At 35.5% G+C, this 144,179-nt stretch overlaps 2 protein-coding genes across 3 annotated transcripts; both read left to right on the top strand.

The window, feature by feature from the left end:
- The first annotated feature begins 30,571 nt into the window (after positions 1 to 30,571).
- LOC131078549 (protein XRI1) lies at positions 30,572 to 33,687 on the top strand. Its single transcript, XM_058016272.2, has 8 exons — positions 30,572 to 30,778; positions 30,881 to 30,991; positions 31,545 to 31,687; positions 31,971 to 32,052; positions 32,326 to 32,410; positions 32,575 to 32,609; positions 32,698 to 32,772; positions 32,878 to 33,687. The coding sequence occupies exons 1-8, from the start codon at positions 30,706 to 30,708 to the stop codon at positions 33,192 to 33,194; spliced, it is 921 nt and encodes a 306-aa protein (XP_057872255.1). The 5' UTR covers positions 30,572 to 30,705; the 3' UTR covers positions 33,195 to 33,687.
- A 12,036-nt stretch (positions 33,688 to 45,723) lies between these two features.
- Positions 45,724 to 89,175, top strand: LOC131078550 (uncharacterized). 2 transcript variants are annotated; one of them, XM_058016273.2, is made up of 2 exons: positions 45,724 to 46,814; positions 88,932 to 89,175. In XM_058016273.2, exons 1-2 carry the CDS (start codon positions 46,558 to 46,560, stop codon positions 89,128 to 89,130), a joined length of 456 nt encoding a protein of 151 aa, XP_057872256.2. In that variant the 5' UTR covers positions 45,724 to 46,557; the 3' UTR covers positions 89,131 to 89,175. The 2 variants fall into 2 exon arrangements, with proteins under 2 accessions (XP_057872256.2, XP_057872257.2); XM_058016274.2 differs by lacking the exon at positions 88,932 to 89,175 and adding an exon at positions 56,795 to 57,107.
- The last annotated feature ends 55,004 nt before the right edge of the window (positions 89,176 to 144,179 follow it).

The following is a 144,179-nucleotide window of genomic DNA, read 5'->3' as shown; positions in this document are numbered from 1 at the left end:
AAAACCATAGCTAATCGACTTATTGCCTCCTAGTAAATGCGAGTATGAAAAATGCTCTCAGATCTGATTATACAAATTCTAGTGACTTGACTACACTTAGATGGAGGATTTGAATGATGAAAATGTATGATCTAGCAAGAATAGCATGATTAAGCTATATGATTTCATGATTATTCTAGAAAATGAACTAGAATGAAGATGCAATTAAGCTAAAATTAAGCATGATAACATTGCTAAAGATGATAAGCTATAAGCTAGATACCTATAATAACAATGCATAAGATGAAAATGAGATGGGATGCATATCATGATATGAAATTGGGATCATTATTGCTCAAAATGAGGTCTATTTATAGGATTTCCCAAGGCTAGGGGTGAGTTGGAAAGAATCGACGGTTGAGATTGATCTGAAGATATCAATGGTTAAATTGGAGGAAGTTGGCAAAGGGGGTTGGATTAAAGGGAACATCTGTCATCTCTATAGTGACAAGTGTCAAGAGGCTTCTAGAAGGAGTAGGATGAAAGGGAACACTTAGTGACAAGTGTCACAAAGGTTCTAGAAGGTGTTGGATGAAAGGGGACATGGTGGTAGGTAGAATGGGTTAGGTTTAGGAATGGTTAGGTTTATGAGTAGTAGAAGTTAGGAGGATTTGAATTTAAAAATTCAAATAATATGAAAAGGCTAATTAATCTCAACAACTCATAATTGATTTGTTTTAATTAATTAGGATTTAGAAGAAATGATTTTGGATGGAGGGAATTAATTAATTAAAGGGGATTATTGAAATGAACCTATTTAATAAATCCTTAGATTTATTAATAAGTAGATGAAAAGAGAAATTTAATAAAATTACTTAGTGAATTCAATTAAATTGGGGAGGGGAGATTAATTAAATAATTGCTTATTTAATTAATTATCTTCAGACCATTTTTAGGTGTATACATTTTGGCCCTCTTTGAAGCGAGGTGTGATGATGCGTTGATTCAAAGAATAATCTCATTTTGATGATGATATTGATTTGATAGGATGCCCCAGCTCTTGATTGCTAAATTCCGGTATGATGATGCCCCCTCGAGAGATCAATTGAGATAATTGATCTTTGGAGTTTTTGCGAGATTGATATCTCGATAGATTTGATTTGATTTCTGTAACTGTGGTTGATGAAAATGCGAGTTCTTTGATTAGCTTGATTGCTTAGATTGGTAAGATTGAAAAGTATTGATTGATTAGATTCAGTCTGGTTTCAGGAAGGATTCATCCTGTATAAGACATGATCAGAACGTCTGGTTTCAGGAAGGATAAATCCTGTATAAGACATGAATCAAAATCAGATCGTCTGGTTTCAGGAAGGATTCATCCTGTATAAGACATGATCAGAACGTCTGGTTTCAGGAAGGATACATCCTGTATAAGACATGAATCAGAATCAGTTCATCTGGTTTCAGGAAGGATACATCTTGTATAAGACAATGATTCAGAATTGATTAGGTTTGATTGATTGATTTGATTTGATAAGGTTGATAGATAAAGAATTGACAGTTTGTTGATATCAAGTTGCAGAAATTATTTGGATATGCTGATTGTTGATTCTGTTGAAAGAGATAGCATAAGATTTGGGTTAGGTCGACAATATCCTGAGAGAGATGAGTTAATTATTCTGATTGCGTATACACTTTTGATGATACCTTGATGATTCCTGCGATAGATTTAACCTTGGATAAAAGGAGCTTGTATGATCCCATGCAAGAATGAAATGCAAGCTAAAATGCAAATGAAATGCAATGGAATGACCGGACCAGTAACTGGATTATTTTGCATTTTTGTCATCATTGAGCTTTTGAAATATGGGAAGTGAGTGCAAATATCAATGGTATAATTAAACCATGATGACCTGAGCACTTCTTTTCTAGATTTTGATATAGCAAGTTAACACAAGCATCGAGGTATAATTGAATTGAGATGACTTGAGTGTTGTTTGTGTAAACAGACAGTATTAATCATTTCAATACGCAAATTAGAAATGTCTTCAATGATACTTCGATGATCATGTCCCGAGACAAATTTGTACATATTAATGATTAATTTTCAAACAATAGACAAGAAAAATATCATGTTTCTTCCTTGTTCCTCTAGTCAATGACATCCTGGAGGCACTCAGAAATCATGATAGCGAAAATCAATATAGAAAAGTTGAACAATCATGTTACAATCATTATCCAAAAATATATTATCCACTGAAAAGTGTGCGATGTGCTTTGATTGATTTCATGATAGCTTGATAGTTGATAGCTTGATCTCGTGTTCAATGTTGGATGTGTCTCAGTTTTCACTTGATAAGAGTTGTCTAACTGTTGTTCTACCTGTTTGGTTAAGCTTAGAATGATCATAAGTTTTGCCCCCAGCTAAGTGCAGGATTTTTTTGCTCCAAGCCTAGAAACAAAGTCGCTATGATATATCCAATGATCCAAACCATGGTGAGAGAGAAACTGAGATGCTTGCGTTTGTACAAAGGCTTGATGATGGTCATGGATAGCGATGATGGAAGATGAATGAATGTAAGCAGAACGAGTGCATGAACTAATAGATGGAAGAGCTAGCTGACAGATAGCGCCTGTCTGCCAGGTTTTAACCGTCTGTTTTTATTGTACTTCTTCTGATATTTGATTTTTTTCTTTCTTTTTTTTTCTTTTTTTTTTCTCCCTTGTTTTTGTTTTTTTTATTTTTCACTTTTTTTGATATTTCTGATTTTTCATTGTTTTTGATTTTTCTGATTTTTCAGACATAGAATTTCTTCAGGTGCATGCTATTGATAGGTTCCTCAAGCTGATCTTCGTCCTGTGTTGATAGCTGATATGCTCCTGATCCAAATACTGTTGTGACCACAAATGGACCTAACCAATTTGGTTCAAACTTGCCTTTATTTTCTTGATCTGCCTGGTTGCGTGGATTTTCCTTTAGCAGTAGTTCTCCCACTTGAAAGACTCGTGGTTTAACCTTGTGATTATAGCTCTGACACATTCTTTGTTGATATACCTTTAGATGATCAAAGGCATTGTGTCTGCGTTCATGGATAAGTTCTAACTCTTATAGTCGAGATACTCTTTGTTCTTCGTCTGGGATGAGACCTTTTAGTGATACACGTAGAGAGGGTATCTCTACTTCGATTGACAATATGACTTCTGCTCCATATACAAGAGAGAAAGGTGTGGCACCTATCAGTGTGCGGATATTGGTGTGGTAGGCCTAGAGAGCAGGGTTTAGTTGAATATGTCAATCTTTCCTGATATCGTTCACTATATTTTTGAGGATTTTTAGAATAGTTTTGTTAGATGCTTCTGCCTACCCATTTCCCTATGAATAATATGGTGTGGAGAATCTGTGCTGGACTTTGAACTTCTCACATAGCTCTTGTACATCTTGATTCTTGAATGGTTGCCCATTATCAATGATAATGTTCATTGGTATTCCACAGCGACAGATGATATAGTTCAAGATAAATGCAGCAATTTGTTTTCCTATGATATTGATGAGAGGTACCACCTCAATCCATTTTGTAAAATATTCTGTAGCTACAAGAATGAATTTGTGACCATTGGATGAAGAAGGATTTATCTTTCCTACCAGATCAAGTCCCCATTGACAAAAAGGCCAAGATGTTGCTAAAGCATGTAGTTCTTGTGCTGGTGCATGGATCAAGTTCCCATGGATTTGACATTGTTTGCATGTTCGCACTCAATAACTCATTACAAGCAATGGTTAAAAGATTAAATCAATGAAATGTAAAACCATAGCTAATCGACTTATTGCCTCCTAGTAAATGCGAGTATGAAAAATGCTCTCAGATCTGATTATGCAAATTCTAGTGACTTGACTACACTTAGATGGAGGATTTGAATGATGAAAATGCATGATCTAGCAAGAATAGCATGATTAAGCTATATGATTTCATGATTATTCTAGAAATGAACTAGAATGAAGATGCAATTAAGCTAAAATTAAGCATGATAACATTGCTAAAGATGATAAGCTAGAAGCTAGATGCCTATAATAACAATGCATAAGATGAAAATGAGATGAGATGCATATCATGATATGAAATTGGGATCATTATTGCTCAAAATGAGGTCTATTTATAGGATTTCCCAAGGCTAGGGGTGAGTTGGCAAGAATCAACGGTTGAGATTGATCAAAAGATATCAATATTTAAATTGGAGGAAGTTGGCAAAGGGGGTTGGATTAAAGGGAACATCTGTCATCTCTATGGTGACAAGTGTCAAGAGGCTTCTAGAAGGAGTGGGATGAAAGGGAACACTTAGTGACAAGTGTCACAAAGGTTTTAGAATGTGTTGGATGAAAGGGGACATGGTGGTAGGTAGAATGGGTTAGGTTTAGGAATGGTTAGGTTTAGGAGTGGTAGAAGTTAGGAGGATTTGAATTTAAAAATTCAAATAATATGAAAAGGCTAATTAATCTCAACAACTCATAATTGATTTGTTTTAATTAATTAGGATTTAGAAGAAATGAGTTTGGATGGAGGGAATTAATTAATTAAAGGGGATTATTGAAATGAACCTATTTAATAAATCCTTAGATTTATTAATAAGTAGATGAAAAGAGAAATTTAATAAAATTACTTAGTGAATTCAATTAAATTGGGGAGGGGAGATTAATTAAATAATTGCTTATTTAATTAATTATCTTCAGACCATTTTTAGGTGTATACAGGCTCTACTAAAGGTTTCCAAGTGAGATCCTTACCACTTGATCATTCCCTTGATGGTCCCAATGACAATATTGCCTGAACTTTAGTTTTTTGTAAGCGGAAGGAGAAGTTCTCCTCACCCCCCAGACCCCTCCTTGTCAAGGCTCAGATGTCCATACCCCTCCTTGATTTGGGTTTGGGTTGTTGAAGGTTAGATAGGTTTTCTCATTCTTTGTCCAACCTTGTTTGTTTGGGGATTGCTCTCATATGTTGTTGTTTTCTTATTGCCTCTAAGATTTTGTATCCAATAGTCTCTGACTATGTTAAAGGGTCAACGCCCTAGTTAACGCTAATTTTTAATCAAAAACATTTTAAGGCTCAAACTTACATAATATATAATATAATTCTTAAAAAACCTTATAAAACTATGCAAGGGAATTGTCTGAAATTTAGGGCTCCTACATGTAGCAAAAATCTAGTTGGATACAAATGCAAAGACAATTTGAGAAGGAAAGAAAACCTACAGAAAGTCCAAGAATTGTTCTTGTTCTCGCCATCAGATTTTGGTTAGAGATTCCTCAACCTCAATATAGTCCATTTTAATATATTAAATCTTTGAGTTACTAATACATTAAAAAAATAAAAAGACGTGAATGCAATATTTGTTGTATCAATAATTGGAAAAAATGCTCTGTAATAGAGATTGCACACACACAAACATCAATCATTTTTTTAAGGATGTATTTTTTTGTATTAAAGAAGATTTGAATTCAATACCATATATATTTTTTGTTTAATTATATAATATGACATAAACATCATCCATTTATTTATTTTATTTTTGTAAGGATGTATTTTAATATATCATGAAACTATACAAAGGGCAACTAAAGTTTAAATAATGAGACATTTGCTAGGATGACAAGGTTATGTTGTTAAATGATATCAAGGTAGGATTAGATTTCATGTAAGGAAGATGCTCATAAATATAATTTGTATCTTTATAGGGGGAGGTGATAATGATAAAGTAGTATATAAAATTGATTATGATTAAAGGAAAGAAGTTTCCTTGAGAACCAAGATTCTATACTAACTTTGGGATGAATTAGATATTGCGTTATATAATTTGATCAATCCCTTTATAAACATTATAACTAGAAATGAAATTAACTGTTACAATTTCAATACAAATGTCTAGTTATAAAGAATTAATAAAAATATTTCTTTGTATAAATAATTACAACTTCATATAAAAAATTAGAACTTATAAATTAAGATGATTATTCTATGACTTTTTTAGAGCCTTCGCTATAGACACTAATTCATAACATAGAGATCTGATATGGATGGAAAAACAAGTCTCTAGAATGTCTCAAAATCTCTACCTACACAAGTGAAAGAAACATCACGGGACAACTCCATATGGAAAATATTTAATCAACATAAAAAAGTAGAATGTACTAAAAAGTTTATACAACATTAATAAAATGGAATGATTGAGAGCGAATAAATATCACCTAGATCTCATGCCTTTTCCCTCTTAAATAACCTATACACAAGAAAGGGAAAAAAAATGTTGGATTGGATGCTTAAGGGGCTTGCCTCAATCAAACCCCAAATTTGGTGATTTCACCTCACAAATATTCAGGATTGGTTTTGGTAATATTGATATAAGATGTTAAAGATGATTGATTAAAAGAAATATGCAATGCCAAAGATATAGAGAATAGATTAAATGTATTATGCTAATGCCAACTATATCTAACTGCTAGCATATAGAAGTTGTATATAACGAGGAGACATCAAATTGGAGTATGATCACTTGAAATCTACAAAAGACCTCCAAAGTGGATTCCAAAGCTACAAAAGTGTTGTCTTACTCAATCTCACCATGAAAGAGTGGCATTCAAGGTCCCAAGATAGTTTTTTTTACTTCAAAACTTGAAAGCTTCTTCAAGAAAGTTGCATAGTGCCAAAAACAAGAGTATCTATATGAATTTGAGAGAGATTAAATAAGAAATTCCCTTTTTTTAAAATAGATTTTTGCGACTTTTTTGTCAAATGTGACTATTATCCAAGGAAGTTACATTTAGAATATTCTCAGGAATGTAACACTTTAACAACTACTTGAATCATACATTTTGTGGGACACTATCATTTCATGTGGATGTCTTTGTGTGGTACTCCCATATTAGCAAAAAGGACTCAACCTAGGAACATCATAAAAATGCTGGATACGAGATAATCTAGTGCTAACATTTTATATTTAAAACATTTTTATATGATCAACTAAAATGGGAGGACATCATGTAGTATGGAATTGCAAGGGTGTGCAATTTTTGATACTACAAATAATCATTTCACTCAAGTGCCAATTTATGATGAAGCAAAATAAAGCTATGTTTATTTGAGGATGTTAGAGGAAAGCTAATGTATCTAATTATTATGGGATCTTATAGGGTGCTTTTGATTTTGGTTTGAAAGTATAACAAGTGCCACATAGTGGCTAGTACTTGCCTTTTTAGTATTGCAATAATAAATTTTTTGTTTAGAGGTAGCTTGGATAATAATTTGAGATAATATATTCTTGCAATAGTATAATAGAGAGTGCACACAATAATATCTATACTAATGCAAACCTTAATAATAACCTTAATTCTAACCTTAACATAATTTGTACCCTAGCCCGAATTTTTAACCTAATTCTAACACTAAATACAACCCTAATACTATTTTTTAAAATTTTAACCCTAGCTTTGAATCTAACTCTAAGCCTAAATTTAATCTAAAGTTAGAAATAACTTGAAACTTATTTTTATCCTAACCTTAACCCTTATTCTAACACAAGCTCTTATTTTAAACCTAATTCTACTCCTAATCATTATTATAATTATTTTAGAATTATAATAATAAATAAGAATTAAGATTAAAGTTATAATATAATTAAGAATTATAAATTAAGTTATAATCATTTAGTTAAATTATTACTGTAAAATTAACAATAATAATCTTAATTTCAATTAATAATTATTTAATGAAAATTTTAATATAATTATTAATAATAGATTTATTATTATTATATTTTGGATAATGTTATTATTAAAAAATTATTTATAATTAATATATTAATCTTATACAATATTTTTTTTATATTGATTATAGAGTTATCAACAGAAATTACAGTACGAAAAGGAATCTCAAGTTTTTCAACTCCGGAGGCATGCCTCACACGGAGAGAAAACAAAAACCGAGTATGCTAAGCAAAAGTTACATCAATACACCATACAGAGACAGTATTACAAAATGATAATTAACATATACAAAGGTTTAATGTAGCAGGTCTTCATATTGTTCCATCCAAGCGGTCCATCCAAGTGGACCTTCCATCCAAGCGATGCTTTTGTTGGCTTGAATTTGGGCTATCATTTTTATCTAATCATCGGTCGCATTCTTATTCTTGACGATTTCTTTGTGTAGTTTTTTCACCGTTTTGTTGAATAGGACCATATTGTTCATGTGGTTACGATAGTTGTAACCATCTTTCATTTCAAAAATGAACATAGCGGAGTGACCCATCTTGAGGAATCTGCTCAATTTCTCCTTCTCGATCATCATAGTGATACAGACCTGCGAAGAAATTTTCAAAAGGGTGAGTTTTAAGAATAACTCAGTAAGAGATCTATGCACGCCTTGAAACCTTTCTTCATTCCTGCACTTCCATAATTGCCACAAGATGTTAGACGAGATAATAAACCATAAAATATTAGAATCATTTTTGAGACCATGAATATATCCAGTCAGTATTTCTAAAATATCAATGTACTTGGGATAAGTTACTCCACACAGAGCCCACACCTTCTGAGCAAATTTACATTCAAAGAAAATATGCCTGTAAGATTCCTGTCTGTTACAAAGCTTACAGAGATCATTAGGGACCAAGTAACTGCTGATAGGAAGCCTATTGATCAAAATAAGCCATTTAAAACATTTGATCTTGGGATCGATGTAGGATTTCCAGTTTCGATTAAAATTTTTATTCCATTGCTTCGTATCCAGTGAGGTATACCAGCAAGTATTGACATGCTTAATAATCTCCTGATTGTTATTCATGGTATTGTACACATTTTTAGCTTTTGTTTTACACAGCACAGTTCCATCCGGCCATTTACTGTTTATAAATCTATGCGAGTCTATGAGACATATTGAAGGTATATTGGTGCAAGCTCTAGTAATCATGTTATATGTTTTTTTATGAGCAGCAGGAAGATTGTACTTGATTCTTAATTCATCCCACTTAATCAGACAGTCATTCTCAAATAAATCGATGAAGGTGGAAATACCTAATCTATTCCAAATTTTAGCCGAGCATCCTTGAGTTAGGGCAAGCGGCTTCCCTTGGAGAAACAGATTCCACCAGATGGACCTCTCACCATGAAGAAGGTTACCTGTGTAGAAGAGGTTATCCGTAATATAATGTCTCGAATCCTCCCAAGCTTTCCATATGGTTTTAAAAACCGCATATCCATGTACAATAGAGGTAAATTTACCGAATAAAATATCAGCAAATGGGAGATTTTTCCAAGATTTAGCCTTCTTGGGGTAGCCTCTTAAAATATTGTTTCGGATAAGCACCTTCCATGGTTCTTCACCATCAACACAGTGAGAGACCCATTTGGAGGCCAGAGCGATGCCTTGGAGTTTGAGGTCCTTCAGACCTAATCCCCCAAAATTTTTATCAGTTCTACACCAATCCCATTTTATCGCGTGAAGTTTTTTGTTGCCTTTACCATCAGACCATAGGAAGTTCCTAATGGCCTTCTGAATTTCCACAATTTGGTAATCTAAAGTTAAATTTAATCTAAAGTTAGAAATAACTTGAAATTTATTTTTATCCTAACCTTAACCCTTATTCTAACACAAGCTCTTATTTTAAACCTAATTCTACTCCTAATCATTATTATAATTATTTTAGAATTATAATAATAAATAAGAATTAAGATTAAAGTTATAATATAATTAAGAATTATAAATTAAGTTATAATCATTTAGTTAAATTATTACTGTAAAATTAACAATAATAATCTTAATTTCAATTAATAATTATTTAATGAAAATTTTAATATAATTATTAATAATAGATTTATTATTATTATATTTTGGATAATGTTATTATTAAAAAATTATTTATAATTAATATATTAATCTTATACAATATTTTAGATTATATTATTGTATTATATAGATTTAATATTATATGATAAGGATATATAATATTATATTTCATTTATGTTATAAATATAATTAAATAAGTTAATAATATTGATCAATAATATGCATGATATTAAATTATTTATTCACACATTAATCTCAAACCTTAATCACAAATTTTCTTATATTTTAATAATTTATTATATTTAACCTTTCTAATATATTATTATATATAATTTCAATATTCATTAATTATATATAATTAACATGTTTAGTTTTGATTTTCTTTTAATATCAAAAATATATTTAATCTTAATATAATATTTAATTATATTATTGTTTATATATAGAATTAAATATTGTAATAATATTTATAATATTAAAATATTCATTGATTATATATAATTAATATGTTTAGTTTTGATTTTCTTTTAATATCAAAAATATATTTAATGTTAATATATTATTTTAATTATATTATTGTTTATATATAGAATTAAATATAGTAATAATATTTGTAATTTTAAAATTATTTATTCATCTTTTATCTAATATTTAATTTAATTTTATACCATATAGAAAATATGTATTAATATATTTATAGAGATATATATTTATATTATCAAAATTTATGAGGATAACTAAAATAAAGTTTAAAAGATTTAAAAATTTAGATAAAAATTTTAAATAATTTGAAAAGAAATTAAAACATACTAAACATTATTTTATTGACCTAAAAATTTGCCTAAAAACAAATTCATGTAGAAAGTGGATTTGGGAAATCCGGTAATAAGATGCAAATCATTTGAGCCAATTAGATTCAAGAAAAATAATTTTCTGTAATTTGAAAACTTAAAAATCTTGCATCTTAACTATTTAAATTTTTTAAAAAATAATCAAATGAAAAAAATCATAAATACGATTGGTAGAAAAGCAATTGAATAATCACGAGTTAATGAAAATTGGGTGCAATCGATTGCAATAGTACTAGCCTAACGACAAGTACTAATACCATCTTCCTTTCACATTGTGAATGCAAAAAAGAGATAGGAGGATAAAAGGAAGTAACATACATGAGATTTTACCCACAATGGGTAGTAACATATGTGGGGAAGTAACATATAAGGTACAGGGGAAAATATATGATAAGAAATTCATACCAAAATTATAAAAGGAAATCTTGAGACTTGACTTGAGCTTTTGGGTTAGTATTAGTGGGATTCCATATGTAGGCATTTGAGAGGAAATGAAAAAACTTTTGTTGGATCCAACAATCATTTTGTAGGGGAAAAGTATTCAATGCTATCCATGGTGGGTAGGACAACCTTTGTGCAATAACATTAGGGGTTCAAGAATCAAGCAAAGGAGCTCTACAATTTTCATAATTTAGAACATAATATAGTCCAGCAAGGGCACAAAACCCATGATCACATTGGTCTAGTAAGGTTTTGGAGCATGAAATCATAGGTATGAACGGAAATAGTTTCAACATAAAGATTCAAATCCACAAATATAACAGATTAACAAGAACACAATACATGTGATCACAATATATCATAAACAAAAAACAAAAAATAAAAACTTATAAATAATTTATAACTATTTATTTATACATAATTATTTAATAACTATCAATTTTTAATTTAACCATACATTAATTTATTTTATATTATAATTATAAAATATTTTTAAAAATTCTAAAATATTTTCTTCTTTGACTTACCTACAAATTGAAATGAAAACCGAGGTTTAAATTTGGATTAAGAATGTATACCTAATGAGTTTTCATATCCCTAATATTTTCGGTTGAGTTTACATAGATTTGTGTGCAAATTATTAAATTTTTGCCATTTTTATATCCCCTTCATTTTGGGCCATGCTATTTTACCAACCCAAGTGGCAAATCAACATGACATTCTACCTACCATTATATTTGTCCTTGCTATCCATGATATTCTAAATTAATCAAATAATGGAAATCATTTTTTATTTTTTATGATCTTGGATTATTTGGCCTCGAGCCACGCTATTATACTCGTAGTTAAAAATAAATAAAAAATGATTTTTTAATCTATTATATAAAAACCGAATCTCTCCACTCATTAGTCATTAAGATATTGTATTTTAAATTGTCCTCACAATAAGTTTGAATTATTGATTTCTTTCTCAATAAAATAAAGAATAATTATTTTGAATTGGAGTGACATCACTAAGCCCCATTGTCTTGGTGGGGAGACTCCAAGGTCCATGTGTTAACATGTTCTAAAATTTATTTAAATTATATATAATTGTGATATTAAATTAGAAGAATTGATTTAAATAATTTTTAAATTTATGATTAGTTAATGTATTGTCAATCAAAGTTATTAGATATAATTGTGATATTAAATTAGAAGAATTGATTTAAATCATTTTTAAATTTATGATTAGTTAATGTATTGTCAATCAAAGTTATTAGATACATTTATTTAAAGTTTGAGTTGTTAAGTAGGTGGGTGATATGCATTATAAGATTGTCATGCACTTAGGATGTTTTTTTGTTTGTTTGTTGTTGTTGCTTTTAGTATTCAATTTTAGTTGTAATTTCAAGTTTTAGTTTTTGGTTGAAGTTGGAAATATTATAAAATTGATAGAGTCAACATGTTCTCATTTGGGAGAACATATTTCTCACACTTAAAAGTTGACTATATATTTTTAGTTTAATATTATGTAACATAACATTAGTTATAATTCTTATAATGCTTCCGGATTCGATTGTGTGCAAGATTTTTATCATCAATGTTTCGAATCACACTCTGTGATTCATCATAGGATGAGAGTTCTAAGGAGATGAAAGTTGCTAGGACGCAGACCCAGACTGAATAAAAAGATGAGAGGGGTGGGGGAGAGAGAAAGAGAGCACACAAAACAAAATATAAAATATAAAAAATGGAAATACAATTAAGAAAACAAAAGAAACCACAGATATATATATATATATATATATATATATATATATATATATATATATATATATATATATATATATATATATAGAAATAATGAAATATAAATATATGTATACATATATGTGAACACACACACACACACACACACACACACACACACACACACACACACACACACACACACACACACACACACACACACACGGATGTATAAATGAGAAAATACGCAAACAAGTATATACATATACAATCATACAACTGAGTAAAAGTGTGTGTGAGTATATATATATATATATATATATATATATATATATATATATATATATATATATATATATATATATACTACATAAATGCGTGATTATATATAAACCCCCCCCCCACACACACATATGTGTGTGTGTATGTATGTGTGACAAAAAGAACCCAAAAAAGAAAAAAATAAGAAACAAATAAGGAATAAAGAGAACAAAAACAAAAACGATATAAAACAAAAGAAAAAAAAGAGCACAGAAAAGGGAGGCCGCAACACAACGCTAAATCGAGTAGAGACACAGAGAAGTGTGATTCGAAATGTTGATGATAAAAATCTTGCACACAATCGAATCCAGAAGCATTATAAGAATTATAGCATGGATTGTGGAAATCTGATAGCATAACATTAGTCGTGCAAAGGTAATATAATTTTTTTAGTCATAGGTGACAGGATTCATGGTAGTGCAATCTTGTAATAAGCAACATAACTTCTTTAAAATAATTACAACAATGATCAAACAAGTATTAAATAAGGATTTTTTTTTTTTGTTATTCAGTTTAATTCATATTTTCTAGTTTTAGATTTATCAGAACTTTATTGATTAAATTTAATCTTTTGTAAAAAAATAGTTTTTATGTACACTATCTTGATGAGGATTGCCCACTTCGCTTAGGTTTGGTTAGCCTTTGACAATAAATTGCCATACCTTTTATTTTATGTTCAAGAAAACCTCAAGCATAAGGTGTGGGTGCATATGATAGGGGCATGATTCCCCATTCCATATCCTTGTTCATATTGTGTTGTGTATTCATTATATATGATACATCAATTCATTTGGCAATACTTGTGGACAATTAGCATGCATGTTGATGAAGAGATTATCATGAGGGTTGCGGCTTATATAGAACTATAGGCCAAAACAAGTCAACTTTGTAAGACATTTGATTCAACCATTCACTTTGTAATTTATATTGAAATGCTATCATATTAACATCCTACAAAATTTTCATCATAATGAATGTAGGATTACACATCTTATTATATTAGAGATTTTTTAGTCTAAAGAGCTAGAATTTTTTTTTATTGAACAAAGCAAGTGTTGGTATTTTGGTATGGTTTTGTCATTGATGTCAACACCTATCAACACTTATCAACTCTGGCACTTTGGAGGATCAACAATGTTCACCGACAAGCAAGTGACTTATGCACAGTCACCGGTATTTGGTACACCGACAAGATATATTGTTCACCGGCACTTGTAATGACATGGAAAACATTTGGTTATGTCGAGGACATCATTTAGACACCTTGTCTTGGAGATTTTTTCATTGGCATATTCGTATTTGCATATTTGTTGTTATCGGCAAATAGTTCCAGGTTATGCACCGATAGGCTTATCTATTCTAGATTAGCACGACACGCTTTGGAGATGATTTTGTTGTTATTGTAAATGCATTAAGCCAATATGTTGAATTGGATATTGCATCGGTTATTGACTTACTTGAAATTGTTTTATTATAATATCTTTTAGAACTGACCTACTAAAATTGGTCTTAGGCTATGGTATATATAAGATCTTATTTGTAAGATCAATATGCGATAGGGATAAGGAATTGTAAGAAGGTATATGCGAGAATAAGCAGAGCTATACACATAGACATCATTTGAAGGTGAAGCAAGGTATTTGTAGAGACAATCAGAACTACACTGGTATTGAATCCAACATATGAAGATGCTATTTTGAGCAGTACATTCTTATTGGATTTAACCATCCAATTGTAGTTGGTGTGACTCCTATTTGTGTTTGAGTAGTGAGCTCTATGTGCTTGGCCTTTCTGCATGTGCAGACCCCATTTGTATACACATACTATCTGCAATAGCATCATCTGATTGTGGGTAAGGTTTCCCACCGTGGTTTTTCCCCTTACAGGGTTTCCATGTACAAATATTGGTGTTATGTGTTATGGATATTATTGTCTTTCTGTTTCATGCATTAATCTTTACCGGTATTGTAATTAACTGATAAGTTGTCTATCGGCATAAAGTTTTATTTACCAGTATTAAGCATTAAGGTTGGTTAAGTTGTTTTTGGTTTGAATTTATTGGACAACTGATTCACCCCCCCCCCCCCCCTCTCAATTGTCTCCGGGACCTAACAACAAGTACAAATATATATTAAATATAATGAGCAACTCAAAAGAGCTACAAGAAATGGAAAGATAAAGAACCAGTTGGTTGAGGAAAGCAGAGCTAGGTAAAAGAAAAAATTGAAGAAGATTTTAAAGAGATTTGTGCTCACACATTTACAAATCATTTTAAAATGAATAATTTTTTTTAATAAATGAAAATTAGTTAAATCTTTATAATGGTAAAAAAATAAGAGTAACGTGCTACAAAAAATACTAATTTTGAAGATAATTGTTTCAAAAACTTGAATGAAAAGGGTGGATTATTGCACTATCAAGGAATATATTTGAATTCTAGGTGGAAGAAAAAAAATACAATGAAAATTTATGTTTCAATAAAAATCATTAGAAACATGAACTAACTCATATATATTTTTATACATACAACACCAAATAATATTCAACATGTACAAGACTCTAGACATATAGATTGAACAAAACACATAAAATTAAGGTGTAAGTAGGATCACAAAAGCAACATTAAGCATAGTCTCATCTACATGATTTAATCTACACCATTACACTTATGATTTTTTTTCCATTTTAAACTAGAGATGAGATCACAAATGAAATATGTTATAAGCTAGCTTTTGTTGGAGTAATTAGGACAACTATCTAAATATTAATTAATTAGATCCTTTAATTATTATTCACTTGAGCTAAACTTAGGTGCTTTTTGCTTTTATTTAATTAGGCTAATATTAACTTCACTTTAGTTTAGCTTAATTTAACTCTTCATGCTTTTTCTTTCAAGAGTCCTCATAATTTTATGATTAGGGCATCTCTTGCTCTCTATATAAACAAGTCATTCACTCATTGTAACTATCCAATTTCATTAAAGGTTAATCTAATTATCATATTCCTCTTTGGATCAATTCTATCTCAATGTTGCATAGCATCAATCATGGTTTCATCTCTTTTGTATGACAGGGGTTTTGCTTGCAAATGATTCTTGGCTCCCGTGGTTGTATCATCAACTTTTACATTGTATTAGAGGGTGAATTTAGCAAACCTCTTCTTGAGCTTTGAGAGTTTCTTTTCTCAAAAGCATTACATGGTCACCAAGTTTGTTTTCTTGTGTGAATTTGGAAGTGGGCTATTTTTAATTAGTTTTTGGAGTAAAAAGAACATCAAATATTTTTTGGAAATTTTCCATTTTCAAAATTTTTATATTTTTGAAAACTTTCTATTTTTCGAAACATTCTATTTTTGAAAAGTTCCTATTTTGGAAATTTTCTATTTTCAAAAACTTACTATTTTAAAAAGTTTCTATTTTTAGAAATTTTTTATTTTTGAAAAACTACTATTTTCAAAAACCCTTCAAGCCTTCCAAGCCCTAATTGACACATAGTTGGTTTTTTGGTCATAACTTGGTCATATAGAGTCAAAATCATGCAATCGTGATATCATCAAAAAGATGGTTCTGGCACCAATCCAATTTTGTAGGTGGTTTCATTAGATTCTACCCCATTTTTTTGTACTAGGTCATCAAAGTTAGTCTTTAATTTTACACTTTCGAGGTCATATCTTGCACATCTAGACTCTATTTTTTGAAAACCAAACATCGTAAAAAATCTCTAAGAGTCTTCTATCCAAATATTAGGTCTATTTTTCTATATTTTTCTCCAAGTGCATTCTATTCAATTTTTTGTGTTTTCACTATTTGGTCAATTACTTGGGTGTTTTGGCACTTGGAATGGATTTGTTTATTGAAGAGGTTTGTATTTGATGTGCTTTACATGTGTTAAAATTTTTGGGGTCTAATTAGTTTATTTGAGAAAGTATTGAATGGGGTTTTTTGTTCATCCTTCAGTTATTTACTAGTAAAGGGTAATTACGAATCTTGGTGACATAGTATCCCGAGACATCTCAGATGGAAAGATATTTTTCCTTATTTGTATGGAATCATACCTGAACCAGTGACCCTAGGAGGTAAATCAACTTGGGCCAATATCATAGACCATGTTGTAGGTGAGATTTGTTCTAGTGTTGATTATGACACTGTGTGTTATATCGGAGCTTGAGTGTCCTCACACACTTTGGACCCAACTTTGGGAGATGCATGAAGACCCTCGTATCCCTTCAATCCCAAAGGATCATGTAGTAGATTGTCTTCTTTCCCTTCCAAATACAAATTTCATGCCCTTTGATGATGATACTTTAGAGGAGATTGAGTATATCATAGATCTTACATGTTTTGATGGATCAAATACCTATCTTCATGTTCCTACTCCTTACATTGCAATCTCATCTCAATCATCTACATCTCTTGTTGTTCCTCATCAAATTGGCATTGACTCATTCATAGCCCCCATTACTTCAGTGCAACCAGACATTGTTCTTCCAAACATAGCTACTTGGGATTTGTATCTTACAAACATATCATCCTTGTTTGTGGAATCTCATATTGTAGATTTGGAGGATTATTTTGAGCTCATTCATCTCCCCTTTTTTAATAGCCACATCATTATTTTCAACACATCTTCATTGTCTATGGAGCTTGTTCTTCATCAGTTTTTGTAGTCCTAATTTTTCACCTCTTACATTGATTGGGCATGTACCTAATTGGTTTGCGACATCAACATCTTTAATGGACACAACAACATTTGAGCAATTTTCAAATGCATATGTCTTCTAATTTATGGGAGTGTCTTTTCATATATCCAATGGAATTGTTTCTTTTGAAGGGGAGAGATGTTGTTTGCGGATAATGAATCTAATAATCAATTCTCTCTCAAGGTTGCATAACATAAATCATGAGTTATTCTCTTTTGTGTGATAGGTGTTTTTCTTGTAGATGATTCTTGGCTCTTGTGGTTGTATCATCAATTTTGATAGCTTTTATACATATGTAGTCATACAAAAGCTTACAAATTTAACCTTTGCCCTTTTTACACTATTTCCTTGATATAGATTTGTACTTTCTCTATAGGTATGATGTAGAAGAACTTTAGCCAACCTCCCTTCCAATTTGAATGTCTATTGATTTTTATAGTCTCCAATTTGGGTTTGCTTCTATCATTTTATATGCTTTTGGTAATTTATTTTATATAATTTTCCCGATCGATTTAATATTATAGAAAAATGTGGGTCTTTTGGCAATGGCATTTTATAATTTATTTAACATTATCTTTAAGGAGTGGGGTGGCTTGTGGTGAAAAAATCTCTCAAACAGATTATTTTTGGTATTAGCGGATAATGGAAAATTATAACAAATGATGATTAATTTGACTGGCGATTGTCTATTTTCATTCACATCTTTATTTCCACATGATTGAGAAGTCATTTTTTTTAAAGACTAGGATTATTCAAGTTTATTTAGGATGGTTGATGAATCTGTAGTCAAACTTTATTTGTGTAGTCATATTTGAATTTTATAACTTTCTCAACAATAAATAGTGAACTGTACTATATGTTTCTTTTTTGGAAGTTGATAAACTCCATTATAATGAATTTAGAGTTTTATGGTTGATATTAGTTAGATGTTGAAGATGAATGGACTACATGTTTGAAGATATTATCAAATTAGTTGCACTTCATTGGGTGCTTCGTCCTTCACCACATCAGTTTGATATTTGAGTTGTAATGTGCCGTCTGAAGGACCAAGGTAAAACCTAATAATTTTTTTTTGAAAAAAACAACCACAACATTGAAGACATGATACAACATGTCACACTTACACTACAATATACACACAAGTGTCATATAGAACACGATGACATGAAGGCAATATAAATGAGAATGACCTCGTCAATGCATAAGAAAGGAGGTACCAACGAGAGACTAAACAATCTTTAACAAGATGCTAAGAGAGTAAAACCAATGATGGAATGCCTAGGAGCCAATATTGCTCGACTAGATGATGACACTCAATTTTTGAGACAAAGAGTAGGATGAGGGTACACTCACCTGAAAGCCACTCAACAACTTCTCTACAACCTCACACATGAGGGAAACACAAGAGGATGACTAGCTAGGAGGTACAAGTCTCCACCAAATAAAAAGATGATGGGTCACTTCCAAGGGAAGACATTATTCCCAAGATAAGGAGATGTCATAATTATTGATGCAAGAAACTCAATAATTTAATGTCATCATGAAAAGACTCTTGAGGTCAAAGGGGGAAACTTTCATATTTAGAGTTTTCTTAAGAAATGATCAAAAAACACCCTCTAATGATGAAATCAAAATACTAGGCATTTAGAGGACACTAGCATTTAGATTGGACACTAGTGCCCAAACAATACACTAATTCCCAATCATTGTAGTCCTAGTTTGACACTGGATTCCTCTACTAGTGTTGTAGTCTTTATGAAGCACTAATGTCTAGACTAGTGAGAAATCCCAAGTAGGGGTAGGGTCACCAAGACATGTCGAACACCCCAGAACAACCCGAGATGAATCTCAACAAAAGTTTAAACTTTAAAATGATGAAAATGACATAAGCACAAATGGAGAATTATATCTCCCAAACATACAAAACCACTAATATGTGAAGAAGAAGGTAGGGAGGTGTGTTGGGACCTTTTCAATGCTCCTACATGTTACCCTAAGCAAAAAGACTCAAGGGATAGAAGATACAACACTTCAATGCACATTGTAGTACAAGTGTGACATGTTGTGTTAGTGTTAAGGTTGTTGTTTTCAATAAAAGTTTATTTTTTCAAGTTTTTCCTTTGCCCTTTGGACAAGGAATAAAATTTGGTATTAGAGTTTCCAACACTAAGATCTCTATTTGTTGTTCTTACCCATGTGGTTGTGGTGTGCTTGGTGTATGTTCTGAAGTGCCTTTTTTGCAAGATAGTCTTAGGACTTGTTGCCTTTTGTTCCTTTATGCATAATCAATAATCATAAAATGTAATTATCCATAATTCCATCAAATTATTGCATTTTTGTAAGAAAATAAAAAGTTTCGATGTGACATCCTTCCCCATAGAAAAGAGACATCATCCTGATGTCTTATTAGACAACAACAAAAAATAGATAAAATACTATATTGTGCAACCAAAGCATAACACCAAACACATCTCAACAAGAAAAATAGTATCTTAGTATGCAAACATAAGTATCTCCATATATGAAATAGAAATCATCTCATCACAACAAATAAGTAGCTCAACTAGACACTTAAATGTGGAAAGGAGCGATCTATCTCATTAGGACTCTTCCATGTGGTAATATCCACAAAATATTTGTCCCTTTGGACCTTATATTGAGTAATATCTCTATTAAGAAACATAATGTTATATCTATCTAGTATTTGGATGGGCTCCACTAGTACCACCCTAGGATCCTGAACATGCAAAGCACGCCAATCAAGTTCATAAGCTACATCTGGATGATAAGGCTTAAGTATAAAAACATGGAACACATCATGGAGTTGAGGAAGAGTAGGTGGTATACAGAGTCTATATGCAACTGACTTAATCACCAGTTTAATCACTTTCAATACATCAAATGGACCCACATTTCTTGGTGCCAACTTAGAAGATTTCCCAAAAGAAACAAAACTCTCTTGAGGCTTAACCCTCAAGAAGAATTTATCTCCCACTAAAAATTATCTAAAAGATCTATGTTTATCCACATAGTCCTTCTATCTATAAAATTCCTTCTTCATTATCTCTTTGATCAATTCATTTGATCATCAATATCTCTAAGTATGTCTGGGCCAGTCACATCTTATCCTCCACCCTATCCCAAATTATGGGTGTGAGATACTTTTTACCATAAATAGCCTCAAATGGTGTCATCCCTAATGATGCATGGTAGGATTTATTATATGTGAACTCCTCCAATGAAATTTACTCATCCCACTTATATTGCTAGTCCATATAGTAAATCCTAAGGAGTTCTTCAGCTACTTGATTCACCCTCTGTATTTGTCCATCCATTTGAGGATGATAAGATGAGTTGAAATTCAACTTCATTCCCAATGCTTCATTCGACATTTTCCAAAATCTTGAAGTCAAGCGAATATTCCTATTAGATATGATTGTTTCGGGTACTCTATGTAAGCGAAATATTTCTGACAAACTTCTTAGCTAAAGTCCACGATCCATCCTTAAGATTTCCCAGTATAAAATGTGTTACTTTAGTCAACTTATTCACCACAAATAGGATAACATCATGTCAATTCTTAGACTTCGACAACTCATGCATGAAGTCCATACTAATTACTTGCCATTCTTGCTTTGGTATGCGATGTGGAAATAAAAGTCACATTGAATACACATGTTCAACCTTGTGTTTTGGCAAGAGTTTGAGTAGCTTGAGTATGGATATTTGAGTGAGAGTTCTCTGCAGTTGATCAACCAAATTATATTGTGTCTTGGGGATAGTGGTAGATGTTGATGTATGCCCTTTCAAGACGTATTTTTGTGCTCTGGTGGTTACATTGATCGACGCATGGATTTGTTTGTCCTTGATTTTTATGACATTTATTTTGTTTTCATCTGTCGATATGTGATTGATGGTGATATTGTACAGGTGATTTATATGAGCTCCTCCAATATCGTTTGATGATGAAGCTCCTCCCTTGTTGTAATTCGGAAGAGGATTTTTAAAGGCATCATGGTCACCATTTGTTTTGATACCATCAACTGTCAAATCACCCCTATTGATCATGTCCTGAATGATGTTCTTAAGCCTCATGCAATCATTTGTGTGATGTCCTTTGTTTCGATGAAAATCACATAAATGCGAGTCATTCCACCAAGGTGGTTTGACCAAGGGTTCAAAGTTGTTCAAAGCTAGCAATGTGATATTCTTATTCACCAAGAGTTCTCGAAACATTGATTCTAAGGTTTGTCTCAATGGTGTGTAGATGCGTCTATTCGGGAAAGTGTTGGTGTTACCTCTTTGGTTTGTATTATTCCCTCGGTTAGTGTTGTTGCCTTGGTTATTAGTGTTGGTGTTTGAAATTGAAGGTCCTTGATTGGTATTTTGTGGATAAGTGTTAGTGCCTTGATTAATACTTTTTTTTATTTTTGTTAGATGGCGGCTTACCTGATAAAGCCAAAACTGGTTGTTTGGATTTCACATTATTTGCATCAGCTACCCCATCATTAACAACGTTTTTGTTTCTTGTCCAAAATCTGGATTTGTCTAAAGTGTTGTCATTGTTTGGATTGTAAAAGGGATTAAAGTTTGACGAGTTAACTCTTTCCTTAAAGAACTTCAATGTTCCTTTCTTGATGCAGGCTTCCTCCACTTGGATTCCATTTTCTATCAACTTGGCAAAAGATGGGATGCATTGGAGTTTGAGTTGATAACTCATTTCACTATTTAGATTATCTATAAATATCTCCATCTTTTCCTTTTCAAGCACGTCTCGAGGATATCTCGAAACCATGCGTCTCCAACATTGAAGAAACACCATGAATGTTTCATTGCTCTTTTTTATGGTGTTACATACGTCCAACATGTTGATGGTATGTTGAATATTATAGGAGTATTGCATGGTAAATTTGTTTATTAACTCATCAAACGATCTGATGGGAGGTGTGAGTTTAGACAACCACTCCATTGTTTGCCCTCCCAAACTTCGTGGGAATAGTCTCATTAAGTAAGTGTCATCGTGAGAAAACTCTAGGCTTATGGTACAATATTCCCAAACATGATCACGGGGATCACTTTTACCATCGTACTTGTCATACTTTGGTATATCTGAATTTGAGGGAAAAGGTACCATGTTCAATCTCCTGTCAAAAGGATAAGGACAAATCTCGTCCAAGGCTTATCGTACTGTGGTTCCTTGTTGCATGTCCTGCATTTGCCTTTGCAAAATTTGTATTTGTTATGTAAGAGCGACCATGGGCGCATTTGTACGTCGAGGGAGAGCTTCCTCCCTTTCACTAAGATTGTCTCGATTGCGGGCCTGGTTGTGTTCAGGGGTGTTTTGTTCATGTATGATTTCTGAGTCATGTGTTTCTTCTTCTCTTTGTTGGTCTTGATAGGCGTAATTTCTAGACCTTGTTCTAAAAATTCTTTCGTCTATATTCTTTAAGTTTTCAGTATCGAAATCTTTAGGAAGTCTAACTCCTTTGCTAGTTAGCATGAGTATATATTTTTCCTTGTCTGCGTCAATAATTCTTTTCATGAGCCTTTGGAATGATGGGTTTTCTTGACACTCTTGGAGAAGTTCCTCAGTGATTTCTGTATCACCCATATTAGCATACTCATCAAAAGGGTTGGATAATCTACGACCCATACTTGATTCTGGTTGTGATTCTCTTTGTTTTTTTCGTTGAGATCGAGTGATAGCGGGCATTTAGTAAATTTCTACCATGATGAATTCTTCGTCCTCTATGGGGGTTCTGGGTGGTGTTGGTGGTTCAGGTTGAGCTTCGTTATATGTGATACAAAACTGTGGGAATAAAGTGGGATTGATCCTTCCTTCACGATTTAGGCGTTGGTTGAATGCTGCTTTTTGAATATAAGTTTTGCTTCTTAAATGTTCCTTGTCAAACTCGTTTGTTTTGCCTTGGATATACAATTGCATGTGACACAAGAATGCGCGATGTGATGCAAAGAGTTGGCAATTGATATATAGAAACTTATTCCTTCTTGCAAGTGCCTTAGAACTAGGCTGTCTCTTCTTCAACTTAGTTTTGTGATGAAGACTTGTTCTTCTCAAAATATGAGAAGTGGTCATACACGAATGATCAAAGGTTGACGTTGATGTTGGATTTGGATACTTCGTTTGAAAAACTCAAGCTTACTTTATCAAGTAGAGGTTTAGTTAGATTCACCTCCATGACAAAGTGTGTCAAATGATATGAATAAAGTCTCCCGATATGGAAACTTGATTTGACAACTTAAGGATTAAACTAGGTATGTGTTGTTGATAGAATCCGTTAGATGGTGAAACCTTGATCAATGTTATGATACTGCCTAATTTTGTTGGATGAAGTCTTATTTCGAGCTAGTTTAGGATTCGAAATATTTGCTCTAAGGATGCCTTGTTGATTTTGGAATTATTTTCTCTGATAATTTGATTTGGATTTTGACTGCTAATTTTGACAAAAGACTAAAAAGGGTACTCAAGACTGTTGATGAAATTTTCCTGAAATGCCTAATTTGCTCTCTATTTTTCTGGGTTTTTAATATGTGCTAAAACAGAGACTGGATGCGCTAACAAATGTTCTAGATGCGCCATAGAAGGTTCTCTATGCATTAAACTGCCTTTTCTATGCATTGACTTAGATTGTTTGAAATTGACTTGGTTGAAAAGCGTTATGCGCTAATATGTCCTTGATACGCGCTACTGTTTGAGTTGAAAGCGCTATGATATGCCTCCTATGCACTAAGTTGATGTTTGAATGCACTAGGCTGGTGGCAAAAGGCGCTACTGAAAGTTTTACCAGTAGGATACAGGTTATGCGCTAATATGATTGTTGAAAGTGCTAATATTTGGTTAAAACGCGCTACAACATGGTTGACACGCGCTAGGAAGTTGCTCCTACGTGCTAAGCTGCCCTGATTTCTTTTGCTTCTATTGTTTTGGGGGATTTTTAACACTTGTATTTTGGATGGATGATTTTCTAAAAAATAAACTACAAACACAACATGAAAGAGAACAAATTTTGCCTATGCTAGACAATTAGTGTATGTTCTGTGAGGATGTGTTCAAATCCTCGATGTTTTCATAGGTTTAGATAATAAGTAATATAGATCAGGCATACTCTTTATTCAAGGGCCATTAACAACATCATATCCCACTAGTCTCAATACTCCATCAACTCAAACAACCTTGTCACCCCCTAGAGGGCGCCCATTTTTTTGCCTTTTTCTAGAAATTAACCCAAAGTGAATTGCTTCATAGTTGAGTAGTTATCTTGGGAGATATATGGTGAGTGATCTTGGGGGCGGATTCTTCCACACCCTTGCACTATGATGTTGAAAATGTTTGGATATTGACTCGGCTCAAAGTTTCTAGTGCTAAGGTTCTTAATTAGGCTTTCGTTCGGTCTTCAGTGATAAACTCCCTCGGGAGGCTTCCCAATCTTTAGAATAAAGACTTTACGTATCTTAAAGATACTGGGGGAAGGCTAATCACTGAGAAAAACTATTGAATGGGACTTTCGTCAGCCTCCACATTTGATTATAGTGGGTTGGAACACTTGGTGATAAAGCCGTTTCCCACTTAGGTCGTTCCCCTCTCACCGGCCATTAATGACACTCTAAGAGCAACTCGGGTGGGCTTGCCTACTAAAGGTTTTAAATGCTTGAAGTAAAGAAAGCTTTAAGAGTGGTTTGGATTTTTGGTCACCCAGTTAAGGGGAGAGCATATACCATCCACTTTTGAGACAAAGCAAACAAAGTTCTTTTTATCCTTCAAAGCAATGATTTGTTAACTTCTACTTGGAGTTTTTTTTCCAAAAGGCATGGTGTTCTTTTTAACTCTTCATAGAAATGATTTTCTATTGAAGAAAGTGGAAATCCTGGTCAATAAAAGAAATTGCGATATTGGTCAACAAAAGTAAAGTCGATAAGTGGAAATTTCCCTTTTGCCCTTGCAAAAAAACAAAGATGAGGTTCTTTTTATCCTTAGAAAAAAAATGAATCCTTTTATACACCAAAGGAAGGTGAAGTTCTTTATACCTTTGCAAATTGAAAATTAAATTTGTTTTGTTTCTTTTTAAACCCAAATTGAAGTGTTCTGTCCAACTTTGCCAAAATGAAAAGGTTTGCTTTGTTGTTCTTTTTATCCAATAATGAAGTTCTTTTTAAAACCCAAAGGAAGATGTGGTAGATTTTTAAACCCAAAAGAAAAGTGAGATTCTTTCCCAATTTAAAGAAAAGTGAATTCTTTTTATCTAACTAAAAAAGTTAGAAAGAATTAAAATTTCTATTTTAACTTAGTCTAAACCTGCAAGAAAATGGTTAGTTACCCGCAAGAAGAAAGTTAGTGAAAACCAAAATCTAAGGTGGGCTTACACAAGCCTAAATTTTCTTCCCCTGGTTACAAATTCTTTTTTGCTTTTTCCCTGTCAGAGTCATGCGCTAGATTACTGCATAGATGCACTACAAGAAGTTACTGGTGCGCTAATGAAAGGTCCCTAAGCGCTACACTGGTTACCGAATGTGCTACACTGTTGTTCTAATATGCAGGATAAAAACCATAATGTTATGCGCTAACAGAAAGTCTATATGCGCTAAGGAATGAGTTTGACATGCTAAACAATGTACCAAAAGTGCTAACAAAAGATTCCAACGCGCTAATGGAAGGTTCCAACGTGCTAAAAGAGATTTTCCGCATGCTTGCAATCTCGATCCTGTATAAAAAATGATGCGATTAATGGGGTTGAGCCCCACAATAGGTGCAATGAGGGCGACATAAACGTGAAAGTCTAGTTTCAAAGTGTCCACACACCAATGAGACTCTTGGTGCAAGCTATAGGAACTATATTGAATAGCTCAACTTCCCAAGGGGTGTCCCATTGTTCTCTATCTCACAGGATCCCCAAGGTCTCACTCTTGCTCTCAGATCATCGAGCAAAGTGACTTAGGAATGATAACTCCAAGAACGAGTGATGTTTGCTTATAAGTATGAATGCATTCCTACAACATGTATAATATTGAAACTAGAATGATTTAAACTAATATGAATATGATGCTATGATATAGATTAGTAATCCTATCCTAACAAGATATACTAGTCTAACATGGATATGCTATGATATTAAAAATGCTTCTAAATGTTTAATGTGTTTTAACAAAGAGAGGCTAGATGCTTAGTAAAATGACTATAAGTTATATGCATAAAACTTGGAGATAAGAAAATGAGAGAATGAGAGCTCTATTTATAGGGAAAATAGGGCAATGAATGGTCAAGATTAGATAATCTTAACAAGGACCAGGATTGAAAGTTAATCAATCCATGTTCACAATTCTCACCAATAAAATGGTGACAATTGTCAACAAGAGGTTGCTTGAGAGGAGATGAAAGAAGCATTAAATGTTTGAGAAGACATGAAGGTTACCTTAGGAGGTAAGGGTTAAGGTTAGACTAGGGCTATCCAATGGATAAAGCTTTTACCCAAGGGGTAAACTCTTGTGCAAGGGTTAAAGGGATAACCAAGGTTAAAGCTATGAATGCTTGATGAGACCCTTGGGTTAGATGACAATTGAGTTAGAGAGAAAGTCTCTAATCATGCAAGAAGGTTGAGTTAACTATTAATGGTTATGTAAGAGATTTTAATGGTTTGGAAGACTTTGAGGGTTAACCTATTGAGGACATAAAGCCTTTAATGGTTTTCAAAGACTTTGGAAGCTTTGAGAAGTGAATTCTCTTTGCTTAGGGATGTGACAATAATTAGGCTAAATTAGAATTGATTAGAAGAATCTAGAAGGGGGTTAAGGAGGCAAGTGGGAAATGTAGGATAATGCAAGTGGAGAATTTAAATAAATAAATCAGATTTATTTATTTGAAATGATCAATTTAATTAAAAGAGGAAAGGGGAATTAATTAAAAAAAGTGATTTATTTAATAGAAGGTTAGAAAAGGCTTAGGTGAACTTAATTAAATAAATTGAGTAACTTATTTAATCAAATAGATGAATGTGAAGAATTTAATTAATAAGGGGAATGAGGTTAAAATGAATATTAAATATTCACTTAAGAAAGTGATCAGATTTATAAGTCTACACTAATATTTGTATTAAATTATTTAGTTATATTTTATTATCACATACTATTCTAATTTGGTAATGTATAATTATCACTTAGTTGCCATAAAAAATGTTAAATGCAACTATGCCAATTTATAAAGTGGATGAGAGTTATTGAATTAGAAAGAGGGTGAAAATGGGTTCAAGGGTGCACTTAATAAGAAAATTAATATATCTTTAGTTTGCATATGTATGTTGCAAAAAAGGAAAATAAGATCACAAGAGTGATTTAGTTGAATTTAGAATTTTTTAAACTTTTCTATTCTTAATTTGGACATTGGAATTTGCATGGAGATTTTGTTGCCACATTTAGTCCATAATTTTCTTTTATGATTTGAGAAACTATTTGTAGTTTCTAATTTTGGTCTTGTTTATGTAGATTGACTCATAGTTTGGATATGTATGTTTTTGATCGTATGATTTAGTAAAAGGTTATGCTCTAGAAACTTCTCTATACTTGTATTATTTTTCTTCTATAAAGGCTTGAGCATGTTGATGAAAGAAAGAAAAAAATAAAGTTTCTTTTATAGTCCACCATACCGGGTGACTTGTATATGGGTCTAAAAATAGATTATAGTAATATGGGACTAACCCATACTCCTTGAGAAAGGCACCTAACTATGCTACAAATGTGGCACACATACCTTACCCCCTGTGGGATTTGAATTTGTGACCTCTCTTTCAAAAGCACAAGTTCTCCACCACTAGGCCAACTCAATTTGCAATGTAACTAGAATTCTAGTATTATGTATACATTAGTTTTTAGTTTCTAAGACTAGGGGATTTTCCTCAAGGGCTTTCATAGGATAAATATTGTGTCATTATGGTGAATGTTTCTACATTTATTTTTCATTTTCTAAAATTGTTAGATCTTGCATGCATGTCTCTCTTAATTGTTTAGCCCACTAAAATTTTCTACTATCAACTTCCTTTTAGATATGACCCTATCGAAGAGCAAAGTAAACTTTTTGGTCCAAGAGCTGTAATAGTTAAGCCTTTATAAATTTAATATTAGAGCTCAAATTCAAATTGCAATGTAAACTTAATCATTCTTCATTAATCGCTTAAAATCAAAAAAATTGAATGATCTAACACACTCAATTTCATTTATATTTATACTTTCAACAATCTATTAAAATCTAATTTATATTTACTCTTTTAGATCAATTCTCAAACTTAGCTTTACATTGTGTGAATTATTCCCCATATTTATATAATAATATAATTTAAAAATTGTTCCAAGGAAATATTTTTAAAATTGTAATAATGACTATAGTTAAAAGGAAAGTAATGAAGTTGCTTTCCCTAGGTTGAATTTGAATTGGGCTATGGTCACACCTAGGCTTGAAAGGCACATGGGGACTAAAAAGGTACATGTTTCACATCCCCTAGTCCTTGTACCTCATTCTTTCCACTTGGTATTTAGGGCATTTAAGCCTCAAACTATCGTCACCTCTACTCTCAATTTCAAACAAAACTAATTATAAATTCAAAATGGAATATTCTATTCATTCCAAAATTACCTTTTAACTAATGATTTACTTAGTGCACACTAAGTAAGCTCATAATGAGGCACGGGTTGCTAAATATACGGGCGATATGCATGCCGTAGATCTAGAAAAAAATTAAGGAAAAAGCACAAACGACAACTAAAAGCGAAATTCCATGGCAAAGCACAATCAAAATTTTAATCATACTGCAACATTTTTAAACTTTAAAACATGTTATCTAGATAGCTGTGTAGATTAAGAAGAATGTTGGTTGATGAGATCCGAGTAAGATCATTGTTGGCCACAATCATACAGTCGAGTAAATCTGTGTTTTTTAAAATCAATACAATCATTATAACTCCCATGGGAAACTTCAAAATAATAATATCTTTCTTAGGACAAGAATTGCCTACAGTGGTCCAAATAGATCTTGTAAGGGACGGTGTTCATGCAATCCAAGCTCTCAGGAATGAATCTAGACCTTACACTGCTGGGTTTTTTCACTGAAAGCCCTTAGACAAAGCTTATGATGATGTTTTCTTTCTTTACCTGCAATTTGTAGTAGCAATTTGTCATAGTCTATTGCTATCTTGTGTCGTCCCCACCAATTCCCCAATAACAAAACATTTGGAAAGCTTTTTCCTGCACGTTCACCAAGAAAGCAAGACTTTAGAGAGCACATTTGACCCAGTTGTTTTCAACTCCAATTCGTATGGAATCATATCATCTGCCCTAAACTACTCCTTTGACCTTCGAGGTTGTGTAGTTATCATGGACAAAATCGTGATTTCTTGCATACCAAATCCACTTACTGAATACCCAATACAAGCAAGTACTTTTAAACCAGTCCAATTAGGGGAGGTGAGGTGATTATAGTATACAGTTGATGTAAAAAGTCGAATCTTATCCTTCAAATGTAGTGGAAGTTTACCTGTACTTTGAGGAATTGAGTCTAGTTAAGGGAGGTAATATTATAGTATGAGTGCTAATGTTAAAAGTAAGGATCTTATCATTGATATCTAGTGGGTGTTGTAGATTTGTTTAACAAGCTGGACAAATGATGTGATATATCACTATTAAACATTGGATATGAAAATTGAAATGATGTAGTGGGTGGTGCATTCTTGGGATCTTCAAATGAAAATGCTTCTTCTCAATCAGTGCTCAGTAGCCTTGCATGCCTTGAACTTTTTGGCATAAAAACCATGATTCATTCCATTCGTTTGAATTAGCAGTTGTGTCAATGGCAGCGAATCACGGCAACCTCTGGAACTGGGACTATGAAAATTTTAGGCTTGATTCAGATTTCCCTATGGGTCAGTTGACTTAGAGTTTGTTTGTTTGTTGTTCTATTATTCAGTATTGTTTAATCCTTTTTGAGTCTTTTCTGATGATTTGGCTTGTGAATTCATGCTCAGCTATACCTCAATCAGTGTGGGATGAATGGGAGCACAGTTTACTTGCTTCTACACCTTCATCACAGATAATTCAGCAGCCCCAGTTATCAACATTATCTTTATACAATGAAGGTCAGTACACAGTCCCTTGATCTGCTGTTGATGAATGAATATGTAATATGTATTGCAGTTATTAGGTTTCCACAGTCTATGATAGTGTAATTTGAGTTTCTGGATTTGACTGTGTGTGTTTTATCTCATCAACGTTTCAAATCATATACTATGATCCATCATCATGCTAGTCTATTTTCTTTGCTAGCTCTTAAGAATGAATCATAGAGTATGATTCGAAACATCGATGAAAACAAAAGATACACAAAGTCAAATCCAGAAACTCAAATTACAAGATAATATGTATGATTTTGCTGCTAGTAAACGTCTGGATAGATAGCATATGTATGATTTTGCTGCTAGTAAACGTCTGGATAGATAGCATATAGATTCTGTTTGAGGTATTTGTGCTATATAACAATTCAGGCTCTACACTACATTATTAGTTTCTAACTTTCAGATTGGCATTAGTTGGTTCCAAATTTATTCAAGGCCTTTTCATTGTTTTCCAACTTCAAGAGCTTTCTTGGAGCTCCAAGAATTCCTTTTTAAACTAAAGCACCTTTGATTGCAGGAATAACTGATATTTCAGCAGCTACTTCAACATGTTACAGAGATTTTTATGAAGAAAGCCCTATATGTAAAAGAAGACGCATGCTTCTGTTCCCAGGAGATGAAGCTACTCATTATGGAAATTATGATTATGAATCCATGCGGGTAAAGATTGAATTCCATAACTGTTATTTTCTAGAAACAAACATTGCAGGGTTACCTTTATGATAATGATAAATGGTGCACCAGTCTATATAAGGGTTTTGTATTTGATTTAGTTAACAGCTTTTTAACTAGTCAGCATCTAAAAATGAAGGTAATGGTGAGAAAATGGTCCAAGAAAAGGTGAAAGTAATGAATGGTAAAAGCAAAAAGGAGAAGAGTATTCAAACTAAAACAAATTATGTGTTTTTTTTTCTGACCCAAATAAACAATCGGATTGATGCAGAGTTGTTCAGGGTATGACTTAAGAAGTATATGCGAGAGCATTCAACTTCCGGAATCAACAGCAAGTTCCCTGTGGTTCTCTGGTAATACAACACTATAAAAGTTAGACATTAGATTTCTCCAGTCTATAATGATTATCTTGTTGTGCTTCTGGATTTAACTTTGTAGAATTTATTTGCATCAACTTTTTTCCAGAAATGTTGATGCACATAAATTCTACAAAATTAAATCCAGAAGCACAAGATGATAAATATAAAAATTAGTTATTCTTATACTTCAACTGTGAAGATCTATACTGTCCACACAGTTGGATTTGTTCATGATTGAACGATGACAATTTGGATTTTGATTGACAGATGATCAGATTCTTTGCCCCAAGAAGTTGTGCCAGGAAAAATTCCCTGAGCAAGAAGGTCTAGAATTAAAAATAGATGGACAAACGTAAGTAAATTAAATGTATATATGGAGGGTTTTTTGTTCATTTTTTTTTCATGCTGATATGCCTGCAATAATAGTTTGAGTGAAAAAGGATCGGCAATTGTATTTATGGAAAGTTTTTGGGGCCTTGGATGAAATTTAACAAGTTATCTGTCTGAATGAAACAGGAACATCTTACCACCACCATTTTTCAACCAACAAGGTAAATGAAATCAATATTAATGGTCATTTTAATATACTATTCTATTATTTGGTTTGCAGACAGTTGATATTGTGGTTTTTCATTGTAGAAAACAAAGCCCCAGTGAAACCTGATTTACAGCAATTTGAGGAAAAACCTTCAATCAACAGACCTTCACTTGAGGGTAAATTAAGCTTTCCCCTGATGATCTAATCTATCTGTTTTTCATGAATAATCAACTTTTTTTTATGATCATAATGTTAAGATGTGTTTGTTAATGTGTTATTAGGTGTGGGTGTAAAGAAGATCAATACTGATCCACTTACAGCTGCTAAGAAGAAGGACAAGCTGGCCACCCCAGTTCTGGCATATCCATTTGCTGTGCTAAAGCCCAGTGGGGTTGAAGGAGATGTGACACTGAATGACATAAACAAGAGAATTTTGATGCCTCCCAAAAGGCCCATCCAACATCCTGTTGGGGACTATGCCAAAATTCCATCTGCTGCTTCAACTGGCTCTGGGCTTTCTGGAAAGGCTGTGGTTGCTCTCACCAAAATACACACTCAGGGCAAAGGGACCATTACAATTATGAGGACAAAAGGCTGAGTTGTGCATTATGTGCAACCCATGTATAGGATAAATTGTTCTAAATTCAGTTTAACATGTTGCAGATGTTCTCCCAAAGTCTTGATATACATCCAAAACCATCTAAATAGACACCAACAAATGGTGATTTCATGATAGATTTTGTTATGATTTATCGTGTTATTGCATCAACACATAGAAGACTTATCCTAAGAACATGGCGTCATCAATTGAAAGTATAATCACCAGTAGAAATTAGAGACCTCACAAAAGAGAAGTGAAGTTAGGACATAGAAATTTTGCTTCTTAAAATAACTTAAGAAGTCTGTAGTTTGTACATATATATGTATATTCTTTTTATCTGAACTGGATTTGAGATTTGCCTGGAATAGGAGAATTGGGCAATATTGGTTTGTAATGTATTTTATTGGGATTTCATGAAACTTTCTATATTTCATGTTTTGTATCACATATTGATAATTATATACATAATGAAGACTTGTATTACAAATTTTCTAGCTGTGTTCCATAGCTGAATCTCATGATTCAATATAACAAAAGTTTCTCTTGATCTGTCTGCATCATGAATAATAAAAAATATATTGTGGGTTTCCTTGAACTGGCATTGGATATTTCTTCTGCTATATTTCCACGTTGTTGGTTGGAAAAAATACAAAAGAATCTACGAAGTCAATGGTAGCCATGTTGCAGAGAGAGTAAAAGGACCCTTCAAGTGGGGGTAATGAGAACAGAATATTCTGATGAGTAAAAGGTATAATAGTGGGATGTAAAGTAGTAAGTAATCGAGTGAGTCTTTGGACAAAAATGGGTCAAAAGCAGGTGAAAGATCTGTCACTTTCTTTAACTAATGTGCATTTCTGGATTACATCTATCCATGGCTCTCAATTTCTAAGTTTTTCTATGTCCATGTAAACACGCAATTTATGAGTCATTGTCTTAAAAGACATTTCTATTGTAAATTCTTTCTTTATTAATATATTCATTTTTCAAATAAAAAATGGATATTAGTCATTGGATGTAAATGTTTTGTATCTTTATTTCTTTCATTACTAAGTAAAGTAGATGAAACTATATATAAATTCCATATTATTAAAATATTAAGTTAAAAATATATAATAAATAGATAATTTAATCATAAAGTTCTCACTATGCGAGAATATTTGAGTCTATTTCATAATCATGCATGAATGTGTTGACTTTTTCTCACCGTGCAAGAATATTTGAGTCTATTTCAAATCATGCATGAATGTGTTGACTTTCTTACAAGATGATGAGTTGTTCTTAAAGTTGTATGACTCATTAGGATCTAAGATTAGATTACAAGTGTGTATCCTTTACACACTAGTCAAGAATGTTTTACATATATATATTTAGTTTTAGTGTATTTGAAAGGAGTGTACACACTCGATCTTACATACAATTATCTCCATGCTATGACTTCCATCTTGACATTTAACAATGTCTTTTTATTAAAAGAATTCATCTTATTTTAACCAATCTATTTGTTCAAAATTAAATTGTTAAAATAATTTTTATTATTTAATTAATTTAAATAAATTAATTTTTCATGTGTTCGGACATGTAGTGTGGTGGTTAAAACATTTCATTGGTGAAGGGGCCACTAAGGTTCAAATCCTCATTGGGCCATTGAGCTCGCATGCCTTATGCTTTCGTTAATCAATCAACTCATTGATCAAAATAGTTAACAAATCAATCAAATCAGTTAACACGTTGTTCAAAGTAGTTGATGAATCAGTCAAATTAGATATCAAATCAATCAAATTAATTAAGTCTTTGATAAAAGTAGTTTTTGATTAAAGGTAAAGCAAGTTTTGAAGGGACCGTGGAACCCTTTACAAAAATGAATAGTTGATATACAAGATAAGCTATACCAAACAACATCCATCGACCACACAACAAAAAGTTGGATTCTGTAAACAAACAAACAACTAGGCACAAACAGGTTTTGAAGGGCTCTTGAAACCCATAACAAACAATTGAAGGACCAAAAAGATGGAAAATAAACCACCTTTGAAACCTTCTGACCACCACGAGCACCCTTAACTAGGGATAGAGAAGAATGGTTATGTTCAGGAAGACCTCTCTTCCTACGTACACAACCACCCAAGAAATATCATCCTTCGAATGTATAGGGCAAGGGAGAGAAGGAGGACAAACCATCAAAGACTCTAAAGGTAGAGAGATTGGAGTAGAAACCATATCCAAATCATCATGTGGGCAAGCCATAATAGACTTTGGAGGCAAAGTTAAATTCACATGTTTCTCAATAGGAGCATCAAGAATCTCTGAAGTAGCCACAACTTTTGAAGCAACTCTCATCCCCAGAATCATCTTCAAGATTAAAAAAATCTCTCATAGTAAGATGCTCACAAAGAGCATTTTTCCACCATATCGCATCATTGCAACGAGATTTTTGACAATATGTAGTCAATTGACCAGTAGAAAAACATCTTTTGCAGTAAAAAGGGAGACAAACATAATTAGGAACCTAAGACCACTATTTATCCCCAACAATCAAGATGACTTCTCTAGGCACATCTTTTGAGGTATAAGTATCCATAAGAATGTGGGTAAAAGTAGGATGATCATAGACTAGAGAAGAAGCATCAACCATAACAAACTACCAATAACATTTCCAATAGATTCAAAGCAAGATTTATCCCAATATTCGAGAGGCAGATTAGAAAGTCTAACCTTGAGTCATCCAAAAACACTAATATATTTTTAAATAGAAGGTTGAGGAAGAGAACCAAGGCCTGAAAGAAAGCGAATGCTCACCTCACAACCAAACACCACCTTCTAGCACTCAAGCCTTATCATCCTCAGATTGAAAGGCTACCACAAAACAACCCCTACCAGTAGGATAAAGTTTAATCTTGTCATCAATAATGGGCCTCCAATAATCTAAAACCCATTTGCTCAAATTAGGAAGGGGAGGCCATAAATAATTGAACCTATAGACAAGAGCAACATGAGAGAAGTACTCTTCTTTTTCCAATACCTCCTTCCCACAAATAACAAAAGGGGAGGCAAAAGAAAAATGAAAGGGTTTACCCTATGAGAGGGACGAGTAGGAGTAGAAGAGGGTTTACCACCATAAGATCTAGCCACCTTAGCATAAGAATTTGTAGCAGCAGGGATACCACCATTCGCTGACAACAAACTAGCAACAAACAACAATAATGAATTGACGACAAGTGACAAACCAATAGTAGTTGTTGATAGCAAACTAGCAACGAGCGGTGAACTAGTAGCAGATGGTGAAACGACAAATGAAGAACCAACAAAAAGCGGTGAACCAACAACAAATAATGAACCATTAGATGGTGAAACAACAACAAAGCCAATGCTAGAAGGCACAAGGGATCAAAATATTTAACAAATAATTCAAATTAGTTAACTCATTGATCAAAATAGTTAGCAAATCAATCAAATCAAGTTGAGTCTAGTTTTCAAATATGTAATTTATTTTAGTACCCATATGATACAAATTTATTTTCAATAAACATGTCTAAAAAACACTATTTAAAAGTCATTTTTTTAGGACCATACCATGCACATGTATGACCACCATGTTTTGACTTGAATAAAAACATTTTTCTAAATTTTCTTGGGAAAAGATGTGTAAGACATTGAAGATTGATGAGGATATTTTTTTATAAATTTTTATTAACCCTAATTATTATTTTAAAAACCCCTCATTTACGACCACCATATTTAGACCTAAACTTATCATTTTTTATTTTATTTTTTATTATTTTGAAAAAAAATGTGTGTAGATTGATATCATATAATTTGGTTTTCAAAAGAAAAAATTAAAAGTTATTAAATAAAAGAAAACCCGATCATATTTCAAATTTATGAATCAATTTCATTAAAAAATAGAAAAAAAATCAATCATAATTTTTTTTACATATTTGGATTCTAGACATTGTCGTCTATAATAGGTTTTAATTTCATAAAAACCTTCTACAAAAAAGGTCAGGATATGTTCAAAGCCACTATTTTATATTGACATTGACATGACCTTGTACTTGTAGGTCCAGGGCTAAGGGTTGGCTCCCCATGCCTTTCTCGAGTCGAAATCTAGAGCAAAAAATATGTCGACATTTCAAATTTATAAAATGGGTACCTGCTATTTAAACAATAGATACCCATTTTTTTAAAAATAAATAATTTTAAGAAACAAGTACTTGTTTTTAATAACAAGTACCCAATTTTTAAATAAAGAGTCGGGTACTTATTATCATTTAAAGATGGTTTAAATGATAACAAGTACCTTTTTTAATGATAACGTTCAGGTACTTGTTTCTATTGACATTTTTGACATTTTTTTGTAAGGCAAAAACTTTCACTAGAACTCGACTCAGCTTCTTGTGAGTGCCCTCAATTAACTCATCAATCAATATTGCAAACTAATTGATAAAAATAATTAATAAATAACCCATCCATCTCATTAAAAAAGTATAGATTGATATCAATTCCATCATTTCATTAAATCTTGTCTCTAAGTGAGCAACAATCATTGTATTATTTATAGAGCACATCCATTTGTTAAGAGATATTGTATTTTAATTTTGATTCATTATGTTTATACAATTTGTTTATATTCTCTATTAGAGGTGAGTGTTCCAAATTCAATTTAAGTTTGTATTTCATTTATTGAAATATTTATATTGAGTTATTTTTTTGCATTAATAAGTATAGTCATGATAGTTAAAAATATCAGATTGGCTACAATTAAATTGACGAATTACAACTAACAAGAAGGTAAATAAAAAATATAATATTGTGGAAGAGTGTTAATGGTGATCACAAGTTGGGTGTCCCCAGATAATTAACCATGAGGATTTAAAATCCACAAAGAGACTTCTATGATCAAGAGAGAATAGGAAGAGATAGATACACTCAAAGTTTGTGATTAGTAATCCTAACTTGGTTGCAGAGAGAGCATTATGAATGAAATATTTCAATTGCTTCCTCATTGGGGGGCAATAGAACCACTATTGTAAATGTTGTATAGTGCTAGTAGTGCCGAAGTGTCCCTCCATAAGAAGAAGAATGAGCCTTGTTAATTATCACCGGTCAGGAAAAATTAGTAACCAAATCAATTTATATAACTAACCATAAATTATGTAGCCTAAGAAAAAAGTTCAATTCATGATAATTAGATGTTGTATAGCATGGGAAACTAGTCAAGAAGATGTATTAAAAGAATACAAATATCTTCAATCCTTGTATGCAACAAAATATAATATCTAGGCTATGTAATGTTTAAACAAAATATTGGCTCAACAAATTAGTAACTTTATAGGTATTGTCCTTCTTATCTTTTAACTACTCAGAGATTTTTTTTTAAATATATGTCCATTTATGACATTTTCCTTAATTTTAGACTATGAATTAAAAAACATGGGGGTTTGATAATTAGTATGAATATTTGCATCCTTACTAAGTGTAGTGTCTCTATTGTTTCAAGGCTTGGAACATGGCATATAACTCTTTAGGTGTTTTAATTGAGCTTGGTTACATAGAGGACTTCAGAATGTAGGTTACCAAATGTATTTCATGTTTAAAAATAACTCTTATAGTATAGTTGGAAGCATTTGTGTTTGTCTCTAAGGGTTGATGAAGATATTGAAGAATGAGTACTAGATTTGAGAAAATGCCTTCTTAAGTTTGGAATGTTTGATCTTCTACAATAGACCATTAAAAGTTATTTTGGTTGGACAAATAATGAAGTGAACAAGCAATATAGGAAAAATTGTGAATAAATTTTCTATAGAAATTCACGCCCTTAGGAAACTGTTTAGTTTTGTAATAATATGAGGGATAGGCTAATCTTTGAGGTATTTCACTTTGCTAGGATCTACATGCACCCATTATGATCAATAAAAATAAAATATTTGATAGAGCGTTGAACAAAGAAGGATTTCTTCATCTTAGATTAAATTTGGTGTTGTCATAGAAGATCTAAAGTAGTGAAAACATGTTGAATATGATCTGATAAAGATTTATTAAACACAAGAATTTCATCTAAATACATAATGATGAAATTTTTCATGTGAGATTTTAAAATATCATTAATGATATATTAGTATGAGGTATTTTCCACAACAAGTCAAACTATGATATTGCTATCAGGGTTCAACTATGTAGTTTTTTGAGTCAAACTCATTGACCTATGTTCATGAGTAGTGGTTCACAAGAACCCATATCTCATGAGAATGAATGGTCCACTCAACACTCATTGCATCTAGGTGATGCTCATAGGGGTGAAGCATTGGGACTTCCCGAGAGGTCACCCATCCTAGTACTACTCCAAATCAAGCGCGCTTAACCACAGAGTTCCCTCCAAGGTTAAACCCACTTATCTGGCAACCCCATTTACTTTGATAAATATGGTAGGGATCATTACTTAGTCCAAAAGGCATCATTAACAATTTTCTTATTAATGATATAGATAAATATGGTAGGGAGCATTATTTAGTCCAAAAGGCATCATTAACAATTCCTATAGCTCAAATTTATTTTGAAGGCAATTTTCCAATAATCAGTAGGATCCATTCTTACTAGATGATAATCTCAAGCAAGATCAACATTTGCATAATATTGTGCTCCCTTAAGATGATCTGAAAGGTCATCAATCTTAAAAAAAGAATATATGCTTTTTATAATTATTTTTTTTAAATCTCTATATTCATTTATTATTCTCCATTCATCATTCTCCTTTTTGGAATGATAAAATTTGAAGGAAAACAATTAGAGGTTTTGAGTTGGATGATTTTCCCTTCTTCCATAATTTTTTTATCTACTTATCTATTTTTGGACTATCAATCTATGAGAGGAAATATGGTAAATTTTTTTACAAGAAAGACCTTGGAACTAAATCTATATAATGATTGATATTTCTAACATATAAACCTTTTGGCTCTTCAAAAAAATATTAGTAGTTCTTCACTGAACTTCTTAAAGCAAGAGGCTACAACTTGTCCTAATTATCCTCCGCTTGAAAAACGATACACAATGAACATTAAGTATTTTGGTAAGTTTCTTGTTTAGTATCATGCTTACTTAAAATAGAAATGTGATTTAAATAGAACTTGAAGAAGTAAGTTTATACACATTTTCATCTATTTTGATATGGTTGGTATTTAAATGCATCATAAATTGCACTATGATCATACTAGAATGGTCATCCAAGAAGGAGATATAAGAAATCTAATGGTCTTACAACACATTTGATTGTATCTTGGAAAGACCCAATAACAAAAGTCACTACGAAAACATTGTTGATTGATTTAAAAGGTCTATGTTCTTGTACCCAACCTATATGGTATGGTTGGGGATGATCATATGTGGGGAGTTGAAGATGTTGAGAAACAAGGTAAACTAAACTACAATATTAACTTTTAAATGTGTTTGCATAGCTGAAATAAATACTACCCAATATGGTAATTTGATTGCAAATTCAACTTAAAAGCATAAAATTGTCCAACTCAACATGAAACTATTATTTCAAGACTCCAATATATAGGGATTTGTGAAAGGGAAAAGCACAATGGTATCCCAAAATTACAAGTAAAACTCCGTAGGAAAAACCCCTACCTCCCTTAGTGGACATCCCATAAACATAGTAAATGATAATTAAACATTGCATGGCTTTCACGTGGGTGCCTAACCTACAAGCAATAAAAAATGGTCAATATTGGGTTCTCTATTATTCTTCAATGGCTTTGATGGCTCAAACCAAAAATATGCAAACATGGGTGCCCAACTCTAGGTAGCATTCAAATGACATACACTAGCATGTACATACATTCAAATATGAGTCATCCCTAACTAGACAGTGAACATAAAAAATAAATATTCTCCTAATATGTTCCATGATCATCATTGGAAGCCATTTCACCTTCATAAATGTAATTACAATTTATCATAGAATAATATATTAATTATTTATACTCGCATATCCCCTAAGTATCCAACCCATTCCAAGGAACATGGCGACACATGAAAATGACTTAGAATTGCAAGTTTAATGTCACCTAATCCTAACATTTAGTCCCACTTGACATTATACAATACAATTACATTCATAAGATACAAAATAATAAAATTAAGTGAATTGAGCAAGGCCCATGGCCTTTCTGCACCAAGAGAAATTATCTGCATGATCTTTGGATTTGTGAGAGAATCTATATAACATTATCCAAAGTGTCAAATTTAAATCGAGAACTTACAATTCTCAATAATTTCTAACACAAAGTGATATTGAACATAAACATTATTAGTATGAGAACTATATAGGGGTTTTGACCAAATATATGGCACTCTAATTGTCACATCAAATCCTTACAATTCTGAAATCAAAAGAAATAACTATGCCAATTATTTCAAACCACAAGACCTCGTTAGAGGCATTTGTAGCAGCCATATACTCTACCTCAATGATGGAAAATGCAACTATATCCTTTCTTTTACTCATCCAACTCACTACACCCTAAAAAAGTAAAATCATAGCCACTATTGAAATTTGACTATCCAAGTCACCTATCCAATATGCATCAACACAATATTTTATGTCTGGTGGGATATTCCTATCAATTGGATTCCATTTCCTTGTGGACCTTCTCAAGGCTTCATCATCATCATCATCTTCTTCTATGTGCTTATTATGCACATCATTTGAACTCTCTAAACCATCTTCTTCTTCTCCATCAAGTTAGATCAATCTGATTATTCTTTCACATGTGCATCTTCCTATTTTTCTATATTTGTTTCAAAGTGCACTATTTTAGTTTTATCTTTCTTCTTATGTTGTTCTACACCCAATTAAGCTCTAAACTCCCTAAAAATCACATCTCTATAAAAAACCATTTTTCAAGTTAGAGGATTCTAAAGCTTATAACCTTTTACATTCTCACCATAACCAACAAAGATGCATTTCTTATCTTTTGCATCTAGTTCATATCACTTCTCTTGATGCACATGAACGAAAGCCTCACAATCAAAGATCATTAAGCATGAAACATAAGGATTTCTATCTATCTACACTTCATAAGGATTTTTATCAACAATAGTTGAACAAGGAGATCTATTAATCAAATAACAAGTAGTACTTATAGCTTTTTTCCCAAAAAATCTATAAATCTTTGCACTCTCAACATGCTCCTAGCTCTTTCCATTAAGGTTTGGTTCACTCTTTTTTCTACCCCATTTTTTTGGAGAGAATAAGGAGAAGTCTTCTATCAACTAATACCTTCATTCTTACAAAACTTGTCAAATTACTTGGAAAAATATTCATCTCCATGAGATCTCAACACCCTTATCTTATAATTCATGTTTGTTTCTAAACCAAAGCTTTCATCTCTTTAAACTTAGTGAAAACCTCAAACTTTACATGTGTAAAATAAATCCAAGTTGTATCTTGAGACACCACAATGGAAGTAACAAAATAACAATATTTTACAAAAGAGTGCGGCTAGTCCAAACACATCTGAAATGATCTCTAATATTCTATTAGTCCTATTAGCTGTATTAGGAAATGATGATATATTCTATTTACCAAACACATAATTCTCTCAAAAACCATTTTTTCCAATCAAATACTCATGAATACTATTAACCAACTTTATATTCAAAATGGTTTTAAGACCTTTTTCACTTATGTGACCCAATCTATGGTGCCACAATGTACATGTATTTTCAATGCGAATCACATTATATAGTTATAAAAAAGTGGAGGCATTAAGCCTAAACATAGTCCCTAAATGATATCTTTTAGCAATCACCAAACTCCCTCTTACCAACCTACAACCTTAATTGTCAAATGCCACATGCATTCCAAAATCATTCAACTTGGATATTGGAAGTAAACTTTTTGCAAGTACTAGAATATACAAAACTTTATCAAAGTTTTTAATCCTTCAATCAGTGAAACACAACTTTACCAAGCTCCCCTATCGACAATATTCTTAGTAAGTTATATCTAAGGAAAAAATCCCCACCATCATAAGTTAAATATATATCATACAACTCGTTGTGAGGAGTCATATGGTTGGAGCAACCTAAATCAATAAGTCAATAATCATTACTAATAATGTTAGCTAAAATAAACAAAGCATCATAATGACTATCATTCAATGACATTTTTGTGGAGTAATCTACACTTTTTTTCTCATTCTTACACTCCTCCACATGCCCCCCTTTGTCACTATTCCAACACTTCACTTTTCTCTTTTTAGGGGTCTTAGAACATCTTTTTTACTTCTTTCTTTTATCCCCTTTAATCCCTTTCTCTTTGGACCCACCTCATACATACAAGGAATCTTGGGAGCCAACATTCATAGTCTTTCTTCTCATTTCCTCTTAGATAAATGTATCAACATGAGACTATTCATATTTGACTTTGCACTACCACCACTTATGGCAACAAATAGATTTTCCCAAGATTTGAGGAAAGAAAAAAGCGACAAACTACACTTATCCTCATATTCTATTTTAAGTTCTACTAATGCAAGCTAAATTATAATCAAACTGAAAAACATATAAATGATCAATAAAATCACCATCCTTCATCTTTAAAAAGTACAAATGTTTTTTGAGGTATAACTTGTTAGACAAAATTTTAATTTGATATATTTCACCCATCCTCTTCCACAACTTAGATGCAATGTATTCCACAAAGACTCGCAAGAGGATAAAATCAACCAACCACAATCAAATGGTTCCTCATACCTTCCTGTCCAAATTTTTCCGATCTTTATTAGCCATTGCTAATGGCTTCATGTCTTCTGAAGCTGAACTCTCTTCAAAGAGATCCTCCATCTTCAAATTCCATTTTTTGTAGCTAATGTTATTCAATTTGTCAATATCTTGATGAGAGGTAGTGGCCACGATATACAATTTTTTCAATAAATTTGCAAAACCAAAATAAAAAACTCCCACTATAGTTAAAAAACCTTCTACACTTAAGAGAAGGTATCATTCTCTCAACAAAATTGCTAGCACGAATACCAATTGTTGTAAAACAAGGTAAAGTAAAATACAATATTACCTTTTAAATGTGTTTGTAAATATGAAATAAAGATTACTCAAAATGATAATGTGATTACACATTAAAAAAACAAACATAAAATCAACAATATGAAAAATAACACCAAATTCATCAATATATTGTTGAACTAATTGACCCTAACCTTGCCTAACTTGAAGCCATTGAATTAACATATCCCACATATATCCAAAGGGGAAAACATAAAATCGACAATATGAAAAATAACACCAAATTCATCAATATATTGTTGAACTAATCGACCCTAACCTTGCCTAACTTGAAGCCATTGAATTAACATATCCCACATATATCCAAAAGGGATATAATTTTCTTTAAGAGCTTCTTGCAATTCTAACCACACAATGATCTCCTGTACCCTTGGTGCAAGCATCATCTGATGATTTTGCCACCAATCCAAGGCTAAGTTTGATAGATGAACCTCAACAATTTGCACCTTTTAGAGGTTAGCCAAATTATACCATGTCTTGAAATGCGCCTAAGACTATGAAGTCAATTGTCTATTTTTTCACTATCAAAACTTCCATCAAATTTGTGAATGAAAACCTTTGTTTCAAGTTGGAAGGTAGGGGTTTGAGTGGCCTACATATTGGCTACATGACATTGGAGTGTTGTTTGAAAAGCAACAATTAGATCTTGCATACCAAAGTTCTGGTTTTCTATTTGATTTAACAAAATTTGTGGGAGAGTGCTCATGCTCATCGACTCTTCAAAAATCTCTCCTTGTTGGATATCTCACTTAAAAGTTAGAAAATGGAGTGTGAAAAAAATCTTATCTATGGTTTTTCAGTAGGGTGCCTTCCAAAGGGTGTAGCTTTTGATCGAAAACTCCAATTTTTATACTCTTTTCAAATCAAACATCTCAACAAGCCAAATATGAGAAAACCTTGAGTAATCATTTATAAATTGGAGCCATCTATCCAACCACCTAAAAAGTAAACTATACCAAGGAGACACTTGAATTTTTTTTAGTCTATCGAGCTACCTAAAAAGTAAACTATATCAAGGAGACACTTAGAATGTTATTAAAAAACTCTTGTTCAAAAGTTGCTTTTAAGATGGCTTTATAGCCACGAGTCTTTAGGGTGACCACATGAGATGGTCTTGGTAATGGTAAGGATGACGTCTTTACTTTTTCCTACACTTGTGTGGTTTATAATTTTTTTTTTTTTTAAACTCTCGTTTAAAAGTTGCTTTTTAGGTAGTTTTAAAACCAAAGTCTTTAGGATGACCGCATGAAATGGTCTAAATGGTCTTAGTAATGGTAAGAATGGTGTCTTTACTTTTCCTCACTTGTATGATTTATAATATATTTTGTTTCGTTTTAAATTAAGAAAACACATGTATCAAATATATGTGAAAAGGGGAGATTAATAAATGTTTTGAAAATAAAAGTCCATATCAAAAGGTACCCTCCCCATCGCATGCGAGTCTGCCTTTCTAATATTCCACCTCCCATAAACTTTAGCAGCAATGATGTTTATTCTATCGCAAACTTTATTTCAATCTTTTAATTGAAGTAAAGTTTAAGGCAGATTTGTAACAAAGTGTTTGGGAAGCCTTACGTAAGAATGCACGTACACTGTTTGATAAAATGCCTTTGTTTTGTTTTGTTGTATTGAATTCTTCAAGTCAGATTTGTGATGGATTTAAGGTAAACTTCATATGACAAATCCTTTACAAAATTACAATGTTCATACAAATTCAGCCTTTTATAAACATTTCAATTATTTTACAACGATGGAGGACGTGGGGAATTGATGAGACACAAAGTCCATGATCATGATCTCTGTTGCATTGATTTAAATGTGCATTCCGAGGAAAGAAGTATTAGGTGTGAGGATTATTTTTGACATTACAAGGAATGGGATCAGAAAGGAGAGTGCGCGTAAACTGTTTGACAAAACGCCCATGTCACAGTGCATTCTTCAAATCAGATTTGTAATGGATTTGGTGTTGGTGACTTCTAGAATAGTATGATCCACTATTCATTCTCACGTTTAAAAGGGTAAATGTAAGAAGAACATAACGTATAACTTCACGCGACCAGCAGGTCTGAATCCTTGGCAAAATTGCAAGCAAAATGTGAAGGCAAAAAGATGCATACAAACTATTTAACAAAATGTATCAACAGTTGTAGGGTGAAATAAAGGAAGTCTTGTGGGAAAAATATTTCATTGGTAGTGGCTTTTTTTGGCAACTAAGATTTTGTCAAGGAGCAAAACCATCCTCCTCTACATTTGATAGCTTATTTCCTTCCATCCTATGCCTGAAGGAGAGCTTACAAACCATCTATGGACATCGTTCAAACTTGAGGAAACTTCGTCAGAGGAGAAGCAGAGAGGCAAGGGTGAAGAGAAGAGGGAAGGAATAGGCGATGAGAAGCACGGTTCCTTTTGGGAGCAAATTTCTTCAGTCACGAAGGAGGTGAAGGTGAGCCCAGTGTCTAAAGAAAGCAAAGAAATCATGGAAGTATCAAGTGGCATAGGGGGGAGAACACAGCAACGGAGGCAAAAGAAGAGGTGACAATATAGCCTAAATTAGGAATATCTTCAACACCGTTCTCAAAGCTAAGTATAAACATCTTTTGAATAATATTGTGTTTGGAATAGCTACTCTTTTGGCTGTCATTGTAATTTGTAACTATTTTCAATATTTATAGGAAATGTTAGGGGAAAGGATCCTTAAGCATGTTCTAATAGTTGTGATTTTGAAATTGTTAATGTTGATATTATTATTTTATTACTCTCTTTATAACTTGTAAGTATTGGTTGTAGTGACTGTTGTCACGTGGGACCCTCAACCCTCCTCAACACCCTAACCTCTCTAGTGGTGCTCTCACTAACAGTTCAAACTTTTGGTGTAGTAGCAGCTGGATCGTGTTAACAAAACTGACGACTTTGCTAGGGAGGGTTCGACTCCCACCGGCAACAGCGTACTCACCTTGTGGTCAACTGTGTCTAGTATGGAGCTCTCGGCTTGGGGGGCTAAATTGTTGTCATGTGGGACCCTCAACCCTCCTCGACACCCTAACCTCTCTAGTGGTGCTCTCACTAACAGTTCAAACTTTTGGTGTAGTGGCAACTAGACTATGTTAACAGTGACATTAAGGAGTGAGGTGGAGCGTCTTGGTGGTGGTTACGATTTGACTCAACTTGACTTATACCACTTTCCAAATCCCAGGTGATAGGAGAAAACGAAAAATCTTTGCATGTTGTGTGGGGTGCTATTTTGGAGGATTTGTGCCCACTCTTCACATGGGTTAAAATTGTTTGAGTTATGTTTTCTATTTTGGGATGAATTAATCAAGGTTACTAGGAGATGGGGGTACTTGGAGACTTCGGAGATTGGTATTGGTATTGGTACAACTAATTTTCAAAAATAGGAGACGTGGGTGCTTTGAGATGCCAATTTTTTTAATATAATTTAATAATTTCTAGAAAATATCATTACAGAGAACTTTGAAAACAAGAACAGGGGTAAAGTGTAACATTAACTTCAAAATTTAACAAAAAATGAAATTAAAATTGCTTATAATGCCAGTACCATAGCTGGTCTAAATGGTTTAGTGAAAGTAAGGTAATATATGTGTTGAGCACACTCACTATTGTCGGCTAAATGGTAAAGACAATTTCTCTTTAGACCATTACAGTGACAAGAAATCAGTCATACAACTGCTTATGTCCCTCTCAAAAAGTCTATAGTGTCAATAGATCCAATCACTATAACTCTGCATGGATTTTTGTCTTCATGCGACACGGTTTCTTTATTAGTTATTACTTATTTTCTTACGACTATGCTTTGTTGTAGGCTTAATTTATTTATTTGCTTTCCTTTTTTTGCCTTTTGTTTACTAGCAAGAGATGTCAATTTTTGGTTGGGAGACTTCAGAGACGATAGCCAAAAGCACCCTATGCGTCAAGAAGTTTCCAGAGACGTTTCCGGTAATGGAGACACGTCTCTGTCTCTGAGACGTGTCCCCAGTGGTAGGAGAAGGGTCTTGTTGTGACATTTTCACTCATCGCCTCATTGCAAATGGGGACCCCTTTGTTTTAGGTCCTCTTGGTCTTTTGGTTGTGTTTCTTTGGGTCTTTTCATAGCAATTCCTTCGGTTTCCCCGGTCTGCAAGTGTTTCTGATGAACACTGATCAAGTCCGCAAGTTGTTTGAGTGAATTTGGCTAAGTCTGGAACCTCTTTCGCTTATTTTAGGGTTTTTCCCTTCAGACTTGGATTTGAGACCTTTCCTTTAGGGTTTTGGAAAAACTGAACATTGCATTGGAATCAGGACCCTTCAAGGAACCTACTAGTGAAATTTGAGTGAATTCCGAGTCCTATTTTTTAGGGATTTCACTGCCTCTTGGATTGTCTTTATTTTGTCGAAAATGAAACTTACTATTTTTAGTAAGTGTCATCTTGCCTCGCTTTGCTCTAATTTTGACATTTGGAAATACTTACTATTTATAGTAAGTCTATTCTTGACAGGATCATCAACAGGTAAGGGCCCTGACAAGACTGAGCATTCCTGAACATTTCTAAATCTGGAAAGTTTGAAAAAGTAGGCTTCGGAGCAAAAAATGGCTATGGAAATCGTACTAAAAGTGGAAAGGCGGTGTGGAGGAAACCCAAAATTCCTGCACCACCCCAAATCAATGCCCAAGTCAAGTGATGAGCACTAAACTGAGGGTTAGGAGGAGTTTTCCTCCTTGACCAAAATTCCTTTATCATGTGATTTCCACACCTAGTCAGAGGGTAGAGTGCTGGACAAGGATAAGGAAGGAATTTTCCTTTCAAGGTGAAATTCTGCCCAAGGATGGATTTCAAGGCAAGGAAGAAGTCAAGGATACGAATGTAGACAAAAAGAATTAAAAAATCCTTGATCGTCATATATATCTATTATTATTATTAATTAATATAATAATTACCAAATAATGATTATTTAAAATTTATTTATTATTTAATTAATATTTATTAATGTTTATTGCTAGTAATATCTTGAAATATTCAAATAAAATATAAATTAATATTATATTATAAACATAATTTGCTGGAAAAATTGTCATTGATATCAAAGAAGATTGTATGCTTACTATGTTCCAAAGATGCTTACATTAGTATGCCTTACACATACATATGCAGCAGTCTGATTGTAATCCTAATCTAAACATATAGATGCAGACAGTACTACAGTGATCTAAAAACATTAATCTATATATCCAGTAATATAGATGCACACAGAATATATCATGAGGTTGGAAGTACATATGCAGTAATATATGTGCAGTGATAAAATCAGTATACTGTATAGTGATAACAGCAAACAGTGGTCAAACTAAGTGATAAATATAGGTGACAAAAACAAATAATTATATATTTCATAATATTTAAAAGATATTCATATAAATAAGACATTTGAATATCTAAAAACTTGCGCATATTACTGTCCGTAAGTAATTCCTCTTCAATTTCTACGGTGGATGCAAAGACTGTCGAAACTGACATGGAAACAGTGGAAAGCCACGTCTTAAGAGTCTTAACATGGTCAAAGTTGGTTGAAGATCGGTGGAAACCAAAAACCAAAGTCTAAGATCTTCGATAAAAACAAAGGAAATATACTTATCGTGGTCAAAACATAAATCGCATAAGATTGAAGTTGCTTTTCTCCTATGCGGTAATAATTACAAATCATTCTATGAATCGTTTTTTTATAGCTAATAGTTATGAATGGACGCGATGCATTTATGAAAATAAAAGTTAGAAGGGACTTGACTCTTCGTGAAAAGGAAAGGAAGAGTATACGTATATATTCAGATTTCGGTTCCAAGTAAGGGAGGATATGGAGAATAAGATAATTCTAAAATAAAAATAATTTAGACAGAGGAATAAATGAATCGAACAGCAGAATAAAAAGACAAAAGAACTATACAGAATAAAAAGACAAAAAAACTATACAGATCAGATCAGAACTATTATTAATTACAGGCAGTAACATCCTTGTTCTTGGTGGTATGCATGGGGTGTGCTTAATATGTTTGCTTAATATATGAAGTCCGATAATATTCTTATGTAGAATTTAATAATAATATAAATGTAGATAGTATATAATAGTTATAAATATAGATATTATTATAATAATTATAATTATTATAATATTTTTTAGAAACTAATCTGCAGTAATGCATAATAATTCATACAATTAGTAATTAATATGTAAATGATTTATAATGAATCAGAATAAAATTAATTATCTAGTATGATAGAGTTAATCATCTATTGGGGTAGATGAACAATTTATTTAGTAGCAAATTGATCGATTGAACTATGGAATATCACTGATTCGATTCACGTTAAGATAGATATGTCTCCTAATCAACTTAGTTTAAGTCATAAGTATATTGAAATAGTGTAATTATGGTTAAAACAAGCCTAAACCTAGTAGGGGACATTACAACGTGGAATCAATGCCCAACATCAAGGAAGGAGAGCTAGAATCGGGGTGTGGAGGACACCCAAAATTCCTGCACCACCCCAAATCAATGCCCAAGTCAGGTGATGAGCGCTAAACTGAGGGTCAGGATGAATTTTCCTCCTTGACCAGAATTCTTGCATCATGTGATTTTCACACCCAATTAGAGGGTAGAGCGTTGGACAAGGATAAAGAAGGAATTTTCCTTTCAAGGTGAAATTCCGCCCAAAGATGGATTCCAAGGCAAGGAAGAAGTCAAGGATAAGAATGCAGAAGGAAAATCCCCTCAAGAAAGAGAATCAAAATATCCTTCTCAGGCATGAAAATTCACCCAAATGTTGAAGAAATTTCTAGGCGGTGACAAAATTGGGTAGGGAAGAGAATTTTCTCTCTTGGACCTTGGAACTCAAATTTGAAAAAATTCCTAAAAAATTAGGAAATGTGACAAATTGATGAAAAAGCTTACTTGGAACAAGATGAACTCAAAAGGCACAAAAAAATTTTCATTCCTTAAGGAACAAATTTCCAAAATTTCTTCTTTAGTTCCGAAATGTGCCCAAGGTTGGAAGCAGGACGTGAAAATCAAGGTTCAGAAAGAAAACTTCAAGAATTCAAAGAATTCCTTCCTTAGGGAAGAAATGCGTCCAAGATGAAGAAAATCTTGAAAAAAGTGAAAAAGTGTTGGAAATTCCTTCCTTTAGGACAAAATTTTTGGAAATAATAAAAAATTAGTTAAGGCATGAAGAATTTTCTTCCTCCAAGACTAAAATTCCTCCATGACAGAGAAATTTCGCCCATGTTGGAATCATGGCGCCAAAGCGAGACAAGGAAGGAATTTCCTTCCAGGAGAATGAAATTCCAGACGAGGAAGAAAGTTCCGCAAGGTTGGAGAAATTTCAAGGCAAAGGTTAAAACTGGCCAAATGAGAGAATTTTCTCTCCTGAAATTCCAGATGAATAGGATCCCTGTAGGAGTGGATAAATTTGTGAAAATTCTTCTAAGGCAGGAAAATCTTCCAAAATGTCTTTTGTGAGCCCGAAATGCAAATATTCTTGTAAAGGATGAGTTGGCGACATGTCAAGAAGATATTCCGTATTAATGAAGCACAACCAAGAAAATTATAAATGACGACAGGGTCCATTTGCATGGCAGCATGGTGGTGCATTCTGTTAAAGTTGTGAAATACAACCTCACAGAACCCAGTGAACATTTGTATGCAAATAACTTGTCACAACAATGGAAGATTCACAAAACACAAAGATTGCTTTGAAAACCTAGAGCAAGAGAATGCAATAATGATAATCAGATTATGAATTACATAAGGGATCAATCCTTATAAAAGGAGATCAAACCTAAAAAAAGAAAACCCTAAAAGCAATTAATAATTAATAATAAATTAATTATTAATATTCCTAAGTTTAGCTTAAGTGAAATAGAGAAAAGGTGACTTAATTATTAAATCAATATGATTTAATTAATTAAGTAAACTAATACCTTTACTCTTACACCCCCCTTAAGATGAAGTTAGGGAGAAGCTAAAAAACTAAAGACTAGATGCTAGAAAGCTAAAAAATGGGTCCCGACAACAAGGCCTATTGAGGTACCTAAGTACAAAGAAATCTCTATAAAGAGAAGAAAATGAGAAAACCCTGTGGGAACAAAACTCCTCTCCAAGAAGAGATGAAAGCTCAAGTCAAGGACTAAGAAGCCTCCAAACAAGAATGTTCCAGAAGATAGGAACAAAAGACGAGCATGAAGAAGTTGGAAATTTTGTCGTAGGATGACTACCAAGATGCTGAAATAAGAACCTCCTCTGAAACAAAAGATGATCAGGATCAAGAAGATATGAATCTGCATGAGTGCCCTCAATGACACTACTCGAATCCGAATCAGATGGCAAACACAGGCAAAACATCTGGAACCCGAAGATATAGATGGCACAAGTACCAATAGTCTGAAGAACTATTCAAATGAAAAAATGGAAGATCGCCTCTGAAAAAAGGAATGCAAGAGTGTCCATATGGTAAGTATTACATCTCACCGAAATGCATGGGTAACCAGCCGCTGCATCTGCCTAGTACATAGGAACAAATACTGAATACATAGCTCACTCCAGTGCGAAACCAAGGAAGCATTAGCATCAACAGTAGAAACCCCCCCATAATGCTGACAAGGGAGAGGTATGACAGGTACATTGAATCTAAAAGCCATAATGTAGTGCATGAAGAACCAAGAACATCTGATCGGGTAGACATGAAAGTACAAGCAAATACAAAGGGTGTGCAAACGAAGGCACACGCATGAGAAAGGTATGAAGGCAAACAAAGGCAAACATCAAACCCCCAAGGCACAAAACTGATGTGTAAGATCCCAAAATACATGTGCAATACAGAGGCACTTTATCTCAGTGCATTTACAAAATCATAAGTGCTTACAATGAAAGCTCAAAATGTCAAAAAAGACACAACATTGGAAATACATGAAGAACGGCCAAAAACAAGCCATCCCACACAAACGAGTAGTTTCCACGAGCTCATATGTCCAAGTAACTCACCAAAGTGTGAAAACACAAAAAACTGAATAAAATGTACCTGGAGTAAAATCTGGAAAAAGTGCATGGATGGCTGTGAAGAGCTCTGAAACACCGTCCCAATGCTGCTGGAATCGCGAAAAACGGAGAAACTAGTGAAAAGTTATAAGCTTGGGACTGTAAACAACATGTGTGACTTCAAATGGATGTAGAATGTACCAGCAGCAAAAACAAGTGATGAAACCCACATATCTAGAAAGTAGACGAAACCAACTTTCCAACGATATATCGTTTGCCAAAAAACGATATCGTATGCCCAAGAGAATAAACCCCTCTTTTAGGGCACAAAGAGGGTTCAAAGGGGGCCACAAGGTTGTCTGTACCACTTATGTCAGCATGACGCTAGTGGAATATTTCCCTCCCTACCAAAAAAATACCCGCTTGTCGGAAAAAAATTCGTTGCCGAAAAAGGGTCGCCGGGTGTCGGAAACGTGCACTAGAAAAAGGTGGGCGGTTGCCGAAGCGGTGGCGGTGCCGGAATGTGGGTTGGAAAATGGCTGAGGCGGCGGCGACGTTGGAAAGGCAGAGCCGTGGCGGAGGGCAGCGGGGTTGGCAACGCCAACCCTGCTGTAGGCCTGACGACTGCAATCCATACGGACGAACTGCAGTAGGGGGTACACCTTCCCTTTAACTTTAAAAAAAAAAAATTTTACAATTTTTTTTTTGATTTGTTTTTGTAAAATGAACTTTTTTTGAAAAAAATTCTGGAAAAAAAATTAAAACTAGGAGAAATAAAAAATACCTAATTTTTTTTTCTTGAAGTGTGTGCAGGGGGTACGGTTGTACAAGCAAATTTTTTTTTGCCTTAGAGGTCAACAATGCCAAAATATATCGAATTATATATCAAAATTCGTGGAATCGGCCTCCTGAAGCCAACCGTGAGGTCCTTTTTTGTTCAAATTGCTCCAAAAAATAGGTGCCTCCCTGGATTAGGGAAAAAAACTGAATCTTCAAACCCTCACAGATCTGGCCCCGTGAATAAAAAATTGACAAACAAAAGGTCAATCTTGACTATTTGACACATGCCGGATTCAATGGTGAGGTCCAAATCAACCCAAATTGCACAGAAGACCTTCTATAGGTAGAATCTCCCAATCGAAGAACAGGAAAGCTTCAAGTCTGAAGCTCTGATACCATGTTAAAGTTGTGAAATACAACCTCACAGAACCCAATGAACACCTGTATGCAAATAACCTGTCACAACAATGGAAGATTCACAAAACACAAAGATTGCTTTGAAAACCTAGAGCAAAAGAATGCAATAATGATAATTAGATTATGAATTACAAAAGGGATCAATCCTTATAAAAGGAGATCAAACCTAAAAAAAGAAAACCCTAAAAGCAATTAATAATTAATAATAAATTAATTATTAATATTCCTAAGTTTAGCTTCCTAAATTTAGCTTAAGTGAAATAGAGAAAAGGTGACTTAATTATTAAATCAATATGATTTAATTAATTAAGTAAACTAATACCTTTACTCTAACACATTCATTGTCGGAATATTTGACCAAATGGCGGTTGAGTCAATGCATGGCGAGGTGGTGGAGCATCTTTTGCATGTAACCGTCGTATTTAGGAGTTGATTGTGCATTTATGACGCTATGGGCAAACTTGATAGATAATGGTGTATTTAATGCACAGTGGACGACATTTTTGGTAGGCAGGAATTTATTGTAAACGGGCATAATGGGTCATTAATGTTTATTCCCATCTTGTTGTATCATGTGTGTGGAATCTTTTGGGTCAAACCCTAATTAGGGTTTGCATGTAATCAAGGTTGGAGGCCTATATAAGGGGGTGACCCCGTCATCTGTAACTGATTTGTATGAAATTGTTGCGTTAAGTTTTTGAGATAATAACAGTGATGCATTGTTCTCTGATGGTGTTCAGTCAAGTTATTTTTCAAAACTTGCATGGTTTCACCTTCCTCACTTAGAGTAGAAGTAGAGTAGTGCTTTGATTTCAATGGAGAATGTAATGGTGTTTGAAGAATTTCCATGGTTCATACTTTTTGCATCTTGTTGATTATAAGTTGCAGTGTAAAGTTAGCTTGAGCCACCAAATTTATGCTAAGTTCGATTGTGAATAGTCGTTTGGATTGTGCCATGTTGGGTATTCAAATGCATTTTCTCAATGTGAAAATCCTTCAACATCCTCAGAAGATTGCACCAGTTCTTATGGAGTTGTAGTTAATCTTGGTGAAACAGAACTTGGTTTATTTGGAATTCATCCATTAGAGCACTATTTGTTGATATCATTGCCCTTAGGAGTAGATTTAGATCCTTCTACCCCTTTTCCCCTTTAATTTCAGTTCATTTCAGTTCAGTTCATTTGAAGCAAAAGCATCGCAAAATTGCTATATCCGATGATGAAGTTCCAGCCGCAGTAAAGAAGTGAAAGAATGATCAAACGTAAGTCCCCTTGGATTACCAACAAATCACATCGAGCCTACTGAGTCACATCCATTGCATAATTGGAACCTTGGAGTCGATTGTCTGAACTTACTGCAATCTTAGCACACAACCGTACTTTGATCAAGAGAGAGTAAAGTGACAGTTGGGCAACTTTATTCTGTGTTAGGCGCTGTCATAAAAAACACGTCAACAGGTCTCCTGGTAACTATGGAATGAATTAGTCATACGATGACATTAATTGGTTGTCATACAATGATATTGTGCCTCATATCTTAGGCTTTTGGCCTTCAGTTCGAAGTGGTGGTTATTTTGATGGCTTCAAAATTATAGATTGGGCATAGAATTAGTTCATAAATTTCCAAGTTTTGTTGCTAATATTCAAAGACTCTAAAATAATAGTAATTTGTAATGAGTTTCCATCTCTAATTGCAAGTTGCTCAAGTTAGATTTGAGCTTGAAATTATGATTTTGATTGTGGTTGGAATCTTTGAATAAACTTCAATGTCAAATTTATCAATTTTGGCAATTGGATGTGTTTAGATTATATATAAGTTGATTCTAACTTGAATTTTAAATCCATCAAACAAAATTTGAACCCATAACAAACTTTTGATTAACTACCTGAAATTGATAGTGTTTATGAATAGCTCAATAATAAATATTTATTTTCTAGATTTTGACAAATATATAAGAAACGACAATACATCCTACATGATCCTAAATACATCCTACACCAGCAGGCTAGTTTTTAACATTGGATAATATTTGTGGTTGCAACATATGAATGCCGTCAATTTCATTTGTAACCATATAATGCATCACTTCAATTTTAATGGGCAAGAAAAAATGGTTTCCTACTAATTATAGTTTTTTAATTTTATATTTTATATTCATATAAAGCAAATTACAATGAATTAGAGCTACCAGCATGTAAGTGAACAGAAAAGTAACTCAACCATAAGTTCAAAGCTACACAAACTTTCATCAGACAATTGACATTTTAACGTTTTACTCTACATCTTTTTTCAGGTGGCTTCTTTTTGTTCTTGGAACTTCAAGTCTTAAGCAAAAGAATATGAAAGTCATGATTCAACTACAACAAATCAAAGAGCAAGTGCTGCAATTTCAATTAGATAACTATAATTGTAAAAGTAAAGTAGTTCAATTTATGCAATGAATGTTGCTACACCACTAGTACTGTCAATTTCATGTTTAACCATCTAATCCACCAATTGAATTGTAATGAGCAAGAAAAATATTTTATTATATTTTCTAATACCTGTACTTTACGGTGACCGCACAAGATGCTTTTGGTAATGATAAGGACGATGTCTTTACTTTTTCTGCACTTGTGTTGTTTAAAATAAATTTTGTTTCATTCTAAATTAAGAAAACGCGTATCAAATATATGTGAAAGGAGAGATTAATAAATGTTTTGAAAACAAGGGCTGTGGTGCAGCTGAAGCCCCGGCCTAATGCCAAAAACTAGGAAAAATGTGTCAACTAGTTAGAATAAAACTGCTCTTGCTCAATGCATTTATGAATGACTTTGTAGCCAAAACAAAATATACATATGTAAATTAATTTGTGGCTAGGATATACATAAGTTAATTTTTGGCAGTTGTTTTTATAAAAGCTGAAGGAAAAAAGAATGCACTTTGCTTGCCAAAGCGTAGTATCTTCTATGCTCAAACCTAGAAGGGTCAATAAATGGAACTTCCAACCCTCTAGTGAAGGCATAACACATTATAGACGTTACACTGGTCAAGTTGAAGAGAGCCACGTATAGTTGACTTGCATTTGCAACATAGCAAACGAGTGTGAGATATAATTTTTGATATCACCAAAGCATAATAGAATGTAAAATTTGTATTCAAAGGTGTATTCTTGTTGGCTTTAAATGTAGGGGTTGTTCAATACGCAAAATATGAGAGATCTATGAAGGAAAATAAACTTGTATTTATTCCAATAGCATTCTTGTTGGAATGCCACCTTCAAAAGCTACGAGATCTTTGTTGGTGAGTGCATTTTTTCCAAATAGCCTTTGGCACCCACACTACTTCTGCAAATATGTGAGCTCGGGATCAGCCTATGGACATCCATGATTCCATCAATGCATAATACATAGAAGAGTTTTGTCAAATGTTGTTGGTGAAATATTCAACTCAATTAATGCACATGTCTTAGCCTATGGACATCCACGATTCCATCAATGCATAATACATAGAAGAGTTTTGTCAAATGTTGTTGGTGAAATATTCAACTCAATTAATGCACATGTCTTGTAGTGTTTGTTTCAAAGGATGAAAGTCCATGCTCCTAACTCCGAGGAGAATAACCTTGATTAAGTGTTAGGGCTATTATGTTCAAAAGGTCCTCGAATTACCATTTTGGAGCAGAAGTTGGATATATCCCTTGTGCTAATTGAAGAGTACATTTGATATGAAACACAAGATTGCAACATTAATGTTAAGATGTGTTGTGACGCAATGGGGACCCCTACTTTGTTTTGCTTTTTGGGTTTTTAGGGTTTTGTTTGTTAGCCTTTGTGTTTTGAGTGTCGTCAGGGGGATCGCTAAGATAGCAGGCTCTGTTTTAGCTAGGGTGAGTCAGTGGATGCTCAGGGTTAGGGTCATCTTTGAAAGTCTTTCTTAGGCCTAGTTTTGCTCTTGTTGTTAATAGTGTCTTGTTTGGGTTTCAAGAGGTCAATGAAGCTTGGTGAGTGAATATCCTCTTTGAAGGTCTGAGTTAGGTCAAATTGGTGAGTGATGAAGTCTGGAATATCATCCTGATCTTCAAATTTCTTGAAATTTGGCTAAGTCTGGAATGTCATCCTGATCCTGAAATTTGACTGTCTGGAAAATTGAAGAATCCTCCAAAAACTAGATTTTGCATTATAACTCCTGGAGGTCCAAAAACCACTCTCAAACATCCTGACAGTATATATGGAATATAACTTTCACTTATACTTAAATGTTATATTCCATACATGAATCCTGACGGAGAGACCAAAATGTCAAATTTCGCTCCTGACCCTTCCAAAGGGTCCAAAGTGAATTTCAATTTCGCTCTTGACCCTTCCAAAGGGTCCAGAGCGAAATTCTCCATAAGACATTCTACTTTGACGCAAACTTAGAACTAACTCATTCCCAGACATTATTGAGGGCAAAGCACTTGTTTGGATGAAGAAATGTGAGAAATGAAGTCAAGATTTGAGCCTAAATGTGAATTTCGCTCCTGACCCTTCCAAAGGGTCCAGAGCGAAATTCTCCCTAGACACTATTTTCTCCCTTGTTTGGGCTAACATACTTGTTCCTTGGACATGGTGGGGGTAGATTGATATGTTCTTGCCTCAGGAAGTGATTGAAAGCATTGAGGAATGAAGATTTTGGCCTAAGACATGGATTTCTCTCCTGACCCTTCCATAGGGTCCAGAGTGAAATTCATATTTCCTCTATTTTGCTCTTTAACTTGACCAAGTTTGAAGCCTCTATTGCATGGTATGGAGGACTGGGATGCATATTTTCCTTAGGAAGAAGGTTTGAAGCGACAAAATGATGGAAATTAGCTTGGAGGAGGAAATTCGCTCCTGACCCTTCCAAAGGGTCCAGAACGAAATCCTCATTTGACCCCCTATTTTGCCTAAGGCATTGTTGAAAGGCAAAGTTTTCAAGCTAATTTGGTGGTAAGTGGACTTGATGGTGGTGAGAAGAAATTAGTTAATTCAAGTTTGAGGTGAGTTAAGGATGAAAGAGGTGTGAAATCAACCCAAAACTTGAATTTCGCTCATGACCCTTCCAAAGGGTCCAGAGCGAAATTCTTAGAAGACACCCACTTCTTCCTTGACCAGACCAAGATCTTAGTTTATAAGGCATATTGAGAAGGTTTTGACATGTTCTTGCCTTAGGAAGTGAATGGAAGCATCAAAATGTGAAGATTTTGTCCAAGATCAAGAATTTTCACTCTTGACCCTTCCAAAGGGTCCAGGGTGAAATTCTTGCAAGCACCTATTTTTCCCTTAGGGGAGGTCAAGTCTTTGGTTTCTATGGCGTGGATGGAAGTAAGATAATATGTCTTTGCTTTTTGAGGTGGTTTGGAGTTGGAGAAATGAAGAATCAAGCCTAGAACATGATTTTCGCTCCTGACCCTTCCAAAGGGTCCAGAGCAAAAATCTCCATGGACCTCATTTTCTTCCTTGTTTGGCCAAGTTTTTAGTGTCCAAGGCATGTTAGAGAGTGAATTGGTTTGTTCTTTCCTAGAAAGGTGGTTGGACACATTAAAAGATGAAGATTTTGACCTAAGACATGGATTTCACTCCTAACCCTTCCAAAGGGTCCAGAGCGAAATCCACTTTTCCTCCACTTTGCTCTTTGATATGACCAAGTTTGTTGACTTTTGAGGCGTGATGGGAAGGCTTTGGTGCACATTTTCCTTTGAGAGGAGATTTGAGGTGATGAAGTAGTGGAAATCAACCTAGTATGAGAGTTTCACTCCTGACCCTTCCAAAGGGTCCATAGCGAAATCCTCAGTTTGACCCCCTATCTTGCTAAAATGATGAAATGACCTTGTCTTAAGCTAACTTGATGGTAGATTCGCTTGGGTGGGATGAAAGGGGGCTGAGTTCGATCAAGTTTGAAGGAGAATTGGATGAAGGAAGTGGGAGACTAGCCAATAATATGGATTTCGCTCCTGACCCTTCCAAAGGGTCCAGAGCGAAAATCCCCATAAACCTCAATTTCTCCCTTGTTCAGACCAAATTCTTAGTTTCCAAGGCATGTTGGGAAGTGTTGGACATGTTTTTTCCTTAGGGAGTGACTGAAGGTGGAGGAGATGAAGAATTTTAGCTTAAAACTTTAATTTCGCTCCTGACCCTTCCAAAAGGTCCATAGCGAAATTCCATAAAACCACTCTTTTTTCCCAGTTTTGTGCCAAGTCAAGTGTGGGTCAAGGTGAGATAGGATTGGATATGTCCTTAGGGATGACTTTGAGTTGCTAGTGATCAATAAATTTGAAGGAATTGAGCAAAAACTAGGATTTCGCTCCTGACCCTTCCAAAGGGTCCAAAGCGAAATTCCTAAGATCACCTATTTTCCTTGCAAATCAATTCAAGCTTTTGGTTGTTATGGCTTAGGGAAGAATGAAGCAAAGTTTCCTTGACCTTGGAGGTGAGTTGAAGTGAGAAGCATGGTAGAATTTGTCCTAGAACATGGATTTCGCTCCTGACCCTTCCAAAGGGTCCAGAGCGAAAATCCTAAAACCCATCCTATCCTCCAAAATTTGTGCCAAGCTAGGCCTAGACCAAGGTGAGGGATGCCCCTAGGATTTCCCTTGAATGGATTGTTGCCTCCAAAAATGAAGATTCTAAGCTTGGACAAGGATTTCACTCTTGACCCTTCCAGAGGGTCCAGGGTGAAATCCCTTATAGGTCCTGTCCCTGGCCATGGTTTTTAGCGAAATTCTCCTTTTTAGCCATTTTGAGGTCAAGCAAGTGTTGTTATGTTGAGAGATAGATCCAAAGGTGAGAATCAAGTAAGAACAAAGTGAGAGGAATGGAGTTGAATGAGGGAAAACAAGCAAGAAATGAATTTCGCTCCTGACCCTTCCAAAGGGTCCAGAGCGAAATTCTTCAAATCAACTATTTTTCCCTTGATTGAAGCCAAAACTTTGATCCCTATGGCATGATTGGAAGAAAAGTGATGTATTCTCGCCTTGCAAGATAGATTGGAGTGAAGGAAATGAAATATCAAGTGAAAAACTTGAATTTCGCTTTTGACCCTTCCAAAGGGTCCAGAGCGAAATTCACAAAATATCATGTTTCCTTCAAGTTTGTGATAGGCCAGGATAGTGATCAAGGTGAATTGGACTTAAAGATGGCCATAGGCATGTGTTTGAATAGGTTATGAGTCCAAGAGGTAAGGATTTTGAGCTAAAGAATGAATTTTGCTCTAGACCCTTCCAAAGGGTCCAGAGCGAAATTCTCAATTTCACCTAAATTGCTCATGATGAAGGTCAGGAGATGGATTCCCAGGCCTTGGTGGAGAGAGGACTAGTGTATGCTTGCCTTGGAAGACATTTCAAAGTGGAGGAGTGATAGAGCTTGAGCCTAAACTAGAATTTCGCTCCTAACCCTTCCAAAGGATCCAGAGCGAAATCCTCAAAAACTACATTTTTCTCCAATTTTGCATCATGTTTGATGTTGGTTGAGATTAAAGGGATCCTTAGACATGCATTTGAGCAAGTTGTGGTCACAAGTTGTGAAGATTTTGTCCCAAAATGCAAATTTCGCTCCTGACCCTTCCAAAGGGTCAAGGCGAAATCCTTTGAAACTCCTATTTTTCACCTTGTTTGAGCTAGGCAAAGGGCTAGTTGTGAGATTATGATGAGAAGAGGTTTGAAGGCTAGGCCTAAGATTATGAAATGATGAAATGAGGTCTAAATTGGCCAGGAATGCAAATTTCGCTCCTGACCCTTCCAAAGGGTCCAGAGCGAAATTCTTATAGGGCCTATCCTTGGGGAGAATCTTGAGAAAACTTCATTTTGATGTCTTCTTGTTGACGATTTAAGGTAGAAAATGCTATGTTAGAATGAATTTATTATGTATCCTTAATCATCTTTTGGTTTGTTTTGCAGATGAAAGAAGACCAGGCCAGGACAAGGAGGACCTCTTCTAGTCGATCGTCATCAAGGACGTTCCACAGGAAAAAGAGAAGACTCAAGGTGCTTTAAAGCATTGGAAGACAAGGGGTGTTCAAGGAGTTCGAGTTAACCTCAAGACTTCATTCTTTCACAAGATGACAAAGAAAGGGCTTTGCGAGCACTTCCAGGCGGAGGTGTGCTATCGGAGAAGAAAGACTTGACAATAAGGAAGCCTGGTCAAACAAAGGAAGTACATCATTCATCATGTCAAAAGATTGAAGAGGATCAACCAAGTCATAAGCGTTAGACAAGGTGGCATCTCAGTCATCATTCTTCAGTCAGATTGGTCCACCTCAGCATGACTAGATTCAATGTACCTAATTTACCAGAGGCGGCACAAACTTCGATGTACCTACCCCTGCTTCTTATTGATCCTCACCCCTGAAATGTAATTTTCTAATTGGTTAAGGAAGTTTGTTGTAACAAACCCTAATTAGGGTTTCTATCTTGTAATCCTAGCCAATGGTTCTAAGTCAATCAGAGCCGTCTGTTTGTAAAGGGTTCTCTATATAAAGCCCTGACTCCTCATTTGTAAAGGTTAATATTTAATAGTCGGTTAATAGTTAGAGATAGTCAATAGTCTGTAGTGGTAGTTCAAAAGCAATTAGTTTTTTAGGGTAGAGTAGAAAGAGAGGCAAAGATTGTTGCCAAGATATTGTTGCTAAAGACTTGTAAACTTCATTGGAGAAATGGTGAATTCTATGGGTTGATTCAACAATTTGCATAGTCTCTATACTTCTCAAATTTGATTTCATGTTATTAGGTGAATGGAAGAAATTTGTATGATCAACGGTGAAATTCATATATCCATACTACTAGTGGTTTGTTGATTGCAGACTTGCCTTGCGTAGTGTTGTGACCTTTTTCACACATCGCCCCATTACAAATGGGGACCCTCTCTTTTCCTTCTTTCTAGGGTTTTTGTTAGTGTCCCGTGGCCTTCCGCTTCAGTTTTGCCAAGCCTTGCTCAGTTTTGAAACGGTTCAAGTCCTAGAGATTGAAAGCTAGTTTTTGCAAGCCAAGTGATACCAGAGTTCAAATACCGTCAAAGTGCCTATAAAGGCCAAAGGACGAAGATCACAATTGATTTGGATGAATTTGGACAACTTTCTATTTTTAGAAAGTTTGCTTTTTTGCTTTTTCCTATTTTTTAGGAAGTTTCGTTTTTGGCATTTTTAGCCCGATCCCCGGTATGGCTATTTTTAGAAAGTTTTCCCTATTTTTTAGGGATGTCTACTTTTTGCTTTTTCAGAATGGGAACCTAGGGTTTGCATTGTTGGCATTGGCTTGCTTTGATCGTGATCGAAAATTTTCAAGTTTTGACCCAAAAAGCTAAGTTCCTATATTTTAGGGGGTCATGGCTCATTCAAAGGATAATCAACTCAAAAAATCATCCTGATCCTCAAATGTCTTGAAATTTGGCTGTCTGGAATGTCATCCCGATCCTGAAATTTGACTAAGTCTGGAAAACTGAAGAATCCTCCAAAAACTAGATTTTGCATTATAAGTCCTAGAGACCTGAAACCACTCTCAAACATCCTGACAATATATATGAAATATAAATTAAAGTATAAGAAAGAGAAAAGACATATTGAAATACCACATACCACTTATACTTAAATGTTATATTTCATATATAGTCCGCCGCCTTGGTGTCCTTCCAAAACTCTGCCCTATGATGGAGAGTGCCTAAAGTCCGCCATGTAGAGGGATGTCAAAAGTCCGCTCATGATGGTGTGTAAGACTCTTAAGGCCTCCCAAAACTCCGCCTTAGAGGTGTCTTTTCAAACTCCGCCATGCCTCGAGAAGGTGTCTAAAGTCTGCCTTGGTAGTCATGCCTTCAAACTCCACCCTATGGTGGAGATGTCATAGAAGTCCGCCCAAGGAGAACACTTGCCAAAACTTCGCCCATGGTGCTGGTCATCCAAAACTCCGCCCAAGGTGCTGCTGAGTGGATGATGCCAAGTCTAAAAGTCCGCCTTGGTGGAGAAGTCACCAAAGTCCACCATGATAGCCAACACTCCAAAGTCCGCCATTGTCTTGGAGAAGCCTTGATAGTGGTCTTCAAACTCCGCTATAGCCATATGGAAGACCTTCAAAACTCCGCCCAAGGTCTTCAAAGGTTGTAAAAGATGTCATAGAAGTCCGCCATATAGAGGTTAAGTCCAAAGTCCACCATGTAGAGGTTGACTAAAAGTCCGCCATACCTTGGAGAAGCCTTGGGAGTGGTCTTAAAACTCTGCCATGCAAAGGAAGAGCATCAAAGAAGACCTTCAAAACTCCGCTCTAGGCCATGTGAAGGTCTTCTCAAAGTCCGCCATGCTTTAGTTAAAAGGTCTATCCTATGCTTGAAGGAGAAGTCTTCAAACTCCGCCCTTGGTAACCATGTCTTAAAAGTCCGCCATGGCTTGGAGAGGTAAGGAAAGTCCGCCAAAGTTTGATGAATATGAAGGTGAGTCTTCAAAAGTCCGCCTAAACATAAAAGTCAAACAAAATCAACAAAAATGCAAGTGATGTCATAAAATCCTCCAAGATTTCGAACTCAAAAAAAAACCAAAATGGAAAGTTTTCAAAAGGAGAATATTGGAAGATTGGTAAGGATTTCGAACCTAAATCCAAAATAGAAAGTTTTGAAAGAGAATATTGGAAGATTAATAAATATTTCAACTTATAAACCAAATTGGAAACTTTTGGAAGATATTTTCTTCAAACTTGGAAACATGACAACACTTTCCTAAAGAGTGAAGATAGAATTGGAAGTATGAGTTGGAAGATTTTAAGGGTTTCCAATTGAGGAGTTAATTTTATTTACAAATATTTCATTACAAACTTCATTTTTTACACCAAGAAGTTCAAAATTCTTAAGGAGAGCATAGTGAAGTGTTTGCAGATTGGAGTTCATCTGGAGAAAATCTTGATATTGCTTGCAGTTGGGTGAGCTTCTTGTCAAAGAATCCACAGATTTTGGAGTATAACCAGCTAATAGGGGGCAGATCATTCGGATTTTCTGAGTTTTTCTAAAGATCTTTCTGTCTTCTTGTCTTTTTCTTCTCTCCCCATTGAAGGTGAAGTTGGTTAAGTACAGATTTATTACATTCTCTGAGTTTTCAAAATCCGTTGGAGATGATTTTTGTGGACTTGTTCAAGTTTTTAGTGGGAATAATCATTTTGTTGACCAGGAATGAAAGTTTTGAAGTTATAAAAGGTTGGAGAATTTACACGTGAAAATCCCATTCTCATGGCTAAGTATGAAAATGAAATAAAAACTCCAAACACTTAGCCGTTCGCAACCTCGATTTTCCTTAATCCAAGATAGATTTCTAACTTATTTTCCTTTGGTTTTACAGGTCGCAAGTGGAAATAGAAGCGGGATCATCATAGAGATCGCAATTGGAATTTCAAAGACAAACAGAGGATTGAGGACAAGTTCACGAGCAAAGTTCATCCGAGTGTGGAGATAGCCAAATTTTGGCTAAGTATGAGAAAATTCCAATTTCCTCAATTATGATGAAGGCATGGAGAAATTCTTCTCCAAATGTCAGGGTATTGAGAGGGAGGGCATGATCATAGGGAATGTTTGGATAGCTTAATCCCATCATTTTATATTTGCAAGAGGTTATCTAGAGCTTTTACTCTCCTCCCACGCAACATAAATTGGTAGCTGAAGGCAGGATCATCACAGAAAACACAAATGGAGTTTCAAGCCAAATTCAGAATTGAAGACGGAACCATGAGCAAGGTTCGTCTGAGTATAGAGATGGCCAAAATTTGGCTAAGTATGAGAAATACTTCACGAAGAGATTTCTTCTCCAAATTCGAGGCACTTGAAAGAATCTCAAGGCATCACGAAAGAAAAAGTTCTCAGACTTGGTGAAAATATGGAAAAGTTAAATAAATTTCCAACTTGTTGAAGGATTTCATCTCCTGAAGAAATTAAAAAAAGACAAGCTCTCAAGTAGAATCAAATGGCGACAAGAAGGAATCAAATTTCCATACTTAGACGATTTCTTGACACAAATTGGAGAATTCAAGGAAAACATCCAACACGTTGAGGTGGCGCCTCGTCATCTTCCAGCCAATCACATCGCTCCAAGTCAGCATGTCTAGGTTCGATGAACCTGACTTATCCAGAAGCTTCTAGAAGGGCACACTTCACAATGCAACAACCTTCTATTTTCATTGATGGTTCATATTTAGCAAGAAGGACAAGTGTCCCAAATGTAATTTTCTCATTGGTCGAGGGTAGTTAGTCTTGGGAAACCCTAATTAGGGTTTGTAGCTTTCAATCTGGGCCCTTGATCACTGTTTGATCTCGGCTGTTCATTTATTTTTTGAAAACTATATAAGGCTACCTCCTCTCATTTGGAGAGTGAGGTTTTTGATGTATTGTTGCGTAAGGTCATTTCCAGATAATATATTGCATGTGCGCTGCTTTGTAATCCCTATTGTTTGAATGATTTGCATGGTTTCAATTTCCTCAACACTTAGTTAAAATTAGTCTAGATTTGCTTTCATTGTTTTTAATTTGAATAAAGGATTTGATAAGTGTCAATTGATGGTGTATCTCCGCTCATGCTTTTGGTAAATGGATGATTTCCATTTTACCGTGCAAAGTTAGTCTGAGCTTGTCCTCTATGCATCCCAACATCTCGATCATAAGCGCAATCCATCGAAGATTGCACCGACTTTGTGTAGTTGTCCCTAGTGTGGCGAAGCAAAGTTTGGTTTCCTGAGAGCACCCAATTGATACCGTCTCTGGAGCTCGTAGGATTAGATTAGCCTTCCTAAACCCTATCCCCTTTTCCCTTTTTGAAAGTTCAAATCCCAGAAAATCCAAAAAAAAGAGAGCTTAAAATTGCTAAATCCATCTAAGTCCAGCAGTTCAAAGATACTTGTTAATGTAAGTCCCCCTTGAGATTTTCAGCATACACTACCCAAGAAGCTATTCCACTAAAGTCGCTTGTTCGCACATATAGACCTTGGAATCAGTAGTGATTTTTCAGGAGAGGATAGAATACCTTCGGATATCCCATCCTAATGTTTGGGAGATGATAAAACAAACACCAACACGTAGTCAACTGGAATCATTCAACTTAACCTTAACTTCAATTATCGCTTCTTCATCGATATGCATCAACTTGACGGTGTCTATGCTTGTAGCGGTGATTTGAACATCATAAAGCTATCCTTAGAAGATCACACTAGCCTTGTGGAGATGATCATAGCATTTCAAAGCAAGACTTAGTTAGAGTTTCATCAAAGGTCATCCATTGCTCCTACATTCTTAGTGTTAGAATTAGATTCCTCTCCAACCCTTACCCTTTTTTCCCTTTTTTTAAAATCAAGGACCAGTAAAGACCCACGTTCCAGTGATATCCAAAGCAAATCAGACGCTCAGGTCATCGAATGTAAGTCCCCTTGTGATTCCAGCAAAATCACATCGTTCCGCAAAGAGCTCATCCACACATAGAGAACCTACAATCAGAACCTTGGAGTTACTCTGACTGATCCTTCGGCGAGATCTTCAGCAGTCGGGAAACTTTATTCCAGAGAGGATAAGGTACCTTTAGGTATTTTATTCTGTGTTTGGTCGTGTACAAAAGACACATCAACAAGATGTTAACCTGTAGCTTAAAAATGCAATAGAAATTGAGCATATGACTTTAGTCTTTCAAATTTCTTAGTGTATTATGTTTTATGACAATGCAGGTGTGAGGCAAATGCAATTGAGAAGTATGAAATCAAACTCACCAACCATAGCCAACATCCTCGTCTGGGTGTTTGTTTGCAAGTTGACTTAAATACACTACCATTGGAATCTGTTGGGTAATTTTGTTCCCAGCCATACACGCTACCCTTAAATTGTGTTGAGCAATTTTTTTTTAATTGTATGTCTATTATGAAAGAGAGTCAAAATATAATCTAGTACATATTTAGTGACCAAATTGGTCACTCATTTACAACTCAACCAGTATAAAACCAATCAAAAAATAAAATTACATCTTTATAAGCCATATGAACATACTGTCCATACCATAAAAATAAATACTATAGTATCCATGTCATGAGCATGTAATAATATCCATTTTTCCATGAGTTATAACAAAAAATGCTGCTAGAAACACAATAACTAAGGCAAAAACTAGAGATAATATCCAATTGGATTACACATCTTGATCTTCTTCATTTTCTCTTTGCTAGGCCTTCTGATTCTTTTCTCCCTCTTCAGCATCACGCTCTTCATTGACCCTAGCTTTGCCCTTCTCCTGGCCCACCTTCTTTGGCTTTGTCCTGCTAGCTTGATAGGAGTCAAATGGTTGCCCTAATAGGGGAGAAATTCTTTCCCAGTTGGTAGTATCATAGTTCTGATGTGCAATTTCAAGGTTCGTGACTGCCTTATTCCTTCTCTTATCATACTGATGCACCTTGCAGAACTTATTCTGAAAATCAATGTACTCTTCCGAGAATTTCTTATCATTTTGTCTTAAGTCTTGTGGCCAGAAGTTCGCTACATCTTCCTTGTATATTGGTGTCCCTCCTTCTATCACTTTCATGAACCTTTCAGCTGGCAGCTTTAATGTGAAGGTTACATGTTCAACAATCAAAATTACTGAGTCTACATGTAGACTTATCCTTCCCTTTGTATATGAGCCCATTTCTTCTCTTTCATAACAGCCAAAGGATATTAGTATGTTCTAGACGAACAGGTAATAATAGCCTTTTTCCACATTTTCTTATAAAGATTAAGATTCCGTTTCCTATTAACATGCTCAAATATGCTCTGTGTCTGAGTGAGGATATTGTACTAGCCTTGGTGAGAAGAGGGGTCCCATCCACCCATTTAATCTCAGAGATGAAATAATTTTCATTTGCAATCTTGATAGGTTGTTTCAAAGAATGGAGAGAGTTAGACAATGTAGAGTAAGTTCTTCCGCTTATATTATTCAAATTGAATTCTTTCTTAATCAGATCCCGATTCTTTAATTGAATGTTTATAAACAGTTTGTCAATAACAGCCACCCCTGTTGTATTCCACTTGTTGCCGAGTATCCTTGCAATAGGGCAAGTTTTTTCCCTTTATGCTCCACATCCCACTAGATAGACCTATATTTACACCTTTCACTTTTTTCAAAATTGATTGCTTCAGCATGATAAATAAATCTCTTACAGGTTTTCCATGGTCTCCATATGCTGCGAAATACACTAGATTCTGATGGGGTATCACTGAGGTTAGTAAACAAAAGATCATGTATGTGTAAACCTTTCGACTTCTTGGCACATTTCAGATTGGCATCCTGAATGTTCTTCCTAATCAATACCTTCCAAGGCTTTTACCCTTCCATGGCCTTGATGATCCACTTTTTGGCCAAAGCCACACCCTGCTTCCTAAGATCCTTCAACCCCAATCCACCTAGCTCCGTTTTTACACAACATTTCTCCTATGTTTCCCTCAGCCATCTGACTAGAGAAAGTGTCTAATGGCCTTTTGAATCTTATCTACCTGTTAGCCTGCAAAAAACCGTGCTGATGCATAATAGATAGAGTATGATGAAAGAATCTTCTGGCATGCAAAAATGGGTTAAAGCATAACTCTATTCATCAACAAATTATATGATTGCAGAAGTCAAGTGCATCGACTATAGGAGAAGTCGATATGTCAATAAAACTGAGCATTGTAGGCAATGTTGTGGTTGTCAAGAAATCTAAGGTAGTATTCTCAAATGGGAAATCATTGATGAAACCAAAAGATCATTGGGATAGAGCACATAACCTGAATGTAAGCATAACACTAAAGAGAAAACATGGAAAAGAAGTAATAGAAAGATTGAAGAAATTACTGGATCAAAATATGAGAAGACATTGAAAACATAGCCACCATAAGTTATATGTGCATTGCATATTATTATATCGTAAAACACAATTGATTATAGATTGATCCATGAGCAACAATGCATTGTCATATTTTTAATTTTTTTTTTCCGGTTTTGAATGACCTTATTTATGATATTACATAAGAATTGTTAATTGTTATGTCTTTTACTTACCTGCAAGGATGAGGTTCAAGCAAAAATTAGTTTCAAAGAGCTATATTTGCAGCAATTCACATATACAATTAAACTAAAATTAATGATCGTTGTTATTGGTATTTGCAGCAATGCACATATACAATTAAACTAAAATTAATGATCATTGTTATTGGTATTTTCATCCTGATGAAGGCAACATTTTAAAATATTGGATAGAATAATAAAAAAGATGGTTTGTTGCATGCGACAAGAGACCTCCCCATATCATATTCCCGCTAAGAGATATTCAGATAAGGAACTAAAGCTAATTAGACCCTCCTGAAAGACATAATCATAGGGATGTTTTGTCATAAGTATCCTTCAGCCAACTTAAGAAAGCTATATATCATGATAGTCATCAATATGGCTGCATTACATCGAATTATTCCTGCCTAGACCATAGAAACTTCAGAAAAAATATAATAGAACCTCAGAAAGAATATAAATTATATAATAGGACTTTTAAAAAAGTGGAACGCTGTGATGAAAATTCTAGAGGATATAACCATGGCAAAAATTGGTTTACTGCCAAAGTATCTAGACTCCTCCCTTATTTAAAAAGTAGTAGACCAGAAAACGCTGACCAATTTAAGAAATAATAACTGGCGAATTTGAAGGACAAGTGTATTGAAGAGCTGCAACTAGTAAACAATTATGCATGCACCTATCCCTTACATGTACTGCATTAGAGAGCCAATGGATATCCAGATAGCCAAGACATTAAAGAATATTGAACCAAAATTGTTTATAAACAATAAAAGATCTCTTTTTATGAATGCTATCTTGTGTTGAATAAATGATATTGTCATTTTATTATTGAAATGATCAATGGATGTAGGACCTTAACGCTATTCCTTGACCTTTTCTATAATGTTGAAGCCAAGCGAAAACAATGATCATAAATTGCTCTTTTCCTCAATGTTGAAGATCATAAGTGACATCAAAAGAAGTCAAAGATAGATTGCACTCATCTCAAAATATGTCAGAGTTTAACATGACTGTCAGATAAGACATATTTGCTCCTTGCAGTTTTGTCCATGCCAGTAGAATTAAATATCTTGCAAACTAATTGATGCCCGTGATAGGATGGCCACACTAAAATCTGAAGTAGCAATGGTATCATAGTATGCTTGTGCTAAAGCTCTAGCAGGAAAAAAAGCATCAAGATTGCATTTTTTTCCAACTGTTATCTTTGCATCAATTACTTCAAAATATTACTACAAACCGTAGAGCAAAAGTAAGAGGAGCCCATACTGCACTTCAACAATAGATAACCACTTTTCCGATTTAATGGAGCATGGCTAAAAGAACATTGGATTAAGGTATGTAATTTAAAATTCATTTCACAGCCCAAAATAATTCTACATGGCAAAACTAATAGGGATCTAATATGTTTTACAAGTTAAAATAATATTATAATATACAAAAATAGCAACCAATGCCTTCATTTAACAGATAACAACAAAATTGTTTTAGAATAAAATAAAACACAACCTAAAATGTTCTTACTGTTTACATATTCAAAAAGAAAATGGAAACTCACTGAAACCAAGGCAAGTGACTTGCCTCAAGATTCTGCACAAGTTGCATCATGCATCAACAATGTCGATGACAAAAAAAGGGCAGAGTTTGCAGGAAAAATATTACATAACCCTAACAAAGTAGAATTTTTTAAAATGAGATGAACCAAAACTGATCTCTCTATAGTTGTTGCTTCAATTTATGCACAATAATTAAAAATTAGATCTAATAAATTCATTGTAACTATTTTGTTAGGATGCATGCAAAATGTGATAGCAGAGACAAGGCTTGCCTTCATTTAGCAGATAACAATAGAATTGTTTTAGAATGAAATAAACACAACCTAGAATGATCTTGCTGTGTACAGATTCAATTGAAAAAAAACAAACTTGCTGAAACCATTGCAAGCGACTTACATCAAGATTCTGCACAAATTGTGCCATGTAGTTAATAATTCTCCTTGCCTTTTGTCAAAGATAGCATATTTGATTTATGTTTGTGTATCATATCTTTATGCAATATCTGATTCAAAAAGCATGTCGGACAGTTTTCAAAACTTTCAAATCTGAGTTGATTTATGCGATTTTGATCCGGGTGGATAATTTTTATTCATAAAAATGGTTAATGCTGCGACAGTTTCGGAACTGATTTGGTTGAGTTTACCAAAATACAGATAGAGGGATTAGACCCCCCACCTCTGCTCTCCTATTTTCACTCTCCTCCACTAGGCTACGCGGATTCTTCGGATATATTTGGAGGCCGCTTCTATTTAAAGACTATTAAATGCCCTATAAAATATTATGGAGGGCCGGTGGTTTGAACCGGTGACCCCATATTTATGGGCTACCATGCAGTTGTTTTGGGATAAGACTCGGCGGCTTAGAGTTTTGTGGAAAGTGGCAGTGATCCGAAATAAAAGGGTCCCTAAAATTAACATTAAACTATATTCAAGCCAACCCAAAAAATATATTGTTAAAGCTCAAACTATATGAGCCATGTATTTAAATGGGTTGGGATTTTAAAAAGATTAAATGGTATTTTAAGTGTTTGTTTTAGAGATATAGTTTAAAATTGGGGGATATGGAAATATTATTGTTTTAACCCCATTTTAGAATGTAAAATAGTATTTAAAGAGGGTAGTGAATTGTGAGGAAAGGGGGAGAGAGTTGAACATTGTAGAATCGGTGTGAGAATTTCTTTTGGGTGTTTGATAGTGAATAGTTCATCTTTGTGCATTGGGAGTTTGAATTCAAGCTTGTTGCACGTGGGAGAAGGACTTTGTAATTCATTATCGTCCAAGGAGACATAAGGAGTCTTTGTAACCATTGAGGTGCTTTGTAACCATTTTCTGGAGCTGAATCAAGGATCGGTCACTCCATTGGAGGGACCTGGAGACGTAGCCAATTGGCGAACTCCGTTATCAACTTGTGATTTGTCTTCTCTCTTCTTTCTCTCTTTTGTTCAATCTATTGTTATTTGATCATTATGTTTATTTAAACAATTTGATTGTAATTTTAAGACCTTCATTTAATCGTTGCAAAAGTTAACATCTCACGTGCAACAGTCATAGATCCTAACATCAGATCAGATTTGGACGAAGATTTTCTCATTTGTATTGCAAAGAAAGATTTAATTCAATCTTAACTATTGGTTAAATTGGTTATAACTCAAACAAATCTATATTAGGCATACCTTTATCAAACCTGCCAGACAATGAATGTCTATGTTATCAGCCACAATCATTTTATTGAGCTGTTCCCGTACACGCTCCCCTTGTGTATTCTCTGCATTTATGCAGAATATACTTTTCATCTGCAAGCTCATATAAATCAAATATGGCAGTGAGACCAATCTGCAGGCACCCCAAAATATTAGTCTCTGCTCTAAATTGCCCTAATGTTTTAATGAATTATGATAAAAATGAATGATCGTGATGGTATGAGAATTATGTTGAAAAAGAGTATTGATTTGTGGCATTCAAAGAAGAACCGATAAAAATAGTGCAGTCAAGTCCTCCAAATTCCCCCCCAAAAAAGGTGTCATGCAGTTTAAAAGACAAAAACTCTTCGGTACTGACTATGTTAGAGAAAAGAAGAAAATACCTTGCGATTGTTTAAGATGAGCAAAATCAGATGCGAAAGGCACAAAAATAGTGGTGATTGTAAATGTATGCATGTTCACTGGGTACTTGATGCTGATACTGTAGTGCTCCTCATTAGTTTATTCAGCACTATTAGTTTTGAGCTTCATTACGTTGCCTAAAATTATAGTAATTTGTTATTGTATTTACAATACACATTGTCAATAACATAGATTTTCTGTTTGGACATTTGAATGGTTGTTACATGTATCTATGCTATATGTGATGAGTAATTTGTTTCTATTGAAACTGTCGTAGCTGAGGACTGATTGAAGCTTGTTTATGACGACGATGACAACTCAAATAAATGTTCATATGCATGTTTTATTTTATTATCTTTTATTTTTCAATGTTTTGAGAAAATCTTCTCAAACTTAGATGGTTAAATGGTCAGTAGATTAATACAATTCTCTTCTTATTTCACTAAATAAATTAACACAGTGCATAGATATGTTAGATGTAGAACTAAATAATCCTCAGCTTCGAAGTTTTCTTAATTAAGTCTAATATTCATTAAAATAAAATTAAAAATAAAAATCTGTCAAATTGGAGTTATAAAGTTAGAAAAAAATCTTTGAAACTTATGAATATTGGAAAGAAGAAAATCAAATATTAATAAAATCCATTGGTTTGAGACTTGATGCAGAGAGGAGAAACAAATTCGAAGCATAAATAGTTAAAAATAATGATCGATTCACATAATGATAATATATATAGATATATAATTGACAAACTAATCGATAATTTAAAATAAAATAATAATATACATATTAAGAAAGAGTTGGAAATAGTGACATCCAGATAATCCAATTTAAATTACAGTCTAAAGAAGAGAACACCAGCACAACTATAAAGATTGTTATTGAAAATTATATTTATAATTGTTTACTTAAATGATATATAATTGTCAATAACAAAATACAACTTAGCAACAAACTAGAGCCTTCAAGTAATTAATTGGTAAGCAAAAAGTTAAATCTTAAAGGTTCATGCACTCAATCCAGGTTTCTTGGACATAATTTTTCCAATAGCCAAGAAATTTTGTAAAGTAGGGCAAATATCAGCCAGCAAGCCAATTTGCAGGCTACTAAACCCAAAATTTATGTTGCGAGTATTATCACGAGAAGAACCAATTATGCAATGGGCTTTACAAGGAATGAGATCCTCCAAAACTTCCTTAGGCTTTCCTTTGGATGTAGACTGTTAGGCAGTCACCATAGCCACCACATTCACCCTTTTAACAACTGTTTGTGAAAGTTCATATGGAGAGTAGTATTTGACTTAATCTCCTCATTTCTGGTGATATGAATAGTAAAACTAGAAGGAATATCAACATTACTTGTAACCTGGTTTTTAAACAACACTAATTGTACGAAGTGCTTGATCTTGCCCAAGCTCTCCTCAGTGTTGACATTTTTCATTTGACATTGTCAAATGAAAGTTATAATGTTTTCTGAGAATAGGTCAAATACAAAGTAGAGTGCTTAAAAATCCACAACAACCACAAAAAAAATATACGGTTGAGAAACCCTAGATCGCCATGGCTGGATTGGACTGGATTGCTCACGGTTTTCTCCCTACACACTAGGATCGGAGATCTAATTTTCAGAGCAGCCAGAGGATTCGAAACCCGTTGTGGACTCAAAACCAGGCTAGTCGTCATGCTCCCAAGAGTTTTCCGAGCTACCAGAAGAATTTTAACTTCGGAGGAAGCCCCCCATTTCAGAGCTCTGTTCAGCAGGCAAAATATCATAAATTTTGGCCAAATGCTTTTACGAAGCATCAAAACTTAGACTCTTGGGCAAAGAAAGTCGCGACTGGCTCAAACTGCATCCCTATTGCAACTAGGATTATGAGTTCTGCTCCTCTCAAGCAATCTCTTTCTTTCAAGCAACAACCCTAACATCAAAGATTGCAAGGCTGCCCTCCATCTGCAATTGGGTTGCCCTACAACGGTCCGCGCGTCATGGGTTCCAGAAAATATTTTCCCCCGTGGCCCATGCCTAATTTTGAGCGTAAGGACCAAAAATGGAACAGGAAATCTATGGGAAGCAAACTGTTTGTGCTTCCATCCAATTCTTTGAATCCCACGATTGACCGCCTGAAGGAAAATGCCTTATTTGCGAAATGGTGTGGTATTAGAGGGTCAAGCAAAGACATTCTTGATTGGTGGAAATCTTCCTTCCTAGACCTCATTTTAGTAAGACGAATGCAAAATGACTTCTTTTTCATAGAATGTGTGGACGCGTCGCTAAATAAAGCAATCACAAAAGGCAGTCCTCTATTCTTCCAAGGCTCCACCTTTCACTTCCTTGACTGGAAACCAAGCTTTGATCCAGGACAACGCAAACTTGAGAAAACTCCTATTTGGCTGTTAGTAGGCCTTCCATCTGAGTTCTGGTGCCCGGAGTCACTCTTGAAGATCGATGATGCTCTTGGCTATTTGGTGGGGATTGAAGCAGACTTCCTCAAAGGCCTTAAAGGGGATATAGCAAACATTTATGTTGAGATTGATCTCTCGAAAGGTTTTTACAGTGAACTTGAAATCATCTCGGAACTGGGTAGATGGAAACAAAAAGTGATAAGACTGGGTAACAGAGTTCCTGGTAAATGTTTGCTTAGGAATCAAATAGTTAACAACAGTTCCCTAGCAGCCTCCATGGGAGCCCTCAACCTTCCTCAACAGCAGTCAGTGCCAATCATTGCCAGCCCAGACTTTCAGAAGAGGACCTTGGATCGGGTAACCGTTTCGGACCCAACTGCTTTAGTCTCAGCCTAGGCAATTACGATGGTCCCTCGACAGCCCCCACTTAGAGCCTTAGTTTCTCCTCCTATCTCAAATGCCGATCCAAATTTCCATCTCCTTCACTCTCCTAGTTCAAGTTTGCGTCTAAGTGATAAATTTGCAGGCCTGAATCTTTCGACTCCACTTCAGATTCCTCAGGGTTCCCAACCCTCTCCTGTGAATTGACCACCTCTCATTTTATCACCGATTGCTAAGCCTCAATCCCAAAAGGCCATCAGGAGTTTGTTTGGGCAAAAAAAAAACTCCTTCCTTGAGCAGAGGGGCTTTCAATATATTTTCACAACCTCTAGCTAAGGCCTCCAAAAGAAAGAGTTGCGTTAAACGTAAGAATCTTAGGGGTTCCCTCCAGGCGACAAAACCTAGTAAAAGCAAAAATGTCCATCTTTCAAAAATCTTACGGGAAGAGGAAGTTATTGAAGAAGATCTTAAAGCTGATCTAGAGGAGAATATTGAGCCATTCTTATAAGAGGGAGAGATTTCTCCTTCTTCAAATTCTCCCCTTTCCAATCAACATTTTAACCTTTCGGCGGAAATTCCCTTTCCCTTTCTTTTCTCCCCACCATTAGGGACAAATAATCTGGACTTGACTAGTGAACAAAATGCTTAGAATCTTCTGCAGAATCTCATGATAGGAGATGAAGGCTAGGACTCAATATTAAACACTCCCCTTGCAGTTCTTTACTCTCAGATTAAGGAAAAAAGGAAACTAGGGCTTCATCAGATCCATGAGGGTCTGGAGAAGTCGGATTTTGGTTCTTCCCCTCCCAAGAAGGGCTACAAGTCATTCATAGAAGCTAGATCCCAGGATGGAGTGGAGGAGAATCAATCTAAACTATTGGACCTATGGAAAGTAGGGAAGGGGAGCCCCCTTCCTTAACAACAATGAAAATCCTTTCATGGAATGTTAGGGGTGTCAATTTTCCTAACAAACAAAGGGTGATCAAAAGACAAATTCTTTTGGTCAGTGTAGACTTAATCCTATTGCAAGAAACTAAACTGGAGGACAAGCTAGCAGTCGCCTTTCGAAATGGAATTAGCTCTCTGTTCCAAGCTTCTCTTCAACTGACAGTAGCATCAAAAGGAGCTTCTGGAGGATTAATGATAATCCGGAAGCCCTCTCAAATCAAAACTAAAGGCATTGCATCTAGCAGGAATTGACTTCTTGCCAAAATCACTCATCTTCAGTCAAACACTTCTTTCTTTATTATTAATACCTATGGCCCAGTGTCCCCACACAAAAAGCGACTCACATGGTCTTCTTTAGATGGAGTTTTGTCCACTTTATCTGAGGAACAAGTCTTTATTGGCGGAGATTTTAATGCTATCAGGAGTGTTTCAGATAAAAGGGGAGGAATCACTCGCTTAGGGGGTTCTCAACAGGACTTCAATAACTGGATTGAAAGGAATGGTCTTTTGGAAATAGATTCAAGAGACACCTTCACATGGACAAACAAAAGAAAAGGTTTCAGTAATATAGCAGAAAAAATAGACAAATTTTTTTGGCAAGGGGACTTGAGGCTCTGTCCTTTCACTCCCTCCTGCAATGTCCTTCCTTGTTTAGGCTCAGATCATTATCCCATTTTGCTCTCTTTGCAAGGCACCCAGGGATCGTCCAGGACTCCATTCAGGTTTGAAAACATGTGGATGAAAGACCAAAATTTTCTTACACTGATAGAAAAGTGGTGGAATGAAGGATCTTTTGAGGGATCAAAACTCTTCTGCTTCATCGCAAAGCTAAAATTAGTTAAGCAGAAACTGCTCCAATGGAATTCTCTGCACTTCAAAAACATATTCTCAACAAAAAGATCACTAGAAGAGAGATTAGCAACTCTTAATGACAGGATTATCTCGGTGGGAATGGATCAAGAATCTTTTCAACAGGAAAGGACCCTCTTATTGGAGTATGAAGACATTCTTTCTAAAGAAGAAATCTTCTGGAAGCAAAAGTCTAGAGAGAACTGGCTCAGAATGGGGGATAAAAATACCAAGTTCTTCCATAACGTAACAAAACTCAGAAGAAGCAAGAATTGGATATCAAAACTGCAAATTAAGCATAACCAAATCTCAGAGGATCCGGAGGAAATTAAGAAAGAGATTATATCCTTTTATTCTATTCTTTTAAACAACAATGAAGGATCTCATCTGCTGGAACAAAAAAGCTGCTGGCAGGGATCCCCAAGACCATATCAAATGAACAAAATCAGATGCTAAATGAGAAAATAAAGCTGGAAGAAGTATTCCAAGCTCTAAGCCAACTCCCCTCTGGTAAGGCTCCTGGTCCGGATGGCTTTCATGCGGACTTTTTCAAGAAATGTTGGCATATCTTAGGTCAGGATCTTTCAGAAGGCCTAGAGTGCTCAAGAAGATTAGGGAATATTCTCAAAGAAGTAAAAAACACCTTCATAGCTCTCATTCCAAAGAAGAAGGCAAAAAATCTTGGAGATTATAGGCCCATTTCCCTATGCAACATAGTCTATAAAATTATCTCAAAAGTGATGACTAATAGATTGAAGCCTCTCATGGACAACATCATTTTAGAAGAACAGACTGGATTTGTTCCTGGTCGCTCAATCCTTGATGGGGTGATTGTAGCGCAAGAAGCAATTCACACCCTTCAAAACACAAACATGCTAGGTATGATAATAAAATTAGATATAAAAAAAGCTTATGATAGTGTAGATTGGCACTTTCTATGCAAAATTATTTAAGCATTTGGCTTTGACAATCAATGGATCAACTAGGTATTTGAATGCATATCAATGCCTAAATTCTCAATTTTGATTAATGGAAAGCCAACGGGTTTCTTTTCCTCTTCAAGGGGTATCAGACAAGGAGATCCTTTATCTCCTTTCCTCTACATCATAATGGGGAAGGCCTTGGGAAGGGCAATCAAAACTAGTTATACCAATAATCTGTTAGAGGGAATCAAAGTAACAAAAGGTTTTGTAGTCACACATAAGCAGTTTGCAGATGATAACCTGCTCTTGGGGGCAGCAAATGTTAAGGAAGCTTCTCATCTTAATCAGATTCTAGAAATGTATGGAAGGGCTTCAGGCCAATTTAGAAACAAGGATAAAACTAAAGTTTATTTTTTCACTACTCCAATCCTATTATAGACCAAAATTCTCAGAATTCTAAATTGCAGAGAAGGATGTCTTCCTGTTAGAGTATTCGGGTATTTACTTGATTAATTAAACATTCTTTGTTTAATTATTTAAGTTCCTTTTATCTCTTTTACACTTAAGCTAACTTTAGGTGCATATAATTAATTATTTTAATTAATTATTATGTGCAAACCTAGGTTTTCCCTTTTTAGGGTTTCTTGACCTATTAAAGGTTGAGTTCTTTCTTTTCATTGTAAGAATCACATTACATATTTTTGTGAATATTGAGCTCTCTTTTTTTGAGCATATTCTCTGTGTTTTGTATGTTCTTCAGATTTTGCTTCATTGCTTCTCCTTGTAACAGGTTATTCGGCTTGCAGAAGATCTTTAGGCTCCTGTGGTGTTGTATTTTCTCAACTCCTATATGGTATCAGAGCATCAGATCTGCAGCTACCTGTTCTTGTTTTGAGATTTTTGGCTTTGGAAGCAGATCTGGGGTTTCAAGAATTTTTTATGTGCCTAGGGTTTGAGCTTTTTTCTGAGCACTTTGGGCTTAAACGGACCTCACCATCGTGCTCAGAAGGCTCGAAAACCCCTATGGTCATATAAAATTCGACCTATTTTGGTTCCTGAGCCTCTAGGAGCAATTTTTTTTTTTAGATCCAGGCCGTACGACCCTGGCACGTAGATTGAGAAAAAAATTTCAAAAAAATAAAAAATTTGCCTTTTTACGGCATGCAGGCCGAAATTTGCTTTAAAAAAAATATCTTTCAAAAAAAAAGTGAAAAAAAAAAAGAAATTTTTTTTTTTGGGGCACTTTTTTTGTGGGTACCGCAGGGTACCGGACTGACAGGTCTGTCAGACATGTCAGTCCGGCCCCCGCCAGTGGCCCCTCCATCCTTCTCTGGCCGCCGCTGTTGTTTTTCTGGCTGCCACCGGCCCGGTCTCCGGTCCCCGCCGGCTGCTTCTCCTCGCCGGCCGCTGCAGGTCCCCGGCTTCCGTTCTCGCCGGCCGCTGTCCACTCCCGCCGACCGCCGCTTCTCCTTGCCGGCAGTTGCATGCTCCTCCGGCCGTTGCTCCGCTCGCCGGCCACCGGCCGCAGCTCCTCTCCCCGGCTGTGCTCTGCCCAGGCCCTCCGCTCGCTCCCCGCTCAGCTTGCCGCGCTCAGCCCTGGCCCCCATCGCCTTTGCCCGACCTGTTTTTCGGCCAGCCATTGCTCCGCCACCGAGCCGCCGCCCAGCCACCGGAGCTCCGTCCGACCGCCACCGGTGCGCCACCCACTGGCCACCGCACCACCAAAGAGCCACCAGACTCCCTTTTTTGGCTTTTTCAGGGGGGGTTTGGTTTTTTGGCCCTATCTTGGGCATATGGAGTCGTTTTTTCGAGAACAAATAGGCGTCGGAAAGCTGGTTCCGAGGCCGACCTCATGGTGTTGGTAATTTTTTCCAATTTTTCTGTTTGACTGTGTTTTTTTACAGTCAAAGTGAGGTCTCTTTTTTGCACTCCCAGAGACGTAGAATGAGCATCCGACCTCCGTTTTTCGAAAACTTTATATTTTCGGAAAGCATGTTCTGTGTACTTTCTAGAAATATGAGTTTTTTTTCCAGATTCTGCTCCATGCATATTTTATTCAATTTTTTGCTTTTTAGCACTCTGGTGGATATCGTGGTTGTTTCAGGTCCTAAGATCTCTTTTCTGAGTAGGGTGTCTTTGTTTTGATTCTCATTTCTATTTCCAGTCTTCTTATCATTGTAGCTTGTAATTATGCAAACGCACTGAGATAAAGTGTCATCATGCATTGTTTACTTGGAATCTTGCATATCTTGTGTCTTGTTGTACATGCACTGTTGATCAAGTGCCATGAGGGGGTTGATGTTTGCCTTTGTTTGCCATCTTCCTTTGTCAAGTGAGTGTTCCTTCCATGACATTCAACTCATGATGATGTGTCTCAGCACCTTTGATGTTCTTGGTTCTTCGTCATGCAGTTGTTTTTGGCTATCCTTTTCAGTGTTCCTGTCCCTCTCCCACTTCCGCATTATGGGGAGGTTTATCCTGTTGGTTCTAATGCTTCCGTGGTTCGATTGATCAGCTCTTCAGGCTTTGGTTTCTCATGCCATCTGTATCTTCGATTTTAGTTGTTTTGCCTTGTTTGCCTCCTGATTCGAGTAGTGTCATTTGAGGGCACTCATGCAGATTACAGTCTTCTCTACCTGGTCATGTTCTAGTTCAGTGGATGTTCTTCAGATCAACAGTTATTTTTCGACAGAGTTTGCAGGGTCTTCATGCTTCAGTGATATTTTTTCCATCTCTTTTTGGAGTAGAGTTTTGTTCCCACGTGGTTTTCTCTATTTCTCCAGTTCATAGAGATTTCATTGTATTTGGGTACCTGATCAGGCCTTGTTCTACCATCTTTATTGCTTTCAGTAGCTGTTCTAGGTTTTAGCTTCTCCCTAAGTCTAGCTTAAGGGGGGGTGTTAGAGTATTCAGGTATTTACTTGATTAATTAAAGATTCTTTGTTTAATTATTTAAGTTCCCTTTATCTCTTTTACACTTAAGCTAACTTTAAGTGCATATAATTAATTATTATGTGCAAACCTAGGTTTTCCTTTTTTAGGATTTCTTGACCTATTAAAGGTTGAGTTCTTTCTTTTCATTGTAAGAATCACATTACATATTTTTGTGAATATTGAGCTCTCTCTTTTTGAGCATATTCTCTGTGTTTTGTATGTTCTTCAGATTTTGCTTCATTGCTTCTCCTTGTAACAGGTTATTCGGCTTGCAGAAGATCTTTAGGCTCCTGTGGTGTTGTATTTTTTCAACTCCTATACTTCCTTGTATTCACTTGGGCATTCCAATAGACCGAGGTCTAAGGAACTCTGAATTCTGGGATCCTTTAAAACTAAAAGTTGAACAAAATGCAAATTTCTGGAAGGGCAATTGGTTCTCTTGGGTGGGAAGGCTAGTGATGATCCAAGCAGTTATTTCGGCCCTTCCTATTTATCTCTTATCCATATTATCCTTAACATCTAGTGCTAATTCCTTCATAATTAAGAAGATGAGAAACTTCTTCTGGAAAAACACTCAGGAGAAGCATAAAATTGCTTTAATAGCTTGAGACAAAATTATCAAGCCCAGATCAATGGGTTGCTTAGGCATTAAAGACCTTAAATTGCAAAACATAGCCCTAGGGGCTAAATTAGTCTGGAAGTTCATAAAAAACCCCAATGCAACATGGGTTAGAATGCTGGCAACAAAGTACCTACCAGACCAGAACCATCTCAACATCTTCAGATTAGGCAACTTTCCCAAGGGGTCCAGAACCTAGAATTTTATCATCTCCTATAGAAATCTGGTTTCAAATTCAATTTTTTGGGATATTCATGATGGCTCATCTAGTCTATTCTGGGAGGACTCTTGGGGTGGCTATCCACCTTTGGCAAACTTAATTCGTATCCTTGCTGCAGAACATTGGTTCCAATAACACTGGGGTTCTCGAGTTAGAGACTACTTGGAAGTGGTTGACATGTCGAACTCACAATGTTGGAGATGGAAAGCAATGGAGGTTCTGCTAATTTCAAGGGAAGATCTAGATCAACTCCTGAAACATTTAGAAGCAAGAAATATCAATCCCAGAAGAGGGGAAGACTCTCTTATCTGGGCGCCATCCAAAACAGGGCAATATAATTCAAAAAATGGATATAGAATTCTAGTCAGCCTTGTAGATCAAAACAACCAAGACATCCCTTTGAAGCTGTTTTGGAGCCCCAAAGTCATTCCAAAAGTGGGCATCTTTGCATGGCTAGCCTTTTAAAAAAAAATTCTAACTACAGATAAGTTTACAAGAATGGATTATGAAGGACCATCAAGATGCATTTTATGTAAAGCCCAATCAGAGACAGTGGACCACCTCCTCTTGAATTGCCCATTTGCTTCTAAATGCTGGAGATGGCTTTGTGCCAAGTTGGGTTTGTTTATAGCCCTGCCGAATGACATCAAATCTCTATTCCAAAGTTGGCCCCTTCCTCTTAAGGAGAGCTCCCTGAGTCAAATTATGGAAGTGTCCCCATCATGCTTAATCTGGGAAATCTAGAAAGAAAGGAATCGTAGGTTATTTGAAGGCAAAGCTAGAAGGCAGGAATCAATTCTAAACTCAATTGATTCGACAATAGTGGACTCAGTCAATTGTAGAATAGCGTTTTCTTTGGATTAGTCCAAAGTCTTTTCTTCATGGGATGAAAATATCAGGCTAAAGTGGCAAGGAATTAGCATCCCTTCATCCTCCTATCAAAAAATCAATGCTAGAAAAGATGCAACCTGGTCCCCCCAAAGCCTGATTGGGGGAAATTAAACTTTGATGGGGCATCCAGAGGCAATCCAGGCCCCTCTGGAATTGGCTACGTAATCAGAGATCAATCAGGAGCAATCATAGGGAAATGGCAAAGCCAATTCCCCAGACACCAATAATATAGCAGAATTCACTGCTTTGCAACTTGGTTTGATGGATTGCATCGACCATGGCCTAAGAAATGTCTCAGTGGAAGGAGACTCGAAGATAGCAATAAATGCAATAAGGAAAAAAAACTCCAAATTGAAGACTTCAAGCAATTTTAGAAAAAAATTTAGAAAATTTGACCAGATTTGAGCATTTTGAAGCCAAACACATCTACACGGAAGCGAATGCAGTGGCAGATGCCTTATCAAAAATAGCAGCTCAAGGTTCTTTCATTCATTGGTGGGATAAGAGTAATCAGATTAGTGGTAATGCAGATCAGGTCATCCAACAGGTTTCGTCCTCCTAGAGTTTTGGGGATGCTTTCTGTCATCCTGATTGAGGAGTGCAGATTTTAGTTTTTGCATTATTTTTCTCGCACTCCTTTGGTTGTTTGGGCTAACGACTATTTTAATTTTTGAATTCAAGCTTCCACTCAAACCTGGGGTTTATGGTGGGTCCGGTTTAGCTTTGCCAACATTTCGCTTAAACCTATCTACGTCTTCTTCTATTTGTGTTTCTTGAGGCTCCAGCTAGCTTCCGCCGTCATTCTGTACCTTTCATATGAGCTATCTGCAGGTTTCTCTTTTCATCTGCACCTAGGAAGATTTGGCTTGATCAGGACATTTATTCTCCACCACCTTCGCTGAAGCTTTTAATGCTCATCCGTTCTTCATTATTAGGTGTTGAAACGTGCGCCCGATTATCCTGCCGAAACATTTTCTGCACCCTGCCTTCATTTCTTTCTTGCAAAATCTGCATAATTCACCTTGGTTTTCCTTTCTCGCTTGTCTTCTTTCCTCTGATCATCATGTCTATTGAGCCATCGTTTGGATTCATTATGAGTGTCTACCCAAGGCCCTCCTCATGCTTTGGTGCAGACACTCCTAGTTCCCTCAATGCCTCCACTCGTCAGGTCTCTTTTAGAAAGATCATGGACTTGAGACTGAAGCGTCTCCTCATCCATGTGGACCCTCCAATTCTGCTTGTAGTAAAGATGATTCTGGGTAGCGCCCACTTGAGCAGGGAAGAGTACCTGCGAGACAACACCTGCATCTCTTCTAGATTTGTGGCTTCTTTGTTGGACCAAAAGTTACCCAAGCAAGGTGTTTGGAGCCTTACCAAGGAGCTTTTTCCTGAGGAAATTCTTCAGGAATTTCAAGAAATTTTGAATAAGGTCCTCCATGATTCTGGGGCACCTCGGCCAAGCGACCAAATCCTCTTCAATGCTCACATAGAGCTCATTAAATACTACCCTCTCCTACTGGATTTGAAAGGGAAAGATTTGGACAAACATAGAGTCTTTGTTGGAGTTGGTTTGAGTTATCTCAAATGGCGGTCTTTAGGAGAAAATCCGGAGGATTAGGGAAAAGAGGAGGACCTCTTCCAATTTGCAAGGCTTAACATAATCCTGCCTATGAAAGCTGCAGATGCAGAGCCCCAAGCTGAACAGAGTCGCAGGGGTGGTTCAAGCAGAGGCTGTAGGGTCGCGGGTCGTGGCCGGGGTCGTCCAGCAGGCAGAGGCCAAGGAAGAGCAAGAATTGATCTACACCAACCTGATCCTCCCACTGCAAGCTACGCTTTCTTTTTGTTGCTGCATCAATTTCCCTTCTCGATACTTAACACATAATCGTATAAAGTTTATTTTGGTTTCTTATTATGCTTAAACTCTTTGTTTCTAGGCAGTTGGGAATCTGCCATATAAACGTTTCTAGTTCCATTTTCTTTAGACTACTTAATTTTGATGTTTCTATTAAAAAAGTGGACAAATCATAAGTTTAATGGTCTCTTGTTTGTTGTGGAAACCACGTTTTGTTGGGATTGCTGAGAATAGGTTTTTAATGCTATGACTCTCAGCTAAGAAATTACTGTAATTAATTCAAATTAATATAAATCTCGACTCTGCCTTTACTGATCAAAAAAAAAATTGGTAAGCAAACAACATATTAATATAAAATGAATCTGAAAATTGGGCAAGGGGAAGATTTTACCCAGAGATTGACTGTTAAAAGCCAGTATGGCAAAGGCAGTAGTATTTGCATTATTATGGAATACAATACATCAACACCTTGGGGAATCCCTCTTTTCATGTCGGCATAGGAAAGCTTGTTGGTCTTCTCTAGAAAGCCAACTCTGAGATTCCCTTACAAGATAAAGCAGATTTCAGAGGCTCGTGGGTGTGAGTGAAGAGGAAGCCTTCCCCCCTTAGCAAGATCTATGTGAACCATCATTATTCCCACTATGTTTATACCTCGGAGAACATTTGTTGAGGCAGCAGTCACATTTGCTTCCACTGAATTGCCTATATTTCCTTGGGTCCTCAAAACGGCTATACTTAAGTGCACTGAAAAACATCACTAGTATTAGTACAACGCAACCCATTCATAAAAACTATGGCAGAGGTGATATTTGCTATGCAAAATCTACATATTGATCTAGATATGCACCTTTTGTGAGTACTAGTAAAACCAGTAACAAAGGAGCACAAAAGTATGCCATTGCTTAATCAAATGCTCATGGAATGTCATGGTTGCAGGATATGCCCAAAAAGATTTCAACCAAATGCAATCGATATGTGTAAAACTAAACTCCACGAATTTTACTAACATCCTGGCTTCTTGTGCCATAACGGGAGCTTTGGAGCAGGGTATAGACTTCTATCAAAGCATAAACCAATGTATATAGAGAATAATATCGCTTTGTGTATACATAACACAAATTGAAACACATTAAACTATATGATTGTGCCTCCTAGGTTTGATAGTTCAGTTCTTGGTTTTACTAGGCAGTTCAACATTCAAGTTTGAAACTGAGTACTCAAATTAGGATGAGTACTTCATAAATAAATTCAACTTGCAGGTGTAAGGCTAGTTTGTACAACCTTTGCCTGCATCCTTCTATTCTGTGCTAAAATGGTAGATTTGCAATAAGGCATTGACATAGATCAAAATATGATTGAAAGTGGATTTTCTCAGATATTGTAGTTGCAAGTCTTACATTAGGTAGTATGCAGATTTTTTATATATACTACAATACTTTAAGTCAGATATCTTTGTTATAGCTAGAAATTTCTAGGACTTTTATCATTCATTAATTTTTAGTTTCAATTCGCTGCCTATCTGCACTCTTTTCAAGTAATTACAACAATTTTTGATACATCACAAGCATCATATCTAAAAAAACTAATGCACAAATTGAAAGGGGTCATGTTCAATTCAGCTCTATAATCAAATTGAAAGGTCAGATTCACATTTTAATATTATTCAACGAAGGATTGATAGTCACCTTCTCTTTGATTTATAAAACTATCCTTTTCAAGAAAAAATGTGTTACGGGTGAATCAAATATTTACAAAGAAAATTTAAAATTTGGAAACAAAGAATATGAACAATATTTTCATAGATGCATGGGAAAAAGTTATAATAAATAAGATAATAATAAATGCATGTATTATGCTTAGCATGCTCGTATCTATACAAAGTAGCATAATTGTTTAAGAAACATACTGTTATAAGCATTATATGAAATTAGAAAGTTTAAACAAATGTATATGTGCAAATAACAAATAAAGTATACAAGCTGGAATAAAGTTTCGCAAGCGAAATAATCATTATTTAAAGATCCCCATGTAAAGATCTGTAAAGCTTCATTGGTTCTTTGTGTTACTTATAATAGTGGTTGAGGTTTGGGTGGATGAATCTTATACAGACGTCTTTGCATATTTTTTTGTAGTGTACAATTTTAGTCACTATAAATTGATATGTTTTTAAGTGTAACCTGTTATTTTTTCATGGCTGTTTGTTTTCTCTTTCTCTCATGCCTTTCACTGCTAATTAATTTATTTTTGCTCCATTTTTTTAGATTTTTGTCGGAAGAAACTTGTTGCGCTAGGTGTCTTGTTTAGCAAAGTAGGAAAGCACTCGAGTGAAAGTCCTGGGTAATTATCTTAAAATTTCTTAAAGTGGAGTATACTAATTTGCTTTCCACATACTATGCTGATAATCTTTTACTCAAGTATCTAACCCCACAGTGTGTAATTATAGTCCTTTCTTAGCCTCAAGTTCTCTTTCTTATAAATTTAACAGATTGGCAGTTTGAGATTTCTCAATCGCTTCTTTTGAATTTTATGTTATTATGTACTTATTTAAACTTGCATTTTTGGAAGATAAAAAGCTCAAAGAGTAAGAGTATATGGGCTAAAGGAAGCATTTAATGCTTAGGAGATGATTGGATCGATAATTTTCTATAGGAAGTGGTTTTCTTATGTCTTTAGTTTATAAAGAAATACTTGTCAGTTTATCTTATTTTTGTATGTTATTCTGGATTTATTTGTTGGATTGTAGATGCTTTCATATTGGCATCGTAGTGCAACCAAAACAAAAACTTTATGAAGTTTGTATGAAGAGTATAAAGAAACCAAAACAAGAAAAGAAGGAGAAGCATACCCAACCACCATTGGAGCCCCCATATGTTCCACCACTTGGCCAAAGAGGGAAATTTGGTCTTCATATGATAATATTATTGACATTTTTTATGGGATGACTCTTATTAAATTGGCAAAGAGATTTGATGAAGGTATTGACACTCTGCAAGACATCCTTCTGAACATTGGTGAGTAGGCCAACTTAAAATTCTAGCCTATTTACAATAGATGTTGCAAAGCTTGTTGTAATGGTAATACAAATCTGCCCTCTCGTTGTTTTGTTTCTTTTTCTTATGATTTATTTGTTCACATATGTATGTTGGTTCCTAGAATTTATAACAAAATATGAAAATATAAAAATGAAAATTGAAGCAGCAACACTTTTTGTTTCATAGGAATTGATTGTATCAATTAGCTTTTGTGTATTTTTGCTCATCTGGGTTTAGATGAAGGGGTAATCCATACACACCAATCACTTGGGGACTTGTTTTTGATGGTTAATTTGTTCAACATCCTCTAGTCAATGCAAAGGTGAAGGGTACTGTCCTTCTTCTTGACAAATATTACTGGTGCCCCTCATTGGTGACACACTAGGTCTAATCAATCCCTTATTCAATAATTATTGTAATTGTGCTTCCAATTCCATGAGTTCGATAGTTGTCATTTAGTATGGGGCTTTTGACATTGGTGCTACTCTTGGCACTAACTCAATTGAGAAATCAAATATTCTCTTGGGTGGTAACCCGGGTAGTTCTTCAGGAAATACATCTTGATAAATTTGAAGATAAGGGTATCTATCTTCAAATGATTCCTCTGGTTTTCCACTTTCCCTAGAACTTTCTCCATGATGATAACTAGCTTCATAAATCATCATATCATCATAGAATTTGATTTCATTGGATTCATTAATTTCTTCCATTTTAACTTTAAATACTTGGCAACCTTCCTTTTTGCCTTGCTTTAATTGGATAGCGGAGAGTTGTCACAATTTGATATCGTGTCGAATGCCGTCCTAGAGCACCTTGTTTCCTAAGTAATCTAAGCACTCTACTGTCTTGTCATAAAAGTTAACCTTAGATTTGTGCTTTCCCAACCAATTCATACTTAAGATGATATTATAAGTGCCTAAGGGTGTTACGTATATGTTACACCCCATTTTGATAGTACTTATTGGTAGGATAACCGGTGAGCAACTGAGAGTGGGGGGGGGGGGGGGGTAAATCAGTTGTTAACAGATTATAACTTTTAATCCACAGTATAACCTTAAACAGATCAAGTACCAGTAAAGCACAAACAAATGCCGATAGGAATAGATACTGGTAAACAATACAACTTAAAATTAACCAGATAATCAATGTAAAGAAACTATACCACATAACACCATGATTTGTACGTGGAAAACCTGGAAAGGGAAAAACCATGGTGGCAAACCTACCCACAGTCAGATGATACTTCTGTAGAAAGTATGTGTTACAATGAGGGGCCTGCACTTGCAGGAAGGCACACTGCCTAGAGCGTACTACTCATTACAAAAGAGTCTCACTCACTATAAAGAGGCTACAACCTTCTCAATATAAACGAACAACAATCCAATAGAGTGTACTTCTGGAAATAACTTCTACCATGCCTGATTACAGTCTTAGTTAAGCTCTATGCCGGAGGACTAAATCCTCTTCTGACTCCAATTCGATCACCAATGATTGATCAATTCCTTAGCCTGAGTGATATTACAATATTCACACATTACATTCCTTGACCATGACCTTTCCAATAACCATGATTCTTTACAAAGAGTTTCTACCTCTTATTTATACAAACCCTAAGGCCTAAACCAATTAGGTCAGCCACCTAAAGATATTACAATAAGATCATTACATAATTCCTTTTTACAATGATATGCCATGTCGGCTTAAGATCAAAACAATAATAGCAAATCCATAAACCATCTTGAATCATCCAGGTAACGTGTAGAGTACACGCTAACATGATACCGGTCCATAACCTAGATAGGTATCGGACCTATTTTGGGTCCACCATGCCAAAACAACATCTTCAAGCAATTGAAACACGATCAACGAACATCTTCAATATCCTGGTATCCATCAAGAAGTTGCACCAACACCACTTATGCATCCTGTCATAATTCCTTAATGAAAGCTCTACCGGTAAAGCCTTAAACCAGTATCGGTAAGGGTTTACCACTGTGTATGATAACATCCAATTACCAAGCCAATACCAAATGACCACAACATGCTCATGGAGCATATAACGTATGAAATCCAATATACTTCACTGATCCAAACATGCCGGAAGTGCCAATTAGATAATCTCTTCTGTCGGTAACACAAGATCTTCTACCGGTAACTGAAACTTGTTTGCCGGTAACCATCCAAATTAGCTAGTGTTGACGTCAATGACAAAACATCAATGCAAGACATAATCAATTCATCCATAATGCCAACAATCTCCCCCTTTGACATTGATGGCAACACTAGATGTGAAAAACATCTAAGTACCAAGAGATGCCAAACAAGTCTCCCCCTGTGGAAGACAACCATCAATCAATAGATCTCCCCTTGTGAATGATATCTCTGAAAGGTTATGAATGATTTTTCATATTTACTATCACGCCCCCTTTGACATCAATGCCAGAAACCTGACAAAAATATCAAAGCAATGATATAAACCTCTGAATCTCAAAGCTGACTACTCCCCCTGAGTAGTAGCACCATTCATCAGTGCTGGAATGAATAATGTTCCTGATAATGTATATCGGACTGATGACAAACTTCATCAATCAAGTCTCTGCCGGAGGGGCAGAAACCCCTAACCTGTCTCTCAAGTATTCAAATGATTCCTTAGACAACGATTTAGTGAATATGTCTGCAATCTGTTCTTTATTGTTCACATAAACCAATTTGACTTCCTTTGCTTCTACCTTGTCCTTCAAAAAGTTATACTTTATTGAAATATGCTTAGTCTTAGAGTGAAATACCAGATTCTTAGACATGTCAATAGCTACAGAGTTATCACAGTAGATAACTATCGGTTCACTACAATTTACCCTGATATCCTTCAACATTTGCTTCATCCACAAAACTTGAGTGCAATTAGTTGTTGCTGCAACATACTCAGCTTTTGTAGTAGATAAAGAAATGCATGACTGTTTTTTTCTTATCCATGAAACCAATTTCTTTCCAAGAAAGAAAGTTCCATCAGAAGTGCTCTTCCTATCATCAGTATCACCTGCCTAATCTGAGTCAGTATATGCACATAAAGTGAAATCATCATTTCTGGAGTACCATAAACTATATCCTGTTGTTCCTTGCAAACACCAAAATATTCTCTTTATTGCACATTCATGATTTTCTTTAGGATTACTTTGATATCTTGAAACAATACTTACTGCATTCATAATATCAGGTCTAGTCCGAGTTAGATATAACAGACCACCAATCATATATTTATAACTTGTTGGATTTATCGGTGTAGAAGTATCCTTGATAGATAATTTATCATTTGTAGCCATACGAGTACTTACCGATTTAGAATTCTCCATACCAAACTTCTTCAACAATTCCCTTAGATACTATCATGGACATTTCAAATTCATTTTTCATGTTGTTAGCAAATTCCATGCACAATTTATCTTCTTCTCCAAAAATGATATCATCAACAAAAAAATTCAATAATCAGAATATCATTATCAGTGATCTTATAGTATAGATTACTATCAACACTACTTTTAGTAAAACCAAGCTTCAAAATATATTTATCCAACCTTGCATACCAAGATCTAGGAGCTTGTTTCAAACCATATAAAGTTGTCTTCAATCTGCAAACCATATCCTTATCATCTGTTAGTGAAAATCCACCAGATTTCTCAATGCAAACTTCTTCCTCAATCTCACCATTTAGAAATGCACATTTGACATCCATTTGATAAACCTTATAGTTCTTATAAGCTGCTTAGGCAAGAAATAGTCTAACAACTTCAATTCTAGCTACGGGTGCAAATGTCTCGCCATAATCAATTCCTTCCATTTGAGAATATCCTTTAAAAACCAATCCAGCCTTGTTTCTTATAACCTGACCATCCTCATTCAGTTTATTTCTAAAAACCCATTTAGTTCCAATAACATTCTTATTTTTAAGCCGAGAAACTAAAGACCAAGTTTCACTCTTCTCTATTTGATCTAATTCATCTTCCATAGCCTTTAACCAATGTTTATCCTTACAAGCTTCAATAAGAGTTACCGGTTCAACTTGAGAAATAAGACATACCTCTTCATGTGCCATTTTTCTTCTTGTAATAACTCCCTTGTTTCTATCTCTAATAATTTGATGTTCAGAATGATTTAATCTTACATACCTTGGTGTCTTCTGAACTTCGGGATCATTGCTCTGATAATCAATCACAGTTGAATGTTCAGACTGTGTTGGTGTAACTCTTTCAGCTTCCTATACCGGTTGAGGCATTGTCGATTCAGTTATGATCATTTCCACTGCTGGTTCCTTGTCATATGATATAAAATGATTTCTGTACTGTTCATCCACTTTCACATTAGCACTCTCAACAATTTTCTGCAATCTTTTGTTATAACATCTGTATGCTTTGCTCTGAATTGAATAACCAAGAAACATCCCTTCACCACATCTAGGATCAAACTTGCCAATTGAATCATCTCTTTTGATATAGCATTTACTTCCAAAAATTCTGAAATACTTAATAGTAGGTGTATGTCCAAACCATAGTTCATAAGGGGTCTTACCGGTTTCACCTTTAATGTGAACTCTATTCAGTGTGTAGACTGCTGTACTCATTGCTTCTCTCTAGTAGATATGAAGCAATTTGGATTCCATCATCATAGATCTAGCTGCATCCAAAATGGTTTTGTTCTTCCTTTCAACTACTCCATTTTGTTGAGGAGTCCTAGGTGCAGATAGTTGTCTCCTGATTCCATTTGTCTCACAATAACTGTTAAATTCATGAGAAGTGAACTCACCGTCATGATCTGATCTTAGACATTTAATTTTCAATCCAGTTTCTGTTTCAACCTTCGCTTTAAAGATCTTGAATTTCTCAAAAGCTTCAGACTTCTCCCTTAGAAAAGTCACCCACATCATTCTAGAATAGTCATCAATAATCAACTTGAAATACCTATCACCTTGAAAGCTTCTAGTCCTTGCTGGACCACATAAGTCAGTGTGAATCAAATCAAGTACATCATTAGATTTGTCATGTATTCTCTTAAAAGAACTTTTAACTTGCTTACCCAATTGACATTCCTTACATACCGAATTATTAGGCTTCATAATCTTAGGTATATCTCTAATTGCCTTAGTTGAACTGATCTTAACAATACAATCAAAATTAACATGACACGACCTCTTATGCCATAGCCAACTCTCATCAATATGAGCAATCAAACATGTCTTATTACCAGCGTTCAAGTGAAAGATATTACTTCCTATCTGAATACCGGTTGCAATTTCCAAACCGGTCTTGTTAATGATTTTGCATTTTCTATCCTTAAACTGAAGTTGAAAACCCTTATCAACTAATTGTCCAACACTCAAAAGATTATGCTTCAAGCCTTCTACATAATAGACATTATCAATATTATGCTTGCCATCCAAAGAAATAATACCTCTACCTTTGATCATACATGCTTTGTCATCTCCAAATTTGACTTGACCACCATTGTATTCTTGCAGGGACAAAAATTTCCTTTTATCTCCAGTCATATGGTGTGAGAATCCACTATCAATTACCCATTCATCTTTATCTTCAACTTTTGTTGCCAGGGCCTTTTCTTCATTTTTGATAGCTGGTTCCAGTTCATCCTCCTTCAAAGCATAGAACACCCATTCTTTTCCATTTCCGGATCCACTAGAAGAATCTTCTGCTGGTTCATCTCCAGAGTCATCTGTTACTACTTCCTCATCTGCTATGTAGCATTGTTTCTTGAATCTATATTTGTTCTGGTTAGGCTTAAAAGTTTTCTTTACTCTTTCCTCAAACCTTGCATTCCTTTCAGGACATCTAGATGCAAAATGACCAATCTGATTACATGCAAAACATTTAAAAGGTGCTTTTCCTTCATACTTACTCTAGTAGGTCCTTTAGGTACTCTTCTAGCAAATAAGGCTTCAAGTTGCTCAAGCTCTTCATCTTCTTTCCTCATGTCTTCTAGTTCTTTTGCATATAAGGCTCTTCAATCACTCTTGCCAGTAGATGTTGATGATGATGCACGAAAAGAAGGTTCAGACTTTACAGCTCCAGAAGATCCAAATTCTTCAAGCTCAAAAGCAGATAATTTACCAATAAGAATGTCTCTGTTAACTGAAGTGTTTGCCATTGTTCTCAACTCATTAATTGTCGTTGCCTTCATCTTGTAAGCCAGTGGAAGGGCTCTCAAGACTTTGGAAACTATTTCATCTTCACATAGAAATCTTCAACAATATTGAATTCCCATAACAATCTCATTTACTCTTTCCATAAACACAAAGTTTTTTTCATTTTCTTCCATTTTTAAGTTTTCATATCTTACCCGATAACCATCAAGTTTAGCAATTTTGATAGTAGGGTCACCTTCATTCAGATTTTGCAATTTGTCCCACATAACCTTAGCCGATGATTTGTTAGTCAATCCCATGATCTGCTGATCTGTAAGTGCACACAGGAGGGCTTCTCTAGCTTTGCAATCATTTTCAATATGCTTATCCAAGTCTGCAGGAGCAGGATTCCTAGATGCCGAATCATAAGGTGTGTATCCTTTCTCAATGATCTCCCAAATATCCTTGCCAAGACATCTAAGATGAGTCTTCATTTGAATTTTCCATATCCCATAATTTGTTCCATCAAGCTTAGGGATTTCTCTTCTAAAAATAGCTGCCGGTGGATTAGTTGTGTTAGTTCCCATGAGATCTACCTCAAGCGGTTAAGCTTTTGCAAAAGAGGACCAAAACTCTGATACCAATTGTTAGGATAACTGGTGAACAACTGAGAAAAAAGAGGGGGGGGGGGGAATCAATTGTTAACAGATTATAAATTTTAATCCACAATATAACCTTAAACAGATCAAGTATCGGTAAAGCACAAACAAATGCCGATAAACAATACAACTTAAAAATTAACCAGATAATCAATGTAAAGCAACCATACCACATAACACCATGATTTGTATGTGGAAAACCCAGAAAGGGAAAAACCATGTGAGAAAACTACCCACAGTCAGATGATACTTCTGTAGAAAGTATGTGTTACAATGAGGGGCCTGCACTTGCAGGAAGGCACACTGCCTAGAGCGTACTGCTCATTACAAAAAAGTCTCACTGACTACAAAGAGGCTACAACCTTCTCAATATAAATGGGCAACAATCCAATAGAGTGAATTGCTGAAAATAGCATCTACCATGCCTGATTATAGTCCCGATTAAGCTCTATGCTGGAGGATTGAATCCTTTTCTGAATCCAATCCGGTCACCAATGATTGATCAATTCCTTAGCCTGAGTGATATTACAATATTCGCACATTACATTCCTTGACCATGACCTTTCCAATAACCATGATTCTTTACAGAGAGTTTCTACCTCTTATTTATACAAACCCTAAGGCCTAAACCAATTAGGTCGACCACCTAAAGATATTACAATAAGATCATTACATAATTCCTTTTTACAATGATTTTCCATGTTGGCGTACGATAAAAACAATAATAGAAAATCCATGAACCATCTCAAATCATCCAGGTAACGTGTAGACTACACACTAGCATGATACCGGTCCATAACCTAGATAGGTATCAGACCTATTTTGGGTCCACCACGCCGAAGCAACATCTTCAAGCAATTGAAACACGATCAACTAACATATTCAGTATCTTGGTATCCATTAAGAAGTTGCACCAACACCACTTATGCATCCTATCATAATTCCTCAATGAAAGCTCTACTGGTAAAGCCTTAAACCATTGCCGGTACGGGTTTACCAGTGTGTATGATGACATCTAATTACCAAGCCAATACCAACTGACCACAACATGCTCATGGAGCATATAACATATGAAATCCAATATACTTCACTGAACCAAACATGCCAGAAGTGCCAATCATAATAATCTCTTCTGCCAGTAACACAAGATCTTCTACTGGTACCAAAACTTGTCTGCAGGTAACCATCTAAATCAGCTAGTGTTGACATCAATAACAAAACATCAATCAACACATAATGAATTCATCCATAATGCCAACACTTATAACTGTTGCTTTATTTAGTTAAAATGCTTGAACACATGAATATGTTCTTAATATATTTATCTTGAATGGACATCTGATGAATGAATGTGCAATCATTGTGATATTTTGAGTATTTGAAGCTAAAAAATTCATGATGCATATATATGTTTTGATAAAAGCTAACTGCTGTTATGATGTGCTAAGTTGAATGCATGATATGATCAAGCCTTCGAAAGGGAGGAATAGTATCACTCTATAGAAGAACTCGGTTCGGTAATCTTAAATATGTGCCTATTTGATCTATCATACACCCACACTCTAGTTGGTCAAGATGAGTCAAGTTAAGTTGGGAATGGAAAGTTACCTTCTGTTGAGTTGGTGATGGTAAGAAAATGTATGGAAGGTGGTCGACCGAGCATTGACCCCATACAAGGTACGTGCACCCTAATTCATAGCAAAGTAAAACACCATCACCCTAACCAAGTGGGTGGTGGAGTCGATACCATTGGCACACCACACATATGGTAGGGATCGACCACGTATGGTGGTGTACCCCCTTTTTACTTAACAAGTGTGTGGGATAATATGTATTAACAAGCCCCTTTTTAATAGCTCATGGTTGAACTTAATCAATCCACTTTGTTAGGCATAGCAAGTAATTTGGTTATGTTAAAAGATATTAATAGTAATTTTATTTCTTTGATTTTAATAAGAGATAGAAATCAACTTGCCTAGGTAAGTAGTAAGTATGACTAATCATAATTTGACTTAGTAAATTATGAGTGATTCATAGTAGATTCAAGTTGGACTTTATATGTGTCAACTTTGTAGTTGATTGATTGCTCACCGGATCTTGTGGAGTTGGATTCTACTTGAAGACTTGATCATCTTTCTTATTTCTAGACCATATCACACTTGGATAATTTTCCGGCAAGATATCGCTATCGGTTTCATTGAAAGTTTCATGTTACCGGTTGACAGTTCTTGTTACCGGTTGCCTCGACCTATTTTGGTGATCTACCAGAACCCCTTCTGAAGCTTACAGAGCTTTGGGCATTGATTTCGATGTTCTTTGGAATGTGGCTGACCTTTTCCTGCAATCTATGTTTCATCTTTTGGATTTTCTGGAGGAATCTCTTGGCGGAGGCCGACCTTGTTTATTTTTACACGTTAGGTCTTGTTCTTCAGGTTTTGATCCTTTTTGGGCCAACTGGATCCTTTGGGGATCGATATATAATTATAATTGCGCATTAGAATGGAATCATTAATCAAAGAATCAAGTAGCGAGACTGTGCATAGAAGATAGATCTTAAGATTCAAGGTCCTGGTTGTGACCTATTATGTATGTTCTACCAGGCCTGTGAGTCGATTATGCTGTAACCCGGTTGATTGTAATCAATTTTAATACAATAAAACAATCTGTTATGCATTGCCTCCATTATATCTTTGTGTTTCCATTGTGTTTACTCTTGCTGACCAGTCTAGATTGATCTCTTGGAGGTCCCTCCTCATCGGTGACTGCTTCAAGTGGTATTAGAGTGAAATTTCATTTTGGAGGTTGTGTGTCTTGAAATTTTTGTTGTAGGGTGGTAGATTGTGGATCCAACCTATAGCTGTAGAGGACCAGCATTTACGATGACGCGAAGAGGAGCCAGAAATGGGCGAGCGCGTGGGAGTGTAGATCCTACTCTGACGGAGACGTTGCGAGGTATAGCAGCTTGGTTGGAATCCGTGGAGACAGCCCAGAGAAGAGGCCGACATATTGAAGATGTGAGAAGAAGCCCTGATAGAACAAGCAAACCCACCGGCGGTTGATCCAGATGAGGAAAGGTTTTTGAGGGTTTTGAGTAGGGCAAATACTAAACCTCATTTTGCCCCACCGGAATATGATGGGAAGTTGGATTCAAATGAATTGATGGATTGGATCTCGGAGATGGAGAAGTTTTTTTAATTTTGAAAGCATTGCAGAAGAGAAGAAGGTGAAATATGCTTGTACCTGGTTGAAAGGTCATGAATCTCTTTGGTGGGAGCATTTGCAAGTTGATAGACAAAGAAGAGGTCAAGAGAAGATTAAGACATGGGATCTGATGATTGCTAAGTTGAAGTCAAAGTTTATGCTAGTTGATTATCAAGTGAATCTGTTTCGGAAGTTGCAGAATTTGAGACAAAATGAATCTAGTGTGAAGGAGTACACCGAAGCATTTTACAAGTTGAACATTAGATCTGGACATGTTGATGATATAGTTGAACAAGTTGCAAGATATTTGAATGGATTGCGGATGTCTATACAAGATGAACTAAGTTTGATCAAATTGGAGAGTGTTGAAGAGGCTTACCAGTCTGCCCTAAAGGCGGAAGAGAAGTTAAACAAAAGACATGAGTAGAGGTAGAGAGGGAGAGGCAAAAGGTTTAATAGAGGAATATTTCAAGAAGGAAGAGGATCCAGTACAGATCAGAGCAAGGACAAGGAAGTGAACAAAGAAGGTAATTCATACCGGAACGATGATAGAAATTTCTACTGGAGGAGAGAACCGGATGGTTATTAGAATGAGAAATTTGGAAGACAAGAAAAGAGAACATGCAGAGGAACTTTCTATAAGTGTGGAGGAGAAGGACATCGTGCATTTGAGTGTAAGAAGACAAAGAATACCATAAGAGAAACAGTGGTGGAAGAAAACCCCATCGGATCAAACAACAAACCGAAATATGGAGAACTGTTGGTGATGAGAAGAGCTTTGTGTCATACCGGAGGAGATGAAGAGCTTTTGCAAAGGAAGAATTTATTCAAGACTAGATGTAAGGTATCTGGTAAGTGTTGTAAAGTTGTTATTGATAGTGGTAGCTCAGGTAATCTTGTTTCAGAAGGGATGGTGAATAAGTTGAATTTGAAAAGATTGAAAGACCTTAAGTCATATCAGATAACATGGATTCAGGATGAACATAAGTTATTAGTAAGTGAGCAATGTTTGGTGAAATTGAAAATCGGGAATTATCATGATGAAGTCTTGTGTGATATTATGCCTATGGATATTTGTCATCTTTTGTTGGGTAGACCTTGGCAGTTTGATAGACAAGTAGTACATGATGGGAGAAAGAATACATACACTATTGTGGCCAATGGGATGAAGCAAACCTTGTTGCCTTTGGATGAACCTTTGAAGAATGAATTCTATACGAATGCTAGAATCTGTTTGGTGGATGTAAGAAAATTATTGGATGGATTGAGACATAAGAATGTGTGTTTTGCCTTAATTCCTAAGAAGACTAAGAAACCGGAATTAGAAGGAGAACAACTGGAAGAGATAAAAAAATTGCTGACAGAATATGAAGACATCATTTCAGATAATGTATCTGATGGATTGCCACCTGTGAGAAGTATTAGTCATTGCATGAACTTGGTTCTCGGAGCTAGTTTGCCTAATAAAGATGCACACCAGTTAACGCCGGTAGAGAATGAAGAACTAAATAGACAAGTGCAGGAGCTGTTGAAGAAAGGTTTGATCAGGGAAAGTCTGAGTCCTTGTACAGTACCAACAATATTAACACCTAAGAAGAATGGAGAGTGGAGAATGTGTACTAATTCCAGAGCAATAAACAAGAGCACAATGAAACATTGGTTTCCTTTTCCTAAGATGGATGACATAATGGACTATTTGAGTGGAGCAAAATGCTTTACAAAGATAGATTTGAAGAGTGGATATCATCATATCAGGATCAGAGAAGGAGATGAGTGGAAGACAACATCTAAGACAAATGAAGGACTGTATGAATGGTTGATGATGATTTTTGGATTAACTAATGCACCAAGTACTTTCATGATGTTGATGAATGAGGTATTGAAGAAATTCTTGGGTAAATTTGTTATTGTGTATTTGGATGACATTCTGATTTTTAGTAAGACAAAAGATGAGCATTTGTTATAGTTGAAACAAGTTTTGCAAAGGTTGAGAGAAGAAAAGTTGCTGATAAATATTAAGAAGTGTACTTTCATGAAGAATGAGTTAGTCTATTTGGGATTTGTGATATTTGAGGATGGTTTGAAGATGGACCCTGAGAAAGTGAAAGCAATTGTTGAGTGGCCCACACTGGAAAACATTGGAGAGATAAGATCATTTCAGGGATTGGCTAGTTTTTACCAGAAGTTTATTGGAAACTTCAGTTTAGTTTGTAACCCTATGATTGAGACCATGAGAGGAGATCAGAAGGAATTCAAGTGGAATACTAGAGCAAACAAAAGTTTTGAACTGTTGAAGCAAAAAGTGACTGAGTAGCCTGTGTTAGCTTTACCGGATTTCAATAAAGTATTTCAAGTGGATTGTGATGCAAGTGGAAGAGCAATAGGAGCAATCTTGAGTCAGGAAGGGAGACCAGTAGCTTATTTCAGTGAGAAATTGAATTTTACCCGGAGGAGATATTCATTGTATGATCAGGAGTTTTATGCCATAGTTCAAGCCTTGAAGAAGTGGAGACAATACTTGTTTCCTAAGGAGTTTGTGTTTTATACGGATCATGAAGCTTTGTAGTATTTGAACAGTCAGAGTAAGTTGAATCAGAGACATATGAAATGGGTGGATTTCTTGTAGAGTTACACCTTTGTGTTGAAGCATAGAAGTGGGAAATCTAACAAAGTTGCTGATGCATTGAGTAGGAGAAGGAATTTGCTGACTAAGATGAGAGTGACAGTATTAGAATTTGAAGATTTGAAGGCATTGTATGATGAAGACTCGAATTTTGCAGAACCTTGGAAAGCATGTAGAGAATCGGTTATGGTAGACAAAAGCAAGTGGCTAGATTACTTCATTCGGGATGGGATGTTATTTAGAGGAGTTCAATTGTGCATACCTAAGAGTTCAATGAGGGAGAATCTGATAAAGGAGAAACATAGTGGAGGTTTGGCTGGAAATTTTGGTTTTGACAAAACACTAGCATTGGTGAGTGAGCAGTACTTTTGGCCCCAGATTCATAAGGATGTTAAGAGATATGTGCAAAGTTGTAGAGTTTGTCAAGTTGTAAAGGGTAGTAGTCAGAATGTGGGATTGTATAAACCTTTGACAGTACTGGTAAGACCTTGGGAGGATATAAGCATGGATTTTGTACTTGGATTGCCTAAAACACCAAGAGGGAATGATTCTATATTTGTGGTAGTGGATAAATTCTCAAAGATGGCTCATTTCATACCTTGTAAGAAGACATTAGATGCATTGCATGTAGTAGACCTATTTTTCATGGAAGTGGTGAGATTGCATGGATTACCTAAGAGCATAGTTTCAAACAGAGACACTAATTTTGTTGGCTATTTTTGTAGAACACTTTGGAAGAAGATGAAACATATTTGAAGTTCAGTTCTACTTTTCATCCACAGACTGATGGACAGACATAAGTAGTTAACCGGAGTTTGGGAAACTTGTTGAGATGTTTAGTGGGAGATAAAACTCAAAGTTGGGATTTGATCCTTGCACAAGCAGAGTTTGCCTACAACAATTAAGTGAATAGGAGTACCAGAAGAACACCTTTTGAGATTGTTGCCGGAGTGCATCCTAGAGGTATATCAAAATTGAGAGATATTAGTAGTGAAGACCAAAGAAGTTCAGAAGCAGAAGACTTTGCAGATCACATGGCAGCCTTGGATATTCAGGTTAAACAACATTTGGAAGACATGAACAACAAGTATAAGAAGAAGACAGAGGAGAAGAGGAGACATAAGGAATTTGAAGTTGACGATGAAGTGATGGTATATTTGAGAAAAGAGAGATTCCCAGTTGGAACTTATAACAAGTTGCAAATGAAGAAGTTTGGACCTTGCAGGATTTTGAGGAAGTTCAGTTCTGGAAATGCATATGAAGTGGAGTTACCAGATAGTCTGAGTATTTCACCTGTGTTTAACATTGCAGATCTTCATGAGTATCATGAACCAGAATTCAGTGAAGACAGAGTTGTAGAATTGGAGAAACAGTTGCCCCAGAAGGAACCGGATCAAATTAAAGAAATTTTGGATAGTAGGATTGGGTGTAGTACCCAGAGCAGTCAGTATAAGGAGTATCTTGTGAAATGGAAGGACAAGCCAGTTGAAGATTCATCTTGGATTTATCAGGAAGAGGTAGACTGCCTTGGTTTTCCTCTGACCTCAACAAAGTGAGAGGCTCACTTTTTCAATAACCTCAGATGTTTGATGCAGGGGCATCCCCGGTTCATAGCAATCTTGCATCAACCAAAAACATTTTCTTTTTCTTTTTCTTTTTCTTTATGCGTGTCTCGATTTCAGCTCACTAGATCCTATGGAGTTGGATTCTACTTGAAGGCTTGATCATCTTTCTTATTTCTAGACCGCATCACATTTGGATAATTTTTTGGCAAGATATCGATATTGGTTTCCTTGACAGTTTCATGTTACCAGTTGACAGTTCTTGTTACCGGCTGTTTGGACCTATTTTGGTGATCTTGGCATGTGTTCGACCTTTTCCTGCGATCTACGTTTTATCCTTTGGATTTTTCAGAGGAATCTCTTGGCGGAGGCCGACCTTGTTTATTTTTACACGTTAGGTCTTGTTCTTCGGGTTTTGATCCTTTTTGGGCTGTCTGGATCCTTTGGATTAATATATATATATAATTGTAATTGTGCATTAGAATGGAATCAATCAAAGAATCAAGTAGCGAGATTGTGCATAGAAGATAGATCTTAATATTCAAGGTCTTGGTTGTGACCTATTCTGTATGTTCTACCAGGCCTGTGAGCCGGCTATGTTGTAACCTGGTTGTTACTAGTTGATTGTAATCAATTTTCATACAATAAAACAATTTGTTCTACATTGCCTCCATCATATCTTTGTGTTTTCATTGTATTTACTCTTGTTGACCGGTTCAGATTGATCTCTTTGAGGTCCCTCCTCACTGGTTACTGCTTCAATAGGGCCACCTTAAATAATATTTAGAAAACTGAAATTGGCTGAAATTTGCACAAAATCCAATTAAATTTAAAAATTGGGGTTTTAGGACCTAACCATTGAATTTTGAAATTTTGAATTTTGGGAAAAGGAGGGAAATTGAAAATTTGAATTTTAGGCAAGAAGACAAGTCTGAAAACAGTTACAAATCTGAAAATTAAATGTAAATCCGATTTTTGCACAAGTTGAAGTTGATGTTTGAAAATTAGGGTTTTGACAATTAACAACTTAATTTTGTAAATTTGAATTGCAAATTGAATAAGACAATGAAAGAATTGAATTTGACAAGCAGTGTAATTTTCAGATCTAAGCCAATAGATAGCAATTTTTGTAAAATACAAGTTCAATTTCAATTTTAGCAACTAGATTTTTGAATGACTTAACCACTAAGTTTGTGTAAATTGCAAGAAAATTAAATTTGTAAATGAAAAGTATGCAATAATTTTCAGTGTAAAGCATGTAAGATGTCGACTTCACCAAAATGTAATATGACAAAAAATGATGAGGGGAGATCAAATGGAAAGCTTTGCTCCCCTCGAAAGAGGGATGAAAGTTTCACAAAGGATTCCCTTCAATTTTTCACACATTACATTCAAAAGGGGTTGAATTCACTAGATCCAATCCCCAATGGTAAGAGATTGAATACTAAGTGAATTACAGTAAATTTGGAAAGTATTAGGAAAGTAAATTAACCCTCTTTTGTAATAGACTAGTTGAATTAAGCAAATCGAGACTAAGTGCAGAAATGACAAAGAAACGATTATATCTCTAGATAGAGATGCGAGATGAAGTTGTGCACTTGGAATTAGTAGTAGAATGTTGAGACGAATCTTCCCTGCAAATCTGAGCAAAAGTTGTAGGGATTGTGCGTAAGTTATGCATGGTCCTTCGAAAAATCTGCGCGTCGAAAAGGGTTTTTTCATCTCTGAATATGAAGTCTAAACCTGCAATTACAACCGCACACCTACAACCTACACACAGAAACAAGAGGAAAATATTGTTGGGATTGGGGTTTTTCCTTTAGGTCAAACCTCATTTTGGAATTAACCAAGTGGTTGTAAAATGTTGCGAGTAAATGAAAGGAAATGTCTGAAGTAAATCCACCTCAAGGAGGGGATGCAATTGAAATGTTGATACCTTTGTAGATGAATTTTCTTGAATGGATATGTGAAATAGGATGTCTTGGATGTTGATAGAAATCTCCTCTTCAATGGTTGAATACTTGTCTTGAATGCAACACCTAGCCTTGAAAGGAGACTTGAAATGCTCAATGCTTGAATGAATACTTGAATGTTTGAATGCTTGCAATTGATTTCTTTTTATGATCCACTTATTATCAACCTATGCAAATAGGAGGGGAAGTTCTCCTTATATACTTGCCAATTAGGGGTATTTAGGTAATTTCCTATCTTAGACCAACGTAGAAATTTTTTTCCTGCTCAACAATTGACAAGCCCAATGCAAGGGGGGACCAAAGGGGCCCCAAAACAGGGATAGGACAAGGGCGCCATGCCTCTGTCCTAAGAGGACATGGGTTCCATGCCCCTTTCCTATCCTAATTTAAGATAGGCAGCAGCAAGAAGGCAATTCAAAATGATAGAAAATGCAAGTTTTTGATGACATGAACATGTTTCAGGTTTTTGATCAGGCTTAAGGATTCATCCACTAATGCAAAGACCCAAATACAGTTGAAAATTGCAAGGGTCACAATTTTATGACGCTACATCTTTCAATGTTCCTTTGAGGTTAGGTTTTGCTAAAGTACTATGGCAAATAGGTTGTATACATGATAAGGAGCTGAAGGGTAGAGGCAAAGGGACCATTTCCCTAGATTATATTGTCATTCCATACTTTGCAATTATAAAAGGGGGATATGTGCATTTTGACATGCTTTTTGCACCATATTATTTAGGGGTTAATACAGTCAGACATAGTGACTCAGAGGGGTTTTACAATGTTTTCAGGGCAAAAGTAAAAAGAAGCCAACAACCCCATTAACATAATTTCCTTGAAGATATAATAAGAAATGAGTTTGATTTCATGACTCAGGATTGGAGGAAGGAAAAATGGATAGCTTTTAGGAAGTTATGGGCTATAGTACATAAAATGGATCCCAACTATGATCCATTAAAACATTTTTCTCCATTTTGTGCCAAAGTAGATTTTGTCATGAACAAATTTGATGAGTTAATTCTTGCATTAAAAGAGAAGAGAGCCAGACTTGATGATGCATGAGCATCCCTAGTTCACAACAATCTTGCATCAACCAAAAACATTTTCCTTTGTGTTTTGCTTTCTGTTTGCAGTTTCAATTTTCCTTTCTATGTGTCTCGGTTTTGGCTCATCAGATCCCGTGGAGTTGGATTCTACTTGAAGACTTGATCATCTTTCTTGATTTCAAACCACATCGCATTTGGTTCACTTTCCGACAAGATATCGCTACCGGTTTCCATGACAATTTATTGTTACCGGATTGACAGTTCTTTGTTACCTGTTGCTTGAGACCTATTTTGGTGATCTACTGGAACCCCTTTCAAAGCTTGGAGAGCCTTGGGAGTTGATTTTGATGTTCCTTGGTGTGTGGCTGACCTTTTCCCATGATCTACATTTCATCCTTTGGATTTTCCGAAGGAATCTCTTGGTGGAGGCCAACCTTGTTATTTTCATGTTAGGTCTTGTTCTTAGGGTTTTGATCCCTTTTGGGCCGACTGGATCCTTTGGATCGATATATATTTGTAATTAGGTATTAGAATGTAATAAAAGAGAGAATCAAGTAGCTAGATTGGGCATAGAAGATAGATCTTTCGATTCAAGGTCCCCATTGTGACCTATTCTACCAAGCCTATGAGTTGGTGTGGTGTAACCCGATTGTTAACCGGTTGAATGTAATCAAATTTCATGCAATAAAACTATTTGTTCTACATTGCCTCCATCATATCCATGTGTTTTCGTTGTGTTACTCTTGCTGACCGGTCCAGATTGATCTCTTTGAGGTCCCTCCTCACCAGTGACTTCTTCAAGTGGTATCAGAGTGAAGTTTTGTTACGGAGGTTGCGTGTCCTGAATTTTTTGTTGTAGGGTGGTAGATTGTGGATCCGACCTGCAATTATAGAGGACTAGCTTGAATCGATGGCGCGAAGAGGAGCTAGGTATGGTGGAATGTGTGGGAATGCAGACCCTGCTGTGATGGAGATGTTGCGAGGAATAGCAGCCCTAGTGACCTAGTGTACCAGTTGTGACCTAGTGTACCAGGCCTATGAGCCGATATGTTGTAATCCGATTGTTACCGGTTGCTTGTAATCAGATTTCATGCAATAAAACTATCTATTTTACATTGCCTCCATCATATCTATGTGTTTCCATTGTGTTACTCTTGCTGACCAGTCTGGATTGATCTCCTTGAGGTCCCTCCTCACCAGTGACTGCTTCACTTGAGGAAGTTCATGTCCAACAAGTTGAAAGAAGAAGAGTGCAACAACCTACACCCATCACGCTTGGATAAGAAACCCTCGATTTATCAAATGAGAATGAAACAACCGGACTCACCTCCTCTTTCACCTCATAGATCAGATGGGCTAGTGGAAGGTATACCTAGCTATGTGGCCCCTCCAAGGGGTGGTGTTTTTGATAAAAAGGGGAAGAGAAGAAGTAAGAAGTAAAGAGGAGAGTAGCAGTGAAAGTGGAAGGTTGGTGAGAAGAAAAGGAAAGAAGATAATAAAGACAAAGCCACCCCCAAAGGTACAAGTAAAACGTTTTAAAGGGGTCAAGATAATTGATCTTGAAGACTCAGACAAAAGTACCTCACCACCTCATGTACCTTTTTCACCTCCAAGGTAGGTAGAAGAGCAACAGGAGGAAGATGCCATTGTAGTGAAAAATGTAGAGATGCAGATTGGTGTTCCCCTCATGCCACCCTCTTTAGAATTGGATTTCACTCCTTTGGATATTCAGGGCACAACCTTTAGAGATGCTAGGAAGGAGGCATGTGATAAATTCCTTGAAGAGGAAGCCTCCGTAAGAAGCCCGACCTTCTTGCAATTTGTATGGAAAACAAAGATAGAAGAATACAAGAGGAGAAGCGATGAGAGAAAGGCCCAAGGGCAGACAGATCTAATTAGGAAAATCAGGAGGAAGTAAAAAATGAGATGATGGAATAGTTTAAAGAAATTACTGCAGATGAAGGTAGGATGATCATAAATCAGCCCGAAGTCTTAATTTTTCTAGAGTGGGATATAGATGATGTAGTGGCTTTTGATGCAATCAGGAAATCAAAAGATAAACAATTTAGTTTAGAGGAAGAAGCAAGGTTGGCACTGAAAGCATCTAAATTTGTAGATGATTATGCAACCTTGGCAATATGGGCACTAGAATAAGGGCCTAAGAGGCCTAATATCAATGATATAAATCCAAACTTGAGGGGAAGCCTCATTATAAAAAAAGATCCTTTGATACATCAAACGTTGAGGCCTCGAAGTTAGTTGTTGATGTGTCCAAATTGGCCCATGAAACTTCAATGAGGGAGGCTAAAGAAAAGGAGGAGTTAATGAAGAAGTTTGAAAATATTTTCAAATATTATAATGCAGTTCAATAGAGGTGTGTGGAACTACAAACTAAGGTTCAAATTCTTGAGCAAAGACAAATAGGAGCATCTTCTTCAGCTCCTACAATTGCATCATCCCCATTAACGTTTAGATCTCTACCTGTCTCAAATGTAAATGCTGCAGTTCAATTTGACAGTGAGATTGATTTTCCAATCACACCATTAGTGCCATATGTAGATGAAGAGCCTGAACCCACTAGATCAATTGACCCAACAAGAGCTCAAATTTTGGAGAAAGTAAATAAGTTGGAAAATAAGCTAAAGGAGTCAGATGATTAGTCTGCCATTAAGAAAAAGGAGATAGTTATCTAAGTGATGACTCATTTGAATGAGAAGGTGGATAGTAGACTAAATAGAATTTATTCTTTATATTCTTTATTGTTTAATTCTATTCAAAATTTTGACAAAGATAAGGAAGTAGCAATCTCTTTGTTTACAAAATGGTGACAAAGGGGAAATGAACTTAGAGTAATTTCAATGGCTTCCAAATACCATTGTGAGAGGCCACCCACACTTCAACCAACCTATTTGTTGGTAAAGTCAATGCAGGAAACTCAGATGCTGCCAGAAAATATAGAAAGAAAAATAAGAGTGTTGATGAGAAGCTTCAGTGAACTGAATGAGACACTTCTATCAAGTATTGAAGATGGGAGTGGGGCAATCAAGCCTTTACAATTTTGGAAAGAAGAGGAAGATGTTGGCATTTGCATGAAGATTGCATTAATGATATGTTATGTTGTCATTGATGTCAATTGAAGTGGTAATGGTATTTATGATATTGTTTTTGTTATTGATATTGTCTTGTAACTGGTACGAAGAGCTTGGAGGAAGATGTTGTAAACCGGTATGTTAGTTTGTGAGATGAACCGGTAAACCGGTGTATAAGGTTAAACCCTTTCTATGCAATGTAACCGGTAAACCCCACCAGTTGTTTTTGTTAAACCCTAACCGATGAAGTTTGTTGGTTTAAGATCTAATGATGAGCGACAATGATAGTGACACGTGTGATCATTGCATGAAGATTAGTTCAAATTGTTTTGGCACGTTTGTTTGTTTGTTTGATTGTCTAGGGAATGAGAAAAGTGGATTGCATCTAATGCATAACGCGTGATGAGTTACAAGTCCGATGAAGAGGTGATCATGGAGCGGTTGGAATTTTCTTGAAGAATTGTATAGATTTCTATGTAAATCCAACAGTCACACTTGAACATATTTGTTTGTAATCTCTGTTAGAGAATTAGGTTTTTGTTGTGTTACTGACCTAATTGATTTGTATTTAAGGTCGATGAAGTTGTTTGTAAAGTTGTTGGCAAAGTGTTGGCTGAATCAGTTGAGTGTGTGGTTGCCTAACCGAAGAATGGATCTGCAGTTTGAGTAAAGGCAGATTGAAGCTTAAAAGGATTTGATCAAGAAAATGTAGTGCTATTTAGAAAGATCAAGAAAATCTGTTGTTTTCTAACAATTACAGTAGAAGTGAAATCCCCTAACCGAGTAAGCTCTAACAAGCTTGGTTACTTCTTAAATCCTCTAACAAGGTGATCCATTAGCTTGGATTCTCAAATCCTCTACCGAGGTTACTCCTAACAGGGTATTTTCTTTTCATCAAGGCATTTTGTAAATCCCTTAACCGGGTGATTCCTAACAGAATCAGTTCTTAACAGGAGTTATTGTAAAAGATTTAACAGGCTTGGCTCCTAATAGGGCAAACTTCAGAAGAGTTCAGATAGCTATCTTGTGAGTCTCCTCTCACCGTGGTTTTTACCTATTTGCGTTTTCCACATATAAATATTTGTGTCAAGTGGTGAATGTTTTTGTGGTTATGATCTTATTTGTTGATTTGATTGACTACCTAACTATTTTGATAGGGCATAATAATTGGAAGCATTGAGAGATGGAATATGTTGATATATGATTAAGCATTTGGATGTTGACAAGATTGAAGTTTTTTATAATAATTAACCGGTTGATGTTGAGTGTTGATCTTGATAGTGAAAGTTTACTTTGTGAGTTTGAATTTGAGATTGGGAAGTTTGTATCAGTTTTTCAATTTACTGATTCACCCCCCCTCTCAGTAATCTACCGGGTACTTATTCTTTCATCATACCATCAATTGGTATCAGAGCATCTCAGGTCCTCTTAAATCTAAAAGCCTAACAACTTGAGGAAAATATCTTGGAGATCATGATGAAGAAGGAAGGTCCAAAGTTCAACAAAGATAACTATAGGATATGGAGTGACAAAATGAAGATTTACATTAAGAGTTTGGGAAGTCAGTATTGGGATCATGTAGAAACTCTGTATGTTACACCTACTTGAACTCTGACTGGTGATCAAAAGAAAGAACATCAAGAAAAGCATCAAGCATTGGAGGCTATTATCAGTTCCCTGTCTGATGCTGAATATGTAGATGTTCATGGTCTTGAAACTGCATATGAAGTATGGAAAAAACTTGAAGAGATTTATAGAGGTGATGAACATGTTAAGATTGCTAAAGAGGAGAGCCTAAGAGGAAAGTTTGATGACATGAGAATGTCTGAAGGTGAGAATATCTAGTAGTATGGTCAAAGGATAAAAGAGATGGTGAAATAAAGAGTGCAGGAGGGAAAGTGGAAGATGCCACAGTGACCAGTAAGGTATTGAGAACCCTGCTACCGGTCTATGCTATCCAAGTTATATCTATTCAGCAGCTGAAGTCCATTGACAAAACTAAGGTAACTCTTGACTCTATCATTGGCAAACTTACTGCTTTTGAATTAAATGGTTATGATGGCAGTGTACAGAAGTCAAAATCTACAGTCAGAGCTTCTGTCTCTAACCCATCTATGAGAAAAAAGTAGAGATACTTGTCATGGTTATGAATCTAGATCCAACAAAGATGCTGATGACGAAGACAACCTAGTGGAACTTGAAGCGTTATTGGCAAAACGACTGCCAAGAGGCACTGGTAAATATAGAGGTAAACTACCTTTAAAATGTTTTGCATGCAATAAGATTAGTCATATAGCAGCTAATATTCCTAATGGTGAAAATGAATATAAGAGAGACAAATTCAAGAAGTATAAGGGCAAAGGAAAGATAGATTGTCTTATAGCAGTTGACAGTGGTATTACTGATGAAGAATCTAATGATGATGCTAGTGAAGATATTGTGTTTGTAGCTATTAAGGAAGAGATATCAGATCATAAGGCATTAGTGTCCAGGATAGATAACTCTGCTTTTTGGATGATTGATAGTGGTTCTTCACATCATATGACTGGTGATCGGAGAAAATTTATTTCCTTGAAGGAATTTGATGGTGGTGTTGTCAGATTTGGCAATGACTCACGCTGAATGGTTAAAGGTAAGGGAGTTATTTCTCTTAATGGGTAGAGAAGTGCTGATGAGGTCTATTGGGTTGAAGGCCTAAAGCACAATCTTTTGAGTGTGGCACAACTTAATGATAGAGGATACCCACTGGAGTTTAGAAATGGTATGTTCAAAATCTTTGACAACAAAAGTGAATTTATTGAAACTGGGAAACAAACCAGAGGTAATCTATTTCATCTTAATCCTAAAATTAGCAACTGTTTGATTGCAAAGATAGATGATAGCTGGATTTGGCATAGGATATTTTGTCATATAAACTTTGATAACATTGTTAAAGTTAGCAAGTCTAAGACAGTAAGAGGTCTGCCTTAGCTAGACAAACCGGTTAATGCTCTTTGTAAAGAATGTCAGTTAGGAAAGATGACTCCTTCAACTTTCAAGAGCAAGTCCTTCTCAGTAGAGTAGTTGTTAGATTTGGTTCATAGAGATCTATGTGGACCAATAAGAACAAGAAGCATTCAAGGTGATAGATATTTCATGATCTTCACTGATGATTGTTCAAGGATGATGTGGGTCACATTCTTGAAGGATAAGAATGAAGCTTTTAGTAAGTTCAAGGCATTCAAGGCCTTAGCTGAGAAAGAGAGTGGCAAAAAGATAAAATGTCTGAGAACAGATCAAGGTGATGAATTTACTTATGAGGAATTCACTGTATTGTGATGAAAATGGTATCAAGCGTATCTTTCTGCACCAAGGACACCACAAAAAAATGGTATAGCAGAGAGGAACAACCGGTCAGTGGTTGAAGCTGCTAAGACAGTTTGATACAAGGAAGTGTAGCGAAAACATTTTGGAAAGAAGCTGTAAGTACAACTGTCTACACAATGAACCAAGTTTTGATGAAAATAGGTAAGGACAAGACCCCTTATGAATATTGGTATGGAAGATCACCCAATGCTAGCTATTTTAATATATTTGGCAACAAATGTTTTATTAAAAGAGGTGATTACATAAGCAAGTTTTAAGCTAAGAGTGATGAAGGTATATTTATTGGCTATTCCACCAAGAGTAAGGCCTACAAATGATTCAACAACCAGACACAAAGAATTGTTGAGAGTGCCGATGTTCATGTAAATGAATGTCCTGAAGTTTCAGATGGAACCAGTTCAGAGAAAAAGGATGAAGACCCTTGCATTTTTCTTTTGGAACCTGAAACTGTTAAATCAGAAATCCGTAAAGAAAATCCTGATGTACTTGTTCAATCAGAACAAATAAATTCAGAAGAAGATGACAATGAAGAAGCTGAACCTGAAGAGAATGATCATGTTATTCCTAGGTATGCGAGACTGAACCACAGTCCTGAGCAGATTATTGGGGACAAGGATGCTGGAGTACTAACTAGAAGGAGAATAAGAGAGAATTCTTGCATGATCTCCACCATTGAACCTAGAAGTGCTAAGGACGCATTTGGTGATGATTATTGGGTTAAAGCTATGGAGGAGGAATTTGATCAAATTGAGAAGAACAACACTTGGACCCTAGTACCCCGACCGGTAAACAAGAATGTTATATGTACTAAATGGGTATTCAGAAACAAGTTAAATGAAGATGGTGTTGTAGTTCGCAACAAGGCAAGATTAGTTTGCAAGGGTTATGCTCAAGAAGAAGGAGAAGATTATGGTGAAAATTTTGCACCAGTAGCGTAAAGTGCTATGATGAGTTAGTTGTTGTGACATTCCTTAAATGAAATATTTTGTAACTGAATTATGGGTAACTGGTCACTTTTGAATGATAGGTGTGTCCTCTGGCCTGTAGCTTGTTTGCTCCCTTATTTTCTATCAAAGAGAATTCAAGGCCAAGAGACAGGGTTCCGAATTTGATGTTTGTACTGAGTCTTGCTAAGTCAGAGTCATAGGTCCCATGTAGAAAATTTTAAGATGAAAAGGAGCAAGTTGTAAATATTTTCTAGAGCGAAATAGAATGATTCTTGTGTCATATTTTATGCAGGTTTTGAAGGACTGAATTGTATATTGTTTTATGACATATATAGAATTTGAATAAATGAAATAGAATTCAAGTTTATTTCTCTCCAGTGTTTGATTTTGTTATCTTTTGAATGAAAGTGAACCGCGAATTTATTTCTTTCAATGCATTGTTGTGATGCATGTGATTTGTGTTTATGCTTTGATCCAAGGGATCAATTAAATGCTTGAACAAAATTGTAGAGTGGAAGGGTTTGTGCAGGGATTTAGATGAGTAGTTTGGGCTTGGATTGTAGTTGAGATGCATTGTAAAGAAATATATTCTTAGATAAGTATGCTATGAAATAAATTTAGTTGTAATTCACCTTATATTTTATAAATTTGTCTTCCCAATAGAATAAGGCACTGGTCACAACTCGTATTAAGTCTTTATGGTCAATTTGTGCTTATTCCACCTGTATTTGTTACACAATTGTTGATTATCAGAATACATTTCAGTTTTTGTATGTTATTTCATGTTGTACCAATCTCATACTCTAATAGGTTGAGGATCACTCGAAAATTCGCCATTCTTGAGCATTCTCCCTCTTTGTTGAGCCTTTATATGGGATATTCTACTTAGTTCTGGTGAAAATTGTAAGTATGGTGCAAAGATTACTGATTCACCAAGGGATCATCCTCTCGGGTCTCGTAGAGGCCAAAGTGTAGAAGGATTAGCAGAATCCTTGTCATATGCTAGTCCAAGTTCTTGAAGATATTGATAGTTGGAGTTGGCTTCTCCATAGATAATATGAAGAATCAACTTAGTTTTTGCCTCTTGCAGTGTAAACCCCATTCTAGGGCACCAACAAGATAATTTGTGGATGGGACTAACCTAGGGTAAAAGCACAATGTTGTGTCACACTTTTATAAAGGAAGTGGCCAATACAACTAAAACTATTTAATTTCGACTGCATAAAAGTGATATTTCTAAATTGAATTTCAAAATGATGTAAACTGATCAAATATAGAAATATCAATGAAATTTATGTCTGTTAATTTTTTATTTTTATTTTTTAAAAAATTGACATTTTTTTCTATATATTCAAAGACAAATTTTTTATTGCTGAAAAATGCTAAAAAACTAGGGGTTCTAGTCGGCGTCATCAAACAAAAATGAAAATGAACTTCTTCTTCTTCTTCTTTTTTTTTTTTCCAAATAAAGGATATATATATGCAGTGTTGAAAAAAAAAATAATTAAATTTTGATGTATATTTTTCTCGTAATAATATTTTAAAGTCCAACATAGCTAAATTTGGTAGTTTTCATTCGAGGTTGCCTTTTGTCTACTAAATTTATCATAAAAAAAAAATTATACCCTTTTGGAGAATCAAAAGATTCTCTCATCTAATGAAAAATATATATTTTTAAATTTTTTTTATCATTTAATATTTTTTTTCTAATTTCTAATTAGCTTCTTTTTGAACTTAAAAAACCTACTCACAATGTTTAATTAATATAAATATTAAAATTAATCAAAATACTAAAAAAATTATATATCCAGATTCGTGACTTCGAGCTCTACAAAAGGGCATTTTTTGATTTTTGTAAAAAAATATTTTGCTTGAAGAAACATTGAGCAGAAATGAAAAGTTTCAGAAATGCAGACAAAATAAGTGATTTGGCCGCCACAACACCTACCACATAGGTGAGTTCGGTCGAACTATTCTAAGTTTAGGTGCTCACAAAAATCAAGATAATGTAACCAATAGTTTGGCTGAACTGAGTTTGGTTGAACTTGTGATGCCACTTAGGCGCATGCTTGTGCCATTGGGTGCCATATGGCAGAGGAATAGTCTGGTCGAACTGCGCCCAGTTAGTCCCAAGTGCGACACAGGTTTGTGCTTTTGCCCCCTATTTGGTCATCCAGTTATTAACTTTATGGAATGATTTAGAAATAAAATAAATGCTTAGTTTACCAAATTGAACAATGAAGTGGGTGGATATACGACTCACACTCGAAGTATTGGGTGATGAATTCTTTGGCCAAAGTAGTATAGGTTGCCACTATCTACACCATCGGTTCACTGTGATCCAAATTTACATATTAGACAGAGAATGCCACACATGTAAGTTGTAGCCAATGTATGGCAGCTCTAGATATATAGGATATGACACTATACTCAAAAGGCTATTATTATGAGGTTACCAAACCAATCTCTTTGTCGAAGGGTCGGTCTGCTTCAATTAGAAGAGGCATGGGGGACTATAAAGTCTTGGTTGAGTGGAAAAGCGCTTGAATGTTGCTCTTCCTCATGCAGTTGGCAGCCAGAATTTGAGGACGTATGCCAACAAGGACATTTGGACCATTTGTTTCTCTTATGTTTCATTAAGCTCATAGAAGCTATGTATGTACTTAAACATTCATAAAGTAAATGAAAATTTGAGAAGGAAAATGTAAATATTTTCATGCGATTATGAATATGATATTTTATATTATTATGATAAAATGGAAAAAGTTGAAATGGGAATTATTTCAAATATGCATCTTGTTTATGAAATGGAGAGAAATTTTTTATTTCTTGTATGTTGGTAATCTATTCCTTTCACATGCAGGTCAAAACTTAGTAAATTGAATGGGTAGAATAATGTGCATGTTGCGTATAAGTCATCTTTTATGGCGAAGCTAGGAAGAGGAACCTCAACCTCAAATAGACATTTATCTACCCAAGGTCTTGACTAGTTGACATATTATATAGTCCAAGATTTAGCCATGAAATTAGCTCTTTTAGGAAATTTACTTAGTATCCTAAGAGAAATAAAATTTTCTCTAGCATTTGTATCTATTAGTACTGTTATGGGGTTTCCCATAGAGAATACTTGGAGTTTCTACTAGACTAAATTGATATTCAGCCTATCAGTTATCCACCACAACATGTATCCTCTGCTAAAATACCGCTTGCTGTGGTGGCAGAGGATTTCTTTGTGGATTCTCTCCCTATGTTTTTGTTGGGCACTGATTAGCATAATGTTCTCCTCCACATGTGTAAAACCCCCCATGGTGTCCTCTCTTCTCTGTCCCTTTGTTATTTACTTCATTGTCCTTTCTAGACTTGTTGAACCCTTTTTGATCTCTTTTGGATTCTTGCTGAGCTCCCTTGAACCCTTTTCCATTTTTGTTGTTAGACCCATACCTATATCCCTTCTTTTTAAAAGTGTGGGAGGATTGAGACCAATTATTCTTTTTCTTATTTCTATCCCTGATAGACTCATCTTTTCAAGCTTTAGCTTCTGTGTGATGAACTTCTCATAGGTTTTGCCTATTGTTGTAGGGGCTAGGACATCTACTGATTCTCCTATGTGTTAGGCCGAATATGGAAAGCTAATGTACTGAGAGGGGAGGGGTGAATCAGTACTCCAAAACATTTCTTGAATAATAACTTTACTGTTATGCATAAACAGAATAGTGCAGTAACATAAAATAAAGTTAAAACAAATAGATAACAATCATACATGATTCACTCCATAACACATATATTTTGGTTACGCAGAAACTTTTGGTTAGAGAGAAAAACTGCAGTGGGGATGGCACCCACAACTTCACTACTGCAATAATAAAGAGTGCTCAGTTAGAGCTACATATTAGCTATTTTTGATAGCTTACCCTATTAGGAGTAACAAGATCTGTTAGATCTACCTTGCTAAAGGATTTTACAACATTTATTCTGAATGCTGCACCTGGTTAGAGGCTTTACAATTTATAGACTTGATTAGAGTCTTTTACCCTGTTAAAGGTTTCTCTTTCAACTTCACAATATGACAATAAAATCATTACAACTATCTGCGACTTTACATCTGAAATGTTATAGGAGATTCTATGTGCTCAGAATAGATTACCTTGCTTATAGCATACCTCGGTAACCCATATAGTAACTCAGTAAACCCTTCTGTTTACTCTGTTCTTCGACTGTTCTCTGAAAACCTTCTCGATGACCTCTGTGTCTCTGTAAGAGTCTTCTTACACTCATACATACACCCTTAACTCATGCTGTATAAATAGATCTCTTAAGACGGTGATCTACTTCATTGCTTCGATCTTACAAACAAGATTCCTCAAATGAATTACTATACAAAATATTTCATTGGTTAGATTGATCTCAAAATCATACACAATCTTCTAGTGCAATTTCCAATGTGATAACAGTTAGATGTGCCTCGATCTTGTAACACGTTTTCATATGCATGTCCAGGTTCAATGTATCTGGTAACACGTTTCACTCAGTGTATATCAACTCAGTGTGTCATCTTTGTTGCTCGGTAGCTATAAAAAGATACTCGGTAGACAGCTCGGTGTATACTGCGTTCTGTGACTGCTTTCCTCTATAATCGACTAGACTGTGCATACCGACTGCATGATTTGGTAGTGTTAACCGACTAGAGTATATAGTATGACTTTGAATATAAAAACTAATGACAATTTGATAAGTAGTAACAATCTCCCCTTTTGACATTAGTTGAGATGTTTGACAAAAACTACTTTCAAAGTCATAACTCAAAAATCTATATACTTTGCAAAATGACTATACTTGACAGTATATACAATAGTCAATGAAATAGTATATTCAGATATACTCCCCTTATCATTATACTGATTTTGCATGCTCGGTTTTGTGCTTGTGTGCTCTGCTTACTCTGCATACTCTGCTCGGTATACTCCCCCTGTATACAATACTCCGAATACTATATCAAAACTGTACTGTATTACTCCCCAAATATATTGTATCACTCCCCCTTTTTGACAAACATCAAAAACTTAGTTTCCATCTGGGGGTGGTAACTGGTCAAAAATGGATTTGTACTTTTTCAAGGTGTCGTGAGAGCGACAGAGAGGGCATCTTTTACACTTTCCATTAAAGAATTTTGTGCTTGAATATCAACCAATAGTGATATTAAGCCATCAAGAGTGCTTCCCTCTTGTGTAGTAGATAGGCGTGTGGCTTGGTTAATCTGTTCTTGAACTGATGAAAGATGAGGAAGGAATAATGTCTGGAGTGTCATTATATCCATCCTGATCTTATGTTCTTCATTTCTTAGTTCCAATTGTTGAGCCATGAGCTGTTGAAGCTTGGTATAAAAATTCTGAACTGAATTGAGCTCTGGAGTCGACTTATTTGAGAGATTGATGATTTCTTTCTCAATTGCATCAGTTTTATTCTTGATATCTTTAATGAATATAGAAAATGTACAAAGTTTATGAAATAAATAAAGAATATGCTTGAGTTGAGGGGATAACTCAGCAATAAATTTGACAAGTTTGACTTTGCCAATAGCGAGAGCTTTCTGTACCTCTTCTATTATTTTTGTAGTAAGCTCCTTGTCTTTTAGCTTGCTCAAATACTCAGATGCATCAACTCCGGATGTTTCTATTTGATTAAGGAGTTCATCTAGTTGAATGTGGATGGCTGCATCGGTTGACACTTTAGCTGTAGGTAGCATATCTAATAGCAGTGTCTTCACCTTCTGAAGTACTTTATTCTTCTTTTGTATGGCCATCTGCTTTTCTTGTTTGGCCTTAGCTTTGCATAGTTCACCAAAATCAATAAGTGCTTGTCCCTTCAATTTTGATATATCCACATTGGGCAACACTATTGGTTTAGATAAATCAACTTTGAAACTATGCTTTTCACTTTCTTCTCTTTACCTTTGGTTGGTTGGACCAAGACAATAGCTTGAGAGGCTTGCTGACCCTCGGTAGGTTGCTTAGTAGAGGCAACACTTTGGTCAGTTCCTGTAGCTGCTGTGGTGTCTTTTGGTGCCTCGGTACTAGGTGTCTCAGCTGCTACATTTTTGGTGCTCGAAGGTGCTTGAGAGGTCTGTTCTAGAGTAGTATCTTCTCCTGTTGTAGACTTTTGACTTTTGGTGCCTTGTACTGTATCCTGAGGAGCTTCGGTAGAGATAGGTGGATTGATCGGTGGATAAGGCTGAACTTGTTCTAAAATAGATTCACTAGATACAAGTTTTGCATATGTAGTGCCTTCTATCATTTCCTGCTCTGGTTCCTCTGTATCCATGACATCTTCATCTATTTGAATAGTGTCACCCGGGTCTTGTTTGGTAACATCAGGACCGTGCTCGGTGACATCAATGATTTCAACTATAGATTGTTCACCGACATCCTTTATTTTGAATATTTCCTGCCATTTTGCTTTTGTCTCATTCTCTACGTCAATGTATAGCCCATTCATCAGTTTTAAGGCTCTTTGTTTGACAAGAAATTTTGAATTGTAGGTTGTCAAATGGTCCTTTATTTTTGCTATAGACATATTAGGAAATAGATGGACTAGACTTCTTTCTCTGATTTGTTTCACTGAGTCCATTGCATACTTCCACCTATTATCAATATGTAAGTAAAGTTCATTTGGAAGTGACTTTACTAGTTCCAATGGAGCTAACCGGAACTTTAGAAGTGTGCAGATGATAGCTTCTTCAATTTGTTGCTTCTCATCATTATTTCTAGTTTCATACTTGACAAATCTAAAGGAACTAAATCTGCCATATTCTTTCAGATTGGCATAGAAGTTATCAACACTATGTATATTTACCTTCTTGCTCTTGACAATCTGGAATTTGTTGGCATCCTCAGATTTTGTATCACTAGACTCTTCTGCCAAAATGAGTCTCCGAGTAGATTTCTTGTATGTCTTGGTTACCTTGGGAACAGTAACACTCTTTTGTTTCTTACTCGGTGATGCTGCTGATGCTCTTGTATTAAGTCTCTTTGTTGGAGGAGTCGGTAGGGCCTTTGAAGTGTCTAGTTTCTTTCTTTTCAACACTTTACCCTTAGGCAATTCAGTGCTCAGTGTTATATCTGCCTCTTGAGCTTCTGATTCCTCTTCGGTGAAGGCAAGAGTGCCTTTGACGGGTGTGGAGGAAGAATCTTCTCCGAATTTCTCCGTTAAAACCTTTATCATCTTTGTTGCTTTTCTTGTAGCTTTGGGTACTACGATGCTCATTTTTACTTTTCCCTTCACCTCTTCATAGGTTCCATACCTCAGCTCGGTAGCATGCCTTGGTAATGTAAGATATGCATCAATTTGTTGTTGTGTGATATCAAAGTCAATCTCGTAACCCATAGGTGGCAAATATTAAGTTCTTGGTTCCACAACATTCACATAATAGTAGTCAGTGTCTACCTCAAAGCATATATCATCTTTATATTTCTCCACTAGCTGGGGTGGAATCCGGTACCTGTTGTGCATTTTCTCCTGAAATTTACTGAAATAATCATCCATTATATCATTGAAATTATCACCTAGTTTCTTGATAAAGTCATTAATCTGATGGGTGATTGGTCGGTGTAGCTCCCAAACTACTTTACCGATTGATGGAAAGAATTTTTCAAAGTAGAAAAACATGCATACAAGAAGTGAACCAAACTTTAGTGTGTTTGTCAAGTTGTTCTTCTTTGGCTTCCTTATTGTGTTCAGATTATCAAACAGGTTCTTTAGTAACACTTCACATAAGTCAACTTTCATTCCCTTTTTCGCAATTTTATAAGCTAAGTCAACTGCTGCATAGGGTACACTGTTTTCCCTTGCTGATTGAAAGAAACAGTAACCGATTACTCTAATGGCAAACCTAAGTTCTGCATCAGTGACATTGTTCAGTTTCAGTCCTTTGTAATCAGATTCTACTCCGGTTAAACTGATTAATTCCTTCTGTGATATCATCTTTTGAGCTCGTGCATGATCATAGATAGGATAACCGGTGATCACATGAATGATTTCCTTGGTGATTTTAAATGGTTGCTCTTCTAGCCACATGAAATCATCATGAACTCTGCTCAAAACAAACTTGACCCATTGGGGCTTCAACACATGAGGATAGGTTAGGGCTTCAGTCAATCCTTTGATTTTGATGTGTTCATACTTGCTGTTTAATACACCATCGGTACATAGTTCATCATAGGTGTCTCTTATTTCAACATGACCGAGTTCTTCAACACGACATTTGGTGAAGAATCTCATATCTTCGACTAACAAGACTCGATCCGGGATGAGTGAAAAGGCGGTTTTGTCATCTGGTTTGGAGGCAACTTTAGGAGTCAAAGAGTATTTCAGTGAGGGCTTCTCTACATTCTTGACAATAATGGGATCTTGGATCTTGGGCGCCATTGAAGATTTCAGGTAAAAACTTAGCAAACTATCCTTAGGGTTTGACGGTTTACAAATGGTAGACACTTCACACTCATCAGATAATAACAATTTGATAAGATTGGTAAGCTAGCTTAACAATGCGATGAAATTTGATGTAAATTCCTTGAATTCGCTTTGAATGAGGTTTGATCACCTTGATTCGCTCTGCTCTGCTCCTTCGAAAACTTGGTGAATGAAAATGACCACGAAAATACTTTTAAGTACACAAAATACCTTATCGGGCTCTGTGCGGGTTAGGTTAAAAACATTAAATGCACTCGGTTCGCCTTTAACCGATTTACTCTTTTTTTTTTCATTTTAACCGAGTAACCAAATTTCCTTCATTTACCGACTTGATAGGCTTCCTGTATTCACCGACTTGATAGGTTTCCTGTAAAGTACTTTTGATAGAATTTCAAACTTACTAATGCATCTTGACTATGCAGATTTTGAATTTAGTACATAATAGAATATGAACTGTTATGATTTTAACCTTTAGAGAATGCAGTCCCTTAATACCTTTTTTGATTACTTTGGAATAGGTGCACCTAACTCGTTAGGTAAGGTGCTTTCTTCATTTGACATGATTTCCTTCTTTTTCCAAATCATCTTTAATTTCTCTTTTATTTCATCAGTGTCTCCTCTAGGTTGATCTTTGCAATCTCTAGCTAAATGTCCAACTTTGTGACAATGAAAACATGCCATACCGAGATTTCTCCATGATCTTCGATTGTTCATTCCAAACCTTATAAAACAGTTGGCACTAATATGTCCATATCTTCCACAACATTCACACCATATCCTTGTATTGTAATCCCATGGTACTGCTGCATATTGTTGGTAAGGATTTGTATAAGTTCGGTAACCTCTAGTGTTTGCTCTGTGTGTAGACCACATGTAGCTATTTTGCTTAAGCCAACACTTCTCAGTACTATGTCCATATCTATTGCAGTTTCTACAAAACCCTTTGTATTTTGCCTTCTGATAGTTGTTAACAGACTTTGTCCTACATTGGTTAAATGTGTGACCATATTTATTGCAATTGTAACAATAACCATTGGACTTAGTGATATTTAGTTGCTTTCCTTTTCTGATTTGGCACATGTTGGCAGTGTGACCTTGATTTCCACAGTAGTAGCAAATAGGCTTCTTTCGTTTGATGTTATTCCTATTTCCAACTTGCTTTGATTATTCTCCTCTCTCAGTGGTATGAATTCCTTTCTCGGTAGAGTCTTTTCCTTTGTAACCGAGTCTTGCATCTCTGTTGGGTCTTCTTGTATTTAGTTGATCGTCCAACATCTTTGATGCTTCATAGCTCTTCTTCAGTGTTTCTTTAGATTTCTTCTCTATTTCAAGTTCATTGGTCAACCTTGATACTTCGAGTTTCAATGCTTGATTTTCATCATTCTTCAGAATTGCTTCATGATGTGCATAACCTAGTTGATCTATCATATTTTGTTGAATCCCAGTCAACCTTATGATTTCATTATTTTTATCAAATACTAAGACTTCAAGTTGTTGTTTCTCTCTTTCTAGATCTCTTATTTTATCCTCAGCTATCCTTAATGCATCTAGATTTTCAGTCATCTGTGTGTTGAAATGTTCATGTTCTCTTTTCATTGCTTTTAGTTGATCAACCAATGCTTTGTTCTTTTCTTTCAATACCCCAATCATTTCTTCAGTCTCTTCAGATATACTGTTCTTAGATGATGTCTCAATTTGTTCTGCTAACTCTTGAGAATCCTGCAAGTCATTAGATAATCTTCTTCTTACTTTCAGAGATTTTTGCATTTGCCTTTGCATGTCTGCAATTACTTGATTAGCATGGTCCAACTCTTCTTGCAGATACACAATCCTCCGAGATTGTTTGTAGCCTTCCATTGATAAGATCTTTCTCTTTAGGTAGTTAAACCCTTTTCCAAGATTCAAGCTCTGATACCAATTGTTAGGCCCAATATGGAAAGCTAATGTACTGAGAGGGGAGGGGTGAACCAGTACTCCAAAACATTTCTTGAATAATAACTTTACTGTTATGCATAAACATAATAGTGCAGTAACATAAAATAAAGTTAAAACAAATAGATAACAATCATACATGATTCACTCCATAACACATATATTTTGGTTACACAGAAACTCTTGGTTAGAGAGAAAAACTGCAGTGGGGATGACACCCACAACTTCACTATTGCAATAATAAAGAGTGCTCGGTTAGAGCTACATATTAGCTATTTCTAATAGCTTACCCTATTAGGAGTAATAAGATCTATTAGATCTACCTTGCTAAAGGATTTTACAACATTTATTCTGAATGCTGCACCTGGTTAGAGGCTTTACAATTTATAGACTTGATTAGAGTCTTTTACCCTGTTAAAGGTTTCTCTTTCAACTTCACAATATTACAATAAAATCATTACAAATATCTGCGACTTTACATCTGAAATGTTATAGTAGATTCTATGTGCTCAGAATAGATTACCTTGCTTATAGCATACCTCGGTAACCCATATAGTAACTCAGTAAACCCTTCTGTTTACTCTGTTCTTCGACTGTTCTCTGAAAACCTTCTCGATGACCTATGTGTCTCTGTAAGAGTCTTCTTACACTCATACATACACCCTTAACTCATGCTGTATAAATAGATCTCTTAAGACGGTGATCTACTTCATTGCTTCGATCTTACAAACAAGATTCCTCAAATGAATTACTATACAAAATATTTCATTGGTTAGATTGATCTCAAAATCATACACAATCTTCTAGTGCAATTTCCAATGTGATAACAGTTAGATGTGCCTCGATCTTGTAACACGTTTTCATATGCATGTCCAGGTTCAATGTATCTGGTAACACGTTTCACTCAGTGTATATGTGTCATCTTTGCTACTCGGTAGCTATAAAAAGATACTTGGTAGACAACTCGATGTATATTGCGTTCTATGACTGCTTTCCTCTGTAATCGACTAGACTGTGCATACCAACTTCTCTGTGTATACCGACTACATGATTCGGTAGTGTTAACCGACTAGAGTATATAGTATGACTTTGAATATAAAAACTAATGGCAATTTGATAAGTAGTAACACTATGTGGTTATTGAGACACATGATGAATTTTCTAATCTAGTACTTTTCATCAGTTTGAAATTGGGGCACATATTTGAGTAATCGGGTAAACTTATCTTAGTATGCATGAACAGAGAGTTCCCCTTGTCTCAATTCTTGGAAATTTGTCAGTAACTACTGAAAAAATAGTCATGGTAACCATCTTTGCCTAAAGACCTCCACAAACCTATCCCAAGTTACATCAACTGACCTTAGGCCTAATTCGGCCTTCTTGTTCTCCCACTAACCAATAGCTTCTCTTGTTAATTGATAGGTCCCCCAAATTGCTTTCATGTTCTTGGTATAATCTTGGATCTTGAAATATTTTTCCATTCAGGTCAACCATACCTTAGCCGTGTGCTTGCCTCTGACCCATCATATTTAGGTGGTTTGACTTTTTTCATGTCATTTGAAATGACACCAGTTACATGTTTTTCCTTTCTACGTTGAGTATGGGATTGTTCCCCCCATGCGCACTCTGATGAGTGCATTATTGTTCAGAAAAACGCTTTGTACTAAGACTCATGTTCCTCATTTATGTTTTCAATTCGACCCCCTCCCCTTTGCTCTAGATTTTGGAGTCTGGTTTGGGTATCTTGCATCATGAGCAAAAGTGTATCTAACTTGGCCACTGGAGACTTTGGTGTTCTAGATTCTCCTTTGCTCTCTTGCATGTTGGTCATCCTACTATTACTTTAGCTGCTTGTTAATTAAACATTTGTTCAATCTCAATATTCTATATACATTATGTCTATTTGCTGATAATTGAAACAAGAGATACACACAACAAAATTAATATTATATTATTCACTCCAAAATTTTGCTTTTTACATTATATATATAATGAAGGGCTCCATCTAAGAGCTAATATCACTTTCAGTAATGGGCTCTTCTTGCCCTTCAAACTCAAAATAAGGAACTAATCTGAATCTCAGGGTAGGTACACCAAGTTCACTTGAAGCAACAATTTTTTTTTATTTTTTATAGTAGGGTTTCTAGTTTAATTTCAATTTAGGTTTTTTCTTGGCTAGAATAGTTGCTCGAACTGTTTCTCTTCTCAAAGCTATTAAAGGTTGTCTTTCTCTTTTAAGTTTCTTGAGTGCATCTAAAATATTTTTTGTGTTAGAGGGTAGGGAGAAACATGAGTGGTCATGTTTCGAATGTTTTTCTCTCCAAAGCTGAGAGTAAACTATATTTCAAGCTCTCTTACATTTGGTGCTACTAATCTGCATCCTAGAAAAAACTAAATGCATCATTTCATTTTTTATTTATATCCTAAATTTTTTCTTTGTGGTGGTGATCCCTAGGTTCATTGTCGAACCTATTGGCAATTGACACTCAGTTGGTGCATACTGATGCATGAATACCGGTCTAGGGTTGTCATTGATGACAACTCTCCTTGGAAATCCTATCCATAAGGATATTAAGTAGCAGAACAACTTCCTACACTAATCTTGAGAGGAGGGTAATGCAAAAAATTTACAGATCATCAGAACAGTTACAAAAAATAGAAATAGATTTAATAACATTCAAACCATAACACATTGATTTACGTGGGGAAAACCCTTTCAGGAGAAAAACCCCACACTCCAAAAGCCACTCAATATATTATTCAACAATAAAAACAGATTACAACATACTTGCAGAGCAATCTCTTCATAGGAGTAGCACTAATCAGAGATTCAAAGGTAACTCAATAGTTATATGACTCTTACACACAACCTCTATCTCACACACCTCATAAATAGGAGATACAATACAAGAAGCCATCAAACAATATTGCAAAACCATAGGCTAAAACCACCCAATAAGGTGTAGCCGACCTTATCTCCCTTCTAGATGCCCTATGACGTGTGCCTCCCTTTTTACAACGCATTTATGTGTCCAATGTATTTTATATTTCCTATTTCAGGAGTACAAACTTCCGGAGGCCATAACTTGAGAACCATGTGTCCTATTAATGAACCATTTGAAGCGTCAAAAAGCTCGTGAAGTTATCTATTGCCTTGTAAATCGCTACACCATTTACACCCACTTTTCAAGGCATTTTGGGGCCTATAAAGCTCTCAAAATCAAATTTAAATCTTTTATTGGACCACTCCAAAATGAAAAAAATAAATATCTTTTAAAACTAGTTGTGATCTTGCGACATAACTTTACCAGAATGCTTATCTAGCCAACCAGAAGCTTTGGGGATAATTTTGCACCATTTCATGCTCAAATAAAAAATTACTATAACTAGTAACCTCATGTAAATGCAAGGTTGAGACACCATTTTCCCAACAAATCTCCCACTTGCCAAACACCTTGCAAGAGCAAAGGGAGTATCAACACAATAAATCAATTGCTAGGGGACATGAGGCCCATAGAATCTGAGAACCATCTAAACTTCTATTTACTCACAACCCTAGTTAAAAAATCTGCAACATTCATCAAAGTTTCTACCTTAACCAGCTTCACCCTGCCATCTTCAACCATATCTCTAACAAAATGATACTGAACATCAATGTGAATGGTCTGGGCATGAAATATCGGGTTCTTAGCTAGGCGGATTGCACTCTGACTGTCATAATAAACTTTCATGGCTCCTTGTTTTATTCCAATGTTTGAACACAATCTCCTAAGACAAATGGCCTCTTTACAAGCATGAGTGGCTTCCATATACTTTTCTTCAGTAGTGGACAAAGCAACCACAACCCGTCACTTACTCATTCAACTAATTGCACCACCAAATAAAGTAAACACATAAGAACTGGTGGATCTTCTGCTCTCAATATCACCTAACTCGTCTGAATCCACATAACCATGAATATCAAGGGAAATCATGCCTCCTACCAAATTACCATGATAACACAAGGAATACTCTAAGGTACCCTTCAAATATCTGAATACTCTTTTGACTGCATCCCAATGAACTCTACCGGGATTAGACATATATATTGGGAAAACTCCCACTGATTGGGCAATGCCTAGTCTAGTATAGACTATAGCATACATCAAACTTCCAATTGCACTTTGGTAAGGCACTCTTCTCATGTCTTCCATCTCTGATGGGGATGTAGGAGAATCTGCAAAAAATAATTTCATTCCAACTGTAAAAGGAACACACAATGGTCTACAATCCTGCATGTTGAACCTCTGTAACACTGAATTCACATACTTACTCTGGCCTAGCCATAGATTTCTATTCACTCCATCTCTTTTAATTTCCATCATAAAATGTGTTTTGCTACACCAAGATCTTTCATTTCAAATTTAGCAGCGAGCTGAGACTTTAGTTCTGAAATCATACCTTTCCCTTTTCCAATGAATAACATATCATCAACATACAATGCAATGTACTGGAAATTATCACCAGTAGTTTTATAATAAACATAGTGATATGATTTAGAATGCTCAAATCCCAGACTCAACACATATGTATCAAATTTCTGGTACCACATCCTAGGACTCTGTTTGAGGTCATACATGAATTTCTTTAATTTACAAACCGAATTACTTTTACCTTTCACTACATAGTGCTCCGCCTGTGTCATATAAATATCCTCCTCCAAATCACCATGAAGGAAATCAGTTTTCACATCCATTTGCTCAACCTCTAAATCATAAGCAACACTAATAGAAAGCAAAAATCTAATGGATGTCATTTTTCCAACAGGAGAAAATATCTCACCATAATCAACACCCTCAACTTGAGAGTACCCTTTTACAACCAACCTTACTTTATACTTCTAAATGCTTCCATCTGAACCACTCTTTTTCTTGAACACCCATTTGCAACCAACAGGCTTCCGTCCTTCGGGCAATGGTACAAGATCCCATGTATCATTGTTTCTCAAAGCTGCCATTTCTTCTTCCATACCAATCTTCCATGATTTTGGATCATTCATACCTAATGCCTCTTCTATAGATTTCAGTTCATCCACATTAGTATTCAAAGCCAAAATACATCTCCAATCATTAGGCGAATACCTTCTAGGTGGTTGTCTATATCTTGTAGACCTTCAAACAAGATGAGTTGGAAGTTATTTCTCCTCTTCTGAAGATTCAGAGCTAGACGAGATCTCCTCAACTTCTTGCCTATCTAGAGGTCTCGATTCAACTCTTTCAAGTGTAGAAGGAAATTGAATCACATCTTCCTTTTTAGTCTGTTCTGGCTACAATGTAATAGAAGGAGACAATTTCTCTAAAAATAACACTTCTACTATGAATTACCTTTTGTGCAACAGGGTCCCAAAACTTGTATCCTTTCACACCATAACTATACTTGATGAAGATACAATTCACAACCTTGTTCTCCAACTTAGTCTGCTTCTCCTTTGGTACACGTGCATATGCCTCACATCCAAAAACTCTAAGATGTCTCAATGAAGGATTGTGACCCGACCATGCTTCCATAGGCATTTTATCAACGAGAGATGATGTAGGAGACCTGCTAATCAGGTAGCAAGTAGTGGCAACAACTTCAACCCAAAATTTTTGTTCTAGACCAACACCACTTAGCATACTCCTAGCCTTCTCAATCAGTGTCCTATTCATTCTTTCTACAACTCCATTCTGCTGTGGAGAATACAGAGTTATCTTATGTCTTTTAATGCCACAGTCTTTACAAAATCTATCAAAATCATTAGAACAAAATTTACTACTATTATTCGTTCTCAAACTTTTAATTTTTTTTTCCAGTCTGCAACTCAACTATTGCTTTAAATTCTTTAAATCGACTAAAAACTTCAGATTTACTCTTTAGAAAACATACCCATTTCCTTCTACTAAAATCATCAATAAATGAAACATAATATGTGGATTTTCCAATTGAAGGAACATCTACAGGACCAAACACTTCAGAATGAATAAGATCCAAAAAACCACAAGTTTTATGAGAACTCAAGTAAAACTGGATGTGGTTTTGTTTTCCATAAATGAAATGCTCACATAAATCAAAGTTAAGATTACAATCATTCAAACCTTCAACAAGGTTTTTATTTTTCAAGGTCCTTAGACCATTTTATCCAATGTGGCCAAGCCTCTGGTGCCATAACATAGTCTTCTCTACAGGTAACATTGCTTTAGAAGAAAGAGCACCCTTAGGTACCCAAAATCCATTTCCATCCGCTGAAGGTGAAACCGTCAAATTTTCCACATATTTACTTTTTACAAAAGTGCTATTACATTCAATGGTGTATGCATCTAGCTTATACAAAGTATCGAACCTGACACCTCTAGCAATTACCATAGCACCCTTAATCATCTTACATCCTACTTCAGAAAAGACTACTTGCACATCTGCATCTATCGGTTTTCTCACGGATAATAGATTTTGTTTTAAACTAGATATATGCAACACACCATTAATCCTTTTTATTCTACTATTAGAAAACCTGATTCTAACTTTACCTCGACCAACAATGTTTAAATGTGAATCATCACCCAAGTACACCTTACCTCCATTAAATTCTTCATATTTAGAAAACCAATCTCTATTGGCAGTCATATGAAAAGATGCACCTGAGTCAATTAAACAGGCATCATTACCTACATGAGTCGCAAAAGCTGCAATAAATGCATCACCATCTTCCTTATCAGACTCAGAATCATAATCAACCTTCTTCTTTTCTTCTTTGCAGTCCTTACAAATGTGACTTGGTTTACTGCAATTCTAGCAAATGACTTTGGACTTTCCAAGAGATTTCGATCTCCCTTTCGATTTGGACTTATAGCGCTTCTCATTCTTCTTGCCTTTCTCCTTAGGTCTTCCACGAGCAGTTAGGGCTTCCTTCAACTGTAGGATACCTTCCTTCGCATCTCTTCACCAAGTAGGGCACCCGCCACATCTTTAGACTTCAAAACAATAGAAGTACTAACGATAGCCATAGCAAGAGAATCCCTCTAATTAGGCAAAGAACAAAGAAAGATCTGAAATTTCTCCTATTCGTTCATCTTAACACCGAAAGATACTAATTGAGCCAACAACATATTGAATTCTTCCATGTGGTCTGCAACTCATCCACCCTTTTCCATCTTTAAGGAATACAATTTCTTCCTCAAGAAAATTTTATTTAATAAATATTTCGCTTGATACATTTCTCCAAGCTTAGTCCATAGCTTCATTGCGGTGTTTTCTTCATGGACATTGATTAGAACAGAGTCTACTAGGCATAGTTTGATTAGACCCTTGGATTTTCGGTCCATAATATCATCCTAAGTTGCCACAGTAGGATCTGAGGGTCGTGCAGGGAACCTAACACTCCAAGATGAATTTTTTTGTTTTCTTTCAAGTTTGTGTGTTATCTTTGTGATGTAATAATGGACCAACCATTTGGGACTCGGTAGAGCCATGGTTGAGTTGTCCAAGCTTTGGTTTGAGTAATTTGTGTTCAGGATGTTGTCAGCCTGAGAAGTGAGATGCTTAGGTAGTTCACAGGAGAAGTACTCCAGATGAGTGAATTCATGTAATAGAGGTCAATTGTGTTGTGTTTAGGTCTTCTAGGATGTTTGAGGACCTTCCAGGTTCCTAAAATGCATTAGAATGCAAAGTTGCATCTTGGAGTCAAAAGATGTAAAAAGTTGTTGAGCAACATTTTGCAATTTCTTGCAAAAGTTGCATTTTTGGTTAAAGTCATTGAAAATTTGGTTGAACCAACTAAACCAAGAGTGTAAAAGCCAAAATTCACTTCATTGTATGGGTTGGAGGATTGGAAATGCAAGAGCACGTTTTTGGATTGTGAAGCAATCTTGTTTTCACCATTTTTGATAGCTTTTCACTTTTTTTTCATTGCTTGGTATGGTCCAGTACGGACATGATTGTGTAAACTCATTGTAGGGCATGAGAATTGATTGAATTTAGTTTTCAAAAGCTTTATTTGAAGTTTTCATTTTCCTAGGTTGCAGAGATTTCTTCCATTCTTTGCAACTAGGTGTAAAACCCTTGCAAGTAGGGTTTAAGAGCAAGAAAATGGCTCTAACCTAAGCATTCTTTGATGGAACCTGTTGAAATCATTAAGAATTCTAGGTTAGGGTTTGTATATAGGTTTAGGATAGGATTTACTTCGAAAAGGGTACTCGAATCCATGATTTACTTCTAGCCTTGTTTGTAAAATTTGCAAACTAAGTCCCTAAAACTGCCAAGGGAGAGCTAATTCAATTAGTCCTATTTGAGCCCGATAGAGATCTAGAAAGGATAGAAAGCCAAAGCGATGGGTTTGGTGATCCTAAAAGCCTCAAAATAATTCAAATACATCTAATAGATGCATTGTGAGTCCATTGGAAGTGGTTGTTTGTTGAGATCCTTGCAGGAGTGGTTGGGGCCCTAGAGTGGAGTGTGTGCGATTGAGGTGGCAACCTCAAGAGGAGGAGTTGATTGTCCAAAACCATTGGCTATACCTAGGAGGCAAGAAAAAGAGGTTAAGACCTTGGAGGTCTCATTAGCATAAACCCCTACTAAGTGCCATTGGATGGACTTGAGTAGTTGAAGGGTTGAGTAGGACAAATCACTCAAGAAGGTGTATTGGATCAAGCTCCAAGACTCTCTGCATTAGAGGACCTTTGGACATTTGCATCAAAAACATCCCATAGATATCGATCTATTAGAAGATCTTCCATCTTCAGCTTCCACATCTCAAAATCTATTCCTTTAAATTTCTCCACCTCTATTTTCCTTGACGAACTTGCCATCTGAAAATTCCTGTAACAAGATGAAAATGTGTCTTCTGCAAAAGCTCACACTCAAATTTGGATTAGTTCAAAAAACCCTAGAACCCACAACTAAAACCAAATGTGATCAAGCTTTGATTCCACTTGTAAGGATGTTAAGTAGCGGAACAACTTCCTACACTAATCTTGAGAGGAGGGTAATGCAAAAACTTTTACAGATCATTAGAATAGTTATAGAAAAGAGAAATAGATATAATAACATTCGAACCATAACACAGTAATTTATGTAGGGAAAACCCTTTCGGGAGAAAAACCCCACACTCCAAAAGCCACCCAATATATTATTTAGCAATCAAAACAGATTACAATATACTTGTAGAGCAATCTCTTTGCAAGAGTACCACTAATCAGAGATTAAGAGGTAACTCAATAGTTATAAGACTCTTACACACAACCTCTATCTCATGCACCTCATATATAGGAGATACAATACAAGAAAACATCAAATGGTATTAGAAAACCATGGGCTAAAACCACCCAATAAGGTATTGCCGATCTTATCTCCCTTCTAGATTCCCTATGACGTGTCCTTCCCTTTTTACAACTCATTTATGTGTCCAATGTATTTTATATTTCCTATTTCAGGAGTATAAACTTTCAGAGGCCATAACTTGAGAACTGTGTGTCCTATTGATGAACTGTTTATAGCATTGGAAAGCTCGCCAAGCGCTCTATTTCCCCATAAAATGCTATGCCGTTTAAAACCACTTTCCAGGGAATTTAGGGGCCTCTACAGTCCTTAAAATCAAATTTAAACCTTTCATTAGATCACTCCAAATGAAAAATTTAATATCTTCAAAACGAGCTTTGATCTTGCGACATAACTTTACCATAATGCTTATCTAGCCAACCCGAAGCTTAGGGGAAAATTTTGCACCATTTCATGCTCAAATGAAAACTTACTATAAATTGTAACCTTATATAAATGCAAGTTTGAGACACCATTTTCCCAACACTATCTGATAATTGCATATTTTAATACCCAGAAGTTATTATGGTCCGGTGACAGTCTCCTGGCATTTCAAGATAAGCAAAGAAGTTTTTCTTCAGAAGCTTTTCAGTGTTTGCGGTGGTGAGATTCGTGTATGGGGTGATAGGTCCGACTTGTGGAAGTCATTTTGACATCATTTGATGGATCCACATATATTTTTGGTGATCCGGTTCAACCCGACTCATGATTACATGTTACACTACATGCCAACTTGATAATTGTTTATTTTGTGATTGTAGATATATAAGACTAGTGTAGAAGATATTTTTGGTGTATGGTATGATGTTGTATGTGTTGGCAATTGACACTCATTCGACAAGGGTTTATGGAATTATGGGTTGTCATTGATGGTAACTCATCATCCCAGGGTTAATGGTTTCATTGTTTGGTTTACCGGCATGCATTACCTAACCCGTATTGGTATTCACATTGTTTTACAGTTGCACCGACATTCACTTCATCCTGGCTAAGTCTTTATCCCAGTAATGTGTATATAGAACCCAGTAATGGATAGGACCCGACTAAGGAAATATTTTGATCCTGATTATGTCTTTATGGATTTTGGTGGTAACGTGTGATGGCCAACATGGTCATTGGATTTATGTTTGATTTTCATTATGTTCCAGCAGTCAACTTGTATATACTTCTTGTTGAAGTCGACATGGTTAAGTTTGAAGGTTATTTAAGTAGATCACCTCATTGACAGATCAAATTTAAGAGGGAATGTAAATTTCTAGTTGCGAATATCTCAGTGAGTTTTGGTATGCATTTTGGTATGCGATTGGAAGCGACAGTGTGCAGTTTCACTTGCACAACATAACCGGTAGCAGAATAAAGTATCAAAAACTGAAATATAGAGGAGGATATCAGAGCATTCACCAGAACTTGTCCAGCATGGTCAAATGCCATTTATACATTCTCTTTCATTTATAATCACTTGTAAATGTTTTGTAAGTCAACGAGACTTCCTATATTTTGTGTTTGAGTAGTGAGCTCTAAGTGGTTGACCTTTTTGCATGTGCAAACCCTCTATGTAATATTTGTATACCTTGATCAAGTATATAGATATTGTGGGTATCAGCCCCACTATGGTTTTTCCCTTTGTAGGGTTTTCCACGTATGAATCTTTGTGTTATGGTGTTGCCTTTGTTTTTGTTATTTGGTGTATGCATTCTAATTTTAGTTGCTGTAAACGGGTTAAAAAGGAATAAGTTCAAAAATAACTTTACTGGTAGAACACTGATTCACCCCCCTCTCAGTGTTCTTGGATTCCAATAATTTGTAGAGCTTGGTTCCTCGGAAGAAGTTTAACCACTTGAGGAAGATCCAAAATTTGGAATCAATGGAAATCGGTCTGCAACAACAACTCAGACTTGCTCTTGAAGATCTTGATAATGAGCAGATGGAGAATAGTAAATTGAAACAAGTTAGAGAACACATCATTTCATTGCAAGGGAAACTTTCAGCTGTCAAGGCTAAGAGGAAGGAACTTTGTGATCAATTGCAAAATTAGAACAGTGATGAGGAAGATGCTATGAATGATCATTGTTAGAAGCTTACTCAGGAGAACACTATCTTGAAGAATGAGAAGAAATCCGTAACCATGAGGATGTGCAGAGAGATTGAGGATAGGAAGAAAAATGAAGAAAACCTAGCTCAAGCATTGAAGGATATATCTGAGGAATGTAACCGAATGACTCATGAGAATGATATGCTAAAAATTGAGTTGACCTAGTCTTGAAACAATGAACGAGAATTTGAAAGACAGATTATTATCATGAGAGATGATTTGGTCATTGCTAATGAGTATAAAGACAATTTTTAGCCAGCTCTGCCAAACTTGATGAAATGCTGAAAAATCAAAGATATGCTAATGAAATTAGAGGTCTTGGTTATGAAGAATGAGAAAGCTCCAGTACTGCACAACAAGATACATCAACCAGACAGAAGAAAGATCATGTCAACCGAAATTAGAAATCACCGGTACGACAACCTAATGCTCACAAATTCAATGGTACATGCTTTATTTGCAATAAATATGGTCATATGGATAGTCAATGTAGAAATAGGATTAATCAGAACAATGCATCATTCACCGGTCTTGGAAATGTAAGATGTCATGCATGTAGTAGATTTGGAAATATTGCTAACCAATGCAGATCAAAAGGAAATCAAGAAAATCAAGGAGTTAACAAGGCAATTCAAAAGAACAATATTGTCTGTTATGCATGCAACAAGATTGGGCATATTGCTAAATATTGCAGAAGTAAGAATCCACCAACAAATAATGGAAATACTGATGAGAAGGGCAAGGCAAAATTGGAAGACATCAGGAAGAAACATGAAATGAGATGGGTGAGAAGAGCTGATACACAACCGACAGAACAACCGACTGAGTCATCGGGTCCTACACCGACAATAGATACAACCGATAACTAAGGCATTCAACTTTAGGGGTAGGCAATTCTTTGAAGATCATGCAACAACCCCCATATTAGGTCTGTGGTCAGAAGATTCTGATTATGGATGGATACTAAGGATATTTAAGTGCTTTACCAGAATTTACTTGCAGATAATGTAAATCACTCAAGCTTAACCGACATCATTTATTATAGTGGAAAATTAGGGTTAACAACGATAAAAAGAAAAAGTTAAGTCATTTTCTTCACATAGCGGTCAAGTATTCAAGCGAGCGAATTTCTAGAGCATTTCAGAGTTCTTGAGTGATTTGAGCGAGCACTTTCTTTTGAGCAATTTGATTTCTCGACAACATTTTCTAGGTATTTTCATGTTTGCAAAAACCATATCTTTCGTGTTTGATTGCAATGGATTCATCTTCATCCAGGATTGATACTCCCTTGGTGGTTGAGATCAAGTACCACCCTCGTCCCATTTTCAAGAAGCATCCGTACAGATCCCTTATGGATGAGCCTTTAGGAGCATTTTCTCAAGTTTATCACACAGTTCTTCATACAGAGGATATTAGGGCATACATCCACTACAACATTGAGGAACTTGGTGGATACAAGTTATCCTACGTCTTCACGGATAATCTAATTTTTGACACCGAAATTTGCACATTTGCAGAGGAAGAGTTTCACACAATTTATGGATTTCCTGACTTTTGATGAGGCGAAATGGGTATGCTATGTTTTGAGCTGCATCCACAAAGAATTCATCTAGTTGAACTGGCTGTACAAGATCACCGAAGAAGTTATCAAGAATGTCACATGCTTTCACAAAATTGGTGGTGCTCCTGGTACTCGATGTAAGTTATCTCATATTGAAATGAACAAACTTACTGACGCAAATTTTTATGGAAGGTCTACGAGGGTCGATGATGTCAGGGACATAGATGTTAAATTTACAGCTATGGTTATTGGATATAAGGTATATAAGTCAAACAAGTTAAACTTGGTAGCCGACAACAATATTTTGGTAGCTTATCAGATGGTAAAAGAGGATGCCCATTATGATCTATGTAGCGTAATGTTAAAGGAACTCATGACTAACCTACAAAAGATCAAGCAAGACAAAAAGAACACTTTCCGGTATGGCTCCTTCATCATTTGCTTGGTATTTTACTTTTTGGGACAGTGCCCGGTTTTGGAAAGACTTAGTAGGCTTTTGACTGCCCAGTAGCAACCCAGATTGCTCAAATTTTGGATAGACAAGGTGATAAGGATAAGAAAGCCAATCTATGGGCATTTTTCAAAACATATCAAGAGGAAATGAAGAATAGAGCTTAGATTCCTAAATCTATAGTTGAAAAATATAAAGATACAATTTGCTTTATGGTAGATAAGGATGAATGTATGATGGAAGCAGTACAACCTAGGACTATATGTATAATGCCTATGGGTTATGAGGTTGAGGAAGCTACTCTGTATGTATTGGAAATTTGGAGGAATTGATTATGTGTTGCATTGATGTCAACTCTAGCTTATTTGGTTATCTACTGGATTCTGGTAGAGTGGTTGGACTTTGATGATGATCAGGATATTTGTATCCGGTATATTCCGATTGGTGGAATTGGTTTGGTTCGGTCATTCATGTGGTTCAGATGTGTCACATTTAGTTGGTTAGGGATTTGGTGATCTGAAAGCTATCATATGTTCTAGTAAGCCTTTTGGTTATTGGTAAGGGTTTTACCAACAATACTTCGTTGAAGATATTTTCATTAATTCGATAAGTGGTGTTGGTGCGGCTTCTAGAAGGTTTTCAGGATGTTGATGGTTATCGTGTTCATGTTCCATTTGATTAGTAGTATTTCATTTGTCTTATGGCGACCTATTTTAGGTCTGGTCTTATTCTGCTAGGTTATGGACCGGTTTATGTAATGTGTTGGTAGATGCTCCCAATGTGTTACTGGTTGGATTTATTATTTGGTTAATTTTGTTTTGGTCTTAGGCCAACTTGGTTTATCATTGGTTTGCGGGTTTATGTAATGGATTTATTATATTATCTTTTAGGTGGCCGACCTAATTATTTAGGTCCCGGGTTGGTATAAATATGATGTAAGATCTCTTTGTAGATCATGGTCAAGGATGGTTATGGGATTATCTGTGTGTGAATAAAGTTGTAATCATATGCAGAGGATTTGGTCGATCATAGGTGATAGAATTGGGTTTGTGTAAGAGGTTTGAGACCTCCGACATTGAGCTTAACTGGAAATGTCCTCAGGAATAGGAGATGCTATTCTTGCAGTTTATTCTTATTTTCAGATTGTAGTCTAGATTTATTTTGTAGTCAGTGAGGCTCCTTTGTGACGAGCAGTGCACTCTAGGCTGTTGGCCTTCCTGCATGTGTAGGCCCCTTACTGTAATCACATTCTTACTGCAGAAGTATTATCTGACTATGGGTAGGCTTCCCACCATGGTTTTCCCCTTTACTGGGTTTTCCACGTACAAATCTTGGTGTTATGTGTGTGGATGCATGGTATTTGGTTTATGGTTTATGTTTGTGCTTAAATGATATATCTGCTATTTCGGTATTTGGTTTATGCATTCCAGTAAAAGGTTTTGTGTGCTTAAATTTTCATAATCTATTAACAATTGATTCATTTCTCCTCTCAGTTGTTCACTGGTTATCCTAACAATTGGTATTAGAGCTTGGTCCTCTCTGCAGAAGCTTAACCGCTTGAGGAAGATCCTATGGCAAGTAATCATTCAACTTCAATTGCTTACCGGAAGGACAACCCTAGGCTTGAAGGAACAAATTACAAAGTATGGAAGCTTTAGATGGAGACTCATTTGAGATGTCTTAGAAAGGAGATTTGGGAGATCACTGAGAAAGGATATACCCCTTATGATTCGTCATCTGTAAACCCTCCTCCGACAGACTTGGATAAGAACGTCAAAAATGATTGTAGAGCTAGAGAAGCCCTTTTGAGCGCCCTTTCAAATCAACAGGTAATAGGATTAATGGACAAATCATCTGCAAAGGCTATATGGGATAAGTTGGAGACTCTGAATGAAGGTGACCCTACTGTTAAAATTACTAGACTTGATGGTTACTAGGTAAGGTATGAGAACCTGAGAATGGAAGAAGATGAAAGGATTACAACTTTTATGAAAAGAGTTAATGCAATTGTCTTGGGAATTCAATGTTGTGGTGGATCTCTAAGAAAAGATTAGATTGTTTCTAAAGTATTGAGGGATTTGCCTCCAACTTATAAGAAAAAGGCTGCTACAATTAATGAGCTGAGAACTATGTCTAAGACTTCTATTAATAGGGATACTTTGGTTGGAAAAATATCTGCTTTTGAGCTTGAATAATTTGGTCCTCAAGGAGCTGCAAAGATTGATTCTACATTCAAGGCATACACATCATCAATCGACAAGAGTGATTGGAAAGCATTATATGCGAAGAAACTGGAGGATATGAAGAAAGAAGATGAAGAATTTGAGCAACTTGAAGCCCTATTTGCTAGAAGAGTACCTAAGGGTCCGACAAGAAGTAAGTATGAAGGAAAATTACCTTTCAAATGTTTTGCATGTAATAAGATAGGTCATTTTGCATCTAGATGTCCTGAGAGAAATTCAAGAGTTGAAGAGAAATCTAGAAGATCTTTTAGGCCTAACCATGAATATCAAAACAAGCATAAGTACATGAGGAACAAAGATAAATCATGATACTATGTGGATGAGGAAGGTGTAACTGATGATTCTGATGATGAACCAACAAAAGATTTAGCTAGTGGATCTGACAATGGAAAGGAATGGGTATTCTTGGATATCAAGGAAGATAATCCAGAACCTGTCATTCATAATGAAGAGAAGGCCCTTGCTGCTAAGGTTGAAGACAAGGATGAATGGGTGATAAACATGGGATGTTCACATCATATACTGGAGATAACAGGAAGTTTCTATCTTTGTAAGAATTTGATGGTGGTCTTGTCAGATTTGGAGATAACAAAGCATGCATGATCAGAGGAAGAGAAACTATATCATTGGATGGTAAGCATAACATTGATAATGTCTATTATGTTGAAGGTTTAAGGCATAATATTTTGTGTGGAGGACAGTTGGTGGATAAGGGATTTTAATTATAGTTCAAGGATGGAAAGTGCAAAATCATTAACAGATCTGGATTGGAGATTGCAACTGGTACTCAAACTAAAGGTAACATCTTTCATTTGAACTCTAGTGAGAAGACATGTTCGATTGCACATATTGATGAGAGTTGGCTATGGCATAAAAGGTTGTGTCATGTTAATTTTGATTGCATTGTAAAGATCAGTTCAACTAAGGTAGTTAGAGATATACCTAAGATTGTGAATCCTCTTAATCTGGTATGTAAGGAATGTCAAATGGGTAAGCAAATCATAACTTCTTTTAAGAGTATACAAGACAAATCTAATAATGTTCTTGATCTTATTCATACTGATTTATGTGGTCCTGCTAGAATAAGAAGTTTTTCAGGGCGATAGATATTTCATGATAATCATTGATGACTATTCTAGAATGATGTGGGTTACTTTTCTAAGGGAGAAATCTGAAGCCTTTGAAAAGTTTAAGATCTTTAAAGCTATGGTTGAGACAAAGATAAGATTGAAAATAAAATGATTAAGATCCGATCAGGGTGGTGAATTCACATCCGGTGAATTTAACAGTTATTGTGAGAAACATGGAATAAGGAGACAATTGTTTGCACCCCAGACACCTCAGCAGAATGGTGTCATGGAAAGAAAGAACAAAACTATCCTGGATGCAGCTAGATCTATGGTGATGGAAGCTAATTTTCCTCATATCTATTGGAGAGAATTTGTGAGCACGATGATATACACATTTAACATAGTTCATATCAAAGGAGACACCGATAAGACACCTTATGGGTTATGGTTTGGTCATACACCTACAGTTAAGTATTTCAGAATCTTTGGTAGTAAATGTTGGCTTGATGATGATTATCATGTATTCATCACTTGTTTTCATTGATGAAACACTCTCACACACATATGATTACATTGACTACCGGTGTAACTTCATTGATTTACACTATTAATTGATATGTTTAAGGTCAATCTCTAACTAGTACTCCATGTCAACCGGTATGTGCCTATGTGCCCAGGACAATGGTTCACATATTTTGTTCCAACCGATATTGACTGTTCTAACCGGTATCCAATTTTGTGATGAGTTACCTACACCATCTTCTTGGTGGTCATTTTTGTGATGAGTTATGTTTACTTGTCTAGATACACTGCACCTAGGAAATTGTGTTTTGATTTCCTATGACCGACATAAGATTTGAATGTCTATTTAAAGACATCTTAGTGAATCATTTAAAACTGATAGAGAATGATGGTATGCGAATACTGATATGCATTTAGAGTGAAAGTTTTTTGTTCAAGAGCGATAAGTGTTAAGATGAAGAGAAGTATTGAATGTACTTAGAATGATCTAATGAAACAAGTCTTGTGCTACTCAGAATAGATCAAATCTTTCTTGTTGTTTTCTTATCATTACAACAGAATCAAATCCCCTAATCGGGTAAGCTATAACAAGCTTCATTATACAAATCCTCTAACAAGGTGATCCATTAGTTTGGATTATAAAATCCTCTAGCAAGGTTACTCTTAACAGGGTATAAGCTTCTAATCAAGCTTGGGATCTCTAACAAGATTCGCTCCTAGCAGAGCACTTTGTAAGACCTTAACCGGTTAGTTATCTATTACTGTAGATAGTTAACTTGTGAGTTCCATCTCACCATGGTTTTTACCTATTTGGGTTTTCCACGTATAAACACTTGTGTTATGGTGGATGTTCTACTTTATGTGGGTGCTATTATTTTATTTTGGATAGCATGTATTTTGTTCAAATTCTTGGTTAAGTTCATTTACCGGTTAGTGTTTAAAGTTGTTCTTGTTTTGGTGTCACTGATTCACCCCCCTCTCAGCGCTTTTCAAAACCATCAATTGGTATCAGAGCCTAACTTCTTTGAAGCCTAACCGCTTAGAAGGGAATCTTGAAACTACCATGGGGGACAAAAGCTACTTCGAGATGGCTAGAGAGCTAGAAGCTAGCAGAAATGAAATTGATTCCGTTAGGGGCAAACTGAAAGTTTCTCAAGTCAAAAGGAGAGAGCTATCTGATAATAGTTCTTCAGATGAAGCCAATATTGAAGCTTTAGCCGATGAAGTTGAAAAGGTGAACGGTGAAAAACTGAATCTAAGAAGAGAACTAGAAGGTCTCACTATCCGCATGAGTTAGGAACTGGAATCCAGAAGAGCTGTTGAAGATCTTATCAAGGTAAGAGATCAAGAGATCATAAAGATCAAATGGGAAAAATACACTATACATGAGGATTTGATTACTGAAACAGAAGAAAAGGAGAACCTAAAGCTAGACCTTGAGTTGGCATCGTCTCTGAAAGAGAACATGTTTAAGCATAATGAAGATCTTGTCAAAAATCTTACTGAAGCCAATGAGAAATTGGAGAAGTTAGTCAAAAGTTCTACCATGCTGAAAGAACAAATTCAATCAGAGAGAATGAAGGGTGATATCTCTGGACTTTGTTTTCATACAACTGAAAAAAGGTGAATCCTCTGGTACAAAGAACAAAACTGCTTCTAAAGTCAATAAGACTACCAGTAAGAAGGTTTTTAAACCTGTCTGCTTTATTTGTCACAAGCTTGGTCATACTGTAAATGTTTGTGGAAACAAACCTAACAGAAATGCAAATAATAATAGTAATGCTAGGTATGTGTCTATAAAGTTTCAAGGTCATTGCTACACATGTGGAATGTATGGTCATAGACATATTGAGTGTAGATATGGATCAAACAATCCTATACCACACATGCATCCTAGACCAAATGGTGACTGGATAAGGAATTTTGATAACCGGGTAAACCAGAACTGGCAAAGATCCTATGGCAACCGGTTTAGTCCATTCGAAATGGAAAAAGGCAACAAATGTTGTTTGCACCTTTTGTAATAACTTTGGTCATGTGGATATGAACTACAAAAGAAGAATAGGAAGAGGAAATGTAGGACCCTAGAGATCATTTGGTATGGTCTATTACCACAACAAAAAATTGGGGCACTTAGCAAAGTTCTGTAGATCAAGAAATAACAGACCGGTCAACTCTTTCAAGGATCAAAAAGGCAAGGAAAAAGTTGATGTTGAGAAAAACAGAGAGGATATGAACCGGACTTGGAAGAAGAAAAGAAAAGATTTTCCTGTAGAGGAAACCGTTCCTTCACCAAGTGAAGAGAACCCAACATCGGTAACTTAAGCCTATTTAACATGGCTAAGGGGAGCGTAATGGTAAAACATCTTCGGACCCCTTGTAAAATGAGTGGGAAAGAATTTTTGAATTATAATTTTTTTTGTCTTTTTGTTAACGTGTTATCAACCGGTATTTCACTTAAGAGGTAAATAAAAATTAAGGTTTGTAACCTAAAGTGAAAGCATTTATTACAGTTGGTAAAGAGGATAAAAACAAGTTTTACCTTATCATTTTTACCCTAACTCTTTCGAAAAAGAAATTTTAAGCGATTGTGGAGCATAACAAGATTGTCTTGGTGTAAATTGGCAAATTTCTTTGTGATTAGAGAAATCAAGCTAAATGAAAAGTTGCAGAGAGGCGAATGGGTGTGCATTTGAACAT

This window comes from Cryptomeria japonica, chromosome 8, assembly GCF_030272615.1.
Source record: "Cryptomeria japonica chromosome 8, Sugi_1.0, whole genome shotgun sequence".
Lineage (NCBI taxonomy): Eukaryota > Viridiplantae > Streptophyta > Pinopsida > Cupressales > Cupressaceae > Cryptomeria > Cryptomeria japonica.
Note: the sequence above shows the minus strand (reverse complement) of the source record. Positions and strands in the feature narration are given on the sequence as shown.

Excerpts from the sequence above, each read along its gene's own strand:
- LOC131078550 (XM_058016273.2), top strand. The coding sequence starts at position 46,558 with ATGCCTGAAGGAGAGCTTACAAACCATCTATGGACATCGTTCAAACTT. Across the intron at positions 46,815-88,931 it reads CAACGGAGGCAAAAGAAGAG|ATGCTTTCATATTGGCATCG; the intron begins GTGACAATATAG and ends GTTGGATTGTAG.
- LOC131078549 (XM_058016272.2), top strand. The coding sequence starts at position 30,706 with ATGGCAGCGAATCACGGCAACCTCTGGAACTGGGACTATGAAAATTTT. Across the intron at positions 31,688-31,970 it reads ATGATTATGAATCCATGCGG|AGTTGTTCAGGGTATGACTT; the intron begins GTAAAGATTGAA and ends GGATTGATGCAG. Across the intron at positions 32,411-32,574 it reads TTAAAAATAGATGGACAAAC|GAACATCTTACCACCACCAT; the intron begins GTAAGTAAATTA and ends TGAATGAAACAG.